General features: G+C 36.4%; 1 protein-coding gene across 5 annotated transcripts; it reads right to left on the minus strand.

Annotated features, from left to right (window-relative positions):
* Window positions 1–9049: 9049 nt before the first annotated feature.
* Window positions 9050–82308, minus strand: MSR1 (macrophage scavenger receptor 1). Of its 5 annotated transcripts, none has more exons than XM_073219086.1 (10): window positions 82104–82308; window positions 71926–72107; window positions 70187–70300; window positions 64551–64963; window positions 61551–61737; window positions 53931–54011; window positions 48846–48935; window positions 41456–41509; window positions 18784–18972; window positions 9050–9262 (listed from the first exon to the last, which is right to left on the minus strand). In XM_073219086.1, exons 2-10 carry the CDS (start codon window positions 72026–72028, stop codon window positions 9129–9131), a joined length of 1365 nt encoding a protein of 454 aa, XP_073075187.1. In that variant the 5' UTR covers window positions 72029–72107; window positions 82104–82308; the 3' UTR covers window positions 9050–9128. The 5 variants fall into 5 exon arrangements, with proteins under 5 accessions (XP_073075187.1, XP_073075186.1, XP_073075190.1 ...); XM_073219085.1 differs by having other exon boundaries at window positions 71926–72029; window positions 82104–82304; XM_073219089.1 differs by lacking the exon at window positions 9050–9262 and adding an exon at window positions 39216–39265 and having other exon boundaries at window positions 18845–18972; window positions 71926–72029; window positions 82104–82302.
* Between the last annotated feature and the right edge of the window lie 61871 nt (window positions 82309–144179).

Raw genomic sequence — 144179 nt, forward strand, 5'->3', positions numbered from 1 at the left:
CCACCATTATTTGAGAGAATATTCAGCTATAGAAAAAGTTTTACAACTAAGTTATGTTTCCTGTCTCCTATTTAATTTGTAAATTGTTTTCCATTACCTTTAATTTATTAAAATGTGCCATGAGAAGTCAGAAAATGCTCAGAGAGCCCAGTTAATATGCCCCGGCACCAACACTCAGGAAAGGTTATGCCTCCTCAGCTAAGCAGATGCTTAAGTCACTTAAGGCTCATTTTAAAGTTCAAAAATGAAATTATTACTGCATAGGGACATCAGCACAGTGCTTAAAGGGTACCACAGGAAAGCAATGAGTGATATTTTACATGAACAAATACCTTTTAATGGTCTATTAACAATTCTATGTTTGAACCACACATTATCTTCTAAATAGGGCATTGTTCAGAAGCACTGGACTATAATATTATCTATTACATTACCAGTAGAATAAAGTGATAATTTCCAACGATGGCTGGAGACAGGTTAAGGAGTTTGGGGCATGAGAGAGAGAGAGAGAGAGGGTGGGTAAAGAGATCTGTGATGTACAAGGATACTCGAAGAAGACTGACACTCCACTTGGGTCCAGGTAAGTCACAGCACCAGAGAGCAGGATAGAGGGGCTGCAGTTCTCATGGTCTCTCAATATGAGCAGGGATACATTAGGGTATACTGGGCAAGGGGACCCAGCTAGACTGAAAAGGGAGAGGCTGTTGGCACAGACTTAGTGGGACCATAGACCCCAGCTGGGCAGGGTCCCAGGAGCCCCAGGCAGGGAAGCCCTGCAGTAATCAGACGCTGAGGCAGACGCACAGGGATTTGGCCAGTGTATGCAGTAGGACTAATAGGACACTCAGAATTCTCAACAAATAGGATAGGTGCCAGGATTCTGGCTGCATGCATGATTTGAGATCGCACCTGCTTGGTGGGGATTGGGTTTCTAACATGGGTTCAGTCTTACTTCACGAACTGGCCAGACTGAGTCATGAAGTAACAGAGCCTATTTGTTAACTAAAGCTTTGGACAGATTATGAATCCACTCGGCACATCTACATCGTGGAAATTCTTCCTGTCCATCTCTTGTTTAACAGTCTTATCTCACTAGTCAATGCTTGCCTATTTTGAGGTCTTAGTAAATGTATGGTGGTGTTTTCTTGGAAACTAACTTGTAAGATTAGCAGCTGTAATGGAACATCTTAGAGAGAATGGGAACTGTATTAGGTGAATGTTTTTTTTGTAGATTTAGAAGAGGAGAGTAAGACTCCTCAGTGAGTGACAGTGAAAAAATAAAATAAAATGTGATCTGTGATGTACAAGCAATTAACAGGCCTTCAATGACAGGTCAGAGCCTGAGCGGGAAGAGACTGAGGCGAGAGGTATCTGAGGGGCAAAGGGTCAGTAAGATCTAGCGTGACCTTCCTGGGGGCTGCAGGATTCAACTGGGGGACACTTCATACTGGTTCTGAGCTGGCTATGTTAATGGAATCATCAGTGTCCTTGAATCCTCAGGCTTTATGTTTGTGGTATTTTGGTCACGATGGAATGTGAGTGGTGTCGCAATAGGCATTAAAGGAGAAGAGTCGTACTCTCGGAACACTAAGATGAAACCTGAACTTAACTGCCTCAGAGGAAGCGGGAATGGCAACCCCAGCTCACAAGGGAAGCATCAGGGCTGTTAACACCAGTAAAATTCCTGGGGACACCGTGGGGGGACCTAGGTCTCCTTCTGCTGGGGGGCGGGGAGGGAAATCAATCTGTTTAATGTAAGTTTAAAGGATCTCTTAGTTTTCAGACTTCCCAGTTCCAGACCATTAGAGCAAAAAGAAATGATCTACACATATTATCTTCCCAAATTATAATTCAATATGAACCTGATGTTAAAATTATATATACCCAGATCTTAAAGAATTTCTGATCACTATAAAGACACATTTATAATTCCTCAAAATGACGAATTCCTTAAATTAGTATCTAAAATGTACTTTCATGTCCTAAAAGTTATATTTCAAAACTTCTGTGGTAGGGAGCTAGAATTTCAACACCCAAGAATTAAAGTGGATATAAAGATCTCTGTCCACTGTCCTGGTTACTATAGCTTTTAATAAGTATCCCTTCCGTATGTGCCTTTCAGCGAGAAATCTAAGTGCCTTCTTACATAATACTAATCTTAAAAAGTTCCCTCAATTGCTCTCACATTATTTTATTGATTTTTACAAGTCTATAAGTACTTTTGTTATCCCCATATACATGTGAGAAAATTGATGCTCACGGATTGACATTTATGGAGTTTAAACTTTGATGTGGTGAACGAGCACCAAATTCAGATCTGACCATGAGAGCTAAGGAACAGAAGGTACTGGGAGGTGAGGGCTGAGCCCAGGCACCATGGTCTGGGCCAAAAAGTGTTTCCCTGAAACTTCCCACTCAAAACCTCAAAACGTGCCTTTTATATGCAAAGGTGGGCCTCCCTTAAGTCTTTTAAGGAAAGTATGGAAATTAAAGCAGAGTCTCTATCACTAATGACACTGGCACCTGGCTATGTCATAACATGAATTATACAATAAAGCAAGGTAATTATGCCAAAATGATGAATCAGAACTACTAAGAAACCTATAATATTATTACCACATATTAAAAATCCATCCTGCACACATGTATAATTCTATACTTGGGATTATACCAAACCAGACTCACTCCTGAGTATAAACTAAAAACAAATTCTCTCTACTTCACTCTCATTTTCCCTTCCTGAAGAGCAATAATAATAATGCTAATTCAAATGTTATTAGACTGCAAAGCTTACAGATTTTCGTATCAGAATCTAATTTTACCACAACTTTGACACCATCAAGCAGGAGTCAAGGTGTATTATCTTACCATAAAGATTAGAAAGTGCCATTGGCTTGCTTAATTTCACACCACTCAGCAGGGGCATCGTGAGGCCCCAAACCAGATCGTGGGACCTGCTCTAAATTGCTGCGGAGCAACAGGGAGGAATATCACTTTCGGCCTAAACCCCATAATCAAGCCAAGCAGATGCCTGGTATTATGTACATCAAGCCTGCGTATAACCAGTTTTTCTTTCGGCCACCATCACCGTTAGATATTACTTCCCTTTCCACGGCTTTACATTGGTTCCCAGATGCCTCTTAAATGCAATTAAAAACTCCGAGTTGGAGTTTTTATTCTAGCAATTGGTTAGTTTTCAGCTCTGAGTGTTCTACCCAGGCTGTTAAAGTCTCACCTGTGCCTGGCCCTGCCTGACACAAATCTCCACGCCAAACCACATTCTTCTCCTTGTAGATCATAACCACTCGCCAAGAAGGGCCCAGGGTTCTTCCTTTTTCCCTTCGTTTCCTACGGCTCCGTGGCTGTCCACGGCGGGCCCGGGGGGCTCCGTGCTGCGTCGGGTGCTGGCTGAATGACTTAATGAGTAGATGGTTTGGATGAAGACCTCGGCAAGTGTTCTCTAGGTCTGGACGGTTTTACTTTAACAGCTTTTAAACTGAACCCCAGGTCTTTTCCGGAGTGGGAGAGGTGGGGAAGCAAAACACTGGAGGGAGGAGAGAAAACTACTCAGGGGAGTGACCGGAACTTGGGAAGCAGATTCCCGGGGAGTGTTTCTGCCAGGGCTTCTGGATCTGGGATGTCTGCGTGGTGCCATCTAGGACCCGTCTCTGTGAAAATTCCTCTTCCTTTTCCTTTTCTTTTCTTTCTCTGAACTCCAGGGGCGCCCAAGAGCTGGCTCTTTACCTTGGGCGAGCCAAGCACCCCCAGGCGGCCGTGGAAATGGCCCCCTTCCTGTTTTTAATGTTTTCCAGGTTTCAAGGTAATTTCTTCACTAAATTAGACTAAGCTGATTCACACAGCATTTCTCTCTTCCTAAAGTTCTGAGTACATTAAAAGTTCTAGATACACAGTAGGACGCCATCAATGAGGCAGTGGCGTGTGGAGGTCTCAGAGCCACATCAAAATGCAACTTCCAAACAAAAGCAACCTCAAATCATTCAGTTTCTTCACTTAGATTAACACCATCCAATGTGGGAGGGCTCGTGAATATTAGGGGTCCTTGACAATAACTTGTTAGTAATTCTAGTTCACATGTGCTCCTCACAGTAATGCTCTGAGTCACTAAGTCACATAGGATCACTCCATTTTATGTGCCAGAATTTGAGGAATAGAACCTAAATCACTCCCCTTAAGAACGTGTGGCCAGCAAGAGGCACAGTCAGGACAGAACTGTGGTTCCTCCCCATTCCCATCTGGTACTCTGACCGAATCATACAGCTTCGTACGAAATATTAACCTTTTCCTGAAATGACACAGCCTTCCTCGCCCCTTGGGGCACGTGGCAAATAATAAATTGTTGGAGCTGTTCATCTTCACAAGGAGAGCATTAGCGCAGGGAATATTAGGTGTTTGTGCTTTATCTTAGTGTGGTATGTTTCTCACTGTTAATGAATAAAAGGTAAATGATATTGTAATTCTATTTTAAAATGAAAAATAAAACAGTGTTCTGACATAGCAAATGTTGGTTTTGTTGTGTCACATAAGCCAGTTTTATGGGTACAGATCACCCCCAAAGATAATTTGAGTACACAGGAACAGAGAGGAAAATGTTTATGCGATAAACTTGTTCCCTTAAATTTCTTTGTATTTTCCTTAACACCAGCAAGGTGGAATGAACATATTTTTAAGTAGGTAGTCAACTTTAGAATGTGAATATTAAGACAAAAACAATTGTCTTCTTAAAGTCCCACAAGCCATTTTTTCCCAACTAGTTTGTTATCTCATTTCTTTACCATAAGATGTTAAAAAATCACAAACTGACTTACCTTCTAATTCAAAATTTTCCACATATAATGAAGAGATCATTAGCAAATGTGCTGTTTCTTGGATTTCCTGTTTCTTTCTTCTGTCCTTCCCTTGGTCTTTTTCTTTGCTTTTTCTGAACACTCTCAGGTGATGGCTTTTACTCCTTAATCTCCTTGGCAGCTGACTTGGGTATGTGAGCAATTAGTTTTCTCAGTCAGCAGGCTTGACTTCCCTAATAGGCCCTTATTCAGAAGAGGACCTGTTTTTTCACTATATTCTGCCATTGAACCTTTAAAGGACAAAATTGTATGCAATTTAGCAAAAGAAAATAAATGCATAATTTATGTTATTAATTTTATTACTCATTTTAAGGAAATGTTGTAAGTATGAAGCATAAAAGGCTTTTTTTTTTAAGTTGAAATGTTTTACAGGTTTGATTGAACTTACTTGGCCCTAGAAAGGTTCTTAATGATGATTAACAAATGTATTTGAGTCTATTTTTCTCCCTAACCTTAAATCACTCCAGGCATGTAATTCTACAGTTTTTCATTCAGGAAACCCCAAAGCACTTTAAGGGTCACATTTAATTCTAGATACTAAAAGTAAGAGAGTAATTTCCCTTTTTAAAATCCTTGGTGTATTTGACATTTTCATAGAAAAACCTACAGCACAAAAATTGGATACTTAATGTAAAACTTCTAAAGCCTGGGTCTATGTGCTTCAGCCTCAGCACAGAGTTGCCTTTAGAAAGCACAGTTCAACAGCCAAAGTAATTGGAAATTATTCCATTTTTTACTTACCTGCTTTATATACTGGAAGGTGAAAGCTTAGGTTCTTCTTAGGTCTTGGCTGTCCATGTATCTTGCCCTAGGCAGGTGCATGATTTTCTGAATTCCCTGTATACAGGGCTTCTTAAAGACATCCAAAGAAACTCTACCCAGCTTTTCTTACCAGGCCTTGCACAGTCTATGGTATGTTTCATCTGTGACCTTTGACCCTGGGCGCGGGAGGGTTGTTGATCCCATTTGCAGCATTTCTGAGCAATGCTTGCTGCTCTTCCAGGTGAGTTCCAGGTCAGGCAAAACATTTGACCACAACTGAGTGCCTACATCAGTCCTTTGGGCAATCCTCAGACAAGTTAGAACTGCCCTAACAATCATTTGGAAGAAGGTCTGCTGTGTGTCCTCTGGAATCAGGGACCAGAGCCCCGAACTGGGACTGCTGGGGGCCACTGTCTCAAGTCCAAGACAGCTACAGGGACCGGGAAGTGAGGAGACAGGCATGAAGAGCAGTGCTACAAAACGTGCCCAGTTTTCAAGTTGCTTTTTTCTTAGCTCAACATTTGCTTAGTTGCTGTAAAATTGTTTTCCAGAGTCCTGACAAAGTTGGTTCTGACAGTTCTCACTGGTTTTTCCATGTTTCTGTGGGGACTGATGTCTTGCCGATGGGTTTCAGCCTCAGGGACGTTCACTACGGCTTCAGTGAGGCCGAGGAATGACAATGTAACGCTCTTCGGGGAAAAGGGTTTACTACCCGGCTTGTTGTCCTGGCAATAGATGGGGCACTAGAATTACGTCTGTAATCCACCTTCGCCTCTGCCTTCTGTTTATATAATGACTCCATCAATAGTAGCTTATTGCCTACAGGTGTGGAAGCAGTGGCCTAGCAGCAGGCCAGTTATATCATCAAGTAGTTTGGGTTCACCTGAGGATACTGGCCACGGGACCCTTCACTTTATCCACAAATGGGCACATGGAGCTGCCAACTCCACTATTTTGCTAATGTCACTCTCCCTATTTTTTTCCTTTTGTTTAAGAAACTATTCTAAATAATAACATACACCTAAAACAAGTCCTTTGTTAAAGATATAAAAGTTTAAACACAACTTTTGTAAATGACATGAATAAAATTCTAAATATACTCTGTCAAACAAAAGACCTGATAAATACCACTAAGGAATACCAGGTTCCATTTTGTGATGTGAGAAGACTGATTTGATTAAAGAAAAACACTTAAAAATCCATTACCTAACATTTGCTAAAGAAAATGTGGAAAGTAAATGTACAGTTAAAAAAAAATTGGACTGTATTATGGCTATATGCTTTGTAAAAGCTGTATCTAGTGCCAAACAGATAATTCCTAAAATTCCTGTATTCCATTTCAACAAATTCAAAACTGTATCAACATAACCGTGTCCTAATTATTCTTCCCCTGGAAACACTGTTAACTGTCTATCTGCCAGCCATTCCCTTCTTCCAGCTCTCTACCAGAAGCTTGATTTCCTTTAGTTAACATGGGCCTTTGAGTTTCATGAGCCTTGAGCTTTTCGAACTCTGGAGTGTAAACACATGTATCATTCTAACGCAGTAGTGGTAAATTTGTATCTCCTGCCAGTGATTGGTTGATTATAAGCATTGCTGCAATCCTGAGCACATGAGTTTATGAGGCTCCAAATGTTCTATTTTCTTCTTGATAACAAGTATTACATATGATTCATAATAGAATATGACTCAATTCAACACTTTCCCTGAGACTACCATAGTTTATAATTTTTGGAAAAATTGGAAATTTTTACTTGAAATTATGTCTGCAGACAATTAAGGTGAAATATGTTTTGTTCTTAAATACCAACTGATTTTTTTCGTATTTTCTACCTCCATTTTCCTTCACCTTCCTCTTTTTTAAAAATATTTTTTAATGCAAAAATTCTTTTTAATACCATCTTGTTTGCTATATGAAGGAAATGCCTAGATAGTGGAAATGAACACAGAGAAATAGTAACTAGATGAAGGTAAAGGCAGGGTTTGAGACACATCTGTCTACTTTCAGAGTTCATTCTCTAAATCACAAAATTACACTGCTGGAGGAAGTCACTTATGGTCATCAACTAGAAGAATGTCATATGATAAAAGTGCATTTTTAGCAGGTTGGTTCTAATAGTTCCAATTCTAAGATAACATTCTTGCTTTTGCAGGTGAGAGGGCAATGAGTCTACCATCTGGTTACTATTTTTCAAGTGAGACATCAGGATAAGAAAAATGGTTAAGCTCATGCTTTTACTTATCACATTATTAAGGGAAGACCAGTAAAGCCCTTCGACAGTAGTGCTATTTTCTATCCACATTCTTCTGGGTTGGGCTTGGGAAACGAAAATTACGTTCTTGTTAGGGCTGAGATTAGATTCAATTGGCCTTCAACAGGAATCACTGGTCTTGCTGCCTGTACACCTGGACAGAAGGATGTAGTCAATGGGCTCCAGGGTGGCCTCTCACTCTAGGATATGCCCTTGGGAAGGGCTGACTGTTACTAAGGTACTGGGAGTACTCAGGGTCATTGACCCTTTAGGGCTGAAGATGCCTCTCTCTCTGGTTGTAAATGTTGATTGACTTCATCAAAGACACCAAAAAAGGATAGCTGAAGCTTCCCTCTGCACTTAAGATACCTGGGTGCTGTTTCCTAAAATGGAGTAATTGGATGTATTCACATTTTAAACACATTGTCCCAGAATTGTAACAAGCTAACTAAATTCAGCTCAATTAAAAATGCATAACAAACTAAACTCCATGTTTAAACTGATATTGATGAGCCACCAATTATCTGGACATATGTAGGGATGGTGGGCATCTGCCTTTTCTCATATGTCCTGCTTTCAGTTAACTTTATAGTTCAGTAAGAAAGATTGTCAATACATGACCATGTAAAATAACAACCATGTTATTAGTATCAATAACCATGTTATTACTGGCCATTCCAGTTATGGGCATGTAAAACCTCCTGATGAGTTTTGCATCACAGCTAAAACTTATCATTAACATTGCTATTTAATGGCCAAGTTACTGCACATTCGGAGATCTTGAGAGCTGGAGAAGATTCTTCCTTTAAAAATGTGTATGGATTGGAGATTTTGCAAACTTGGCACAATCCCAATCCTCTCATTATTTATAAAGTAGTCAAACTAATCAAAGAAGACAAAAAGTACCAAAATTGTAACCTTGTGGTGAACATATAAATTGGAGCCAATGATTAGAATGTGTTTCCATTACCACTGGCATTTGTAGTCTAGAAGCCTTGAACTTCAATATACTCAATTCAACATATGTCATTATTAGAAAATCCCATTTAAAAACCTAAAGAAGTTAAAATGGTTCAAATAGAGACATGTAGTTAAGTATAAGGGTGTTCAGTATGCTTATCCAGTGATTTTTAAATATTCTTTTTTGGACAATATTATTAATCTCTTAAATATTAATTGAAATGATTTTAATGGAACAAAATGATCATTTTGCAACAAAGATTTATAAATGTGAATGAAAATATAATAATTATAAAGTGCACGTGACTCCTGCATCTTCAGCATGTGAACAGACTCTGACACCCCATTGTCTAATTTTACACTCTTCAATAGATGATTCTCTCCCAAAGCAAAATACTTCATTCAGCCATATTGGACCAGTACCTGCAAAAATCAGATACAAATGCATTAGTAAATATAGTTTAGGGTTTATGTTTGAGTGGGACAAAGCCATTAACTTATTTACTAATTTAACATAACATGTTGATTCTTATCTATATATAAATTCTGTCCTATTAGGATTCAAAAATTAATCTCCTGCCCCAGAAAACTTTATATTCTGCTAATGTGTAAACTACTAAAATACAAAGTACTAAGAGCTGTAACAAAAGTACATACACAGTTCTTTGAAATTTTAGATTACAGAATACTTAATTTTCTCTAAGGATTTAATGAATTATTTTTTAAAAATAAGAAAGTAAGCTTTAATATTTATGGATATATGCAGTGACCGGATTATATAAGTATAGTTGTATGAGATACTGTGGGATGTAAGATATCCTGGACTTTTTCTTTAGCTTCCAGTGTAGTTCAGTGTACGTGTGCCTGGCTTACCAAATATATTATCTGTTTTTTAATTAAACTAAGACCAATACAATCAGCAAAGGGCTTAGAAGCTATCCTGCAAGACCATGGATTTTTAATTGCAAACACAAGCAAACAATGTGAAAGTGGTAGAGCTAACACTGTGTTTGTCTGAATTCTTCCTCAGACACATTGGAAGGGAAAACAATGCCTGTCAGCAGTAGGCTACATAGCAAATATTTAGCCTACTAAATAGACAAACTTAACTGCCACTTTCAAGAAGAAGACAGTATTTTATCAATGAATAAGAAAATAACTTCCTTTAGAAAGGAATTTATGCATGTCAAAGAAAAGACAATTTTAAAAATAATATTTGGAAATGTTTTTCTGAGATTCTCTAAAGATTTTCTAAGTGCATCACATACAAAAGTTCTCTTTTCTTTTACACTTAAGACATTTGGAAACAGAATCTTTGAAAAACTTCTAGTGAATGATTTTATGGGTTTTGTTAAATAGATAATATTGCATACATCCTTTTGAGTTTTCAGGAACATTTCATGCCATCAAGAAACTGATTATTTTTTCAAAACTGGTTGAATGGTAAATGAGTATTTTGATACTGTAAGCATAATCAATAACACATTTCTTCCATTTGGATCAATAACATGTTAAAAGGTTCTCTTTCAGTCATCAGAACTATATAAAACATATTTGGAAATAATTTCAACTTAGAAACAGATCTTTGTGTAGCTCTAAAACATAAAGTTAAATAAGACTTGTTTCTCAGAGAGGCATGTATAATAAATGGCACATATGACATTACTCATACTGATTTTCAAATATTCTGTGAGCTTAGTATATAAAAGTTAACAATGTATATGTTAATAATGTGCATAATTGTATAGCAGTATGTGCATATATGAATAAATTAGAAGATATTGGGATTTTTGTGATCATAATGTGGACAACATTTGACCTAACCTTTAAAAATGGATATAAAAAAGAAGTCATTCCATATAGTGGGGGCAGCATGAGAACGCTTGATGTATTAGAATAGTTAACAGTCTTCTGGCATTCAAAACACAAAGTATATTAATGAGGAAAGGAAGACTCATAGGAAAGGTTGGATAGAAAGTTGAGACCATGATATAAAAATTTTAGAATTTTATATTGTGAGTCATCAAAAGAAATAATAGCATCAGAACCACATTTCAGAAATGTATGTCTGGCAGAAATGTGGAAATTGGACTGAAGAAGAAAATCTATTAGCTAGAAGGACAGTTAACAGGATGTCTGTATAGATATTTTCCATAAAGGCTCATGTTCTTATTTTTCTTAGAATTATTCAGGAAATTTTTATTTTCACGTGCAAATTCACTTAATTCTTGAATAATTTTTGCCCTCACTAGAAAAATCCAAATATGAGACAAAATTATATTTAGGTTTACACTATCAAGGTAGTTGGGAACATTGTATTTTTCATCTCATATAATAATAACTAAATTATTAGAACCCAGACAATGTTTTATTAGAAAAACAAAGGTTTTCCTGGCTGACAATTTAAGACTAGTACCTTGGAGAGCTCCAGTGTTTTTCTGAATATAATAGTTCTGAGGCTTCTCAAGTTGAAATTTTTAAGGCAGATAAAAAGGAAAAGATTATGACCTCAAACTCAGAAACCTTACTAGGGATACTTTTCAGTTCCCAAAATTGCTCTTACTATGTAAAGCAAGGTCTCTTTTGTGTCTGTGAGTGTTTTCATGTGTGAACAAGTTTGTGCATCTGTGTTTCTTTTTGAATATATAAAGTCTATGCAAACTTTCTGGTAACCCTAAAAGGCTACTCAAAACTGTAGGCAAATAATAACAATTGCACAAACAGTAAAACTACCCCCGTGTTAACACCGAAGTCAAAACAGTGGGATATTTATAAACTGTATTTATTACATTTATGGATGTTTATAAGTTGTATAAATAAATATAAGTAAAATTTTTGGTGAAAGCCTGGCTCTGTCGTAATCGGGAGCATGGGAATGGTGTGGCTGTATGGCCCTTGTAGCCAGGGCATTGTGATGCTTTCACTGTATGTTTCGTAGATCTAGTTTCTGGATTTTGATCTCAGGATGTAGAATTTTTACCATCTAGGTGAAGAGAAATAAGAGTGGGAATCCTCCTAAAGGCTGCAGCACAAAAGGGTCATCCCCAAAGGGGCAGCACTAGGTGGATACTATTTAGTCAATGTGCTGACATGTGAGCCCAAGTCTATAGAAACCACAGTGAAGGAATTCAAGAGCGTTAGAATGCCAAAGCTGTAGTAATAATAAGAAACATTTAAGCCCACTCTTTGAGGAATCTACTATGTAATGGGAAATATTCAAAGTCCTTTGATTTTTTATCTCATTAAATTCTCAAATAACCTTAAAAAGTTAAGTGCTTTCATAGGGCCATTTTACTGTTGAGGAAGTGAAAGTCCGAGAGACTAAGTAGTTGTGTCCAAGGTCACGGGGCTAACGCACCCTGGAGCCGGCTTCCCCACCCTGCGTCTGCCCAGAGCCAGGGCCTTTAATCAGTAATCTAGTGCATTAGTAGGTTCAGTCATTCAACAAATCTGTTTCAGTGGTTGCATTGAGGGAACAAAACCCAAATCCATTTACTCTTGAACTGAACTGTTTTGTGAGGGCTTCTGCTTTAGGAAGATGTATCAACTGGGGTCACATGCGTCATGGGCAGCAGTGTTGATATTTGCACCTAGAACCCCTACCTTCTATTCCAGTTTTCCAGCAAGAACACATGGATGTTATAAATACATTGTGCCATTCAGTAATTCTGGTCTTTTGCTATGTGGAAAAGATTAAGACACAGTGAACATCCTAGGTTTTGTCACACACTATTTTCAAAATGTATGCCTTCTAATAACTTTGTAAAACAATGGTAGTTATCTCCACCTCATAGGTAAATAAACTGAGACTCAGAAAGGATGTGCAACTTTCTCAAATTAACAAAGAGAATAGAGCCAAGCAGCAGAACATAAGGACATTTACAACTTGGTGCTATTCAATGCGTACACACAAGTCCAAATAAAGTTTTAAAGATAACTTTCAAAGATTTGTCTTATTTTTATATTAATGTATTCAGGGCTATTGAGCATAAGGGAAGATTTTATTTAATATCTATTTCCCATCTCATTCCAAATTGTTTTCTGCATTAAAAATTAATGCAAAGATAGCATGAAATTCAGAAAATTTTATGTAGACCTCAAAGATTAAAACAAATTTTGTTTTTACTTTTTTAGGTAATAACTGTTACTCAAGAATGTTTCCTGTTGCTTCTGTCATGGTTTTTATTTATTTTTTGTCTCTGCACTAACTTTTCTACTACTAGTGAAAACCTATGCCAAATTGTTACATATATTTTAGATATTTTTGTCTAATCCTATCTGTTTATCATTTATCTCTTTATCTACCTAACCATCTCTATATCTATTATTCCATTTACAATTTGAGAGCTGTAGGGAACAAGTGGATCAGTTTTGTGTTTACAAAAGCAACCCAACAATAAATGTATTGTCCACGGCTTCTGGAATTTTGTGAACATGGTTTGTGATGCTTGGGTATGCTTTACATAGGATACACTTCCTCTTAATCTCCTTTTAAAAGACAGGTATTGAAATTTCTTGGAGAGATTCGAGTTTCTTTAACTTGATCTTCGGTAATGCATCACTTTTATAAAAATAAAGTATTCATATATCATATATTAGCCAGATATATAATAAAGTGATGAGATTTGACATTAGCTGCTGAATAGTAAGTGGGAAAGCAAAAATCACTAATGGATAAAAGTCTCTGAATGAACTTTAACTGAATCCAGTCATGGCCAGGTCACCTGAATTTGTATCACTTTTAAGACTTCCAGTTGGGAAGTGCTTTGCCAGCAGCTTCTTTTTGGGAAAAAAACAGTGGTTTTATTTTTCATTTTTTTGGATCAAAGTTGAAAATGGAATGGGAATGGGTGGAATCTAGTAACCACAATGTTGCTCATGTGATTGTATATTAATGATACCATAATAAAAAAATTAATTAATAAAAAATAAAAAGCAAGCCACAGAAAAAAAAAGAAAATGGAATGGGACTCAGAATAGAGAATGGGTAAACTTATAGTTCTGGATTCTGGAGAAGTCATTCACCTTTCCTGCTTTATCATATGTGCAGAATAAATGGGTGGGGCTAAAATAGCTTTACGATTTCATTTACCTTTGAAATCCTATGATCGTAAGATTCTGAAAAAGCAAGCTCTTTATAAATGAAGTTCTCAAGGATAAAGAACTTAAAAGGACATTCTGTCTAGTGGACAGAGGCAGGTTAAGGCATGAATCTTGACCCCTTACCCACAGCAACAGCTTTGTAAATTTGGGTAAGTTTTGTGACAGTTCCGTCAGCTTTACTTCTCTCAGAAAATTGGGGCTAAAATATCTATTTCTCATAGGCACTGTGAGCACTAAATGAGATCATGTAGTAAGCACTTGGTAAACAACATTATTCCATACTTAATATGGTCTCTGTTACCATTAAGTAACAAATTAAGTAATTTAAGAGCTCTATAGGACCTGTATCAGGATCTATAATACCCAACATCAAACATCTACATTTTAAAACTGCTGGTGTGCAGGGTGCCGCCACATGTGAGAATTTGAGTTCTGACCCACTGATAAATTTTATTTATCTTTAAGATTATTTTTGTACTCATTCAGTAAAAGAGAGTTCAGAGGTGCAGTTATATTTTTGATCTTCAGTTTATCTTGCAGTTTTAAAGTTCCACTTAGAAAATTGACTATGGAATGGGAAAGGGATAATAAACGAAAGATAGCATTTATGTTTAGAATTTTCATTTGTTTCTGCCTTTAAGTTTGGAGTTTCAGTACAGGCTTCCTTAAACTTAGATGAGCTGGCTGCCCCAGGCCCAGCCTTCCCTGCTGCATCAGCATACAGGCTCAGGTGTGCCTGGAACACATTCCTGAGGTACCACTGTTGTCTGATAAAGGTTATCCAAGTTTGCTCCAGGGAGACCACTGGGACAAGAGATCAGAAAGTCTACATAGGGACAAGTGTCTCCCTCTTCCTTCCCTGCCCCATGCAATGACAAGCACTAGGAGCTATTCAGTGCTTCCTCCTTTTAACCTTTTTTTGTCTACTCAGGCAAAAAAAGAGAACACTCCATTTTATGCAAAAGGTGTATCCAAGTGAAAGAACCTATTTAAAGGAGCATGCTTTAAGCTTTATGCCTATAAATCATTTTGCTTGCAGCTGCAAAATGAATTATTCTTAAAGCTAAGAAGAATTATCTCTGGTAAGCCAGTTTTGCTATTTTAAAATCAGAAGGAAACAAGGAGAGGGGGAAATGGTATCCAGAAAACTGTATTCTGTCTTTAATGGGGGAATCATACAAAGGGGATAAATTAAACTTTTTTTTCTTGTTTCAGTTTTGGGAATAAGGTATAATGTAGTATTAATCTGGTTCTTCTTACTTTCCTAAGAGAATGACAAATCATTAAAACTCAGATGCAACTCTCTCTCTCTTACCCCTCTGCTCATATTTCTGAGTTTCCTTTCCTGTCTGTATTCCGCATTCAGAACTGCCTTTTCTTTTCCTCCTGAGGAAATTGTAAATTTAAGGTGGGGTAGGAAAATAAGGAGGAGCTGAAACAGCTTTACATAAAAAGGTTGTTTGCTATGTCTACGCCAAAATCAGCTTGCAATGTAAACCTGTTTCTTAAAATATGATGTGCAATGAAGCAGATCATGACATTCATTTCTGAGTCCTTTTCTTCAGAACAAATAACCTCAGTGCTATTATTTCTCCCAGCTCATCTGGCTTTATTATTTTAAAATTCTCATAATCATTCTTCATTTGCTTGGTGTGATTATTCAGTCACACTTGTGTATAGCAGGAAACCACATTCAGCTTTATGACCTGTGAACATCACTGATGTCAGGAAGCTACGTAACGCCAAGCGGATCCTCCTGCCTTTCCGAGAGGATGGCATATGCCCTTGCGATGGTACAGCGGGTGTTGGTGCTTGGTGGAGATCGCTGCCACTATTAAGCAGTGCTATGAGTGAGGCTTTGTATTATGCACTTTCTACATGCCAGCTTATTTAAGATTCAGAATAAATCTGCTGGGTTGTTATTATTATTCTCAGTTTATTAGAAAGGAAATTGAAACTCTGAGACATAAGCAGCAGAGCTAAGGTTTCAACTCTTACCTCCTTATTTATAAAATTCCCATTCTTTCCAATTCACTTCAGTAGGCACTTGTAAATGTGGAAGGAAAAACACAATTCTGATGCACCTTGTTGTCTTACTATACTAAAACTCAAGTAAAGGTACAGAATGACCAGTTACCATAAATACACAGCTTCACTAAAAATGGACACTCATCTCAGGGAGGTGGTATCTGAAGACAATGTAAAAGAATTGTCTCCATGTAGCCAAATGTCTAACTTCACATGAGACTAAACTCTATCGTTTCATTACTTATTTAAGTAGAAAACATTTTCTTGTGAGTATTTCAGAAGAATTATTTCCTTCCTTTCTTACCAATGCTTTAGATGAGAAACCCCCAGAGATACAAGCAGGAATGAATAAAAGCAATGGGGGAACGAATATTTTACTTGTGAGACGAGGCCTTAAAGTTAATACAGTCTTAAGACACTAGACTCCAGCTGTGTGCCTACCACCTCTGTTTGGAAACTTAATGGGAAAACAGCTTTGAAGTCTATGGAAGGCTTCATATAGAGAGAGGAAATAAAGCTGGGTAACGACATCTTGTTCGCTTTCCTACCACAGATGGTATTTTGCCAAACCTTACTAGTTTTCCCCAAATTAAGGTGCAAGCACTACTGCTGTTGCTCTGAGTTTGGTTTTCTCTTGAAGATATAAGAGATGAATAAACTATACTACTGGGCTTGTTTCTTAAAGATACAAAGCTAAATGCAGAGTTGCCAACTCTGGATAATGTAAGCTATAAAATAACTCAGCTTCATGAAAGATATTTTAGGATATTTGTCTCTTTTGGGGCTGAGCCATTCAGCTAGTCCGTGTTGATTAAATTACCTGAAGAACTGGCAAACTGTATTTCATTTTGTCAACAAAGACACATACTAAGAATTCAAATCATCCATATGTGGTTATTTCTAAAACTGAATAATTCCCAGCAATCTATCAGGTGAGTAGGCAGCATGAATGAGAACTCTTGGCCTTCTATTAGAATTGCAGTGGTCGACTTCACAGAAGCTAACAGCCACTTGAAATGTACATACACTTTTGTATTTAAAATAAATAGCCTTTCAAGCTATGGATTTCAGCTACCATAAACATGGATTCCCTCCCACTGTAGAAACTGACTGGCATCTTGGTTTTGCTAAATGATTGACTGATTCATTTGATTCTCTACTGACTAAGGGATGGAGGGTTTTTTTCTTTTCCTCTTCTCTGGAAAAAAAAATCCATTTATTGATGTTTAAAACATTTCACTTAAGGAGGTAAATTTTCAGGCGCAAGAGTAATTTTAATCCCAGAAACTCTCACCATCACTCTTTTGTCTTCTTTTGCCTGTTTATGAGATTAAATTATCCTTCCGGCCTCTGAAGACTTCAGAACCTGGACCCCTGCTTAAATTCATCTCTTAAATCTGATACAGTGAATCTGATATAGTGAATTCATTTAGGTAAAGGGCTAAAGGATGTAGTTATGGCCTATTATTAATACTACTCAGGTACTTAGCACAAGGCCCGCACATAGTTATCATTCAATAAACTGTAGCACAATATTAACATCTTTTACGAATTTAAGAAGTCTATCTTATATTGTTTTAGTTTTTCTATCTGATGATTTGACATTATCCTATTTTATCACTGTAGATAAAATAGCAGCACTACCAGATAACCTTATCTCTATAACTTTGCATGTAATTTCCTCTTGTCCTTATCTATTTAGAACAATACTTATGAAACTCAAAGACAAGTCTTTTTTTTTTCTTGGTCAACATCAACTTCAGAGAAACCGATTATTATTATTTTTAATCAGATTTGAACAGTAGGATAAGTAACTAGGAAATAATTATTTTTAAATTCTAGTTTATATACCTATATGGCTATTCTTTTCTAATCTCATAATTCAGAACTGAAGTGCTTGTGTATGTTTAATTATACATAAAGCTTATTATAAGGTGCCAATTTAGAAAAAAGAAATCAGACAGTAATAATGTGATGGGTATACATTCAAATCTTTTGTGCCCTTACAGCACCTGATGGAGTGTAGTTTTTCATGCCACTTGGCTGACAGACATCTTGCCGTGTGCTCACTTAACCTTTCCGAGCTATCTCTTTTCACACATTCATAGAAGGTTATTGAGTCATCCAGGTGAAAATACACAAATATACATGCTGCAAAAGAATTATCCAGTGTTTTATCAGCCTCAGAGAGGAAGGCAACCTTTCTCTTCCCTTATTTCCCGTCACATTTCTGAAAGGGGGAGAAATCATAGTAGTGGGTCCAGAGAGCCCGAGTACCCGTCTCCTTCTCATTCATAGTTCCTTATTGTCCTTTCAGAAGGTGGGCTCCGTAGTGACTGAGGACAATCTCATTCCTGTGGAGCACGACTGGGAGGTAAGTGCAGATGCTGGTACCCTCCCCTCCGGTTCCACAAGAGAGCAAATAAGAGTGAGCACGTGGAACTGCTCAGAGGCCTGCAAGATCCAGCTATGTGAACTGAGCTTCGCAGGATACCGCGCCTTGTCTATAATTAACTTGGCCCTATTTCTCTTGTTCTGCCTTACCAATCACTCTGTTTTTTCTACATTAGTATTCTCCAACTAATGAAGTCTAAATGAAGTTTAAACATTAAAGGTTGTCTGAGAGCATATGTCATTTGATTTTAATATCCCTTTCTTTTCATTTCTACTTTCTAAGAAAGGCCATTTAAAAAATCCTACATAGAATTTTCTTCTTATCCCATATGTTCCTTTCTCTACTTGATTCTACATATTAGAGAGTGCCTACATATCATTAAAAAAAAAAACACAACATTTTCTTTAATTTAAATTACCTTGTCCAAAATAAGCTCCCTTATGCACATTTTGAACACCTTGGTATCCCAAACTCCTACAGATGACCTGTCCACCACGCAATTCCCAGCGGTCATCACAAATTGTACCCCACTGGCCATGATGGAAAATCTCCACTCTTCCTTCATGAGGACCACTACCACCAACCAGTCGAACTGTTCTGGATGGAGCTGTAACAAAAACAAGCAGGGGTTAATTTTGTATTATATATAGAGATAGATAGATAGATACAGATATAGCCATAGAGTGTTTTGCTTTTAAGAAAAAAAAGCATTTTAGCACATTCTTCCAGGAAGTTCAGCTACTGGAATAAATATTACACTTTCTAGCACCACCTATTGATAAATATTTTAATTGCAAACATTGCATTAGTTGAAGCTGAAGAATAAACAATCTATTCTCTCTGTTTTAACATTTATGTCAGTTAGTATATGAGAACGCATCAAAGATTGTTCCAATGACTTTAAAATCAACAGCTGCAAGTTGATTAATATTATATAGACTTTTAAATACTTTTTAGAAAAATTATGACAGAAGTGATTTGCTATTTTAAAACACTAACACACAAAATTGAACACACAATTCAGTGACTTTCAATGATATTGAAGGTTGAGAAGGTACATGATAATATAAACACAAAAATAAATGACCAAATATCCTACCTTTTACTAAGAGAAACAAGATGACTAAAGTGACATTAACTTAGAAAGAGTAGTATTACTCCTTATTATAAGGCCCCTGGATTTTTGTTCCAAAGTGTTTTTTCTTTTTTGAAAAAGAATTAATGATATAAAAATCCAGCAATGTTTGTTCGAGAACTCACTAAAGCAGTAAATTTGTAAATATATATACTATAATTGTAAAAATAATTTTATTCTGCAATATCTAGTGAAATTACTATATGTACAATAAACTTATATAAAATCTTGATCACATGCAGGTTTACATAAATATGAAATGGCATTTTCCTATTTTTCAAGGACAACATACACATTTGAACTTAGGGACAGATAAATAGAAGTGTGTATTTAATATTACAAAAGCAATTAATTTGAAGAATCAAAACTACTTTAAGGAGCCTGTATGAGTCAACTAAGTTTTGTTTAAATATCATTTGGCTGAAAAACAGAATGAAAGGCAGAGACAGAAAGTATTTCTAAAAATTTAGTTAGGGCTAAATAAAATTCTCTAATAATCATAAGAGATAATAAAAAATGCAGTTCTACATATATATTTTCACACAGCAAGATGTAATTATCAACAGAAATATCTAATGTGAAGGGAATTTTAGGGGATGGGTTTTCAAAGTTCAATTAATTGAGGACATATTTTTTTTCCTAATTGAAATAAATTTTGTTCAAACAACAATCCAGTAACGTAAAGAATATCAACCATTTTCTATAACAAAACTAACTTAACTGAGCCATTCAGAAACATAATAGCTAACATGTAAATATGGAGTATTATAATTATTTTTATTCTTCCAAAATAGAATTCAGTGCTAAATAGTGAATTAATGTAATCATGCCAGGTGCATAAGCCATTCCTCACATAATAAACATGAATTTAAAACATTTTTAAAGGGAAAATAATTTTCTCTTACAGTATTCACACTTTCAATTACTGAGTAAGATATCTGTGTGACCCAACATTCGCTGTAATTGCCTAAGAAAACAGGAAATAATCCAGGAATAGATTGTGCAGTTTTAAAATTAAAGTCATGTAGCATTAACTAGTGCCTCCCCAAATGTGTTATTCTTACAGAAGGTGAGTATATCCAAGCATAATATATTTATCATGGTGCTCCGACAAAATATCCAAACATTTGATTATATCAGCTTGATTCTCTTATTGCTCAGCGCATGGAAGTGTCGTCACTATGCATTCTTTACCCCTTAACCTCTCCCAAAATGTCATTAAAGAGCTTTGCTTATTCTGGGGCAGTGGTTCTCAAACTTCAGCATGTGTCTTAGTCAGTTTAGGCTTTTATAGCAGAATACTATAGATTGCATGAGTTTAACAACAGATATTTATTTCTCACAGTTCTGGAGACTGGGAAGTTCAAGATCGAAGCTGAGAGATTTGGGGTCTGGTGCGGCTAACTTCTTGGCTTACAGACATCTTGTGTGTGCTAACTTAGCCTTTCCTCAGTGTTTGCGTGTAGGAAGAGAGAGAGAACAAACTCTCTGGTTTCCTCCTATAAAGGACCTACTTCCATTCCAAATATTATCACATTGGTGGTTAGAGTTTCAACAAATAAATGTGGTGGAAGCAGAAGTAGACATAATTCGGTCTGCAGCATTATGTATGAGAGTTAGCCTGCTGGGCCCACATCCAGAGGTTCTGACTCAGCACGTTTTGAGTGACACCCATGATTTTATACCTTTAACAAGTTCCTGGGTGATGTGAATGTTATTGGTCCAGGGACCACACTTTGAGAACCACTAACCTAGAAGATCACCTTATACATTTGAAAGAGGAAGCATACTATAACAGAAACAGCTGCTGATATTTCTGTATAATCTTTTGGTCTCATTTAATCCAAAACAATGGCCGCAGCTTTCTTCTGAATCCCTACAGTTGGGAGATTTTGAGGATCAAGGTCCTCTATTTGAATTTGTAAGGGCCAAATATGTTTGGACTTGTCTATGCCTGCCTGTCACCTAAAAATATTTTAATTATAAAGCAATTATTGGTAAGTAACTATACTTCCTGGCTCTTTGACCACCTCTGAACTAGTACTGAGGGCAGAGGCAAGCCAATGGCTGCATACGTGTGCACAGCACCCAGTCAGCTACTCTGTTTTGGTGATAAAGTTCATTTTGTCATTTTGAATGGCCTGAATCACAGCATTCTCTCTGTAAGACTGCAGATCATAATTCTCTCTGAATTTAGCCAACTCATTATTATATAGATGTAAATAATGCCTGTGGGTTTCTTTGGCATCAAGCCAATGTATTTTTGCACACAGATTTTTTTCAAATGGGGAATTTTTGTCTTACATAACATTTATGTAATTTTTTTTCCTGGGTAGCTGTCTTAATTCTCCTCTTAATTTTATTACTGTAGACTTTTTACAGATTCAGATAAACATAGTTAAACACTGACTATGTGCCCACTGAATAACTCTTTCTAATAGTTATTACTTTGTAATTGGCTAAAAACAAAAACACAAACCAAAATGGAAATGATAATGTATGTTAAGGACCACAGGATTCCCCATGGAACCAAGCCAGGGATAGGATGATACTTAGGCAGCTGAAACAGCTGAACCAAGTCTCAAGTTCACTCTGGACTCCCCTCCCAACTTTATCCAAGACTCTCCCTGTAAATCACTTCGTTATTCCCTTTTGTTGTAAGCTGGGTGTCTTTGTTCCCCAGTCCCCACGATATAGCATATGTGTTAATAACTCCAAAGTTTTTGTTTTACAAGCTCTTCTTCAGTGATAGTTCTAAAATATCCAGAGAAGTCTTTCTATATCCTAGTTTGGGCCGGATATCCATCTACAGACTAAACAGTCTGGGCCGAAAAGTATCCCTTGCATTAACATGGCATTCCTGGAATAGAGGTGCACAGACATTTATGGGTTATCAAGAAAGTTAAAATAAATAGTGCATTCTGTAAAATGGTGTACGAATGTAACATTTTTATTTTTTCAAGTTTTAAAAATTTTGAGGTTTACATTTTGTGATAAAAGCATTGGAATGAATATATTATCTGTGAGTAATCAAGGTCCATCCAATAAACCCACAGAAACATACGCTTCTGCAGAGAGACGCAACCTATGCTATGGTTTCAGATGTGGCTTATTTGACCCTTGTTGCTTCCAAACATGATTTTCTACTATTTTGAAGAACTTTTCTGGATCAGTGATGAATAAACTATGGCCCATGGTCCAATTCCAGCCTGCTGCCTGTTTTGTAAATCAAGTTTTGTTGGAATGCAGCCACACCCATTCATTTACATATGTCTAGGGCTTATTTCCAGCTCGGCTCTAACAGCAGAGTTGAATAGTTATGTCAGAAGCCTTTTGGCATGCAAACCAAAAATGTTTACTATCTGGCCTGCACAGAAAAAGCTTGCCAATCCCTGATACAGTTGAAAACACAATGAACTTAGAGTGACAGTAGAAATACTCAATAGGGATACTCTGGCCAAGTGCTCCCTGGAACAAGTAAGGTCATGATTCATCACTGCTTCTTTCTCTGGTCTAACACTTTGAGAACCTCTCTATCTCTGCACTCCCTGCTCTTTTGATCTCAGTTGTGTCATTATTCACATTTCCTAGTAAGCCTTGCCTTCTTTTATTTCTGGGGCTTTGGCCTCTGTCTGGAATGTTCCCTTAGTCCCTCATTCCTCCCCTCCTGTTTCTCCACCCTCAATCTCCAGGTTTGGATAGGTTTCCCTCTTAAAGCTCCCAAGGCACTATTAACCTACAAAATTACTGGAAACTCACTTATTTTCTCTACCAAACTGAGGTCCTTATAGCACCTGATGGAATGTAGTTTTTCATGTCACTTGATGAAGAGTTATGGTATGAATGAACGAATGAATGAGTGGTGCGCTCTTCTTGATATGCAAACTGCATCACCTAAGTGGATTAAATTGGTAAATGCTTAAAATATCAAGTAATAGAAGAAACGGAAATTAGTATTTCTCAAGTCTCTAGAGTAAATACAGTCTTATGTGTAGAAGCAGTAAAGGAAATCGTGAAAAAAAGAATGACTTTACTAAGATAAACATAAATTCTATTACAAGAAAAAATGACACGGCTATCTACTGAGAGCCCCCAGGGTGGGAGGGTTTAACCAGAAGACTTACATATTGCAAAACCTGATTTTATAGGTTCAGAGGATTTATCTTTTAGTGGCAGACTAATGTTAAACAGAATCTTGGAACTAACTGTCAATTCAATTTCAATGAGAAATGTAATTGCCCCAAAAACTGAAATATTTGTATCTGCCTAACAAAGCCATTTTCTCCCCAGGGGCAATCTGCATAGGAAGTCAAATCACAATCAGTGAATTATTCGTTTAACTAATTTATTAATTTATAATGAGACAGAGCAGTGAGACTTTGCCTCTGGGACTGGCCAACACTCTGGTTAGTACATTTTTCTTTCTATATATGTTAATACATTCAATCAAGTTAGGTGATTTGACATATCAGCTCTGATTCATAATAGTTTAACTTTCAAAAGGAAAGCTTATTTCCTACTTCTGGAGGGAAGAGTGTAGGACTAATAATTTCTGTATGCTCTTTAAAATCTGTGTGTAGAAAATAAAAACCATATAAAAAGTTTACATTAATAGCTCATTCATATTTCTGTGACCAGAAGATCTAAAAAGAAAAATAATAGAGCAAATAATTTACAAAGGGTTTTGTAATTTAATCTGAAGAAATAACCCAAAATATTAACAGTTCAGAGGTTATTTTTGTTTTTTTCAATTGTAGGCTTATTTTTAAAGGAGGACAGAAAACAAAAATATGGTTAAGTATCTCAGAATGGAGGGCCATTTAAACTAATACAGAGCTTACATTAGATGGATGGTATTAGAGTCATTAAGCCTAACTGTCAAAAGGATCATGCAAAAATAGAAAAAAAATGATGATAATATTGACTATATTAAGATTAAAATTTTAATTTCAACTACACAAAAAATCAATACATAAAAATTTAGAAGGAAGCTCACAAGCTTATTGACAGTGACTTTGTATATGGGACAGAAATTGAATATATAATCTTTTCCTTATTTTCTGTCATTATATTATTTTTAAAGCTAAGATAAAATAAGTGGTGGCTGGATCGTCACTCATGTCCTTACTGTTGTAAAGGGTCTATGACTCAATGTCAAAACTCACAAAGTTGAGAGGGAAGAACAAACTTAGAATGAAAGAGATGGTATAATGGCATTCATGTAAAATAACATGCAAAACAATACTATTATTTATGTGTAAATACACAGGTAGTAAAAGTATAAAATCAGGAGTGGAAAGAACATAAACTCCAAGATAAAGGTCTATCTTGGAAAAGCATGGGAGGCAAGCCTACAAGGGGCTCAACTGTATTCATTTACATTACATATCCTAAAAAACAAATACCTGTAGTCAGTATGGTAAGAGGTTAACATCTATAAAACCCAGGCAGTGTGTACTTATTAGCTATTTATTATAAATGTTCTCCCATCTTTTGTTTATATTTCAAATTGACTTTTTATAAAGACAACACATTCAGTGATGTTGATGGAGCCATGCGGGAGTCTAAATAAATTTTAAAGTGCTTCAGTGCGAGTATTTCTTTAAAGTTAGAAAAAAGATACTGTAAATCGACTAACCTCTGTTAGACAAAATGCTAACCTGAAAACACAAGTCAGGAAGAAGGGGAACTCTGGCGCTTCTTTGCATCTGTCCATCACTGCTACTTGAGTGGAAGTCAACTGAGGTTAATATTTTTTGAAGAGTGTAGTTATTTCATTTAAATTATTATACAGTTTACCTCATGGTCATTTAAAAAAAATCACTTATGGGAATTAGGACTTAAGAGTTAAACTTACTACAATGGTCCTTGTTATATTTGAATTTCAAATGTGACAAAGAACATCTTTAAAAAGTCTTGGTTGCAGTTTGGCCCAGAAATCCTCACAATATGGCAAAATTCCTCTGGAAAGAGAACTGGTATTTTATTTAAGGTGATTAGCTTAATGAGTATTCAGTTATGAAAAACACAGCTCAGTTATCAGATGTTTGGAGAAACTGAATTTTGCCAGAAAAATAATGTAACAGATTTTGAATCTTACTCCAGAGGTCAGAGGAGACAATATATTGGAAATTCTAAGACGGGAGTAACAAGGCCAACCTGCAGGGAGAGGATTCTGGTGAGGGGGTGGGAATGCATGCGGCTGGCAGGGGAGGCTGAGGAGGAAGCCGGCGGGGAGAACTGGTGTCTGGGCGCGCTGGGAGCTCTCTCGGGAGTATTAGGGGCTAAAATGCTTCTACCACCGGATTTTCAAACTGCCAATCAAGTAAAAATATCTGCATTTCGTGTATATAACATCTCAATAAGCGAGCTAAGTTAGGCAGTAAGATACTAAAGAAGCTAACCTTGAACCTTTGGTAACCACGAATCTAAAGCCTGCAATGGCAATAAGTACATATCTATCAATAGTCACCCTAAATGTAAATGGACTTAATGCACCAATCAAAAGACACAGAGTAATAGAATGGATTAAAAAGCAAGACCCATCTATATGCTGCATACAGGAAACTCACCTCAAGCCCAAAGACATGCACAGACTAAAAGTCAAGGGATGGAAAAACATGTTTCAGGCAAACAACAGTGAGAAGAAAGCAGGGGTTGCAGTACTAATATCAGACAAAATAGACTTCAAAACAAAGAAAGTAACAAGAGATAAAGAAGGACACTACATAATGATAAAGGGCTCAGTCCAACAAGAGGATATAACCATTCTAAATATATATGCACCCAACACAGGAGCACCAGCATATGTGAAACAAATACTAACAGAACTAAAGAGGGAAATAGGCTGCAATGCATTCATTTTAGGAGACTTCAACACACCACCCACCCCAAAGGATAGATCCACCAGGCAGAAAATAAGTAAGGACACACAGGCACTGAACAACACACTAGAACAGATGGACCTAATAGACATCTATAGAACTCTACATCCAAAAGCAACAAGATATACATTCTTCTCAAGTGCACATGGAACATTCTCCAGAATAGACCACATACTAGCCCACAAAAGCCTCAGTAAATTCCAAAATATTGAAATTCTACCAACCAACTTTTCAGACCACAAAGGTATAAAACTAGAAATAAATTCTACAAAGAAAACAAAAAGGCTCACAAACACATGGAGGCTTAACAACATGCTTCTAAATAATCAGTGGATCAATGAACAAATCAAAATAGAGATCAAGAAATATATAGAAACAAATGACAACAACAACACAAAGCACCAACTTCTGTGGGATGCAGTGAAAGGAGTCTTAAAAGGAAAGTATATAGCAATCCAGGCACACATGAAGAAGGAAGAACAATCCCAAATGAATAATCTAACATCACAATTATCAAAACTGGAAAAAGAAGAACAAATGAGGCCTAAAGTCAGCAGAATGAGAGACATAATAAAGATCAGAGAAGAAATAAACAAAATTGAGAAGAATAAAACAATAGCAAAAATCAATGTAACCAAGAGCTGGTTCTTTAAGAAAATAAACAAAATAGATAAGCCTCTAGCCAAACTTATTAAGAGAAAAAGAGAATCAACACAAATCAACAGAATCAGAAATGAGAATGGAAAAATCATGATATACTCCACAGAAATATAAAGAAATATTAAAGACTACTATGAAAACCTATATGCCAACAAGCTGGAAAACCTAGAAGAAATGGACAACTTCTTAGAAAAATACAACCTCCCAAGACTGACCAAGGAAGAAACACAAAAGTTAAACAAACCAATTACAAGCAAAGAAATTGAAATGGTAATCAAAAAACTACCCAAGAACAAAACCCCGAGGCCAGACGGATTTACCTCGGAATTTTATCAGACACACAGACAAGACATAATACCCATTCTCCTTAAAGTTTTCCAAAAAATAGAAGAGGAGGGAATACTCCCAAACTCATTCTATGAAGCCAACATCACCCTAATACCAAAACCAGGCAAAGACCCCACCAAAAAATAAAATTACAGACCAATATCTCTGATGAATGTAGATGCAAAATACTCAATAAAATATTAGCAAACAGAATTCAACAGCATATCAAAAGGATCATACACCATGACCAAGTGGGATTCATCCCAGGAATGCAAGGATGGTACAACATTCGAAAATCCATCAACATCATCCACCACATCAATAAAAAGAAAGACAAAAACCACATGATCATCTCCATAGATGCTGAAAAAGCATTTGACAAAGTTCAACATCCATTCATGATAAAAACTCTCAGCAAAATGGGAATAGAGAGCAAGTAACTCAACATAATAAAGGCCATTTATGATAAACCCACAGCCAACATTATACTGAACAGCGAGAAACTGAAAGCATTTCCTCTGAGATCGGGAACCAGACAGGGATGCCCACTCTCCCCACTGTTATTTAACATAGTACTGGAGGTCCTAGTCATGGCAATCAGACAAAACAAAGAAATACAAGGAATCCAGATTGGTAAAGAAGAAGTTGAACTGTCACTATTTGCAGATGATATGATACTGTGTATAAAAAACCCTAAAGACTCCACTCCAAAACTACTAGAACTGATATTGGAATACAGCAAAGTTGCAGGATACAAAATTAACACACAGAAATCTGTAGCTTTCCTATACACTAACAATGAACCAAAAGAAAGAGAAATCAGGAAAACAATTCCATTCACAATTGCATCAAAAAGAATAAAATACCTAGGAATAAACCTAACCAAAGAAGTGAAAGACCTATACCCTGAAAACTACAAGTCACTCTTAAGAGAAATTAAAGGGGACACTAACAAATGGAAACTCATCCCATGCTCATGGCTAGGAAGAATTAATATCGTCAAAATGGCCATCCTGCCCAAAGCAATATACACATTTGATGCAATCCCTATCAAATTACCAGCAACATTCTTCAATGAACTGGAACAAATAATTCAAAAATTCATATGGAAACACCAAAGACCCTGAATAGCCAAAGCAATCCTGAGAAAGAAGAATAAAGTAGGGGGGATCTCACTCCCCAACTTCAAGCTCTACTACAAAGCCATAGTAATCAAGACAATTTGGTACTGGCACAAGAACAGAGCCATAGACCAGTGGAACAGATTAGAGACTCCAGACATTAACCCAAACATAAATGGTCAATTAATATTTGATAAAGGAGCCATGGACATACAATGGCGAAATGACAGTCTCTTCAACAGATGGTGCTGGCAAAACTGGACAGCTACATGTAGGAGAATGAAACTGGACCATTGTCTAACCCCATATACAAAGGTAAACTCAAAATGGATCAAAGACCTGAATGTAAGTCACGAAACCATTAAACTCTTGGAAAAAAACATAGGCAAAAACCTCTTAGACATAAACATGAGTGACCTCTTCTTGAACACATCTCCCCGGGCAAGGAAAACAACAGCAAAAATGAGCAAGTGGGACTACATTGAGCTGAAAAGCTTCTGTACAGCAACAGACACCATCAATAGAACAAAAAGGAACCCTACAGTATGGGAGAATATATTTGAAAATGACAGATCCGATAAAGGCTTGACGTCCAGAATATATAAAGAGCTCACACGCCTCAACAAACAAAAAACAAATAATCCAATTAAAAAATGGGCAGAGGAACTGAACAGATAGTTCTCTAAAAAAGAAATATAGATGGCCAACAGACACATGAAAAGATGCTCCACATTGCAAATTATCAGAGAAATGCAAATTAAAACTACAATGAGGTACCACCTCACACCAGTAAGGATGGCTGCCATCCGAAAGACAAACAACAACAAATGTTGGCGAGGCTGTGGAGAAAGGGGAACCTTTCTACACTGCTGGTGGGAATGTAAATTAGTTCAACCATTGTGGAAAGCAGTATGGAGGTTCCTCAAAATGCTCAAAACAGACCTACCATTTGACCCAGGAATTCCACTCATAGGAATTTACCCTAAGAACGCAGCAATCAAGTTTGAGAAAGACAGATGCACCCCTATGTTTATCGCAGCACTATTTACAATAGCCAAGAATTGGAAGCAACCTAAATATCCGTCGGTAGATGAATGGATAAAGAAGATGTGGTACATATACACAATGGAATACTACTCAGCCATAAGAAGTGGAAAAATCCAACCATTTGCAGCAACATGGATGGAGCTGGAGAGTATTATGCTCAGTGAAATAAGCCAAGCGGAGAAAGAGAAATACCAAATGATTTCACTCATCTGAGGAGTATAAGAATAAAGGAAAAACTGAAGGAACAAAACAGCAGCGGAATTACAGAATCCAAAAATGGACTAACAGAAGATCAAGGCCTAGCTTGGATACCCAGAAAATGAACTAAGATACGATATGAGGAGGAGCTTCCAGCATCAGCACTCTCTGGAGGACTCGTGCCGGGGGATGATCATCAAAAAGCCTCCACAGGGATCTGGGCGATGCTGCGGTTGTGGCTGCGTCCATCCCACCATTTCCTGGACTTGCCATTGGAATGAGGAGGGAGATGTCTAGGCTGGCATGTGCATACAGTGAGACAACGAATTTGACCGAATCTGTACTGTTGGAACTCAACCAGGAGTTGGGAGGGGTGCAAGTTGTAGCACTCCAAAATCTTACGACTATAGACTATCTATGGTTAAAAGAACATATGGGATGTGAACAGATCCCAGAAATGGGTTGCTTTAATTTGTCTGATTTCTCTCAGACTGTTCAAGTCCAGTTGGACAATATCCATCATATCATAGAGAAATTTTCACAAATGCCCAGGGTGCCTAACTGGTTTTCTTGGCTTCACTGGAGATGGCTGGCAATTATAGTTTTGCTTTGTTTATGTCACCATATTCCTATTATGTTAATATGTGTGCGCAAGTTAGTAGTTTAAAACGTATACATGCTTTAGGTACTCTACAAGAAGATACGTCAAAGAAATAAATCCTCCCATGTTTTCTTCCATATGCTACCTCTATAGCTTTTCTTCTTCCTTCCTAATTACAACCCTTAAATAGAATTCGTGCCTCATATCGAATTTACCGAGCATCATAATTCCTCCAGGTGGTAAAGATACCTTGAGACAAGTGCTGGGCATAGAAGCCACAGGGCATAAATCTGCAAAGAAGTAAAAAGCTAACCTTTGCAAACAATATGGCTTCTCTCTCACTTACCAACTTTACATTTCCCTGTATGGCCCCGGAAGATGACTGGTTAGCCAGAGACGGGTAAGATTCCTCAAGGGAGGAACAACCTAAGACAGGCACAGTCACAGGGGGGCCATCAGGTGAGAAATCAGGAAACAACAGTGGTGAAGCTTAGAACCTCACCCACCCCGTTTTGAGAGAAAGCTTCTGCATCCGTGGGTGTTTTATTGCCCTTGTCTAGCTCAGATTAGCACACAGTCTACAGGCACACACCTGATCATCTACAATTGCTCTCTTACAACACTAAACTATGTTTTCTACCTTTATCTTGCATCTACCTACCACTTCGGCATTTTATTAAAAATAAAAATAATAATAATAATAATAATAAAGGGAGAAATGTGGGATCCACATATAAATCAAGTATAAAAATCAAACGAATATTCATATTTGACCTGATTGTTTATAGTTCATAATGCGTGATCAAAACTGAAAGTTTCTGTGATGAATGCCCTTGTACTGTTCACCATGTAAGAACTTATTCACTATGTAAGAATTCGTTCACCATGTAAGAACTTGTTCGTTATGCTTCAGAAGATTGGAGACTGACGAGAATTAGGCTTGAGATGGATTAATGATTGTGCATTGAGCATTGACCCCTGTATACAGAATTTTATTGTTGTTAACAACTATTTGATCAATAAATATGAGAGATGCCCTCTCCAAAAAAAAAAAAAATATCTGCATTTCAAATAGCATAGTTTTCTTCAGGGGACAGTGTTCATTTTGGGGATATTTACTCATTTTAGAGCAATCTTGTTATTATTTACTATTGTTTTTCTGAGTCTTAGTTTCTCAAGTTACTTAGGGAATTTTTAAAGAATTATAAAGCAGAACTTTATCTACTTTTAGGATTTAAAATATTTTGCTCTCCACTTAAAACCCTAGGGCATAAAAATAATCAAGTTATCCATTAAGATATTGAACAGCGCTAATTTAGAAAACTCCTATCAGAAAATAGTGTAAATAACAATTTTTTCAGATTTCTGATAAGGCAGGCCTCAGCCAGAGCCCTCAAAGGTCCTTATGTTCTTCTTTATAAGCTGAGGAGACACTGGGAAGTGATCTAGCCTCTTGGAGCTTTCACTTGCCCACTTAGAAAAGAAATATAGTAACACCTACTTTTTAGGATTGAGGTTTCCAAATGTGACAGTATATGAAAAAATGCATTTTAAACTGTGAAGCAGTACATAAATAGTGGTGATAGGATTATTAATTACATTTTGTTCTGAAAGTTATTCTAGGAACCTGTGAAATCACAGACTGTAGGGGATTTGAGCTACAGATCTTGTGGAAAGATGTCCCAAATGTGGCCCATTCAAGTTTTAATCTGTCCAGTAACTGGCAGGGCTGACAACTAGTACAGATTCCCTGACATTTTATGAAAAGAAAATAATTTTCCAAAATAACAGTGTTTGTACCATGAATTAGTTTGGGAGGTAAACTGAAAGATAATATATATTCTGCTTGGCATTATGTGCTGTATTTTGTTTATGCCAATAACTGTACAGAACCCTGCAGGCTGCTACCAGACTGATTTACTGGGATTGGTAGAAGACAATAGTATGTGTGGCCTTTGGTACCTCTGCACTCGACAGGAAAGGCCGTAACTTGTGCTCTGAGGCACTGAAGGACAGATGCCTCAAATATCCAACGAAGAAACTGTTTCCCTCCTCAAGGAAGCATTGCCTCCATTTGCTTAGTTTGGACCTTTACTATTTCAGTGTAATCAAAATGGATGCTCTTGGAAACTAGACAAAAAAACATGGGGTGGCACATTCTGTTCAGTTAATAACAAAGAAAAACAGAAAAAATACCCCCTAAAATATAGTATATCTCAACCCATAGGATGAGGTACTAAATGCTGTATTTCACAAAAGGTCCAAAAGCTTATTCATCAGAAAAAGACAACCTATATCATGAAACATGAGGTTTCTCCAGACTAGAAGTCAGGGGACCACGACTCTGCTCTGGACCTGCTATCTGGACTATTTTTAATTTCCTCATGTTTTGACATCTTTTGTAAGGACTTCACAGGACCTTCATCACGGTTATTTTAGTTCACCAAAGCACTTTGAAGAGCTCTGAGAGGGAACATCAGGTCAATGTGCATATTATGCTGCGCCTAAGCAACTGAATTTAGCATTGGATAAACCAATATTCAAATTGCAGACCCACCACCTTTCTAGAAGCTGTGAGATTCCACACGTTAGCTGACCGCTCTAAACCCTCATGGGAAAAACGAGAGGGATAGATTGTAAGAATTAAACGGAGGAGGTATACAAAGTGCTTTGTAGAGTGCCTGGCACCCATAGGTATTATGGTTACTAACATCATTTCTTAAGAATTCAGATTTCTGGCCTATGATTGAGGGTAGGTGATGGCAGAATTTCTCAACTACTAGTGTCTCGGAATCCCAAGGAGAGCTTCTGGGAATCACCTGTATCAGTCCTCAACCTGCGCTCCTGAAGTAAGAACCTCTGCATGTCAAGTCTAGCAGTAAGTATTCGATAAAACCCTGAGAGACGATCCTGATGCTCATCACAGTCTGAAAACAACTGCTAGAACAATATTAGGACGCAGTATGGTTACTCAGAGAGTTCTACACTTTTCACAGTATAGAATAATCACCTAATACATTGCTGCCTAATAATTAACAAGAATAATACTCAGTTTTATTGAACAGCACAGCCAGGTTGATCCACTCTTTCAGGGCCCTGTGCCCTTCATTGTGAGATTCTGAAGGGGAGATCCTGCCTACCCCATCTCTTGGTATTTACCTCATTTTAATGGGCAATTAGTGTGCCCCACTCTGAGCCTGCCGTAGTTAGTCAAGGGAAAACTCAGGATCCAAGCAGAGACAACAAGAGTTGATGAAGGTGGCATTTCCTTTTGAAGAAAAGAAGGTGACATTCCTTATCAGACATGGCTACATGGGAAGGATAATGCAGCATCGCAAGAGCCTATCTGACAATGAATGAAACATACAAAGAGAAAGAGAGAGGCAGAGACTGAGCCCGTATGACTCAGTTTGAACTCCCAGATCCTGCTATGCCTGAAGCAAAACCATCTCTTGGAATTCTTAATTATGTGAACCAAAAGATTCTGCTTCTTGATTAAGCAGGTTTCTGTTACTTTCTACTTAAAAATGATCTTACATTTTTACAAAATACACATACATAGATGGTGATTATTTGACAAAGAACATCAGAAGTAGCTTCCCAAGTCATTCTGTTCTGTTATTCATCTCATCACCATTAGTTACTGCCTATTTAAACTGCATAACCCTAGCAGTTTTTATTATTTCATGAAATACCATAATGTCAAAGAACATTACTGAAATGTGAAAACCAAATATTTGCAAGAAACAAAACTGAACTCGTACTCTTACCGCCAAAAACACCAGGATAGCTCAGATATATTCATGGTATAATATAGACCCTCTTTAAGAAGAGACTGGAAGAAAAGGAAATACAATGGAGAATGAGGATTCTGAAGATCCCAGCCATGTACCACAAGAAACTGAACACCAGCACCGAGATCATTTCTTGATCCCTTCATGTTAGGGGCTGAATCATATGCCCCAATATGCATATGCTGAAGTCCTAATCCCAATGGACTATATTTGGAGATAAGGCTTTTACAGAGATAATTACCATTGAAGCAGGTGGTATGGGTGGGACCCGGACAGCACCTTGATCGTGGGCTTCCAGCCTCCCAAACTGTGAGAAAACCAGTTTCTGTGGTTGAAGCCACCTTGTCTGCGGCATTCTGTCTTGGCAACCCTAGCAGACTAATATCCTTACCTTTTTCTTCTCTTAATTTGTTTTGTGTTTTTATTATTTGCAAATGAAATGAGAAATAGATTACCTCAATGGGTATAAACTTGAAAATATAATTTTTTTGTTTAATTTATAAAGAACGAGCAGTCAGCCCTATGTTGTCATATGAACACATTTGAAAACCTCTCTTGAACCAAAATAATCACTTTGTCACTGAAATATCTACTTTAATGGCTTAGATTCTTATTTAAAACACTACAAAAACATTTATTAAGGGCCTGCTAGATGTCTCAATACAGTAATAATTCATTTGGTAATCACTTTGATTATACGTCTTTTTATATATAAGCAGTGTTTCTAAGTGCCAGTGATATTGTAGGAAACAACTAAAAGAGAGTATTTCAGGTGGAAGATGTTTTGGAATAGAAGAGATAATCATTTTGTAGGTGACAAATGAATTACACTATACATCACGTAGAATTAAACAAAAAATTGTGCACAAACACTGAATATTTATATTCAGTTGAAAGAATTTACCTGTCTTTCAGTATTTCCAGGAAATGAACATTCAGAATTACACAGAAATTCATTTTGCTAAAGAGTTCACAATAGGATACCTTTAAATAGTTCCCTGTAATGAGCCTCTGAAAGGTCTTTGGGACTTGGGTGTTTCCCTTTGCAGTGGATCAAGCAGGATGTAAGAATTCAGGGGAAACAGTAAATGGGAAGAAGGGTAACACTGCAGAAAAGGATCAAAAGTCTGTAGGTTAAGACAATGGGAAATATTTCTTGGGCACTTGTGTGTGCAAGCGAGTAACTGCGTTCTAAGGAATTAGGTCTTGAGATTCACATTGTAGAGCAGTGCATTTCCAGAGAAGCCAGGTTGAGGGGCTCAAGTTAATAGGTTGAAAACCTATGCTTGGAAGGTGCTCTAACGGAATGAAATAAATGGTCTTGTGTCACTACAAGACTATATTTACTGCAGAGTAGGAAGCAGACCCAGTTTTCTCAAGAGGGGCAGGAAAGCCATCCAGGCCTCTTGAGGTTGTGAAGGAATAGAAAGTGGTGAATAGGGTCTCCATCTGCTGTCTGGTGCTTTATTGGATGAATTTTAAATTTTACTGGTGTGAAAGACCTGGATGGAGATGTTTTGATTTTTTTTTCTTTCCTTCTAATGGACTCTAGTGAGAGTCAGGCTGTGAGAGTTGGCTGGGAAGAGACTACACAGGACAAGTGCTTAAAGACTGCTTCCAATCTCTATTTCAATTTAGCAGACAACTTAGTCATACACACTATTGAGGTTGTGTCTCTTGCGTTAATGGAGCATTCTGTGTTTTTAGCAACAAGCTGTGGAATCATATAGAGCTTTAAACACCACATAAGTGTCAAGAATGAGCAGCCTGGATCTAAGGTACCTGAAGCCATTGAGTACTCTCTGGAGTTTGCTAAATCATGGCTGATGGTACTGAGAAAGGACAGCGAGGGGTTAAAGGAGGTGCAATAGAAGAGGGAGACATCCAAGCAGCCAAATTACATTGGAAAACATTAAAATCGAGACAGTTACTGAACTAAAAATAGAATATTAACAGGTACCTCCTTTCCCTGGTGCCAATCAGTAACTCTTATGGATAATGCAAGCTCATGAGCATTCCAGGGGGACAGTCTTTTTCAGAAATATACCTCAGGGAGAGACTGGAGGAGACAGCTGGAGCCACACACACGAAGGTGGAAATGTACACACAGATTAGCTGAGAATGCTTTTGGAATGTGACCTAATGGAAGTCATACCGTAAGAATTTTTATCTCCTTAGGGACTTCAAGATATTAGGCTATTCTAAAAAAAATAACTGCTCATTTCACATCTCTCTCTTTCTTCTTCCCCACGCCCCTCGTACTACAGATGTGTGACATCTGCATATACAAAACTAACAACGAGTGGGGGTGTTGCGTGGAGTCAGAGACACTAACAGGGACTCTGGAGACTGACACACCTGGCTGTGGGTTTCTGCTCTTCCACTTATTAGCAATACATCTCGTTTCCAAAGTATAAAATGGGAATAATGATGGTACCTACCACAAAGGCTCTTCTGAGGATCAGCTGAGACAATGCCATCAAAAGCCGCCAGTGCACAGCTGATGTTCTCTAAGTGCCACTGTCCTACATCCTCAGTGATGAGGGGCTTTACTCTGGTCAGTGGAATGCTCTGAGAAAGACTAGGATTCATTTAAGACTGTGTTGTGTCCTCAGCAGAAATCAAATGAAAGATAAATTGATGTTTCGTATTGCTGAATGAGTTTTGAAATGAAGCACTTAAAATTTTTGCCCTGATTATGTAGTCTCACAGGGCAAGAGTGAAGCACGGTAAAAAATATTAACAAATGATGAGTAACTAGTATGTTCAGGACACACCGAGTGTTTACCTATAGGGTAGGAATTCTTTTGCTTCACTGAAACACTCTCCCTTCCAAGTACCAGCAGACAAACCTCCATGACAAGGGTTAGGGCTTGGTGCTGATGTGTTTTCTCTTTGTTACACGTTATCGATGTTGGTATAATTTATATATTTGAACTGGGCATTCACCGTCTATTTTTGTCTGATGAGAGAAGGAAAGCCCGTATGCTCTGATATGGAAAGTTCAGATTAGTATGCCACACACAATAATTAGCATGCTGAATGAATGCATGAATGAATGAATGGGCTTTCTTTCGTGTCATGTGGTCCGGGTGTCAGATAACTTGTAAACTGAATCTCCTGGAATTGTCTCCCTGAATCTCTGATCAGGGCCAGTCTGTGGCCCGCTAGGAAGAGGGTCCCCAGGTTCTACCTACCCCTGCCTGTGCAGAGTGGGCTAGGAAGTCACATCCATGTGACTGCAGATACCTGAAACTGCAGATAAAGAGATCCAGCTAATCTCCAGATGTCTGCATTAACTGGCTAAACGTCCCATTTGCCAATGTCGAGGACATCTGGTGGCTGACTGGTTACGGAGACTTGGGTGTCATGCAGGTGCAGACCCACAGCAACACTGGTAACTCATTTGTTTCAGCCCTTCACGGAGCTTCTCATCAGCAGCATCCTGGGCTCCTGCTTTGTCCTTCAGAGCCTGGACTCTTGTTTTATCAGCCTGACATCTTGTTCTGCCCTCTCTTGATGGCTTCTGGCCCCTGGCATGCACTCTGTTTTGTCACTCCTTTCATTTATAACTGACAGTCTTCTGCTTAGCTCAGACAAACTCGTGGATTTGTGATCTGGTCACACTTGCATTGCTCTATCTAATGTAAAAAATCTCGGATGCTCTAGCATCTCTTTTTGTCCAGGACATTTATTTGGCTTCTTGCATTTTCATTTTGCTTTCACTCCTGGTCTGATTACAGACTTAGAATGTCTGCCTGAGAGTGAGAAGCAAGTGTTCCAGTTCAGAGAGACCACTGTGAACATTCCTTACATGTTTAAAGCACTTTATGATTTTACAGAGCATCTGCATATGCACAGCATCTTATGTGACCCTCACAACAACCCTGTGAGGTAGGTGTGAAGATGTCCACTTCACAGGGCAGGAGAAGGAGAAGAGGAGGGATAAGGCACACGGCTGAGGATTCTACCAGAAACGGAATGCGGTGAAGTCTGGAACTATTAAGCCTTGAATGAAAGGAGAACTGTGGAAATGTGATCTGGTAATTAATAGAGACATGCACAAGTAACATGTATCCCACATTTTTTCTATTCCTTTTTTTTTTCTCTGCCTTTTCTTACCTTTTTTCCTTTCTCATTTGCATCACTTTTTTCAGCTACACAAAATATCTACTATAAGATTTTTCTCCTGGATCTATACTGGATATTATAAGCATAAAATGCAAAAAGCTTTTTAGCATAAAAAACTTACCAGCATTTTTTTTTTATGATCAAAATATTCTTGCTTGAAATGGCTGGGTAATTTAAATAAACCAGTTTTCTTTTTGGGCTCAAGTGTATTATTGAACTGTCTAAGTGCCACTTAGCTCACCACAAAACTAGAAAAAAAAATGCTGTGATTTGGAGAATAAGAAGGCAAGGTAAACTAAGTGAATCAAAATCATTTTTTTAAAAATTCTAAGGAATTTTAAAATCTTGATCTCCTCCAAACACCTAAAGAGCCTTGTTCTTCCCCCGATACAGTTCTGCTGTCTTGTTTAATTGTCTTTTTACATGTCTGTGGCTTTCAAAGACAATTGGTCTTATTTCCTGTTACATCCAACTCCAGGAGGTATATGATGAACGTATGCTGAATGAATGCATGAATGAATGAATGGACTTCCTTTCATGTCATCCCTACTGCTGGTTGAGATAGTGTTTTTGCATGTAAAGAACCCACATCCAATCAGTATCCATGAGATTTCCCCTAGAACCCAATGGGTTCCATCAGGTTTAGCAAGAGAGCAGATGAGCGGGTGGCAGAGGGCTCCTGGCCCGGCTCACAGGACAATGTTTGGCCTCCCAGTTGAGGATCCCAGGGGATAGTGCAGTACGAGAATGGGGAGGGGTATGAGCATGGGAGCAGAGGCCCAAACATTGCCAACGGCCATCAGAGGAAGCCATGCGGAAGCCGGCACACACGAGAACCAAGGTCATTTGGAGGAGCCACACTGGGATCTTGGAATCAGTTGTGCTGATGCCTTGTCCAGAGGTGAAGGGCCTTTTAATGAGATGGTAGCAGAGGGTGTCCTGCCCAACCCACCTGATCTTAAAAGGGTCCTGCCCAAACACGATCAGGGAGTTGTACTGCTCCTGACACATATATAAAAGAGGAAATCAATGATTACTTTTATTATATAAATCATGCCTGAAAAATATTAAAAAATGTATACTAAAATAATGCAATATAAATTTTCATATATCAGAATTAATAGAAGATGCAAGGAATCAGGCACTTTCACAAAGAATGAATTGGCACAACATATTTTGGGGTCAATTGCAAGAATCCATCCAATTGCTAAATGCACCTTTGAACTATTGGTTCAGCTTCTAGCAAATAGTCTATTAAACAATGTTCCCACAAGATCATGTATGGGAATGCTGAATGTAACATTGTTTATTAAAGCCAAACCAAAGCAAACAAAAATCATCCCGTGTTCATGACTAGGGGATTGAATGATAGATCATGGTAATTACGGTATAGCTGTATAACGGAACAATGTGTAACCATTGAAAGGAAAGAGTTAAGCCATATGTACTGACACAGGGAGGTGACTGGCTTATTAGCTTAAGTAAGGCAAAAGCAGAACATACTGTAGATATGTTTGTGTAAATGATTCCCACTTTTTGAAACCGAGTTATATACTCTCCGCCAGCAGGGAGGTGTATGGAAGAGAATCTGGAGGCTATAGACACATAGACACAGAAAAATCTCTCTGACTGCTTCCTCAAAGTAAGTATGCACATAAACTTCAAAACAGCCATGAAATATCTGTAAATGAAAATATTTCTGAACTTATGTGAAAAAAAAAATCAAAGCACTTGATAACCTCAGGAAACAGAGGACAGTGTGGGTGTTTAATTTACAGACAACAAAATAAAGAAGTTCCTTATTTGCCAGACTTAACTAGAGTCAAGGTTAAGTAGCTCAGAGAAAGTCTCAGGAAAAGAAAGAAAGGAGATAAAGAGGAACAAAGATAAAGGTGGAGATAAAGATACACATAAATAAAGATAGGAAATAGAATCACACTAGGAGCTCAACTGAAAATAAATGGTGAGACAAGGGAAGTAACTGGAATAAAAAGTATACAGCAGACAAAAGTTAACACATTAATGAATAAATGGACACAAAGGAGAAAAGACATACTCATGTTTCTGTATCTTAATATACCAATAGCAATACTAAGAATCATTGAATAACGCTAAAGCAATGAGTCCAATACTTGTCGCTCAATTTAGGGGCAACTGCAGATCAATAAGCAATGGTGGGGAGCATCAGAGGTCAAAACATACTTTCATGACTGGCATTCACAATGGTGACCCAAAGTTACCTGAATGTGGTACCATACACAGTATTAGGTTATAATTATCTGTACTAAGGCAGAGAAAATGATACTGTATTTTTTAAAACAGTAATTATAATGGAAAACTGCTATATTTTTGATATGTAAAAGGATTTGCCATAATCTGTCTAAAACAGCCCTCTGATGGTTAGAGTTCATGATCCCTGTGTGCATGTGCATGAGCTATTCCCACAGACACACACACAAGCACCACATGTTGTTCCCATTGGGAGTCCTGGGGCGGAACCCTTTGATTCTGAGAAGTCAAGTGAGGATCCCTCATTCCTTTTCAAAATCCTTTCATTATATTTGTGCAGATTCAGCCTAGACCCACAACAATTGACTTGTGACATGGCATACTGAAGACATCTCATCTGACATTTAGCTTTTAAGGTCCAATTTACAGATTCTCTACACTGCAACATGAGGCCAGCATTCTTTCCCTGTTATGAAATCCATTCTGTTGTAGTTTTGAAGATCAGAGAATACCACTTCTCAAGTTTTTAGAGAAACAAAACAAAGTACAAATTACTGAGCTCTTAAAGAATTAGTCTGTCGGGGTTCCTAGAGTGCCCAAATTTCTATACCTAACATTGCAGTTAGCTTGGCTGGTAGGTAAGGAGGCTGTAGTTGTTTTCATTCATAGGCTCAATTTTCCTTCACCAAATAGAAACTGGCTTGAAAATTGAACGATTTTCTATGTGGAATTTTTAGAAAACTGTGCTCATCACAAATACAAAATTTAAATGGGAAATGAAATTCAGAGTGGTATAACTTAATATATTTGTTTTACTCCAGTTAGCACTCTATTTATTGAAAATAGTGGTTGATTTCCACATAACTTCTGTGGTGGATCAAGCCCAGACCACTATCACCACAAGTCTGTTCATTACAAAGTTACATTTAAAAAAACCAAAAAAACAAGAAACTATGAACTTACTTTGTGTGCTTCCACTCCCTTTTTCCCCCTTCTGGCCTTTTTGTCCAAAATTTCCTTGGGAAGAAAAAAAAGCAAACAATTATTTTTAAAATGAGCACAATCGGAATGCTTGCTTTAAATGGAGATAGAGCATCCCAGGGTATATAGTCTAGAGTATTAACTTGTAACAACCCTCAGACATTCAAAGAGAAATACGATGCTGATGAAGGCAGCCACTGTGCAGCTTAGCAGCTCTCATCAGAGAAGCCCTCTTACCAGGGGGCACTGCTCTGGGCAGGTGCTTGCTTCCGTTCTCTCAGGGTATTTACAAGGACATTAAGTGCTGCATTTGCCTCCGGCAGGCCACAGTGAGGAGCAAGCAGTTTTTGTGCGCACTCCTCCTCTCCTCATCCTTTGACTGTGCCTTCCTCCATCCCCCAGGAAGCCTGGTGTCTTCCACCTTGTGCACCCATTACAATTTGTCTGTCCTGTGTTCTGTTTCTTTAGAGAGGAGCGTCCCAAAGACTGGGCCAGGAATGACTTTCTGGGAGTTGTAAGATCTACCCTGGGGGGAGCTAGGAAGGTGTCGGGAAGATCTAACCCTGCAGGCTAGTTACGCTTGGTTTTGAGAAACTCCATCCATTTACACAGAGCTGTGTACAAATGTTCTTTAATATGAGGGTCAGAGATAGAAACACCGCTAGGACCTTGGCCTTTGTTAACGGGTTGCTATTTCACCCACAGTTCCACCGTCCTTTAGTACCAACAGGAGATTTTAATAGTGATAATTACATATCATGAGAGTGCTGCTGTTTAACTTCTTCATCTTCTTCCAAAAGGTCCTCAGGTATTATTTACCTGGCAAGTAATCACCTTCTTGGCATAAATGCAGTACTGATCAGAGTGCTATCGGTCTCTACGTAAAAACCTTTGTTTCTGTTCTTGATTTCCCCTAACAAAATCAAGAGCCTCTGTCTTTTCATCCAAGAACTCAGAACATTGTTTAAAAATCGTGGGCTTTGGACTCATAATAATTTTTAAATTCTTTTCCTGAATTATTTTGCTCTGCTACTTACTAGGGACCTGGCTCAGAACAAGTCTTTAAATCTTTCTGAGCTAAAGTTTATTCTTCTGTTAAATGAAGAAATACCTTTCATGCAGAGTTGCCTTGAAAATTAGCCACAATATTCATAAATTAGCCACAATATTCACCTTGCCCATAGAGATGCATATAAGAGATTTGTTTTATATCTCCCAAAGTCTGTGATTTTATTCTCAGTGAATGAGAGCATTTTTTCATTTCAGTCCACTTTTTATGGCACAATTACTTTTAATTTTATTTTAAAGTTTTAATCTTTATTTTTGGATTTTGTTTTTTTGTTTCTGTAGTTTATTTTTCTTCCTCAATGCTTTGAGAACATTTTCCTCATTCATCTCATAGAGAATATTTTTTTGATCCCTGATTTACCAGATTTAAAAAGTGCAAGACAGTATGTGATGAGAAACATGAGAATTGAGATTTAGCACTTAAAAAGCATGTTATTTACAATTAAATTTTTATTTTGAAGGTTTTATGAAATGCCAACCACTCCTTATCAGAGTATTATAAATAGCTTGCCTCTAATTGCTTTGCATATGTGATTATACTGTACATCATTAAATTCATTTTTTCATTGTGATTAGCCATTTCTGGTAATGTTAAATTTCAAAAGTCATTAATTTAGCAAAAAACTACTCCAAAACTTTCCCATTTTTCTTATAGCATCTTCTTATAACATACAGTACCAAATTTGCTAATTTTTCAAGAGAGAAAGTCTAAGAAATTAAAAAAAAATTTGGGTGGAATATAAAACTGAGCAGTTCGAATTCTTTTTACAGAAGATAATATAAACAATCTTAATTTTATTATTTCATCATTAATTTCACCAGTAGAAAATATGAAGTCATATATTATTCTTGGAAGTCTTTTCTTTCTACAATTTGTCTTGAATATTTTAAAAATAGAAACGAGCACTGAGGGAATGACCCACTGCAACCCTGATAAATTCTAGAATCCTCTGATAAATAATAAAAGTTTATATTTTGTTTTGCTTTAGATCTTACACTACTTTTTTTTCTTAATGATGTTAAGATGAAACTTATCTCCTTCTTATAAATAAATAAGCTCACATATTTTATGTTATTTTAGCATAATCCAGAGATTTCCTCCATAGATAACGCTTGGAAATCTGGTCTCCCGCTAGGATACATTAAAATCATCCTCTCCTGAGAAGAGCAGTATATCCCTCCTTTAGAATAATTCTTCTGGCTAAAAATGAACCCAAGAGCTTAGTCAAAACCTGGAGTTAACCATTCCCTGTCATATATGACACTCTTTAATAAAAAAAAGAACCTACATTTCTGAAAGCTATTGAAAAACACGAAGTAAATACTATGCAAAATGCCAACGTTCTAACATTAAAGTACATATAAAGGAGGTATTTTCAATAGCATTATGATGATTTCAGGTATTTTTATGCCCCTTCTAGGAGCTAGACCTTAGATTAGTAATTTTCCCATCTAGGCCCTAAGCAGCCCAAACTCTTCACGATTTTGTCCCAGATGCAGCCATCCTCCCTCCTATGACTGACCTGCTTCTTCCTGTCCCTGGATTCTTCACCTTCCACTTTCTCATCAACCTCACACTATCTTCACCCTTCATTCCTTTGTCTTTTCAACTACTCCTTTATTTTATTTTGCCATCCACATTTAAATAGCCATCAAATCTCTCTTAAAGAAAAAAATCAAATCAAATAAAGAAAACACCGCAAAAAAACCTGATCTTTTTCTCCACCTCTGCAGAGCCAGACTGCTCAGAAGCTGGCTCTCCGCCCATCTACACACCTCTGAGCAGCCCCCGCTCAGGTTTTCACCCCACCCCCACCCCCCCAAAGTGCCTGCGATAAAGGCACATCGTTGGAGCAATAGAGCAAAGAGCTTCCTGCAGATTTCATCTGACATGACCGCTTTTGGAAACTCCCTCTGCCTTCGATTCTTTTGCCCAGCACGCTCTCTAGGTAGTCTCCTCACTCTGGCTGCCACAGTTCCATCTACTGCTTTGCTTTTATGGCTCAGCCTGTCCCTCTGCTACTACCCCAGGCTTTATCCCAGTCCTCTTCTCTTCCCACTGTCTACTCATGAAATATTATGAAAGTCTCTGACTTCAGTGCACATTTATATGATCATAGCTATAACCTCCTCTTTTTATCTCTGGTCTCTCCTCTAACTCCAAACCCTTATACAACTATGAATATCTCCACAAGTGACACGGAGAAAGTGTTCCTAATTGTTTGTCAGATAAATCAACGAATTATTTATAGTCCATAGTTTTAGATGCTCCTAAGAAAGACCATAACTCACCCTTAAAGTCAGACTTTGAATGGACTCCAAGAGTCTAACTGTAGAGAAGCACATTATTTACATGCTGGAAAATCTAGTTCATTTAACAAGGTTATATCCAGAGTCCTCCCGGGATGTTGAAGATAATGGAGGGTAACACTAAAATGAAATCCTCAAAGCTTTCTGCCATCAATATGTCAGATTATAAATACTCTATAGGTCTGCTGTGTATCAAGACAGCATAAAAATATTCCCTTCCTCTTCTCATATTTGTGTATCGTATCAGGACTGGGCCTTATTTCCCTCTCATTTACTGTGCCCAGCACTATACCTTGTATACAGAGGGAGTACTTAGTACATGTGGAAGGAAGGGGCAGGGAAGAAAAGGACAGCAGGAGAGAAAATAGAAAATAAATAGGGGGGCTCTTTCTTAAACTTTCTGCTTTGAAATCTGTTAATGTTTTTGGTATCACAGGTATCACACAGATGGTCCACACTGTGTCATTAATTAGAATATGTATGACAAGTATGGGATTTTATTTCTAACTGTACCATCTTCTTTAGACCCTTACAGAGGAGGGTCTCCCTACTATCCTTTGCTTTAATCTGCAGTATAACCCCATGGGCTGCTGCTCACAGTTCTACCAAACTTGAGTCTTTTTAATATGGAAGGGATATCCTACGGATATCTTTTGCCAAGGGATTCATTACCTTTATCTTTGCTTTTATGTTTATAGAGTTTCTCCTTCTTCACTCCTTTTCTTTATCTGAAGATGTGGTTCTCAAAATGTCATCCCTGGATCAGCCTTATGACCATGACCTGGAAATCTGTGGGGTAACAAATCTCCAGGGTGCCAACCCCTGACTTGATGAACAAGATACTCGGGGGTGGAGCCCAGTAAGCTGTTTAATAGACCCCCATACACAGGCAATTCTAATGCCTGCTAAAGTTTGAGAACCACAGACCTAAAGAAATCATACGCATCATGCAGGCTACCACTGACACAGCTTGCTCTGTAACAAGCTGTCTTCCTGTATAGAATTAATCATTCTCTACTTTCTATTTCTATACCTTTTGTCCTATTTCACAAATGTTTCTTACTTACTACATTGCATTATAAATAACTACTTTTTCATTTTTCTCTCCCCTTCTCCTTGAGGGCAGTGGCTATGGTATATTTTTCTCCAGCACACAGTGAATATTTATACAATTGTGTTGATTAGGTGAATGAATCAATTGATGCTCTGCAAGTACTTTGACTAGTGGGCATTTGTTGAACTCTGGGAGTTTCAAAGTAGGGAAAACCATAAAGCTTGTATAAGCTGTGGCTAATAACTAACGTGTACACAGATAGCCCCTTACATCTGAATTTTTGACTTTACGATGGAGCCAAGGCAATACGCAATCAGTAGAAACCGTACTTTGCATTCTTATCTTTGCTTGGGCCTGTGGTGATGCAGCACAATGCCCTCGTGACCTTGGGCCGTGGCTGTGAAGCACAGCTCCCAGTCAGCCAGGCGGTTGTGAGGCTAAACCACCAGCACACTTGGAACCATTCTGTGCTTCACTTTCAGTACAGTGTTCAATAAACTACATGAGATATTCAACACCATATTATAAAGCTGGCTTTGTGTTAGGTGATTTTGCCCAACTCTAGGCTAATGTAAGAGTTCTGAGTACGTTTAAGGTAGGCTAGGCTAACCTATGATGTACAGATGGTTAGGTGTATTAAATGCTTATTTGACTTAGGATTTTTTCAACTTACCCCATCATAAGTCAAGAAAGAGCTGTGCAGCTTGCTTTTAGCAGGAACTGTTTGAGGTACTTTAAGGTATCTATTAATTCATTTGACTTTTTAAAGAAATTCTAAAATGTGGATGCTTATAGCCCTATTTTGTAGATTAAAAACCTGAGGCACAGAGACAGAGTGGGGAGATAGGACTCGAATCTAGGATTCAAATATGCACTCTGCTATTTCTGTAAAGTACTAATACACAGTATGCCATCCCTGTATCTCCCAAGAGGGCAAAGAAAATACACATGGAGTAACTATGTGCTACCATGAAGCTCAAGGTCAAACCACTCTGACAAATGTTTAAGCCCCCAAAATGAATAGCCTAAGATTGGACATGTCATATAGAGGTCACTGTGAGAAATTTCCTGGGAGAAAACTCCTCAAATGTGGGGAACTGGTTTGTCTTGTATCCCTGTATCCCCAGTTCCAAGCACACTGTATGAGAAAATGGAGGCAATAAATAAGGTAAGTTGTTTCTTATCAAATAAGTTAAGTTGTGCTTAGTTACATGTCTCTTCTGTGACTTATTCCTAACTTCTTCCCTGACCACACAGAGATAAAGGTTGTGCATAGTGGACAGGCGGTGGGAGAAATAGCAAGGCCTTCTTGACATTCCTAACATTTCTGACGTTTTCTTCCCTTTTTGTGTAGACTTTCTAGAAACACAAATTAGTAACTCTGACTTATTCATAGGTCATAATAATACTCCTTTATAAAGTTGACTCTTATGATTAGTGTAAATAGGAAGTTACAAGTAATATTGCACCAGTAGAATCCTAAACAAAATCCTCCCCAAAAAACATGATTTTGCTGGGGATAATAAATGACTACCCGTTTGAGAAAGATACCAGACTAATACACCATTTTAATTTAAAACAGAATATAGATAAAATGCTTCTTAACTTTGAAGAATTATTTTAAATTATCTTAGAATCTGTAAGTAGCTTTTGTCAAATTCAGGTTTTTAAATACAGTTATCCATTGAACACAAACTGCTTACATAGAAAGTTCAGCAGAATTTCTCATTAACAACAAAAACTTCTTCCCACATTGACAAAAAGGCTTCATTAAAGCTAGACAGTTTCAGAGATGGTTAGTACATAAATATCATTCAGTTCAGTTAATCAGGTCTCTGGTGGAGCCTGACTGTAGCCTGCTGATCTGTGGCTAGCTGATTTTTCTCCAATCCTAATTGCCGCAGACACAGTCCATGAACAATGATACTATTAAAAATACCCCAATATCCTTAATTAGAATTGCTGAAATCCAAAACACTGCTAACAAATGCCAGTGAGGATGTGGAACAGTAAAAGTGTTCATTCACTGCTGGTGGGAATGCAAAACGCCATGTCGACTTTGGAAGATTTGGTAATTTCTTATAAAACTAAACAAAGTTTACCAAGTGATCCTGCAATCACACTTCTCTCTAGGTAATCTCAGGTCTACACAAATGTGCACATAGTTGCTTACAGCAGCTTTAGTCATGATCGCCAAACTTGGAAGCAACCAAGATTTCCTTCAACAGGTGACGGATAAACAACCTGTGGTCCATCCACACATTAGAATATACTGGGCATTAAAAATAAACACATTACCACGCCACAGAAGGAGGGAGAACTTTAAATGCCTATGGCTAAATGGAATAAACCATTCTGAAAAGATTATATACAGTATGACTCCAATTATGTGACATTTTGGTAAAGACAAATTGTTAACAGCTGACAGTTTGCCTTACATGGGATGGGATTTCAGGTCTACCTGTATTCTGCTAACTGTAATTTAACAGGGTTTGGTCGGTTTTTGTTAAGGGATATTTATATTTTGCACATTTTTTTTGCCTGCTCCTGGATCTGGTTTTTTGTTTGTTTGTGTTTTATGAGTACATTTCCTTTATCAAAGGCAACAAAACAAACCAAACCAGAACAAAACAAAATAAAAAACCCCAAACATGTAAAAACCCAGGTGCTAGGTTTTTGTCAGGCTTTCCAAAGTCTTTGTTCTGAGATAGATTCCATTCTTCATGGTGATTTAGGGTGTGTGGAGTTTATAAATCCTCTGTTATTTTTTTTAAACTATTTTCCTTTGTGGCATAGAGACTTTTCTCAGGTGGACAAAAATTGGTTTAAAAATGTTTCTGATCACAAAATAAACTTCATGTGACTGTTACTATGCATACTATGATGACCACCATTTAATTTCATATATTCTAGAAGGAAAAATACACATTATTATAATACCTGGCCTCCCCATCTTCCCCGGTGATCCTGGCAATCCTCGGCTTCCAGGAAAACCAATTGCCCCCCGGTCACCTTTAGGACCTGGAGGACCTGCATGGGTTAACGAAGAAAAAAAGGAGTGGTGATACTTAATCATTTCATACAGATTTCAAAATATAACAAAACAATTTAGTTTCAAACAGGTGAGTCTCCACGTGGAGTAATAATATATTTCCTAAAACTTAGTGTATGCCACTGATAATACAAACAGTTAAGTAGAAACATTAGTGCATTTAGTACATTACAGATATTCCATAAATGACATATTGTTGTTACAAATCAAAACATGCAAGAAAAAAAATCTTGGCATTTCAACCAGAGGGCTTATGTGGCTTCATCAGGAAACTCAAAGGATGGGACTCTGTCAAAATGATAATTCTGAAATGCTAAGCTGAAAACGGAATTCTTGATTTGTCCCAGATAAAGTACAATTCCAACAATGAGAAGTATTAGTGTTTATTTAAAAAATTGGTGTCCCAGTTCTGGGATATATTACTCTCTTTCTCGTGGACTTGTTTTTATGTATTCCACTGTAATGCCAAACAATAAGTAACCATATATATATATATATATACACACATATATACGTAGTCTGTGCGTGTGTCTACATGCATAGTATACAAAGATTCATTTATGAGTTTATACTACAGATACAAACCCAGAGTTTTACATGCATAAATGAAATCAACCATTTTTTTTTTTTTTTTTACCCCAAATGGCTGTGGTGGCTATGGAAACTGAATATAATGGCAGATGTTACTTTCCTGTGGAATAAAATATTTCATCCTGGAGTCCATGAGTCTGGGGTGAGCTATTATTAAAAAAATCTCATTTTAGGTGCCACTACCAGTTCATAAAGATCCTAGTAATCCAATTTTCAGCCAACTTCTTGAGAAGCACATTATGAAAAATTGATTATATTATCTTCTCCCAATGTCAATCCTTTAATATATTGCCATTAGTTTACTAGTTTCCAAAGGAGGGCTTACATACCTAATTCATTAAAAAATTTTTTCTTGAGTTTCATTAATATAGATAACTAAACTATGACTGCTCTCTAAGAAATATTCAGCTTAGGTAGTTTAGGTATATTATTCTTTATCGTTAAGAAATATATTCAATCCAATGTAAAACTTCAATTCCAACAGAAACTAAGCAGATATCCATAACAATAAAATGACAAATTATGTTTAGAAATACTAGTACTACCAGGCCATTTCAATTTAATTTACTTACTATATGCCACTTTGCATATATATTGGTGCATTGAATGTATATATAGTGATACATTGTGTACATACACACACACATACTACTTTGGACTTCACAGCATACAACTTCAAAAACACCTGACATCACTTCTCAAGACAGGCTGATTATTATTTATACCTTTTTTCATAATCCAAGCAAGGCAAGCTTTTTACTTGCAGTTATTAAGATCTACCACTCAAATTTCCAAATAAAAACACTGACTCTAAGTTCTTGTATTTATTTTTTAAATCTTCCATACTCTTTATACTCTTTATACTCTTTATAGAGTGCCGCTCACTGGTGACTCCCATTTTTACCGTTTTCTCTATTAATTCAACAAAAAAATATTGTGTATGCATATTGTCCAGTTATAAGAGCAGATTCTCTGATCCTTTCAGGTGGCAATTAGTTAATTTACCCAGGGCAACATAAGCACATTGTATAAAGAATTGCAGCTAGGGAATGTTAGCATTTCAAGGAACCTTACGCATCATCTGGTCCAAATCTACCATTTGGTAGAGGCAGGGACGGAAGACCACTGAGGTCCAGCTATTCTGGTAACCTGGTCTGATGATTACTCACATATCCTGGGTTCCTAGTCAGGCTTCCTTCTGTTGCCTAGCAGATTGCTTGAGCACAGATTCTGCAAATATTCCCATCTGGCTTTGTTGCTTACTAGTTTGATATGAACATTATAAATTTGATGTGGGGATTGAAAGTGCTAAGAAATATAAACACTTGGAAAAGTGCCTGAGATGTGGTTAATGTTCGTATTAGCTCCTCCCGGCCAACCGCTGCCACCTCTCTTCCTCTTCCCACCCTTTCTCCTCCTCTTCCTCTTAGTAGTAAATTCATTTTCACCAGCCTTTGGTGAAGGCTGCTAAATTTGGTTTTGCTTGATGATAGGGACACATGGGTAGCAGTGACCTCTTTGGATTCCCTGGTACCTCCCAAAGAAACCAGCTTTCAATCCTTAGACACAGAGCAAGAGTCTGCAGCCGGCAACATTCCTTAATCACAGGCGCATTTCAAGGAGCACGACCCTTGTCGAAGGCTCAGGGAGTGGCCTTTCTGGGCCACAGACTAGGAGGAGGGGTGAGGCAGGGTAAAGACACGCATGGCTATAAAGACTGATGAAGTATGGTTCCTCCCCTCCAATATCTGTAGTTAGGATGGACTTTATTTTCTTCTCCAGAGGCAGGATTCCTGTGGTGGGAAACTCAGGCTATGTCAGAAAAGGAAACAGCACCAGTTGATGATGAGATTTTTGCAGTCAGAGGAGACTTTGGTTCCCTTCCAACAACTTCCGTAGGTAGGGCCTCCCCACCCCTACCCAATGTGCGCAGGTCCAGCTACCCTGTAACCGATGCCACTGGATAGCAACAGCCCAATAGGTGGCCTGTGCACAGGGTACTTGAATAACGAAGTTCTCCTTCCTTCAAAGTATTGCTGTCATAGGAGAATAACCCTTGAAATACCCCCAACAAATCTCAAAAGAGATCAAGAATTCTTATGACTTTCATCACTGCTGTATAACTTCTTATCATACTGTAAGTTGTGTGAAGGCAGAAATTCTCGATCTCTGTGCACAGGATCCACAGAGCCTTGGGGAAATGTCAGCACAGGAAATGCTCAGGAAACATTTTGTGGAGTAAAAGGCAAAAGGGCATCTCTGCGGTGCGCTTCCAAGGATGTGACTCTGAAGTGATTTTCTATGATGATATTTTGAGATAAAACATTTTTGACATGATATCCACTCCAGTAAACAAGTAACAATAGCCATATATTTAATATATTGATTATGTAAGACTGCTGAAATAACCATTTAAGTTTCTCAGGTTTTCATATCACAGTTGTGAGTCTAGACTCTGACTCTGTCAAGCCGAGTTTAGTGAGCTCAACAGGAGGTAGTGGGGGGTTTAGGTGAACTTGCTCTAATCAGGACGTAGAATCATGACTGTTCATCATATCCTCTTTCCCCCCTGATGCCAGTACCTAGTGTGGGACAGTTAGGTTCTCTGTCAGAGAACAAAACAGAATTCAGCAATGAAGCAGGACAGAACCCATGGGACAAACTCCTGGTACCCTGATTTTTGCTGCAGTGCACAAACCGAACAGCAGCCTAATGACCTAAGGGTCCGTTTAGCACGTCCACCATGAAATGCTCTCCATTTCTGAGGGACCGCGCCGTGCCTGTGCGTGCACACGAGCAGCACCTACCGCAGCAGACTAAAGGCAGCTTTGCACTGGATCTGTTTATGGCGTCAAAAACAGACTTCTAAATCCCTCTTTCTATTTCTGTAGCTCTGAAACAGCTGCAAAAGATGCTCCCAAGATGAAGCTTTGTATAGCAAGCTGTAGCCCAGACTGAACTTCTACGGTTGAGTTACAAAGCTTTGACAACTGCAGTTTGTAATGGAGGGGCTGACAGACCTTTGACAACAGCAGCTCTGGCAGCTGATACGATATCGGTTGCTTCCCCTGCTTTGACATTAATGTGCTGTTGTCATGATCTCCTGAGTACTAGTCAAGTAAACAGACTTTTCTGAGTAAAGAATCTTACTTGGCAGTACTTTCAAAGGCACACCAACAATCCACCAGATATAATATATATACAATTATTTATATATATATATATATAGGTATATATATATTGCATTCAATATATCAAAATATTGCGTTCAAGATTACAACACAGATGAACATAATTTGAAACAGTCTTGCTCTAAGTAAATATATATATATATATATATATATATATATATAGGTATATATGTATTTATGTATAAGAGACTTTTTAAAAATAATTTTTAAACCTTTTTAATGTAAGCTTTATGTATTGGCTCTTTAAGCATAAATGATGTAAAGGTCAGACAGGTGTTAAATTCATGCTTTTCATTTTTAAAAATGGTTTTTCTGATGTAAGCTGGGCAAGTCAATATATTGATCTAAATGAACATATATCCAAAAGAAAGTAAAACAGGATGAAATGCATGGTATTTAGGCTTTTTTTGGGCAGCTCAAGCCATTCTAGTTATAATTGGACCAGACCATGCAATATACTCCCCACTTTCCAAAAGCATGCAGGTATTTGATTTCTAGCCAACAATAACATGACAATCACATTATTGTTGTTGTCTTCTTTATTTTTTTGAAAGCAAGGAAAGTTCATGCTCTTTCTCCTTTTCTGCCTTCTATTATCTTCTTTCAAAATATTGCGTTCAAGATTACAACACAGATGAACATAATTTGAAACAGTCTTGCTCTAAGTAAAATAGAGAGTGGCTGATGGCAAAGGTAAAAGTCATCCATATTCTAGTCAATATTTACATTAATATTTCTTAAGTTTAAGCAGTTATATTCCAGTGAAGGACTATACAAAGAATATAATCCAATTTTCCTTTGACTCAGATGAACACATTTTATTTTTTTATTGTAAAAAAGCAGATAACTTGCAAAAACATTCATGTGAAGGTCATTTTCATATTCTCCTTCACATGTGACCCAAAGCTAGGTCTGCTATCTACTGTTTGTAGATAGATATAAATATAGATAGCACTCAATAGACTTATGAACAACCCATGTGGTGGCTCTGGTTCAAAAACCAAAGAGTCAATGCTTACCATTCAGTACATTATAGTGATCAGGATGCTGGAACATTTAATATCTTCCTCAATACACCCCCCAGCACCACACACCACAAAAAAACAAATCAAATGCCTATTTTCATTTACATACATACACAGATGTATATTACCCGGCCCTGCAGCATATGATTAGTTACTGTTACCATACCTATTGGACCTGGAATGCCTTTTGCACCACCTTCTCCAGTGGGACCTCTATCTCCTTTTTCACCTGGGGGTCCAGGAGGACCTTTAAAAAATAAATGACAATTACTGATCACAGTTTTAAAGCATAGGTAAAATGAATTTGCCACTTGTCAAGACAGTCATATGAGTAAATCCAAAGTCTTCTTATATATAATAGGGATGAGAGAGCCCTAAATGAGAAACCCTAAGTATGTATTAAATATTTCTGTGTGCCTCGTACTTTTCTAGGTTTCCAGAACCTAAGGGCAGAGAAGAGACATTGAGCCATTGATTGCACAACCCCACATTAGTATCGTGTACATACTAGGAAGACGTCACTATATGGAGTAAGATGCTGTAGGTGTAGGAAATAAGTTAGATGTAGAAAATATGTAGTAAGGAATTATAAGTCATGTGTGAGACCCTCAAGGGAATCAAAAATCCACACATAGTAGACAATCAAAAACCATATTGTTGAAACTGGTAAAGCCAAATATTTGTTAGAGATGTAGATCAGCATTAGCAGCAATGGCTGAGAAGACTTCATTGAGGGAGCAGGATTTGCTCTAAAGAATGGGGAGAATGAGAAGGAAGAGAATTCTGGGTAAGTGGGAGAGATATGGGGCAAGGCAGAAAGGTGAAAATGAGTAGAGGAAAAAATGACAAAAATAAGTAATGTTTTCCAAGTAAAATATTAAGTAGAATCTCTAGATAGATACAGATACTATAAAATAAGGTGGAGAGATTGCAGGGACAATTTTGACTGCTTAGCCTCACAATCACCCAGGTGTTCCTTGGGTTTGAGCAACAGTGATTCAGTCATCTGAATTTTCTGTGCTCAACAAGAGAGATACCCAGTGATCACATCTTTAGGATGGTGGCACTATGGCACTAAGCACATCTTCAGAACTTACAGGACAAGTATCATTCCCTTAACTTAGAACACTTAATTCATTTTTTCAACTCCAAAGGAAGAAACAGACCTGGATACCACATGGAATAATACACAACAATGTTTAAAAGAGGTGTTTTCTATCACTGTGGTTCAGTCACACACTGGCCCAAGGACACCACACAACTATATTTAGCATCACTGGTTAGCACTTGTTTATAAACTTTAATCAAGGGTGTGAGGAGATAAAATAACTGAAGAATTCTAAAAGAGGTCCACATAAATAAATAGATTATCTCATGAATTAGGTGTATTCTGTCCATTTTCTTTGCTCTTTTTAAGTCTTGTCCCTAATTCTCTCCATTTTTCTTATCTGTTCCATTTTTCAAGGTCCATTTTGGGTGTTAAAATCTTCCTTCAGTGGTTACTCAATTTCTAAGATATCACTGCTCTTCTCAATGGCAGTGTTCCTATCTCTTTATATACAACACTGGACAGTAATGTTTTATTATATTTTCATTACAAAGGCAACTCTATTATAGAAAATATAAAAACCTAGAAAAATTATGAGAGAATATATATATTCACAGTTCTATCACCTTAAGAGAATAACTATTAACATTTTTTCCTGTGTATGTGTGTGTGTGTGTGAGTGTGAGTCCCCCATCCTCTGGGGCAGAGGATGGGGCACATATTTTTTCACAAAATCATCATGCAAACAAATTCTCCTAAGCTATAGCTTAATATTGGAGACATATATTTAGTTGTTACACAAAGAATGTCACAGTTTTGCATCACTGGGAATCTGTATGCATCTCCTGTTCCATGCAGAATGTAGTTCTTGCCAACAAAAAGGGTTTAACTTCCACACCATGAACACAGCTGCAGTTCATTCATCTTCACATAGTGACAAAGGAGGCATGCAGGGGCAGGCAGGACAGAAGGACTCAATTTGTAGCCTGAATTTTGCTGAGCAAATTGAAGGGAAGCAAACCCAGGGTACTCAAGGATCTTGTTTTGAAAAGAAAAAAAAAAGGGCACAAGCAAGGACTTTGATTTAGTGATTAGTGCTCTATAGGAAGGCACAGACATTCCAGGAAACATTAGAATGTGTGAGAATGTGTGATACAAGAAACAAGTGATGAATAGAAGAGATCTAGGCTCTTAGCCTCTAAGATTGGGTTTTCATCATTTCTTTGGAACTCTCATAATCACTATCCTTTCAATTATATTGCATATTACTATGTATATCAAATGTATACAGCTCTAACACTAAAATATTAATTCAATCACAATAAACATGTGTTATTTTATAAGTTTCTGATTTAAAGATCCCACTTTGTATTTTTACACAAAAATACTGGTATCAGGTATCTGAATCCCAGAGTAAGTAAACCAGGTAAAGGCTTTCCTTGGGTTCTAACTATGTGGGCTGGATGTCCCATTTTTATTGTTTTATTCTTCATGTAAAGTTAATTTCACCTGTTAGGTTTAATTTTTATACACTGTTATATCTCTTGTACTGCCCAAAACAAAATGCGGTAGCATATCAATAAATGTTTTTAGCGTCTTTTAGATATTCAGGGGGATGGAAGTCCACAGGTCATATGCCACTTGTCTCTCAGCTTCTTGTGTAGAACTTCTGAGAACAATGTCTATATAATGCTGCTATGCTACCTTCCAAAACTGGTCTCCCATCCCTGCTGCAGCTCATATTCTCATCATCCTGCAGTTGGACTGTTCTAGAGTTATTTCCCCCTCATAATTCTTTCAGGGTCAGCTTTGTTTTTCCCTTAAATAATATCTCCACCAACTGTAAAGAACTGCTGCAATCTATTCTGCCACGCTGTGGAAAAAAGAATAAAGACCTTTTAGTCAGGAGACTGAGAATCTATTGTAGTTGCCTTCTTTATTCTGAGCTACTATTTAGCCTCTCAAAATTCTATTCCATAATCATATCAATAACCACCTCTGTGCATCAGTAAATAGACATAATGCCACCTGTCACATCCCTTGCTAACACATATCAAAGAAAACTAGAATTAATATTGGCCAAAAAGTATGATTTGCTCTAGCTCAAGAAGACATAAGAATTTACACTATTTATCTTCATGTTTAATACCTTCTCACTGCAAAGTTACAGGAATAATTCATAAACACTATAACAATGATTTGCCATGAACACACATATAAAATCTATAAAACATGCATACAAAATCTATTTATCTCCCTATGATTTTTTTTAAGGAGAACTAATATTTTTCCATAACCACAAGAAATGTACTGATTTGGAATACTCAATAATCATAAATTTCATAGATCAAAATTGCCCAGTTTACTGGAAAAGTAAACCTAGGCATATCATATCATTTAAAATCCTCAGATGATAACATAGCATTAAATATAGCTGCCTAAATTTCCAGAGCTATGCTTATTTATGTCCTATTCATTATGATAAAAATTTTCTACATTGTTCTTAATCTTGCCTCATATTCAGATCATCATAAAAATCTGCTAAGTCTTCTACACTATTGCTGCTTAAACCTGTCTCTTTTATTTATTTTTTTCCCTTACAGTTTTCATGTTAATTGGCGTAGGGATCTTTAATCTGGAAGAGACCTTAAAGATTTCTTAGTCAGAGAAACTGCATCGCCCAAAGTCTTAACGCCAGCTGAGTAAAACCAGAACTAGAACTCTCCTTTCCTGACATCCTAGGCTGTATTGCTCCAAACTTAATTGAGTTCATTTTTAGCATCTGTTCTTCCATTATTCCTGAGATGTTTTTTCCCTTACAGAGAGTGGCTAAAGAAACAATCTATTTTTAAAAATCCCAATAATTAATTGGACAAGTCTCTAAATTCTAATTCTATCAAATGCTTAATCTTTTCCAGGCCATGAAAATTTATATATATGTACATATGTATAAAACAGACTTTGTAATTTTCATATATATATGGTGTTTTCAGACCCTGCAAAGAAACTATGTTTAAAATTTTTCCAAATAAACATCATGTTATCCTTTCTCACCATTGAGCAATATCATATTTTATTTCTAATTTCCTTCCTCAAATGTTCACCAACTTGTTTCTTTAAATTATGTTATCCCCTACTCCCCACAAAACTACTGTTTCAACAATAGTCCTTTGACTGTCATTACTATTATTACTTGAGAAATGTTTTAAAATAAAAATAATAAATAATAAAACCAATTAAAATTTCTGTCTTAGAAACTTGGAAGAATGATTGCCTTTTCAAAGTATAATTGCGTAAGAAGGCAGTATGAGTTTCACTTACTCATTCAAAATAGAATTGAATATATTCATTCAAGAGGGAAACGCTAGTTTCTCACTTACATAATTCACATATAATTGCCCACCCACTGTAGACCAGGCACTCTACCAGGGACTGGGTATGGAGAGAAACATGGAAACAAGACTCACCCTCATGGATTTCACATTCCATTAGTAAAGATAATGAAACAAATAAGCAAATGTACGTATGACATGATTTTAAGTAATGGTAAGTACTATGATGAAGTTAAAGCAAATAATGATGTAGAGAGATGGGAGAAGAATGAGAACAGGAAGGGATAAATTTTCCCTAAAAAGGTGATTTTGAGTGGTACCAAAGAGTGGAGACCTAAGAGAGTGGGAATCTAGAGCCCCTAAGGTACAGCAAGAAGTGAAACTAGCACTTCCTCCTTCTTAACTTGTACTTTTAATCACACTTCCATTCTTCTAGATTTCCAAGTTAGCAGAATGACTGATGGAAAAATCAGAAAATGAAGGCAGATAAGTAGATGGGCATCAGACCAAGTAGGAGTTTAGATTTTATTTCAAGTCCAATGGGAAGACACTGGAGGGTCTTAAGAATGAGAGAGAAAAGATCAAGCACGTGCTGTTTTGGATAGCATTCCTTTTGCTGTATATTGTGTAGTTCAGATTAAGAATAGGATCAGGGAAAACAACTGGGAAGTTAATGTAGTGCATCAGACCGGAGTATAGTTGCTTCTATTAGCATAGTAGCAGAGGAGATAGGGAAAAGGGGTTTTATTTGGAATATGTATGGTGGAAGAGATAACAGGACTCAGGTGAATGCAGGAATTGAGAGAAAGAGAGACATCAAAGATAGCAGTTGAATAATTATGCAACTGACAGGACTGGGAAAGTAACAGATTTGAGGGATAAATGATGATGGGATGCTCAAGAATTAAGGGTTTGGTTTTGTAAAAATATAGATACTGATTTGAAATCCAAAGTGGAGAGGTTAGGCAGGAAGACAGATATGAGAGGGGTGGAAAGAGAGTAAAGCCCTCTAAAAGCGACTCGAAGAGTTAATCAGATAAAACCAGAAAGCCAGAAAGGATTCACAGAGTTAATCAGATGATGTTTCAAGGGCCAGGAGTGACTTGAAATGTCCAGATGCTCCCCAAATGAAAAACAACTCCCCAGATAAAGAAAAACATTAGAGCACAGGCACACCAAACATCAGAGTGCAGCCATGTCTTCATTTCACCAATTAGATCAGGCCTCCAAGGCCAAGGATTGTCAGTCAAGGACTTCTCTGTCCTGCCAAAAACCCTGTAACAGAAGCCTCACAAGTAAGCAGTCAGGGCTGGCCCGACCTCAGGCAGCCTGCTCTGTTACAAGGCGTAACAAAACTTGCTTTGCTTTCTTGACTTTGGTTTTACGTCTCACTCTGACTTCCCTGCAACTGTGAACCGGGTTCCTCCCAGCAGAGGTGTCTAACTGTTAGAAATAGAGCTGGTTAACTCATTTCCTTTATCATCTGTTTTAATGCAAAAATTAAAGAATACATGCAATGCATTCTACATAAGCTATAAAACACAATAACAAAGAGACTACCCTGCAACACTACAACCCAAGAAATGGGTATCTATATAGGCACGTTCACTTACTTTCTTGTTGGAGTTCAATATTAATCTGAATTTTGTGTTTCTCATGTCCCCAAATTTTAAAAACAACTATTCTTATAACATATGGATCTATAAATATACATTATATACTTTTATTAAGTTATGAGCATTAGAAACGAAAACTGTACTACAAATAGTACTCTGGGAACTTCAAAAATTTTCTTTTCTTGTAAACACTTGGATATTAGACTTCGCAATTTTCCTAAACTAGTCTTAAGTAAAATGAAATCACGTGGATTTGTTTCTTACTATCAAAAAATCAAAATATTGAAATTATGAAACAGAGCTTAACATACATAGAAGCCAGAGTAAGGTCTACCATGAATTTATTTAGAGTTACAGGGGAAAAGCTGGAACTGTGAAGAAGCACTACTCAAAGAAATTGAAGCTTATAAAATTTCCAAATTTATGGGAGACTTAAATCCACAAATACAGGGAGTAAAGCAAATGCCAAATGAATAAACTGTCAATATAAAAACACAAATTAATGAAATTGCAGGTATTTAAAACAAAGGTAATAAAAAGCAGACTGAGAGCAATCGCTTCTGAAACAAGGAAAGCCAGAAGCAGGGGATATCTTCAAAATACTGATAGAAATCACCAAAAAGCTGGCAACCTAACCAATGTGTATGCAGTAACACAAAAGCAAAGACCAAGGACAAAATAGAGAAAATGAAATAAAAAAGGTCTCACCACCAATGGACTTTCACTAAACAAACCACTAAAGGATATATACCTCAGGAAAATGATCCTAGACGAGATGTCTGAGATTAATTTAGAAGGGGGAAAAGTTGGTAAAATCAATGGACAAATCTAAATAAGTATCGTGTGTATATGCAAGAAAAATAATGACAAAACTCTTGTTTTAAAAAAACACATCAAATAGAAATGTACTCAAAAACAGCAGGAAACCATGGAAGAGGAAAAAGCATTTTAGTTCCATGTATATTTCAAGTTAAAGGTGAAGATACCAGTCAACTTTAAATTTTGTTAAGATAAATTTCAAGGGCAATCAGCAACAAAATTGGACTAGAATAGTTTCGAAAATCTTTTTGGAAAGCAAAGCAAAGGAATATAGAACTGGAGAAATACAGCACAAAATAAGATGGTAGAGATAAATACAGTGAAAAGAAATGTTCAGATTGCATGTTTTTAAAAAATGTATTCTTTAGAAGAGACAAACCTAAAGCAAAGGATACCAAAAGGTTGAAAGTAAAATATAGAAAAATGTTTAAAATGCAAGTAACTAAAAGCTAGCATAAAGATATATATGATGTATGTATTATTTTAAAAATCAGTAGATTTCAATTCACCTTGTTTTACTAACAGGAACCAAAGAAGAAATTGACAAATTCATTGCTATTTTGGGCAGTTCAAAGACCTTTCTCATTAATAATACAATCAGGTAAAAAGAAAGAAAGAATCTGGAAGTTATGAAAAACAGAATGAATAAGCTTGATTTGAGGACTAGCAGAAAACTTTATGCCTTCAGAAAATGTGTACTTGTCTTCAGTAATACGGGATTATTTTGAACAATGACTGATCAGACTTTCAGAGAGATTTTTCTTTTTTTACATCACTTTCTATTTAAAGGATACAAGATCTTGTTATCTTACCATGCCTTGATATGATCTCAAGATTCCTTCCTCTGGAAATGTGTAGTAAATGTGTGCTCAAAAACTACTTCAAACCATACGATTTTTAATATCAAATCTCTGCATGTATCAGAACATTTTAATATATCATTTTCTGGAGGAGTGAGAAGACTATTTTACCTTGAATCAAAGTGATATTTTTTAGTGTTTGAGAATGCTCCCAATCTTTCAGTCTGAGGTCATTAGTGATGTTATTCAATAGTTTCACTTCTCCTTTTATTTCCTTTTCCAAATGTACTTGTTTTTCTTTCATAGACATAATTTCTGCTGATGCATTGTACACACACTCCTCTAATTTATTCATCTCCTGTGAAATATAAGCAAACATCCACAATTTTTGTTACACACATAATTATCAAATGTGTAAGTTTAAGAGACTCTGAAAGCCAGGCTTCAAAAAAATATGTATTATAGGAATATTATGGTATAAGAATATGGAAACTAGAAATCTGTTTCAAAATACAATTCTTTGGTTTTGAAGCATTTCCTCTTTTGACTGAATGGCTGAATTTTCACACCCTTTATCCCCTGAAAATTAGTTGAATACATACAAGGTATGATTCTATTTCCAAATACATAGATGTCAAATGCTAAAAATTAAAAAACTTGTTGTATAGTTTTTCATTTATTTGAAGTGGAATTTCTTTTTACTGTATTTACAGTAGCAACAGCTTCCAGTTCTGTGAATTGGAAAGATTTGCATATTAAACTGTTTTAAAGAAATAAAAGTTTAATATAATAATTCCTAGTGGTAATGAACATTCAGATAAGCTTTTCATATTCAGTAATATCTCAAATAGCATATTAACAATATTTTGCTTTCAATTTTTGTTCCCTCTATATTTGAGGTTTATTATTTTGTTTTCAAATACATACATAATCTGTTTGTATTTATACTCATACAGAGATTGTGAATGTGAGACCATACTACTTTCTGGAATAAGCTTTCATTTTTCATTCAATAAGACATTAAGGATATTTGCCCATTAAAATACTTAAAACTGTCTTATTTTCAATGATTTAGTGGAAACTAATGTACATATTTTTATAATTTAAGATTTATATTCATAATGGACTTTTGAGCTATACTTTTTTACATTTTTAAACAATGCTGCAATGATTATTGTGTTCTATGAGCACATACATGCATACGAGCGCACACGAACACACACACACACACGTACTTACCTAGTTGCTAAATCTCTATAAATGATTATTGCCTTTAAAAAAAACTAGCTTTGAACATTCCTCCATTCCCTTGTGCCTGCGTTTCAAATGCTGGGAGCCCTTCTAAAAAATAAGAGCGATCTATCCAAACTCAAATAGTTCCCCAGTCACTGGATTTTGATTATTTCCATTAATGATCGCTTCAAACATGTCCAGTATTTCTACTGTCTTCCAGATGGTTTTCAATTTGGTTTCAGCTCTTCATCTGTGTGGATTCATAGATATTCTATAGTGTCCGCTGGACCTGAAGCATCACCAATACCAAATATATCTTTGCTCTTCCACCTCGACCATCTTCTCCTTCTACTCACCTCCTCTGCTTTCAAGTAAGTATTTCTTCTCCCTTCCTTTTTCTCTCCAATTTAATCAGTTATTACCCCTATGATTGACATTTTTTGCCACTGTCTCCCATATTCTTCAACCCTGTTGACAGTTTCTTATTTGTAGATTTTCTCTAACCCCTCCATAGCCCAAGTCCTTGATATTTCCATAGTATTTGATATGCTTAGATACTTACTAACAGTGAAGGAAATACTAAGTCAGATTTTGGAAGTTGTAGCATATCAAGGCTGATGTTGGATAAGTTCAACAACAAAGTCCTCATATTTTTACTGCAAAGATACCTTAATATGAGGACTGTGTAAACATTTCAAAGTCTGAGTCACTGCACCTTACAAATAAGAAATATGTAGACTATTCTTTACTTGTTTATTCTGTGTTCGATAATGTAGTTGGTTTTCATTTGATGTTGTAACTTTAGAGGATTATCTTTGCTCTGCAATTTGCATTGTTTAAAATGACTACTGTGTAATATTGTATGTATACAGAAAACAACTTCATTAATTAAGAATGGGTCTACTCAAGTAAAATCAACTACAGGAGGCCAGCATCACTTAGCTAATGGTGGGACTTTAACAGGTCACATTAATTATTACCTGAGGTTTTAGATATTTTGTAATATGAAGATTGTTTTTGCACATGAATAGTTGTTTTAGTTACATGCTTATTTTTCATAGAAAGGAACAATTACAATTATTCAACAACAACCAAAAATACAATTTTGAAATAAGTGGCTTTCTTCTTAATTTCTTTCTTATCACTACAAAATAATTCAGAGGTTTGGCCACAGAATAGTCTAGAACAGAGATGAGAAAACTATGATCTCTGGGCCAAAGTCTGTTTTTGTAAATAAACATTAATTGGATCACTTGAATCATTTGGTTACATATATGTAGCTGCTTTTGTGCTCCGATGTCAAGGTTGAACAACTATGACACAGACTGTGTAGTCACTAAAGCCTGAAATGTTTATTCACATCTGGCTCTCTAAAAACAAACTTTTTCTGACAGCTGGTCTAGAACATGTCTTGCTCTCTTGTGTATCTGATTCTATGATGATAATAGGACATTATGTACATTATTCAAATTTAATTCTTAATAGTTATCTTTACATATAAAAACTTAGACTTCTTGGGAGTGGCAAAATAAACTATTTTAGGTTATCCATGTAAACCAGACTTCCATTTCTTTGATGACATTTTATGTCTGCTGTAGAATTTACAAATACATAGTGCCTACTTCTCCAAGTCTGCTAGGATTATCTAAAAATTGTAAATGATTTGGACAGTTTTATGAGGTACTCCAACAGGATTTACAAAACTATAATACCTTATGAGTATGTGCAATGGGAAAAAGTCCACCTTTTCCTGGGAATCTGGAGAAGGCATTAGGTAAATCCATTTGAAACCTTCTGGTAAGACAGCCAGAGGAACAAGGATAAGCAGCGTGATGCTGACACAGGGCTTGAAACTTTTGTCTTCCTGGACTGTCAGAGGAACCAGGATCTATATGGATTCAGTTCCAGCATGTGCCCTTCCAATACAAAAAGTCTTACCTCTTGTTGCTTAAATGCATTCTCTTGAACTTTGCCATTCAGTGTTTCAATATTGAGATGTAAATCAAGCAATGTGGTATTTAGACTTATTAATGCCTTGGAGATTTCATCTATGGCATTTCCATGCCCCTGGATTGAGGAAACCAAGGAACTTAGCTGGAGAAGAACATCATTCAATCTTTGATCAGTCATCACACTGAAATTCTGGAAATGCTCTGAATCTATAAGATTGGCTTCTTTATCTGAAATATATTGGATCCTCTTCTCCAAGTTGTTTATGTGTTCCGTAACAACTTCTTGAAATCTCATTTCATCTTCACTGTCATTTCCTTTCCCTGTGAGACTTTGAGATGCACCGTTTACATCAACTGAACCAACTGTGCAATTCTTCATTTCCCACTTGAGGAGATGAGCTGCATGTTTAAGTAAAAACAAACAGTCATGGGCCTGTCTCCTTAAATGCATATACTATTACATGCCACTTCACTTCATTCCATTCTAGTCCAACATTTTGAATGCTATCCTAAATCAGGTACTTATTTTAAATATACAATGTATGAACCATAATATTGCTGAGAGGGAGAGTCTCCTTTTCCCACTTTATATTAGAATATATTATATGATTAATTCACTCTGTCTGGATTGCTACTTATATGAATCTTTTGGGCCATTGTATTTGGCTTGGAAAGTAAGAGTAAATTCTACAAATTCTGAAATGCATTGTATCCTACTCCTCAGGTCTGTTGTTAGGATACAATAATAATGCTTAACACAGCATCTGAAGCTATTCTGAAGATAAATGATGATGATGACAAAAACAATATGTAGTAAAAGTAAAGTATTAGTGCGGTCCACACTATGAATACATTCTTGGCTCATTTTCCTCATCACTTAAGCTGGCAGGAAATGATCATCTTAAATTTCTACAGTCCTGATTAAGAGTTGGTGGAGCAGAAAATCAGGCAAATAATTTTTTTCACTTTAAAAGCTATTGTTTTTACAAGACTCCTCTTTGCCTATTATAAAACATATACTGATAGCAGATAATTTGGAAAAGGGCAATAAGGAACAATAATACGCCATTAGTCTCACTGTCTTGAGTTAAATGTTAACATTTTGGCTTATGTCTATTAAATCTGACTGTTTCTACTATCATATTACTATTACAAAAGCAAGATTATATTTTATATAAACTACTTTTTAATTAATATAGCATAAAGACTTTTGCATATTAATATATTTTACAAAAAAACTTTATTAGCTACATTGCATTCTATGTATGGATCAACCAAATTTACTTAGCCAAACCCCTACATTTATTTGCTTCTGTTTTCACTAATATAGTCAATATTTTAATGAACAATCTTGTGAGTAATTATTTTCTGAAGAAAAAATTCTATTAAATAGTAGTTGGGGAACATACAGAGATGCTGATATTTATTTCCAAATCGGCATATGTTCTCTAAACAAGCCAATTATCCTTCTGAAAGGGTCTATAGCAGTATGTTTACAGTTTCAGAAAATGAAAAGCAACAACATTAACTTTGTAGATAAAAATAATACATAACTATACACAATGAAGGAAATGTTAAACATCATTTTATCATTAATCAGCAATGGTTAGGTTTATGTTGTTTTTTTCATCCCTCTCTCTATGTATTTGTATTACTTGTACTTTCATACATACATCTACCAGTCTCATCCCTATTAGTTTGAATGCCTAACAATTTCCATATTTGACCATTGTTGAGCAATAAAAATAATAACTTCATATGGTTTAAAAATATGTCTACTGAACACCTAGCTGTACTTCATATGTCAGTTTTCTTAATAAAAATGATATAGCAATAGTATCAGCTTTATAGGTTTTTGAGAATTAAATAAGGTAACATGAGTTCAGGGGTACCTGTTACATAAACAAGACCTTGGTGTTTACAAAGGAACAAGCCGCCTGCTTCTGGAATCTAGCTCCTGATTTACTAGCTGGGGTGCTCTGGGAAAGTTACTATTCTTCTTGTTTAGGTTCCCTCAGAGACCTAAAAGTAATGACTACCTCAGCAGTGGTGCTGAGGATGGATGAGATGAGGCATGTAAACACCGCAGCACACAGACGGCACATATGAAAACTGTGTCCGTGAAAGATATTGTCTTGGTTATAGAAAACACTGTTTCACCACCTGTACTTAAAGAAGCTGTTCAATGATAGTTGCTATTATAGCTATTGTTATATTAGAAGTACTAAACTGTATATGGAATTATACCCCAATTTTTAAAAAGCACATTATATCATATGTTCCTAGTTACAATCCCTTTATACTTAGTTATTTGAATAAATAAAATGTGTGACTACATTTTGATATGATCCACAACACAGGCCATAGAGTGAACATTATTTTACACTTTTTAATTTAACAAGAAAGTGGACAAATAGTATATTTCTAAGTTGTATCTCATCATATTTATTAAATAAGTGTGGGGAGCAAGTTTTGGATTGACAACTTCATTTCTGCATTCATCAATTCTATCATTTATGTATGAAGCACTACTGTGTATGAGGCACTGTTTGAACAATTCTGGAATATGAACTTGACTAGGAGTGGATTTTAACTTTGACAGTCAGAAATACAAACTAACAATTTTCACAAAATTATTACTAAGATGTCTCTTAAAATCTGTCCTTTAATTATGATTGTGTTATTATTTATTTATTATTTATATATATGTATATATATTAGTTACTGGTGATGACTGTCTGTGACTTAGAGCATCTACATTCCCAATATTGATAGCATTGGATATTATAACAAGCTAATATTGGGTAATATAACAAATTGGGGAAGTTTGAGTTTCCAATGAACACAGTAGTCTTCATGCTTTATTTTATGAGGCATAATGCTTAATCATGTAATTTAATTTCCCTGGGAATAATTTTGCATTTTATATGGCTAAAGCAAATCTTTTTCATAGTATGAAAAGGGAAAACCTGATTTGACAAAATGGCCTGTGATGAAGGGTTTTTATTTGACATCAAGTTCAACATGAACTGACAATAAAGGCTGTATTTTGCTTATAGATTTAAAAATAAACATTGCTTGTGTTTCCAAATCCTGGATAAAAACTAATTTAATCCTTACTTTCTTTAAAAATGTAAAGAACACTACAGTTCATATTTTCGAGGTTCATTTCTTTCATTATCACTGTAAAGATGGCATTTTGTAACTTTTCTATTTCACATTTGAAAAGAGACCAACTTCTATGGCTTGTGTAAAGACCTAGGGACAGAGTTACATTTGATTTTACAGATCACATTTCCTCTTTCATGTTGGTAATATCTTGTTCTGCTAAAATTTTATATTATTTTGAGGTAATCTTCAGAATTTCAGTAACAACTTACATCTACTAATCCTAGAATATATTTTACTGCTCAGGTATTATTATGTTGTTATACTACGACAGCGAGCCAAGAGGTTCTTAAAGAAAAGGTAGCATATAGAATAGATTTAATAATTAAGAGATATCTTTCAATGTATAAGATACTTTAAATTTAAGTAGTTTTACTTAGAGTATTTTTCTACTGTCACTTCATATTTGCCAAAATGAGTAATTTCCATCATTTTTAGAGATATATTTTTGTCTACATTTGAAATTTATTTTTTTTGTATCAATTAGAGCTATATATTGCATTTTAGTTCCTTTTTGGAAAATATTCTGATCTACAACTTACTTAAAGTTGTAAATGGGTTATCAACTGTTTATTATTCAATTGTGATAGACACAGTGAGATCTATTCCAAATTCTGGTGAGTCTGGTTGCTAATGTGAACTTAAAAGATTTGAACATTTTCACTTCTTGTCAATCTTAATAGGCATACCTATTGTAGTTTTGGCAAAAAAACTACTTTCAATCAGTCATTGTTGACCCTAGAATAAACGTGTTGACTTAGTGGCATCTCCTGATTTCTTGGTTAGAATCCTGAATTCTTCTCAGACGTCACTCTATGTTCTGCATGGGTCTGTTAGAAAACAGTCAGACTCCCTAGCGGTGGCCCTGCAGGCCATGGTTTGTATAAATTGATGACATTTAGCCACTTCTTAACTGGCTTACAGCTGATGATCCCAAACAGTGAAGCACCTTTCAGCTATTCATTTCAAACTACAGATAAGTTTATACATAAACAACATACAGATAACCTGCTCATCAGGAGGTCAGCTGTCTGATGATGGGCCTGTCAAGTCCTTTTACTTAAATGGCTGTGCTTGGTTTGATTGGCTCATTGGTTTAGTTCGGTGTGGTTGATTTCTGTTTTTGTTTTAAATGCCAAAATAGAAGTTAATTTTTTGCTTGTGGAAAATACTTTCCTGACTAAAACTCTGTTTTATTTTGTTTCTTTATAGGCCAACTATATTTTGTCCTACAAACCCAATTATCCTGGGAGACAGTAGACCACAGAGGTGAGAAGTCAAGAGTCATGTGTGGAACTGCAGCTGTGCTACTAAACAGTTTCTTTTTGTGGATAATAAGTATATGTCTGTCAAGGGTAACTGCAAAGGTATATTAAGATAATCTGTGGAAAATTTATAGCCCAGTGCCTGAATGTAGTAAATGCTCAAAAATAATAGCTATTATTATAATTGTTGTTTTACTATCATCTTTTTCTTATCAGAACTTTTGGATCTGTCTTGAAATATGTCTTTAGAGGATGCCTCTAAGCAGAGGTAGTTTGGCCTTGTATTTAGGAGCATTTTCTTCTAAGCTGATTAGTATATACGTAAAACTATCTTACTCCCAGCCTATCTCTTGTTAGAGTGGATGTCCAGACATTTTGCTCCTTAGAGAGGAGAGGAGAGCTTAAAGGCATGTGAATTCAAATGTCAATCAAACCCAACAAAAATGCTACTGAGGGGGATCATATTTACAGATTTGTCTGAGGGATTTGTAAGCTGTGGAAAACTTACAATCTACCCACGATTCAAGTCAGACTCTCCAAAAGAAATATGTAGTTGGAAAACATGTTGAAACCAAGTAAAACATTTTTTTCTAATTTTTTTCTTTGATTGAGAGGATGCTATAAGGTTATTTTTACCAATGTTTTAAGTAATAGCCTTATGAAACATTTGGCCACATAAGCTATAAAGATATTGCTGAAGTATAGGGCATTATTTTACAAGTTCTCCTTTTTTTAAAGACTTAGAGGAATATTTCTTCCTGCTTTTAATATTAGGAGTACAAGAACTTTTCCTGAACAACTTGTTTGTTTTTATATTTTAGGCATTGTTAATATCAATGGTCATGTTTATAAATTTACATTGGCAAACTAGAATACTTACAATGAAATTTGTGATGCACCAGAAATATACAAGACTTCAGGAGATAACATATTTCTGAAATGGTCTAAGCCATTCCATTTTACCTTCACGTATCTATATTTTTATCTTACTCTTCCATTTTCTACTCTATTTCTTTTTTTTTTTCACTCTAACTGCAGAATGTATGTTTTCATTTAATAAATTTGAGGAACACTTTGTGATATAACGTAGCCTTTATGAATCACTCATGTACGGAAGACTGAATGCATCCTCTGGCTTCTGCGATAACTACTTCACAGGACAAGGTGCCGAGTTTCCACAGTGCCGTACCTGCCACTATTCCGACGACAGGCACGAGAACCACAAACACAAGAAGATAAAGGGCAATCAGTGCAGCTTTGAAGGACTTCATTTTCTCTTGAAGTGTAGGGCCATTTTTAGGATCTAAAAAAAACAAAAGTGCAACCTAAAATTAGAAAACTTACTCTTCTTAATTAAAATTTTTGTCTTCTTCAACTATTATTACTACTAAGTGTATTGAAAGAGAGAAAAAAAACCCCTAACAGGCCCTTGGATATGCAGTAGGAAGCCAAGGGGAGAGTCGCAGGAAAAGCCAATACAGGCATCAGGATGAATGACCAATTCACTAACTAAACATCTGTGACAAAATGACCATCCTCAGCAAGTTGACCTGTCTCATTTAGGGGCATTAACTGATAAATTTTAATATTGAAAGCAACATGTGAAAACATAAATTTTATTCTTCTCTTGCATCTGGGGATCTGTTCTGGGATCTGTTCTGGGTGAAAATAAAATTCTTCATGAGTTTCTTCAGAGTATAAAGCAGGTTAAAGAAATATACATTTTCAATGATAGTTACAGAGATTTTCTTTTCCAATTCCATCTCAATAATTTTGTATTTGGATACTGCATATGATTGGAATATAACGTAAAAATGAAGAAGAAAAAAATGAAATAAACAAAATCATCTATATTCTGGCTAAACTTTGGAATGGATCAATGAAGCTCACCCTCTGGATAATTCAGAACATACTCATATTTGAGTATTATCTATCCATTTATGTGGAACAGCAATTCACAGAATGGGATGTTAACTGTGGAAAAGGTGACTCCATATTGAAGGAAATCTTAGTAGAAGAGGAAGGTATTTCTCTCATTAAGTAAATAAAATGTCCATTAAAATTTTCTTCCCTATGGCCACTGCTTTTATAGCTTGGTAAAAATGAAGTCAATATTATTTTTGGGCTCTGTCCTAAATTAAAAACAAAAGTTTAGAAAATGTTCTATAATGTTGTTAAAATAGTCTATTTTAAGAAATGAGAAAAGGAAAAATTGTGTCCTCCCGAAAGATACTGGTGATGTCTTAACCCCACTATCTGAGACTGTGACCTTATCTGGAAACAGGTCTTTGTAGTTGCCATTAAGCTAAAATGAGGTCTTACTGGATAGGGTGGGCCCTAAATCCAAGGACTGGGGTCCTTATAAGAAGAGAAGACACATAAAGATGAAGGAACAACCATGTGAAGCACAGATTAAAGTGATGTAGTTCCAAACCAAGGAAGGCTGACAACTGCGGGAAGCCAGTAGCAGCCAGGAAGTGGCAGGGAGGGATTTGCCCCTTGGGCCTTCAGAGGGAGCACGGCCTTGCTGACACCTTGACTTCTGGCCTCCCAAACAGTGAGACAATAATACCTCTTGTTTTAAGCCACCCAATCTGTGATATCTGTTACAGAAGCCCTAGAAGACTAATACATGCACCTCACACACCCAATTTTCAAATATTAATTCACAGTACTAGGGTCATAGTCATTTCCCAGCCACTGGGAAATCAGAGGACTCAGTCAATACTGTGAACTAATTTAATTTATTAAAAAACTTCCTTATTTCAAATTAAGCTTTTTTTCTACTGTATCTCAAGAGAGGAGAAGACATATTGATCCAGTATTTTAACATTAATACACATTCAGGGTAAGTCTCAAGACTATTCTTTTACATAGTATCAATACCTCTAAGGATGAACTCCACAGGCACCCCACCCTTCTACTCACTCAGAGGAAGGAGAGCTGTCATGGAGCGAGCATCAAACTTCACAGATTCTGTACAGCTGCCAGTGTCCTCCTGTGGTTCGGGTAAGCGATCCCACTGTTCCATACTTCCATCAAGCACATGCAAAATGTATTAATTACACATGAAATGCTGAAGGCCCTTGGCATAATGTTTCAAGCTGAAACTTATAATTAAAACTCAATTTTAGCAAGATAAAAAGTACGCTTAGTTAAATTTACATTCCTGCCATATATGCCAATATATTCTATCTATTCATACATTTTAATTTTACCATTAAAAGGCAGATGTACATGAAACCTACTCATGTATATTTCTATGTACAAATGTGTATCTGTGTTTGAAGGTGTGTGTTTTTTGAGAGTGAGAGGTAGCATTTCTTAGATAAAAAAAAATTCTTCCTTTTGACAGAAACAACTGTTTAGCTGAAAAGAAAAAATAATTTCCCTTAGAACAAATAGTTGTGCAAAGATTCGAGCAATTAGTTCCTGTGATCTTTTATCAGAGGTTCTGGATAGAACAATAGTTACGGAAAATTTGAAACAAATATTTCCTGTGATCTTTTATCAGAGTTTTTTGTGCCAGCTTTTCTTTTGCCAAGGCATCTGCTTATTACTGTAAAAAGATAACAAGAGTCTTCAGATTAGAAACCACAAAAGAACTTAGTTTCTCTTTTCTTATTTGCATTTTTTACTTTCAGGGTTTCCCTCATTATACATTGGCAGTACCACAAATACAATCCTCGGAGCTTTTTAAGCACAACCTATACTCTATGACACAATCTTTAAGATGCATCAGAATCATTTGGAAGGCTTGATTTAAAACAGATTGGTTGGGCTTCCCCTTGAGGTTTCTGCTATTTAGAATGGGGCTAAGAATTTGCAGTTCCAACCAGTTCTCTATGAGGACCACATCTGAAGAATATTTTCCATGAAAAGAAATTATATGACTTCTTCTTGGAAACAGTTCAATTCATTTGACTGATAATGTAGCATAAAGCCAACATCTGATCTTTTCTTATTTTCTCTAATGCTGAGTTAGGGATTTAGCACTGCTGAAGTTTCAGCTGAATGCACTGGTGGCTCTGGGTCACCAAGCTCACGTCTTGTCCAGGAAATGAAGAACAATCATTCATATGCAAATATTCATTCTTTGGAGAAAGGTATTGACAAGTGAGGATGTGACTCAACTCCTGTCAGTATGTTTTTTAAAATATTGCTAAGGAAATTATTTTGCAGTTTGCAATGACAGTCTTGTAAATGCATCATTCTATGGGTTAGTTGCAGATGCCATAAATCCTGTTGATCTGGCAAAGGACTGTGTTCTTTAACTGATCTGGTCACTGCAGAGAAGGAGAACTGAGGGGGAAGGTTTAGGACCTACATCCTCTTTTCTTAGGCAGAGGCAAAGTAAAAGAAATAAACAATTATTTAGGGAAAATGACCATTATGGGAAACCAAACCGGATCATTCAGATCCAAATTCTCCTACCATTTCCCCCTTTTTATTTTACTCTATTACTTGATTTGGATGACAGTTTTATTTGCAAGCAAAAGAAATGAACAAATAATTTTTAAAAAACTAAAATGATAATAAAGCTTAGCTAAATTCATTTTAAAACTATAATTCAAAGCAACTGGTACTTTGTGGCTTTTCAACTTTGAACTCAGCCTAAAAAGGATGGGCTCACAAAATATACATTTATATACACTTGCTATGTAACTAGAATTTTTTTTTTCCTTTTTGGGTGCTTAGTGGCCACTTCTTATGTGTGTTTGAATATGGCTCTGATGTTTGAGATGTTATGACATCATTTTTACTTAAACTGCAATGGAAACATCTCTTTTATTAATCTTCCAGATGGGAATATTTTTGTGAAAATATTTTTGAATATGCTTAATTTCTCTAGACTATGAGCTAATAAAAGGGGACCATGTTTATTTTCCTTCAATGTTATACTGCCAGAGCCTAAAGCAATCTGGAATATAGAGTATACTTAATAAATATTTGTTGAATGTAATATTTTTGTTATGTAAGATTTTAATCATATAATTAGTTTTTTTTTTTTAAACAAGATGGATGTTTGAAGAGAGGGGACCAAAAAGGTACACTTCTTTTGATAGAGGAATTCCTGGTAAATAGGTTTTGTTCATGATTCAGATTTTTTTTTTCCTGTATTTACATTCTTACTCTTTTGATAGCTTCCTTGAACATGAACCAAATCTCAGGGCTGGGTGACTATGTTCTGTTGATGAGATACTACCACTCACTCTAGTCTATTCCTTATCAGCATGCATTTTCCTTCTGTCAGCTGGCTGCTAGCTAAGCCACATCCCACTGTATTTCTCAAGGGAACAGCACAGCATCTTGGCTGGGACAATTCTTTTTTGTAAAGGACTGTCTTAGTTGTGCAGGATGCTTATCACCCATAGTTGCCACCCACTAAGTGTGATAATGTCTCCTAATCACTGTTATCACTGCCTCCCCTGCAAAAAATTCCAACTCCATCCCCATACATTTCCCTCTTTGAGAACGAATCTTCAACATGCCCTCCCTGCCCCCACAATGTCGATAGAAAGTCAGGAACTTTATTTCTCTCTTTATCTGCAATATTTGCCTTGAGCAATCTGATTGTTAACATGTCTTTAATGAAGATTTGTCTGCATGAAAAAAGTATCTTCATGAACTTCAGGCACAATACAGATTCCTCAAATTGTTTTGGGGGATATCTCACAAATCACTCCTTGTGTACTTAGCCTTTTAAGTTTATATACATATATTACAGACCTTTGTTAAAGCCTATATGAATGCTTGTTACAGAAAACTTAAACATTTTATTATTTTAAAGAGAAAAGAAAATGGTAAATCCAGACTGATAATACACTGATCTTCTCTAATGTCTCAGTAAAGCAGAACAAATGTTATTTTTAATCCATATATTTGCTCAGAAGCTCCACATGTACTTCAAATAAATTTGCAATTTAGAACCCAAAGGGCCTCCTTGTCATAAGGACTTTTCTTGGGACAAAGAAAGAATTCCACCTTTTTTTTTTTTTAAAGATGGCTCTAGAATGCTAGATGGTACGCGAGGAAAAAATTAATCAATAGAACTTTAAGTACTGGGATATTTTCAATCAAAGACTTTAAGATGGAAATACCTATCCCTTTATGGAGGCCAGCCCAACAATCTCCTTTTTTGTGTCATTGTATCAAGTACTGTGCAAGTCACCAGAATGCCAAGATCAATGTGTACAAAACACTCACAGCCAACAAAGATCTTATGAATGAACACAGAAGACTAAAATCTTTGTAAATAATCACCGAACAGTGTGATACGTATGTATACATACAAAGCACAGTCCAGCAAAAGGGAGTCATTAACTCTTTTGGGAAGTGAGTAGTCAGAGTGGGAACATAGAAAAGATGGTGCCTTTATCAGAATTTTGAAAAATGAGCAGGAATGTGGGGTGAGAAGAATATTCCAGCGATAGAAAATATGTTAACGGGCATAAAGGCATGAACAACATGGTAACTAGAGCGGATAATGTCACAGCCGCAGGGGCTCTGGGTGAGGCCCACGGAGAGGCCAGAGAGGCAGGCAGCTGGGCACACCTACTCATTCTTCCGTCATTTTCTGACTGCATAATTTTAACTGGCTTTCACAACCTAACCACAATATAATATGAAGATGTACTCATATATAAGCAAGAAAATTACTTGCTTTGGCAGTAGTGACCTGATTTATATTTCTAGTGGTAAAATATATATTGTCCATGAAATAATCTTGCTTATTTCCCTTTCACCCTGAAATAGAAAGTAAACTCAGTTTTGTTTTTCTTTAGGCCTCTAAGCATTAATCTATCTTTTATGGGCTTATGTGATGATGATAAACGTTCTGTAGATTACTGTATCAAACTATGGTTTCTTTGGGTAGATTTATTTAAACTTTGGAAAAGAAAACCCTCTAAAAAGTGTCTACAAGTGGATTAGCTTAACTGACCATAGCAGGGTTATATAAAACCCCTGACAGGCACAGAGATGGAAGAGAGATGAAAACTAAAATTCAACCGATTGGAATAATGAAAAAACTATTCCTCTCTACATAGTCATCAATATTATAATCTTTGTATGCTGGCAGATAGTAACTACACTTACTGTGGTGAACACTTTATAATATACATAGTTGTTGAATCACGACGTTGTATACTTGAAGCCATTATAATATATGAGCAACATTTCTAACTAAAAAAAAATTGCCCTCTGGCTACTCTGGTGTATCACAGGAAGTTTTGTTTGTTTTCTGAGACAGTATATAACAAGGTTTAGTTAATCATGAACTCTATGAAATATTAGTATATGTTTTTTCCAGAAAAAACAAAACAGCTTTGGCTAATCATGAATTAGGATTCCCAGGATTGCTGGCATCTCCTATGGCTCCTCTCTTTTGTTCTTAGTCTCTATGTGCTTTCTGAGAATCTTACCTACTTCCATGGCGTGAGCTACCACCTGGGCACTGACCAAGCCAATATATCCAGCTCTCATCTCATGTCTCAGAATCAGACTTTTTAAAATAATACAATCAGCTACAATGGTGCATTTTCCACATAAACAAAACTTTTCCTTTTTCCAGGATTTATGATGTCACCATATCATCCATTTACATTATGTGTGTTAATAACTTATTATTATATTCTATTCATTGTGTAGTGCGACATACATGATACAGTCAGGCAGATGCAATAACAGAGGTAATATCTAGAGATGATAACAAAACATGACCACTCATACCAGAAGCCAGAGCTTCATTCTAGATCCATCTCACCCACAAGAACCACATCGATTGCAAAGCATCTCCTGGTTTCCTTGGAGCCATTCTTCCCTCCAGTCTTTCAATTTTTGGCTTTCAGCTCACTTTTCTCTACCTCACCTAGGCATCCCAGATGGCAGCAATGGGGTAGGTGAGTACGGAGGATCCAAGAGGCATTAAGGAAGGAGGAAATGAGAAGAATTGATGAACAAACACCTAAATGGAGCACTTTAACAGAGAAGAGACCAAAATCAAAGAGCAGAAAATATTTTTCAGGAAAAAAAGTATGCAGAACATATATCTGAGAGCCTATTTAGTGGGCAAGTAAAGAAAGAAAAACTAGTGCTAAAAATCAGAAATGAAGCTTTGACACTATGGTGGTACAAGAACAAGTCAGGGTCACAGCAAAGAAAAAAGAATTTCAAGACATGTAAGACAGATACAAGTGCATCCCTAACCTGCCCCTTGGCGTTTGAGCTGTGTTGCCTGAACGGCAGAGGCAGAGCACACTCTTGAGAGACCAAGAAGCAGTAAACATGTAAAAGTGCAAGGCAGGTGTAGACCAGAAGTCTGGTCATGGTCATGCTTTTCTGCAGAGAGATGCTGAAGATTGCACCAGGACAGTACATTAAGGGGGGTTTCCTCTTCCCTGCTTATTCCTCACCACTTCCCAACCTACTCACAGTGGAGGCCTACACCCCGTTCCCATCCTGTCACCCTTCTTCACTCCCTTGTGCTCTCACTGCTTTGAATGCAGTCTGCAAGGCTGATGGCTCTTCCATTTTGTCTGCTGCCCAGACCTCTCTGAACTCCACAACTGTACATGCTATTGCCAAACATCACCACTCTTTGGATTTCTAATACGGCCCAAACCTAGGGCTCTTCCTTGTCCTCACCTCCTCTCATCCGCCACATCCAATCTCTCAGATCCTGTTGGTTTGTTTTCAGACCCAGTGCAGAAGCTGCCTGCTTCTCCTCACCTCCCTCCTGCCAGCCTGGTTCAAGCCCCATCTCTCCCACCTGACTACTTTAATAGCTCCCTGAATGGTCTCTCAGCTTCACTCTTACTCCTTCCATTTTATTCTCCGTACAGCCTCTAGAGTGTTCCTTTTGAAAAGTAAGTCAGAACATGTAACATCTCTGCTCACAACCTATGAACACCTTCCCTCCTCACCCAGGTCCTGACCAAAATCTCACTCTCTCAGACCTTTCTCAAACACCAGATTTAAAATGAACCTTCCTCTTTCACTTCCTCTTCTCCTTTCTGGCTTGATTTTTTTTTTTTCCCAAAAAAACTTGTCGCCATCTAACATGAAATACTTTTTCCTTACGTATCTTGTCTATTGTTTGTCTCCTTTCACCCAAGTTAGATCCAAAGATGAACACTCTTTGGATCAATGACCCGAAAGTTCCTGGCACTTAGTAGATGCTCACCACATACATAAATATATGAAATTATCTAAGTAAATGAAAGACATTATTTTTCTGCAAGATGACTAAGTTTCATATCCTGGGTCAGGCCTCAAGAAAAGTTTGCATTTCACTAATGTGCAAATTTTAAAAGTTCTTCCATTACAAATTGGGAAATAAAAGTTTTTTTTTCTCTGAATCATGTGTGAACAGGAGACTGAAACAAAAATTTTCACCTGCAATATCCCCACTTTGTCTCAAAGTTGTTTATTATACTTCCCACATTACTTCAGTTCTTTATTATCATTGTAACTTTTTAAGTAATGCTAGAGAACATACACTGTGAAGCTTTGTCAGCAGCCAGTGAACAGTTCTCACAACTCAAATGTGCCTTTAAATGTCATTTCCAAAGTTAAGAGATAAAGTAAGTTCACATAAAGTTGCAATTCCTACCAAATGTCAACATACTGACAAAGGATTGTGAAATCTTATGAGTTTGTATAACTTATTGAAAGCATGTCCTCATGAGAAGTGAAACACATCTCTGCAATATCAGCTTTTCACAAAGTGGGTGAAGAGTTTACAGAAGCTACAATGGGAAAACTATATTGAAGGAATTTCACTTTTAACTTATTTGGAAACATACTGATTATACTTTTCCTGTTTTTGTTATACAGACATTATAACAATATTAAAGATAAGTTGGGACAAATGGGAGAAAATATTTGCAAATCATGTATCTGATAAGAGGTTAAAATCCAAAATTAAGGGGTTAATATTCCAAAATATATAAAGACTTCATAGAACTAAAAAAAACCAAACAGTTCAATTAAAAAATGGGCAGAGTAGATGAACAGACATTTTGCCAAAGAAGATATATAGATGGCCAACAGGTGAAAAGATGCTCAACATTACCAGTCTTTAGAAAATGCAAATCAAAACCACAATGAGAGACCACATCACACCTGTCAGAATGGCTAGCATCAAAAAGACAACAAACATTGGCAAGGATGTGGAGAAAAAGGAACCCTTGTGCACAGTTGGTGGGAATGCAAACTGGTGCAGCCACAATGGAGAACAGTATGGAGGTTCCTCAAAAAATCAAAAATAGAAATACCATATGACCTAGCAATTCCACTTCTGGGTATTTACCTGAAGAGAATGAAAATACTAAATTGAGAAGATATATGCACCCTTGTGTTCACTGCAGTATTATTAGTCAAGATATGGAAGCAATCTCTGGGTCCTCTGATAAATTAATGGGTAGAGGAGTTGTGGTATATATACACAAATACATGTTAATAAAAAAAGAATGAAAGCTTGCCATTCGCAACATGGATTGACCTGGAGGGTATTACGCTAAGTGAAATAAGTTAGACAGTGAAAGACAAATACTGTATGATTTCACTTGTAGGTGGAATTTAAGAAACAAACAAAACAAAAGAGAAACAGACACATAAATAGAAAACAAACTGGTGGTTGCAGCAGTGAAGGGCAATAGGTGGAATGGATGAAATACATCAGGGGGATTAAGAGGTATAAACTTCCAGTTATAAAACAAATAAGTCACAGGGATATAAAAATACAGTGTAGGGAATATAATCTATAACATTGTAATAACTACCTATGGTGACAGTAACTAGACTTCTTTTGGAGATCATTTCTAAAGTATATGTGTCAAACCATTAGGCTGTACACCTGAAACTAATATGCTATTTGTATATGAACTATACTTCAACTAAAAAACTCTATCATTGCATCACTCTATGAAGCAATACCTTCATTTTTCATATGATATTTCAGTCTGTGTGTGTGTGTATGTGTATATATGTAAATGTTACATAGTTGATACGACAGTATACATATTTTGGTCTTATAATTTCCCTGAAATCCTATCAATATTTTTAACTTCAACTAATTTTTTTCAAATTTAAAATGTATATCATAATTCATCAAATACATGTATTTTACTTATATAACCATTTTCTTAGGATATCATATATATATTTTTTAATTTCCCCTCTTCTTTGGAGGGTAATACTTTTCTAATAGAGATGATGATGATGTAAATATTTTCATAGTCAACTTTCTTCTTTTGAGATATTTCTTTAGGATAATTTGTCATATGTTGAACTACCAGGTAACAGGGAAAATATTATAAACTTCTTGGTATCTACTGTCTGACTATTTAAAAAGATCATACAAATTCATGAAGACCCCAGTCATATATGACTATTGTGGTTTTATGCAAAATTCCCCATTATTCAGTAATAGTATTTACTTTAGAATCATTTATCTTTTGATGAGTTAAACAGTATCTCAAGGTGGCTTTCATTTGCATTTTGTTATTAGTGTGGAACAGGTAGTTTCATATAATTGTTTATTATTTACTTTTCTTCTTGGGTTTTTGGTTTATTCATAATAATTGTTTATTCATCTCCTGAGGCTTTTTCTTTTTATAGATATAAGTGAACTCTTTATATGTAACATATTTAATGCATATTCTTTCTTCAAAGACTGTTTCCTGTTCAGATTTATCATCAAACTTCTAAGGTTAATTTCATCTTTAAATTTGGGGTAAATCATAACTTTGTAACCTTATTATTTTAAAAGAAAAATTTTGATTCTACATGAACAGCTAAAAGTGCATATGAATGAAAATTAAATGAATGTGTTTGTGAAATCAGTAGCTCTACACTTAAGGAATGTGTCTGTAGGAGGGATTAAGGTGAGAAATGGATATCCCTGTTGTGCTTGATTTTACTGTATGGATTCACCCTTGAATATGAAGTCTTGGTTTAGATATTGGCTGTGCAGTTTCCTAGCTATGTGACCTTTGGCAACTATTTTAATTTATTTTATTGTGGTTTCTATATATATGTAAAATATTATTACAGTGTCAGTGTAAAGAAGTATTATGAGGATTGAAATTAATTTTTGTTAAGCTGCCTGGTATGCAGACAACCATCAATAAATTAATTCTCCATTTGACAAGGTTGGGAAACCAAAACCTAAAATGGTTAAGTAACAGTTAATGCTGTGCAGACAAGGGGTAGGGAAGCTGGGACTTGAATGTAGGCAGTGTGTGCTTCCAGAATATCAACTCCTAACTACTACATAAAACATATATAATCTTAGTTTTATGACCTTTTTATCACTATTCTCCTCTGGCCAATGAGAATGCTAACCCCACTTTATGCTGTTTCAATCTTATACACTCATCAATATGAACCGAAATTCTAACATCTCCATGGAGATTTTTTCAAACCCTTTAAATAATTTTTTTAACCTTTGAAATACCGTTGGCCTCTCTTACTTCTCACTAATAGTTTTCTGTAACATTTTCACACTATTTAAGGTGTTCAAATCACACTATACCTATTTGCCTTTAATCATGAACTTCCTGAAGATGGACACCATATTTTAATTTTTGTATCCCTCCCTACTTCTACTTTAGCGAGGTGCATAGAGTAAATGCCCAACCAATATTTGTCATGTCAGTACATAAAGGTAATAAAAGGTATTAGATTAAAGTCAAAAGTACTATGTGAACAGTAGGGAAATGAGACTCATTAAATAAGTTTAATCCTATTTTGAATAAAGTCAATAATTTTTTTGACAAAATATGCACAATTACATGCCAAAAACTTCTTACTAGTTCACCCTACAAAATATTTAGTATATTTCATATATATTTATGCCCATACATACACTTTCCATTCACAGAAAACCTAGCAGAAATCTCTATTATCATTAAAACTACCAAACCAAATTATTGGTGATAGGATAAAAATTCTACCAGAAATTATTGATTTCATATATATATATGTTTATATCTCATATGTCACACATTCAGACACACACAAACACAATAGACAGACACTGAGTAGAGACATGGAATTAACAGAAGCAATTTTGGAGAAACATTACAATAAACTTCACTTACCTTTTGTCCCAAAGACAGCAGCACTGATTTAGCCACTTCCGTCTCTTTACAATTGAAACCTAAAATCTTTATCACATAGTATTTCAGCATCTGGACATGAAGAAAGGAAATGACACATTTCTGTGTTGAAAAGCTTTCTTAACAATGTGTTTCAATAGCACTCTCACCAGTGCACAAGTTTGCAAAATCTAAATTTGTAAGATAACTCATTCCTCTTCCCATCTAGGACATTACAAAAGAAAAAGAGAAGTAAAATTATAAACAGGGATTATTGTAATAACAGTGTACATAATGTATGGCAGATTAATCTTTCCCTTTTTATAAAAGATGTATGCCTTCTATGACATTCTCATTATCTCTTTCATTAATCTCATTATCTTCTATTCTACATCCTCTTTCACCCTATAATTTTGAGAGAAGACCAAGTTTAAGTGATTTGTTTTCTTTCATCCTTTTTCCTAAGTCCCTACTCTTCAGCTTCAAGCACAAAACATGAGGAAAGGATACAGATATCAGTTAAGTGAAAGCACAACCCAACAGTGCTCACACTTCAGTTCTGTCTATACTGATGTCAGCATTAGCTAGAGAACTCTTCTGAGCACCTAACAAGTTGCTTATTTCCCCAGGAGTATATATAGTGGGAGACAGGGGTCTTAGGTGTGCAGTTGGAAAGGAATGTTCTCCACCTTCTCCCACCCTGTCAGAGTTTAATACTTTTCACCTCATGAACTCACAATTCAAATTCCAGGACACACATACAAAAAAAAATAACTGCCTTAATGAGCTGGTTTTAGATCTAATTTTTTGGGAGGAAGGTATGTAGTTTATATTCTTCATGCATTTGGTGCTCCAAACAGGGAGGAATCATACCTCCTGTTAAAAGGTGGCCAACATGGTCTTGCCCCACCCCAGGCAGCACTGAACACTCCCTTCCCAGAAGACGGTATCCCTGGTAGAAAGGATGCATACATGAACAGTGTTGTGTTTGAGAGACAGAAAGTAACAGTATCACAAGGCCAGAAGAAAATAACAGTAACAAAGGCAGTGAAGCATGCAGCCCAAGCTCTGGCCAGGCCACTTTAGACAAGAAGGTCATCACTGAGCTAGATTCCAGGCTGGACCAGCATAAAGGCTGTTAGGCTAGCCCTTAACCACACCAGTTTATCACCAAATTCTTAGTGAAGAGGAACTGGAGACTAACATCAGAACTCACTCTATTTCCTTTATAATTGTTCGTAAATACATCTCATAGAACATGGTCCTTGTGGGTTTTTACAAAATCTGGATTTAGAAATCCCTTCTTATATTGTTAATTCATATACCCTTTGTCAGCACTTACATGGTTTCAAAAGTCAGACTATGGGAATAACAAGCTAAGACTTAACTAAAACCGACTAACTAAAATTCTATCCTAATGAGGTTTCTCTCTGTCAAGAGCAGGCTAAATTTCTAGGATGTCTCAGTCATATTGCTATGTATGTATTTTTACTTCCACAATGCTAACCACTTCTTTACTTGATTACTTTCACACTCTTCAACCAATTTAGGCATTCATTAAAAAAGCTCTCTTTCTCTATGTGTGTGTATATTATATACATTTATATTATATATAATATACATATTATACATATGTTATACACATAATATACATATATTATATTACATGATGTTTTCTATTAGGTCTTACTATATGTAAGATGCCTTACAGGGAACCAGGTAGGAGACATTCGGGTCAAGCCAATGATTAACTGAAAGAACAGAGGGAATGTCTAAGCTTGAAGTTGGGATTTTACATTCATTGCTCTATTTGATTTCATAGTAACTCTGTCAGGTCATTTTCCTGATTAAGAATTCAGAGCTTAGGGTTGTAAGTAAACCTGTCAAGATCATAGAGCTATGAGTCATCAGAGCTGTATTTAAATCCAGTTAAGTCTAATTTCAAAACTTGGCAAAATACACATTTTTCTAAATCTCAGATCAGTGTATGTTATTATCAGGGGTCTTTCTCACAAATGTTACATTGAAAACAAACCACAAACATGGGCTCATGCCAGATCATTTGAATGGTGGCTTTACTATAAGTTACTGACATGGGATTTCAGGGACTTTGTTTTTCCTGCTTATGGACATTTGTGTGCAGAGTTAAGGCTTATATAACATTATGTGCAATATTCACATAAAGCTTCACAATCAAAGACAGAAATGAGCTGGAAGAACTGACTTGAGTCTCAGAGAACTCACCGTGGTAGAGGCATATATGCTGAACTCAAAAGATGTATTTTACACTCATTCCTTTGACTTGATATATCATCTCTGACTTTTCAACACAAAATTAAAGGCATGCAAAAAGCCAGAAACGGTAAGCCAGGCTCTGAAAGTCGCATTCTTCTTAGGTAGTTAGGGAAGTGGCGGGGGAGAATGCACAAATGCCAGTGACTAATTTCCTTGCAAGCTCAGCTGTCCTCTCAAAGCAACATGAGCAGTCACCCTTTCCTCGTGATTCCTGTCCTACTAAAAGGACCCAAAAATAACAGTTAAGACTAAAAGTGAATGTGAGCTCATTTTTAAGTGATATTTTAAAAACAGGAATGCACACTGCACTGAGTTTAGGGAAGTAAGGCTTCAGAATTTAAAGGACAGACCCATATAGCTCAAATAAGCATAAAAGTGATACAAGTGTCAATTAACTTAAGCCTAAGCAAAATCCATTAAGCGAATTCCTACTGGAAGTCTCCTGGAATTATTATGCGATGCCAGCCTACAGGCTGAAAAAGAGAACAGGATTTTAACTATAGCCAAGGGAATTGTAGCAAGGTGAATATTATTTCCTTTATAGCAATTTCACATGCCCCATTTCCTTTTTTTCTCATAGCAAAATCTCTTCATTTTAAAATGAACTTAAAGACTTCCAGAAAAATGGTTAGGGTCATCTTGCCAGTGACAGAGCATGAACTAGAATATAGATGTTCTTTCCACTATGCCACATGGATCTTTAGCTTTCATAAGCATACATAATTGCTTATCTGTACATCTCTATTTTCTCCCATAAAATCTTAGAAGCTACTGCTGGATTTCCAGGAGTGCTTCCAAAGCTCAAACCTGTCTTCCTGTTCAATCTGTCTGCCACAGCTTTCAGAGAATATCTGGACTGAAACAAATGGCTCCTTTGGTCTCTGGCTTCTGATAAGATTTGGCAAATGGGTAGCCCAGGAGATTTGTGAGAGGAAAAAGAATTAACTCTATATTAATTGTCTAGAAATGAAATAAATATTTATTGTCCAGGAATGTTGGGTGGCCTCTTACAAAGCTACTTGACCTATAAAAGTAGAAAATCTCTCTCTGGTAGGCAAAAACCAAACTCTCATTATTGGGGATATCTGTATCATACCCAGTTCCAGAACTGTGATAGTTAAAACAAAAAAACCCACTGTTTTTTGAGTGATGGGCCCCTTGAGGAACAACCCAGCAACTTGGCAATAGGACTTGTAGTAGACAGAATAAGGCCCTTCCTAATTCTGAGAACAGTGTTATGTCATAGGACAAGGGGGAATCAAGGTTGCAAATGGAATTAAGGTTGCTAATCAGCTGACACTCAAATTGGGGGATTATTTTGGGTTATCTAAGTGGGTCCATTGTAATAACCAGGATCCTTAAAAGTAGATAGAGGGTCAGAAAGAGAGAGTCAGAGAAAGTAATATCATAAGGGAAGGGAAGAATGGTCAGAGAGATACAAGTTGCTGGCTTTGACAATAGAGAAAGAAGGCCACAGGCTCAAGACAGTGGGTGCCCTCTAGAAGCAGAAAATGTGAGGACACAGATTTTCTCCAAGAGCAATGTAGCCCTGCTGACAACCTGATTTTAGCTCAGCAAAATCCATTTTGGACATCTCACATATAAAACTGTAAGAAAATAAACTGGGTTCTTCTAAGCCACTAATTTTGTGTTGTTATTGCAATAGTAGGAAACAAATATGGGGCATCACTAGTACGAGTGTGAGAGCAGAGAGGCGTGAAGTGTTTCCATCCAGCAGGTTGTTGGTGTGGCATCCTGGAGACCGTTGGAGGGGAAGCCAGAACACAGGCACCACGGTCGCCTCTGATCTTGTGAGGAATAAAATTAATACACCTGGGAAGAGGGGCTTTAGTTAACATCAGGGAAGTTTAGAAAAACTAGACTATTATAAAGTCATATCCAAAGCCAAATGTTGTTGTTTGAATAAAATTCAGAGTACTCAGAATGAAACATAAGAGGTATGTGTGCACTTTGGTCTCCCATCCCCTTCTTACGCCATACTTCAACAAATATTTGATACAGAAAGCATGACACCCATTCAATGATAAATTCTATCTGGAAGGGGTTCAAGATGAGATGCATGTAAAGATCTTAAAAGGAAAAGTGAGAAAGTCATGGAGACTAATGCAGATGAATATGAAAAATTATTGGTAAGAATATGGATATTATGAATAAGTATATCTCCAACCAAAGAAATGAAAGAAAATCTGGCATCTGAAGTAAAAATTCAAACAAAGGATAGTTTGTAAATGTACACTTTTCAGAGGAAATATTGATTAAAAAGATGAACAACATCAAGATAGACAATCGCAAAGGTAGTGAACTACAGGAATAGCAATCCTATAGGACACAAAGGTAAAAACAGGGTTTTCTCCCACCGCCCCCTTCAATACTGAAAAAAACAGTAAAACAATGTCTTCAAAGTCCTCAGTGAAATTACTGTGACTCAATGATTTCACACTGTTCCAAGTTGTTACTAGTTGTAAAACAGATGGACATTTTTAAAATTTTTAAATTCAGGAATCCTGAGATATATAAAACATGTGAGGACTAAAAAAATAATCCTTAATGAAGAGGACTGAAAACAACATAGAGAATTGTTGTAAGCCCTGAAAGCATGCAGACATTGTTTGAAAATTGTAAATTTTCTCATCATAAAACAAAACAAAAAACCTCTGTATAAACCTCCCTGGACAACTATTTCTCTGTTTGCCTTTATAGATAATTCCTCAAAAACATTCTTTATAGTTATTTCCCACTTTTTTCCATCATATATGTAATTAATAGTATCTTTAATATAACACCTCTAAAATATTTTATTTCTACCTCTTCTTCCAAAAAATTCCTTATTCTTGCTCATTTGCCTTTCTCAGTACATGTCATTTTTCATACAGGTACTCTAGCCAAACACTGGAGTCATCTTTGCATTTCAAGGCAAAGGAAAAAATGTTAATTTTTAAGTAACCTGGTGACAGATAACTAGCCATTTGTGGAAAAATAGCTAAGCTAAACCCATACCTCACCACTTAAAAGAATTTTAGATGAATCCAAAATGTAAACATAAATCAAATCAATAAAATGCTTTGGACGGAACTGGGAATACGTGTTTAGTTCTGAACAAAGAGGATTTTCCTAAACAAGACATAAAACCCAGAAATCACGAAAGAAAACAATGTGCTGAATTACATTAAGGAAATTTTTTTCAGAGCCCCCCCCAAAAACCCATTAAGTCAGAGATGCCTGACACATGTATTCAAAATACTGTTTGAGATGGAGTAAATTATTTATATGTTCATTCCTCTACCAATATTGTAAACTCCTTGCAATACATTCTATGTGTTTAATTTTTTAAAAAAATTTGGACCATATCTGACAGTCACAAGATATTAAATACATTAAACTAAGGATGAACAACCCAAGTGGTAGTAAAAGATTAGTAAAGGAAGAAAACTTGGAGAAATTCTTATTAAAATGTTCAACTTACAGGGCTTTTTGGGTTACCTATTTTTTTTCCAATCTGAGCCTTGTTAGTTTGTGTCTTTCATGAAATTTACTCATTTTTTCTAAGTTGGATCTTGAGGGTTATCCTCTCTCTGTCATGCTAGATGTTGCTAATTTGTATTTTCCCTTTTTATATCGATTAGTCAGGCTAGAATATTAAACCTTTTATTCATATTCTCAAAGCATAAGATTTTGGTTTGCTTGACTTCTATGGTTTTGCTGTTTTCAATTTCACTGATATCTAGTCTAATCTTTATTACTTCTTTTCCTTTACTTTTTTCCCAGATTGTTTGCCCTTCTTTTTTCAATATAATGTTTAATGCTACAAATTTATCTCTAATGATGATTTGCCTGCAAACTACAAATGTTTTCATATTTATGTTTCCATTTTTATCCAATTCTAATCGTCTTCTAACTTTCCATATGGCATTCTCTTTGGACCAGGGTTTTGTGTACTACATGAAATAGCGTATGCGCACATCCTGCAGGGTCTTTGTGCATTGGTGACTGGGTTTCTGGTATCAGTTTCACGCACAGACAGCAAAGCATCTGTAATGTTGTCTCCTTGCTCCCTAGGGATAAACCCACATGACATTTTACAAAAGTGGACATCAGAAGAGGAAACTGGCCAAGAAAGATGAAAGTCTAGTAAGAAAACTGAAAGCGATGATGCTAGAAGCGAAATTCAAATCAAATGTGCATGGGCTTACAGAAGAAACAGATGACGGTGGGGATGTTAAAACCACAGGTATGCAAGAGACCCTACATCTGCAGCTAAAGGAGCACAGTGAAGGCAAACACACTAATAAAGTAAGGGAAGTGGTTTGACAAAAATGATTAAGATATTCCAGAGGAATTGATAACGGCAAAAACCTCACATTAAACAAACTCTCAGAGATGTTTCATGGCTGCAAGCAAAAGGATAAAATGTTGAAAGCTACTAATTCTTGGAAAAGAGTATAAAACAATTGCCAAGGCAAAAAAAAAAAAAGATGGATTTTCTGTGTGATGTTCTGTAAAGAAAAAGGCAAGAACTCTAAATATATTTTCTTTTTCAAAAGAGTAAAACAAATTTATCTTCAATGTTTCTAATGCTTTAAAGTACAGTGTATGGAGGAAATAACAATTTTACTATTTTTTATTTCCCTATGCACTTATAACTTACGGCGAAAGAGTTTTTAATGTTTGGACAAAAGTTAATTTGAAAGTTAATGGAATATTCTAAATTTTCTCACTGGCTAAATTTGCTTATCTCATTTTCAACTGGCAGGGTCGTTTCCACGGCGTCCCACTGTCATTCAAAGTGAGGACTGCCTATATTTAAAGTGGGTGTTTTATAATACAGTGAAATGATGTGTTATCCAACTGACAGTCTGCACATATTGTGAAAACATACACATAGCAACTTAAGATCTAATATGGCAATTTACATGAACAAAAATATTACTTGCAGACAATAGCCTTCTAAAATATCCAACACAACAACAGAAAGAAAACTCTCAACACATTGCTCTGTGTGATCGAAGTCTACTGGCAACATGATGTCATCTTATAAGCTGTGATCTGAAATAGGGTGAACAAGAAACTAAATACAAATATATTTTTTAAATTAATTTATAATTAAAATAAAATGCTACACATTTAATGATTTACTCAATGAAAGGCATGACATACAGATGCTCACATGGGAGAGTTCTCAAAAATGATTGTAATTGCAATTCTCTGACACAGTTAAGTTGGTTTGCTTAGTCCGTTTTAACTTTGGAGTTCCCTTTATCTAAAAGCAGTATCAATATTGACGGTTCCCATGGTACCACTGTAACATTTGCTCAACATTTTGCAGATGTGTGCACATAGATTAAAAGACAAAAGTCGGGTTTTAATTCCCTAGCTTCTGAGATTGCTTTGCCCCCATCCTCTTTTTATGTCAAGATTGTCAATCTCTGATTTTTGCTCAGGTATTAATGTTTTTCCAGGCTTTTCTTTTCTTCTGAGGATTTCCTACACACATTGTGCCTGCCCCTCTATAAAATTAATTCTCTTGTTATGCCAACATTCAAAGTAGACTCTGAAAGTGCACATACATCAACTATATAAAGTTAATTTTATTCATTGCTGGTTTTAAAAATATAAATACTATTCAAAATGCAATTCGAAGAATATGTACTGCTCCTCCCCCTTTCCTAAGACTGGTGATTTGAAAGTAATAGGAAAAATGAGTTTGGCTTAATCCCTATGATGGGATGAGTGCCCTTAAAAGAGGAAGAGGCACGGGAGCCCTCTGTGTGCCATGAGAGGATTCAGTGGGAAGGCAGCTGTCTGCAAGCCAGAAAAAGGCCATTACGGAGAACTCACCAGGCCAACACCCTGATTTCTGGTGTCAAGCCTCTGGAACTGCGATAATAAAGGTTAAGTTGCCAAGAGTTTTGTAATTATAGCCGCCAAGATGACTAATACTGGCTGTGTGCGTGTGTGTGTAGTTGTCTCCTTTGTCCTTGTCAGCTTGTACATTCTCTCCTTTTTCTTGGTGTGTTGTTCTTAAAAACTCACATCTATCTTTCTGAAAATCTCTAACCTCACTTCTTTAAAGTGTTTTTCTGTTCCTAAAACTACTCTTAGACTTATCTGGGAGCTTCTAAGTCTATCCTCCATACAATTTTAATTTTAATGCTTTCTTTTTTTTCATTTTTTAAATATCTCCTCACATATGTATGTAATAAATAAAAAAGCAAATATATATGGGGTATATTTCAGATAATTAAAAAATATTTTCTCGTTTATTTTTAATGCTATTTTCCCCTTTATCTCTCCAAAGATTTTAAACATATTTAAAGTGATATGGCATTGTGTTTTCAAAATTTTTTATTTTGAAAAAATTTGCTTACTTATTGCTGATTTTGTGTCTTTCTTGATGTTAGTGTTTCTCTCTTGATTTTTAATTTCAGCTTGAAAGCTTAACTTGATTGGAGCATTATTCCTCTCCTTTCTTCTACTTATTCCTTTTATCTATAAGCTCTGTTGCAAGAAAGTGAAGTGTAAAATCAGATTCTTGGCTGGGAGTCATGGACTCTCATCTAAACAACAATGAATACATCCACTTAGCTGGTCTGTGATTTCACTTGGGTCCTGTCTGAGGCGTACACTCTGCTTTCTCCATCCTCTGCAAGTCCTCAGCTCTATGGAGCCCCAGGCCAGGGCAGTGGTTTCAGTCTTTCTTCAGGTTGATGTCACATAAGGGGAGGTTTCCCTCAGCCTGCAGTTTCACATAGCGGAGAAGCCTGACTTCTCCAGACCACTACTTGGACGGACTTTTGGTCCTCACTACTTATGGCCAAATTCTACAGCCTAAGTCTGAAGAAAGTGCTCAAGAGTCCAACAGACCCTTGGCTCTCATCCTGGATTCCTCTCACTTTTCTCGTGTGTGTGTGTGTGTGTGTGTGTGTGTGTGTGTGTGTGTGTGTGTGTGTGTACATACATATATATATCTCAGACTCGCAGTGATGTTCTAAAGACAATCCCACAAGGCCACGCTGAAACCATCGAGGCGAAGTTGAGCGTCAGAGGAGCCCTGTACCTGCCACGAACGGCCTGCCTTGGCACCACTGCCATGCTCATTCTGTGTTGGGAAGCAGCCTAAGGCAGCACAGCCCGAGTGTGAATATATGGATCTCACAGGCTGAGCTCGGGCCTCAGTGCGCTCTGACGCTCACAGTCAGAGATCTGAGAGGGGCATTCTCATGACTACCATGTCTTGTCATCTTGTTTCAGGTGTGTCTCTTCAGGGAAATACAGATAATACTTCCAACTCGCAATGGCAGACTGATCATCAGTTCTCTTCCTATGCCAAAGCTATGAAAATGACCCAACATGAGGAGAAAAAATGCACGCCCGCTCTCAAGCAGCAATTAAAAACTCGAAAGTGATCAAAATCTGAGTGGACACCTAGAACAATAGAAAACAGATGGAATTCAAAGCCCAGAAGACATTCAGCAGAGCATTGGAACAAACAGTAGATGTAACATAAATGATTCTCATCAAAAATTTGGGGCACAGGAAGGTACCCGGGCAAGTTACAGGAAGACTGGATAAAGTAGCGGCAATTGGTGTCTAGGCAGTAATAGCAAAGTCAGGCCCTGGGGGCAAGGAGACAAGTACCTCCCCCTGGGGCCTGCTGTGGAGATGGGATAAATGGGTTACACAGCAAGAGATGACACTGAGTACCTGATGCACAAAAAAGCGATTTAAAAGGCCATAATAGGTAGCAAAAACAAATTTCACCTAGGTCCTGAACTATTTGTAAAGTCTTATGAAGACTTGTCCATATCAGTAGGAAGTGCGATCTATCCTGAACTTTATATTTCTCTTCTTTAAGCAATACTTTAAAATAGACACTTGAAGCAGCTTTTAAACCTGTAAACTCCAGCTTATCTCCTTTTCTTCTTTCCTTTCTTCATTGTTCTTTCTTCCTAGTTTTAATTCACTTAAATTATATGGAAATTTTAAGATCTTTTTCTTTCCCCATTCAAGTCTAAAATGTAGATATTTTTAATTGATTGGAAATAAATTAATGTGAGGTAATATATAAGAATTGTATGTTCTCTTAAGACAGACATATCTTTACGGCACTTCATGGGTAATCAATTTCTTCTAAATTTTCTTTATCAATTACTAAGGATGTTAAAAACACATTTGTTTTTCCACACTTTTTTAAGATTTCACCTCCAATAAAATTTTGAAAATTATATTTTATTCTAATTTTCATTCATATCTAACATGTTTTGAAATATCAAAGGGTCACTGATTTTCCTTGTAAATTCTTTTATAATTTATGTGCTGTCTTTTTATACATACCATTTCTGTGAAAAATTATATTTATCCAACACACATTTGCTTTCCTTGTCACCATCGCTTACAGTTTATTCCTTACAGTGTCTTTCATAAAGACAAAAATGAAGCAAAGAAATGTATCCCTCTATAATCTTTTCTAGTCATAATTTTACTGCAGGGCATATATTTTATTTATGAGAAATAGTGTGAAGATACTGGTTATAAAGGCATGAAAAACTCAAAGTTGAACTGTAAACATTGGTTTTCCAGGTTCACTGAGCAATGAAAGAACAAAATAACAAGGCCCCTTTTTTGGTCTTTTCTCATGTCTGGAACCTTAGTGGGGGGAGCAGGGAGGGATGAGCATCGCCTGGTAGTTAGTCACACGGAAGAGCTTTAACAAGGTTGAGACGTTCAGCCTCTTCCTTCACAAAATGACCCGGTTAACTACCCAAGCTCCCTCTGCCTGGCTTTCTTCCTGGAGTAGCATGGACATAACCGTGTCTAACAGGACTGGTGCCGCAGATTCCTGAGGCCGCTTGACAATGTCACACAAAAGCTATCCAGGCAGAAGTTCACTACCATTCCAAGAAGTGAGGAGGAGGATTATTTTGTGTGGAAAATATTCATGATGCTTCTCAAATACCAATTTGAAAATTTTTCCCTCAAAATAAGCTGAAAAGTCAAGGCCCCCAAAATCTCAGTGTTCATACAAGTCCTCAAAAACTAAGCAAGACTTTTAGTCTTGACAATGGTAGTAAAAATAGAGTATTTTAGAGCAAAAAGTTGAACATAAGTTACAGAATGATAAATTTTATTATCACTCTATCTGTATCAGACTACATATATTTTATGTAATAAGTCTGACATATTTTATGAAAATTAGGAACACTTTAACTTAAGTAGAAAAACTTCTATAATTATATAAGAGCAAATGAAATGTACATGTAAAATTCAACATATTTTTCAAAAATTTGAAAATTATTTTGTATTTTTATTATCCAAAAGTAACAGATATTACAGATATTTTGAAAATTTATAAATTCACTTGCATTCTTTTTAAAATAAATTCTATAAATAGTATTTTCACATATTTTCTGGCATTTATTATTTTTAATTCACAACAGTATTATTTAATTATTTAAGTATTATTTAATTAAGATCATGGTATGTGTATATATATATATATATGTATTACTGCTTTTTACATTTCATCTTGTATTGTGTACCTTTTTTCCATGTTTGTAGTCTTAAGAATTTTTTATTGGCTGCCTATTATGCTACTGTTTTCACTGATTCAACACTTCTCTATTTTTGATATGTAGATTGTTTTAAGGTTTAAATATTTCTCTTTGATAAAAATTCTTGCATATAAATTCTAATACATATCCTTAATTATTTTAATAGGACAGAATTCTAAAGGTTGGATTCTTGGTTAAAGTATATGATTCATGCTTTTTTTTTGCCTCAAAATGAAAAGTCAAGGTCCCCAAATCTGTGTTCAGACAGGCCTCAAAAAAATAAAAGACTTTTAGTCTTGAAAATGTTCATTCAGAACATGCATGTTAATTTACATTTCAACCAGCAAGATATGATTTGCTTGCATTACCTCAGCAGATGTTAATATAACCAATTACTTAAAAATAGTATTTGCCAATTTTGTTTAAATTTATATTTATTTGGTTACTAGTTGCCTCACATTTCACATATTTAAAGTTAATTTGAAACTTTAATTATGTTAACTTTTCTGCTTGCTCATTATTTTTTAATATTAATGGTTTTCAAAATTATTTATATATTGGTTATAGGAACTCTTAAATGCAAAATGCTTTTTACACATTACTTTCCTTGTTACCACTTGCCACTTCTTAGCATTCAAAAAATGTAAACAATTTATATCTATAAATCTGTTAATATTTGCATTGTGATTTTAATTAGGACTTGGTAAATAGGAAGTTCTCACCGTTTCTAAGATTAGGTGTGTATATTTCTAGGTTTTAAGAACTAATTTCCTCTACATATAAAGATGAGATTGGTGTGCTGGCAAATGTAAAAACTGACTTTGTAGTGGTAGCTGATTTCCATGAGACAAGTACTCAGGGCTGATTCCAAGCTACTAACAAAACCAGCTCCCAACACTTATGAAAATTTAAATATTGGCTTTTGCAAACCTGTGGGAGCTGACTTCTGTATACCATTGCATTGAAATCTTTAATCCATCCAGAAATTTGTTTCAGAATATAGCGGAAAGCAAACATCTAACTTGAATTTTCCTCCCTTGCAATTGATATTTTTTTCCAGAAGAAGAAGAACCAAATACTACTTTATTTGGGCATTGGTTTGATGCTTTCTTAAAGATATTCAAAACTAAAAAGTTAATTTTGAGAGTCTCATACTGTGGTTATTATACATAAAGTTTTTTTTCTTTCATATACAATTTATTTAAAGTAAATTCAGTTGCTTTGAATTATTATACTCTTTTATTGGTTCTATGAGGTTATGTTTTATGTTGTGTATTGAATAAACAATAAATAATATTAAATATTAATAGTAATATAAATTTGCCACCTTAATTCATATACTCATTCATGTGCTAACACTGTGATTTTAATTGTGATTTTATACATTTTTTAAAATTATTAAGACTGTGTAATCACTCTATATTATAGATATTCTTATTCATGATGAACTTTAGAATCATTTTGTTGATTTTTCAGATAGTATTTCATTGGAATGTTGTTTGGAATCATGTTAGAGCTATGCATTAACTTTGATATCTTGTAAGCCATGTTTTCACTCAGTAATTATTTACCAAATATCAACTCCAGTACATATCGAGCATAATGGTATACCTGTTTAAATGGCAAATGAGTGAGGTAGATGTGGTCCCTGACTCCATAGGGCTTACCTTTATAATGCATTATATTTCTATTATAAAATATTGAATGCCTCTCCATTGTTTTCCAAGATATTTCATGTCTTTGTAAAAGCTGTAGTTCTGTTTGAAGAGGTTCTATGCATTCTTCTCCTTTTTTTTTTTTTGGTTTTACCTACATGTTTTAAATTTTGATTTTTTTTTTGTATTGTATCCTCTAGCTGGCTTTTGCTGCATTATACAAACATTGAGTAAAACACACATTCACACATATGTGTGTTTACATGTTTATGTGTGTTTGTGTATCTTATATTTAAATTATTCAGGCTTTACTACTCTCCTGGGATTTTTTTACAATTACACAATATGTAAAAAAAAAAAAATTCCCATTTCGAACTATTACACTTTATTCTAACCCTCTGTGATTTATTGAGTCAGCCAGAATTTTCAGAAAAACATTAATATTGAAATAACCTAGCAATAAACTATCTGACCTTGTATACCAGTTACTTATCTATTTAGGTGTTTCTCTCTGAACCCTTTTGATTTACTTATGTGTCCCAGACATCCATGCATTCAATTTATCCAAATATTTTTGCATGAATTGAACTTCATATTTACTTATGGCTTATAAAAAATTTCTTATTTACAGCTCAACATTCTTTCTCATTTCTGATATTATTTATTCTTTCTTCCTCTATTGTATAAATAAAAATCTATTTGTCCATTTTTCAGTAAATTGACTTTTAGGCTGTCTTTATATTGGCTTACTATAAATAATGTTGCTATTATCACTATTGTATATGTGTTTGGTAGCCCCACTGAACAAAGTACATATTAACATTAGCATTTTTTAGGTGACTATGAAAGAGTGGAGCTTACAGGTAATAGAACATGCAGACATTCAGCTTTAGGAGATGATGGTAAGCAATGTCCTCAAGTATTTGTACCAGTTAGGACTCACACTCTTCAGGGAATTTATTTTCAGGTGCTCCTCCATCGTACTAATTGGTATATTCTGCCTTTTTTATACTAGGCATTCTGTTATATGTGTGGCTTTAATTTGCCTTTCTCTGAAGACTAATGAATTTGAGCACCATTTTATAAGTTTATTGGGTTTTGGTATCTTCATCGGTTAAAAGTTGAGTTCTTTGTCCATTTTTCTGCTAGGTTAACATTTGCCTTTTTGATTTATTTGAGATTTTAAAATATTTTGTGTTAGTCCTCTCAAGTACAGAGGGCATATGACTGCTTTCAGGATGATAGTTGGCTTTTCTCTCTCTTAACTCTCTTCAACTTTATCCCTTTTTGAAAAAACTTTGCCTACATCAAATCTTGAGGACATTTTCTTATGTTTGCTCCTAAAAGCTTTATTATTTTGCTTCAACATTAGACCTACAATCCAGCTGAAACTGTTTTTTTGTGTTTTGTGTAATAGAGATTCGATTTGGTCTTTTCCATGTAGGTACCTAATTAACCTACCACCACTAATGAAAAAGACACTCCCTTCCCAACAGCACTGTAATGTAACCTGTGTCAAAAATCAAATGACCCTCTATGTATGGGACTGCTTCTGAGCTCTTGTTCTGTTTCATTGGTCTTTTTGTGATAATCTTTAAATATGTTGCTAATCATGAAGTTTCACTGTAACATTAGCTAATATCTCAAACATAGAGTCCGTTTACAATGCAATTTATTTTTCAGAATAATAAATGCAATTTTGTATTTCAGAATGCTCAGTTTATAAATTTGTGCAACTCCTCAGATTCGATCAGGTCATCAAAGTTTTTGCCACATACTGTAGCTGATGAAGAGCTCATACTGAGAGTAGACATAACAGCTGAACAATTTCCTTCTTATTCTCTTGTTCTGAATTATCTTCAACATATGGTCTGTCTTGATGAATTTTTTATAACACTTGACCATGTAGTTAAAACTAGATAAAAGACACTTGAAATATGCTTACTTAGAAATGTTGTTAATTTCAGTATTCTCAAAAGGAAATAATGCCACTACCAAACACCCTGCATTAAGAAACTTAGACTTTTATCTCAAGATAATGCCTGATACAGCATGTGACACAAGGGCCAAATGAAACTGCCAGTTTCAATATGAATATAAAATATAAACGTAAATTTTAATTTCCTCTTATTTTTTTCCTAGATAGAAAATAAACAGAACCTTTGCCTCTAGTCATGATGGAGCAACAGGGACTAGATTCCTTTTTGCATCCAAAATAACTATAAAACTTAATAAAGTACATGAAAACAATTTTTAGGTATTAGATACAATGCCACATAAAACATTAATTCCTGAGTGAGGAGACGCTGCAAGATGAGCCCGACAGCTGCCTGAGCTTATTGTCTAACAAATACAGGGAGAAGCATGGATGTTTTAACCCAAAGCAGAGCCTACTGTGGAAGCTGTAAATAACTCAGGAGACAGTGGAGGTGCCTGGATGGTGTGAGTAGGGCAGGCAGGTGTAAGAGCGCACTCTTTGCTCTGTATTCAATGTACCTAAGGTCTGTTCTTTAATGCCATGTCCTTGACCCACTAATAATTCCCTCTAGAATTGCACAATCCTGCCTCCAACTTCTGTTGAATGGTGCCCCTTCTTCCTCTTCTTTTGTGTCTGCTTTTTGTGTGAAATATTCTGTAAAGGAAAATTTAAAAAACATCTTTCAAAACCTTCATGGAAATGTTATTTAGACTTAAGTATGTCTTCACATAGTTACTAAAGTGCCTATTAGCTATTTGATTGATTCTGCGTGAAAACCATTTGTGTAATGGTCTATATATAAAAAAATCAAATAAAAGTGAATCATAAAGTAGTTTTATTTCATGTTCATAGAAAATGGCAGTCTTGTAGGGAATTGTATACTTTATACACTCCCATCCCATTATTATCAAGAACAAGCAATCAGTGATTGAGAGAAATGATTTGGAAAAAATAACCGATCCAAGGAAGCACAAGAACCTGGATTTGCTATTTCACACTTTTATCAAAATGGAAATTTGCAGCATAATTTTACATTCTATTATCTCATCAACTGACTCAAAACTGGGTATTCACCCTAACTTATACTTTTCGGAAAATAGAGTTCACGTTACAAATAAACGAGTAGCAGTGCAGCAGAAAGCTAGTTCAAGACGGTGGCGTAAGAAAATACAGATCGCCTCCTGCATGGATGCAATGAATTTACAAATACATACGGAATTATTTCCTCTGAAAAAGACCTCAAAACTGCATGAACAGAGCCTCCACAACAAAGCATAAAAGGGCAGCACTGAAATGGGTAGAATAATCTTGCCCCAAAAACAAAAACTGAGAAACACCACCCCAGGCACAGGGTCCATAATTATAAGGGATGTGAAAAATAAAGAACTTTTCCTTGAGAAGCGAGGGGTCTGTGCTCCACATCAGGCACCCCAACCCCTAGATCCTGCACAGCAGAGACAAGTCCCCCAAAAATCTGACTTTGAAAACCAACAGGGATTGTGTCCAAAAAAGCCAGAGAACTCAGAGAAAGGAGAAGCTGCTTTTAAAGGGGCTCATGCACTGACTCATTTGCCTGGGAACCCAGCACGAAAACACCAGTTTTCAGGATTAATATTGATCAAATCAGAGTCATGAGTAGGCAACATATCTGGACCTCTTACCTCTCTGCTTAAATTTTTTATTACTATTGAAACAAAGAATTGTTCCCATTCCCTTCCCTGGAAAGTTTTCTAATCAAGTAAAATTTTATACATTCTCCTTCAAAGCTTTTCACTGGAACTCAAATATATTTGCTAGGACAGGAGCTAAAAAGGGGCAAACACAGAGTTAAATTTATCTCTTGATCCTCAATTTTTTTATAATAATTTTCAAATTAAAAAAAAATTTTTTTTAGGTGTAATGTAGTACTTTGAAGTACCCTGATGGGGGGAAAATTTTATTATAAAGTCTGCTTTTAATCTCTTGATGATGATCATTTTAAAATCTAAATAGGAATTTGAAAAACACAGAGACACTATCTATGTAAGCATCAGTTTCTTCATCTTTAAAGTATCAGTTGCACAGGGTTTTGGGAAGTGCCCTTCAGCACTTTGCCTGTAGAGGGCTAGCACAATTCCTGAACACAGCTGTCTTTGCAAATGCCTCCTGCTGGGGGAAAAGGGTCAGAAGAGAAATCAATCATTAATAAACTTTTATGCGTTTCTATCACAGGGAAACTGAGTTGATTTCATCCCAATCTCTAGATTAGAGATTAAATTTTCCAGAACTCTGTCCTTGGAATTGTGACAAGAATTTCAATAAGTACAAGTTCATCAGCATGAATCTTCCTTGCTCCTACAGTGACCCCCTGAGGTCCCAGGCGTACTTCGCAGAGAAGCCCATAGAGAGCAGCATGGCTTGAGGAACAGGGAATCGGTGGCTCCAAAACCTTCTCACATATCACTAACTTCCGAATTGCTCTGGGGATTTTAGCGAAGCTTCCTTTGTACTCACGTCCTGCATCGGAAATGCGATGAAAGACTAAAGCTCTCCTACTTCAGTGTATTAGGCCAGAGTTTAGCAAAGTCACACTGAAATACATTTAAGCAATTAAATTCAAATCTCAGCTGGTATGAAACTCTACCCTTTCCTTGGAAACAGTAATTGTCCTAGACCCCCAATTCTTAGATATCCTTTCAGGGGCAATTAAGAGTGATGGCCAGAGGAAAGAAAGACCCTTCTCAACAGCAGTGTTTCCCGTAATTCCTCCATCTGGAAGTGAATGAGTCCAAATAGTATCCCAAATCACTCCAGAAAAATTTGTTACTGCTGTAGGAGGCCAGAAGAGCACTGGAAGAGGAGGAATAATGCGAACTTAGCTTACAAGGAGGATTTTATTATGTTGCCTCTGGAAATCCAGTATGGGCACAATGTTTTGCTAATAGTGGCCAGGGGACAATCTGGGTGAATGAGTTGCAGAGAGAGACCAAGAGTCCAAGACCTGAACCTCTGGCAAGGAGAGATGTGCTCTTCAAAGAGATATACACTGACAGATGGGTAGAAGTGAGCTTAAAGCTGAAGCCTACAATAGTTAAACACTTAATAAGGAACAAACAAGACTCAAAAATAAACAAGTAAATAAATAAATAAAAATAGAGGGCAAAACGGGTCTCCTGTGAGTACAAAGAATAAGAGACGGCACTACTCTCCCACCTCAGGTAAGGCAGGACACTCTTACCAATGAGCACGGTGGAAGTGTGATGCTACTGGCCCCTCCTGGACATGACGTGGCTGCTCTCCCAGTGAATTTGCGGCTTCCGTTAAAGTCACAGTTAGCAGAGTAGGACTGGGTCATGACCAAACAGAATGAATGTAGTAAGCTAAGAACTGCTGTCCTACCCCAAACTGGGACTCCTCCATGTTAAGTGGCCCGTCTACTGCAAGGATGTTACATAAGATGGCAGGGTCTAAAAGCTCACTGGCTAATTGACTCTTACACCAGATCAGAATTGCTTTAGGTTCTTGATGGATTAAAGCCAGTCTAAAGTTATCTGTAACTCATTAATGCAAGCCCTAACATTCTAAATCAAGCATACTTAATAAATGAACCTCATTATATTCACCAAGATTCTCATTTTACCCTTCTAAAAGAAGAGATAATTGACAATATTGCTTAGGAAATTCAAAGTTCATATTCTTGGAATAAGCTAAAAATAAATGTATCTGAGAGTTCAAAACAGAACAGGAAACTCAGAATTCCCTCCAAAGTAGGACCTATGGAACCTGTTTATTCCCTCTTAAAAAAATTATAATTTTAACATATACTAAATACTAATTTATATCTTGCTATATTTTACTTAACCTTTTAGGATAATTATTTTTATATATCATTGCATATCACATTTGTATCAATGAAAAGTAAAGTGAATGTTTATGGTTCAGTGCTTGGTATCTTCATAAGGAAAAGTAAATGATCAAATAATAAAGGCAAACAACAAAACCCTGTCAAGGACAGAATTGTTTCAACAAAACTATAACCTTGGCATACTCTTTTAGTTGATACACATTTACTGAAGGACTACTGTGTGCCTGAAATTTTGTTGGGCCCTGCAGATCAAAAAGTACCACATAATACTGATCTCAGCCTACATTCTGTAGCTAAAATACAATCAGGAAAATATATGAACACTAGGAAAAACTAAGATTAAAAGCTAGCATTACGAGTCCTATAGCACAGGACTGCAGAGTTGTCACTGGGACATTTAACAGGGACACCAAATTCAGACTGTTGAGGGAAGGGCAGAGTCCTAATTAACAAGGAGAATTAAATAAAAGGAGATTACAGAAGAGAAAGAGGTGAACTGAGTAGAGGGAAAGACCAAAAAAAAGGTGAAGGAGGAAATATGAAATGTTTAGGAAACTACAGATAATTGAGTATAGACGAAATGAGAACAGGAGAAAAAATGTATACAAATACTTTTATAATTTAGAGTTGACAAAAACTTCCTACTTTTGGTATCAGGATACCGTATCAGGCAGCAGAGAAAGGAAGGGGAGTATATAGACCTTTGAGCCCCACTGCTTGGGCTTATATCCTAACTAATAAGAGTGACCAGGGAGAACTATCCTCCCAGGACTTCAGCACTTTAGTTTCCTCATGTGCAAACTGGGAATAATGAAACAATTTTTTTAACCTGCACTCAAATGTTGTCTGGCCCCCTGGGGCCTTTTGAGACTCAACGGATTAATACCTTTAAGAGTATCTAGAAGAGTGTCTGACACATAATAATAAGCATTCCATCAATATCAGTTATTAACAAAATCAGAAACCATAAAAATGTTGATAGATGTACTTGTATATAGTAAAAAAACAAATCTCATCGTGATAAAATTACACTGAAGTGTGTTGATTACACTGGTTGGGGATAACCGAAAGGACTGACAATCTTCTCAGTGTGTACTGAGTTGCAAAAGGCTCTTGCTAAAGGCAAAAGTTTGGAGTAGAAGAGGAAAAACAGAGTGCCAGCAGCCCTGGAATCAGAGAGATTTTCAGGCGCAGCCCCCTGGAGCCTTTCTTAGCCACAGAGAATGCACTTCATCTCCAGCTTATGAAACATCAAGATAAATAAGCCTTACGAACCTTAGCTTCAGGAGAGCCTCAGCAGAAGTTTCCAGTGAGATCTTTTATGCCCTACGGCTACACAGTCAAGCCAGGTTGTCAAACTGGTAAAACCAGGGGTAAGACATAATCCTGTACATTCTAAAATAATGCAAAAAGACTAGTCCATAATATCCCAAAGATAGTTTTGAACCTTAAAGAGCATATAATAAATCATTAATTAGTGCATTGTAACCTAATCTTGACCAACGGGCAGTACCAGAATACCAGGCTTCTCCAAAGAAAGCATAGAGAGCTGCCCACCAGCTGTAAGACAACACTATCTTATCCATTCCCCACTTCTGACACATGTTCAAACTTCTTAAACTATACTGTTCATTATCATATTTTCTGTATCTTTTGTACCATTTATAAAACAGAAAGAAGCAAAAGAAACAGCTAAAAATATTATTTCTATCATCCAATGAAACGTATATTGCTTCAAAGAACCATTTCCATTTCCAAATACTCTATCCCACACTTGCTTGTAATCATGTAATCATGCCTTGACAACTCTTTTCCCTCCTTTCATCACCAAAATTTGAACTTCAGAAATGGTATCAATAGATCAAGTAATAATTATTTAATAAGTGATTTATCTAGTTGCTCCTCTGTCCAAGCAACTTCCAACAGATGAACATTTTGTGAAGGTTTTCCAATCTCCTATTACATGTGACACATCAATATCAGTATCATCAATCCAATTTAATTATACCAAACACACCAATATCATGATAAAAAGCAGTTGCATAATGAGTTAGAATAAGATTATTAGAAAGTAAGTCAGTTTTAAATATACTCAGCCTTTCAACAAAAGAAGCCCTTGCCCATATAAGGAATGTCATGGGTTAGGATATAAATAAAATGGGGAATTTCAGTGAATTTTGGATGCCAAGTGCTTATGAGCACAGCCATATGCCTCGTTTCATGCTATAAGGTTGTACTGACATGTGTTCTCAATGGGTTTTATCTTTAAGCAATGCCCATTTCTCCTACCTGGTAAAATCCTAGTCAAGTTTAATAGATTTTTAACTGCACTATTATGTACACATGGCTGTTGTTTATGAGTGGTCCTTTGCAGTTAGAAAGGGTTTATGCAAATTACATTGTCCAATTATGAATTCTCACAGACTAAGAGGACCACAAGTCTCTCATGAAATAACTTCTTGTGCGCCTGCTGCCATCATCCCAGGCCACTGCCTTTGAGCAGACAGAGCAACATTAGCATTATTTTGAGCATTCTTCACAAGGTGTTGTTAGTCACTGACACAGAACATACAGATGACTGCAGAATGAATGCCTCTTAAATCAGCTAGGGCCCTTGCTAGACCTTCTGCTCAAAACAAATGAAGTGGTTTCTGTAAGCAATTAGCTTCACCCTTATGGGTATCAGTACAAACATCTAAGGATATTATCCTTCTCTTGTTCTCAGCTTCTCACAAGGCTCCCAATTAATACAGGCATTTCTTTCTTGAATGATTATTGGTTTTCTTTCCAAGAGCCATCATTTCCCCTTCTTTCCATTTATCATTAATTTTTACTCAGAGCCTCTGGTGAGGGCCATCAGGTTCCATCAAAGGATTGACGCACAGAGGCAGCAATATGAATCTTGGCTAATCAACTACAAATTTGTAGGACTATCAGATCTGCACAGGAGAGAGATAGAAACCACTGAGCCTAGCTTAACTGGGCAAGGGAAACAAACCACCCACCCCATCATCTCCTTGAGAACTGGGATAGTGAAATTTTGAGGAACCACCACAGGTGATATTTAGCAACCAATCCTTCACCTGGAACTCTTAAATACAATCCAGATCTTGCTACTACAGGACGAGGCAGAGGAAAAAAATAGAAGCAGGAAAGAAGTTTATGTAAGTTGCCGTGTCATTTTCTATCGCCTCTTCACTATCTTCCCCACAACATTTCAACAACCTAACCAATGATGATCCCCCTTTATTTCCATGCATAGTAAGTTTTAACACTCAGTCATTCAATTGTGTCAACAGTTCTGTCAGTCTTTTCTTACCTTTTTTTCATCAATCCACTTCTCTGTGAGAAGGTATATGTATGGTAAGGAGAGGTATATGATAAGCCCATTTTAATACTGTACCTACAGTACAATTATTTCTCTGATCACATGATAAATAAACAGAGGGACCAAACTAAATATTTTCTGTGATAAGTCTTGGGAACTCAGAACTTTGCTTCAGTTACTAGGCATGCAAATCCAAAATAACGAGAATTGGTTTCAGCAAAGACCCACTGACATTCACATAGAAGCGCAGTAACAGTGCATGCATCCCACCAGCTAGCTGAGCCCCAGCCCGCCCCTGCTCAGCAGGGAGGAATATGTAGCTGCTTTTGGTTTCCGATGGTCTTGCTGACAACCAGAATTACTGTTAGTCACATGTCCAGTTTCTGAGGATGATAGTGGGATGTATCTTTAAAGGGTCTTTTTGAATGTTTTTGCATTGCCTACAAACCTCCATGGCCACTGATCTCGTAGAGAAAAAGTTCAAAGAACAAATGAGGACATCTACTTTTTTGAAACATATTAATGAGGGATAATTGATGTATAATAATTACAAATATAGAATTCAAAATGTGATGTGCTTGACCTGTATAGCCATGAAACCACCCTCACAATTAGGATGAAGAACATGTCTGCCACCTTTCAGGATGTCCTCATGCCCCGTAGTAATCCCTCCTGCCCTTTCCCACACTCCCTCTGGTTACCAGGCTATTGTGATCTGCTTTCTGTCACTAAATTTGGCTTACATTTTCTAGAATTTCATATAAATGGAATTACATAGTAGGTCCTTTTTCTTTTTCTTTTTTAGGTTTCTTTTACTCAGCATAATTAGAACTTCAGCCATGTTTAATAAAATTGCAGTTCTTTTGGCTCTTATGACATACATTTAAGAGATAAATTCTAAAAAAATGTCCTTGTATTTTAACTGGTATCTCATTAAACCCATAGGTCCACTCATGAAAAATTAACACCTGGAAAATGCTATGCCTTCCTACCAATAAATGTTGTGTTTCTCCATTTATTTACTTAGGATTTATGTAAGTCTAGTTTTCATTTTCTCCAGGGGTGATTGCATATCTCTCCTTAGAGCTATTCCTAAGTAACATATCAGAGTTTTTGTTACTGTAAATGAAATCTTTAGTATAGCATTTATGTTTCCTGTGTATAAAAATGAAATTAATTTTTATATATTGAATTGGTATCTAACAGTTTACTAAATTCTCTTGTTCATTCTAGCTCTTCTGATTTTCTATGTAATAAGTTTTTATTTGTTATGATGACAACTTCTTCATGTTTCAAGTATTTTAGAATATACACATTTTTCTTATTTTTAAAAAAATTGAACTCAGCATCTAATTTGCTAATGGTCTTTATCACAAATGTGCTAAACTGTATCAAATGCTATTATTCTGGGTCTACTGATATAATAATATGGCTTATAAATTTAATTTTTAATTTGATTAATTAGTTTAATAAATTTTCTCATGAAAACCTTGCAATCCTAGAATAAACTAAATGTTTTTCCTAATAATTTTTTAAATTTATCATTAGGTTGTGGAATTAGTTTTCTAATATTTTGGGAATGGTAAAGGTTTTTCAGATGTCAACAAAAGCATTATTCATAAAGTGACAAATTGTTAAACTGGACTTAACTAAAGTTTGAAATATTTGCTCTTTGAAAGACACTGTTAGGAAAATATAAAGATAAGTTACAAACTAGGAAGAAGTATGCATAAGCTTACTAATAGTAGTATTATTCATTATAGCAAAAAAAATCCAAATATTCAGCTACAGTAGAATGCATAACTACATTGGGTCTATAGATTTAATGGCTTACTATAAGAAGAGAAAATGAATAAGCATGAGCTAATCAACATAAATGAATTTTAGGAACATGTTGATCAAAAAAATGTTAATTCTAGATGAGTACATTTAAATAGATTCCATTTATGAAAAATTTCAAGAATGGTAAAGCTAAATATTTAATTTTGGAGGATACTGGCAAAATCATGAAGTAAAAAAAGTGTGTTATTAACTGAGAATTCAGGGTCCTGAATGGATAAATTTCAGCCTGCAATCTGGGGGAATACAAGAGAAATGCTTTTTTAAAAAAGAAGTACAACTGACATATTCTTTCCATAGTTTTACACTTTCCAGAATATCATATAGTTAGAATCATACCATATGCAGCCTTTTCAGACAGGCTTCCTTTATTTAGCAAAAGTTCTCCATGTCTTTTCAACTCATTTATTTTTATCATTTATAATACTTATTATATGAATGATAGTTGTTTATCTATCCATCCATTGAAGAACATCTTACTTGCTTCCAAGTTTTGGCTATTATAAATAATCAATTTTTTAAAAGTATGGGGCATATAAATAACATTACTTAAACTTTATTATATACATTATTATATATTTTTTAATAATTTCATAGTTAACATAATAAAAAATAGATTATCTAACTATTAACATTATAATATATGCCTCTGTATCTTATATACATGTGTGTGTATATACATTAGGCATTGTTAAAACTACACATCTATATGAGTCTATATTTGTATGTGTCTATATGCCTGTATGTGTGTGTACTGGCATTTATGAACATGCAAACTTTTTCCACTCCACGTTGTTGAGTGGCAAAAATGTTCCTTAACAAAGGTTCTTCCCATATAGGACTATTGAGAAAGGCAATGTGTTAGCAGGAATTTTGTTTCTAATTTCATATCAAGGCTATGCAGGAAATAAACTATGAATGTGAAATATATTTAAAATAGCTTAATCATATTAACAATTTAAGCAAAGTCAGTTGATGTTAAAAGTAGAACTTTGTAATAGGCTAATGCTATGAGTTGAACTGTGTACCCCCCAAATTCACGTTAAAGTCCGAAACCATTATTAACTCAGAATGTGGCACGATTTGGAGATAGGGTCCTTACAGAGGTAATCAAGTTAAAATGAAGTCACTAAGGTAGGCCCTAATACATCATTACTGGTGTTCCCAGCAAAAGGAAAAATTTCGACAGAAATTCATAGAGGGAACACGATATGACAAGACACAGAAAGAAGACAGCCACCTGCAAGCCAAGGAGAATATAAAGTCCTGGAGCAGATCCTTCCTTTGCAGCCTCAGGAGGAATCAATCCTGCTGGCATCCTGATTCTGGGCTTTTAGCCCCTAAGGCTATGAGACAATAAGTTACACTATTTAAACCGCCGAATCTCTGGTACATTGTTGTTGTAGCACAAGTAGACTAATACATTCAATGTAGAAATTTACCTGGAGCTTTTAAATGACACATTGCCTTTTTAAAAAAACTTTAATGAGTTCTCAGACATAAAGATTTTTCAAAAATGAACTTCCAAATATTTTGATATTTTTAAATATACTATTTTACTTTTTATGTATTTCTCTAAAATGTGAACGCCAGTAGTCAAAAAGAAATCCAGAAATATGACTATGTAGCAATATATGGATCATCCACGACTAATTCCTTACAAACACATAATCAAAGCATTTCGAGAAAAAAACCCCCAGCATTTTATAAGTTAAAGATTACATACATATAGGAAAAGAGTGCACAACCAAAGACAACTAAATTCAAAATATAACATCCTCCTGAGGATACCAGTAAAATTATTTTTGCTTTTATAATCTTAGCACGTTATATGCCTTGAATATTTCTTGTTCCTGCTGTCTTCCCTCAGGATAGATCTTCTTAATAAACCATAACAGATAATACTAAATGTATACTAGACATCTTCAGCAGGCTGCTTTGCATTTTGAAAGTTAGGTAATGGTATTTCAAATACACATTGAGTTGCACCCTAAATAATTTTAAAAATATTTATATATGATTACATACACATATAATATGTATGTACTATTAATAATAATAACTAAACAAATATTTAACTCCTCAAGATAAAGATAGTAAACATAAGGAATTACAAGGAAAAATAAGAACCCCATATTCAAAGTAAGTTATATGGTAACAGCAGAGCTGAAATAATTTAACTGTATAACATGTCATTTCCTGCGATTACAGCAGTGGAGTCATAGCACGTTTTTGTAAGATGCATCCTTAATCTTGTCTCTGTGTGAAAAGTTCAACTCTACATTTACTTATTAAGCAACAGCAATGGCAGATTCCATACTTCCACTGCCGCAAAGTCCCTTGTCTGCATTTAGAAATAAGGTAGGTACTGAAGAAGCTACAAGGCATTCACATAAATTACTTGTAAATAAGATATTGTCATACAGTAGTCCCCCCTTATCCGCTTCACTACCTGAGGTTTTAGTTACCTGCAGCCAACCAGTCTAGAAGCAGATAATCTTCCTTCTGATGTGTTACCAGGAGGTCAGTAGTTGCCTAACATTATGTCACGAGTGCATCATTCACCTCGCTGCATCTCATCTTTCAGGCATTTTATCATCTCACGTCATCACATGAAGAAGGGTGAGTATAGTACAGTAAGATATTTTTAGAAAGAGAGACCACACTCACTTTTATTAAAGTATATTGTTGCAATTGTTCTATTTCTTACTAGTTACTGTTGTTAATCTCTTACTGTGCCTAATTCATAAACTAAGCTTTACCATAGGTATGTATGTATAGGAAAAAACATAGTATATATCAGGTTCAGTAATATTTGCAGCTTCAGGCATCCACTGGGGGGGTCTTGAAAAATATCCCCCAAGTGTAAGGGGGTACTGCTATTGTGATATGAGTCATAAGAAATATGTATTTGGTCATTCATATGACCAAATATATATTTCCCAGGCATAGGTCTTCATCCACAGTTCCTGAAAACACTGCGGTCTTAAAGGTGAAATGGATGTCTTGTCATGTCAATAAGAGACTTTTGGACCCCCACCCAAGGGCAGTAGCTGGAGGCTGAATCAGCCAATGGTCAGTAATTTAGTCAATCATGACTACACAATGAAGCCCTTACAAAAACCGGTGAGAAGAGCTTCTCTCTCTGCTCTCTTGCATCCTGCTTCTCTGTCAGGGAGAGAGCTTCTATACCTGGGGAACCAGAGCGCCTCTACATGCCACGGAGCCAGGCCCCGAGCTCCAGAGAATAGAAGCTCCTTTATTTGGGACCTTGCCCTATGTATCTCTTCATCCGTCTGTTAACTTGTATCCTTTACAGTATCTTTTATTAAACTGGTAAACCTAGGTGTTTTCCTGGGTTCAGTGAGCTGTTCTAGGAAATTAATTGAACCTCCGGGAAGATTGTGAGAACCTCCAACCTATGGCCCCTTGTCAGAAGCACAGGCAACAGCCTGGGGCTTGTGACTGGCATCTGGAGTGGGGGGTGGGGGGCAGTCTTGTAGTACTGAGGCCTTACCCTGCGGAATCTGGTGCTGTCTCCAGGAAGATAGGGTCAGAACTGAGTTAAATTCTCATACACCCTGCTGGAGCTCAAGAATTGCTTGGTGTTGTGAGTAGGAAGACCCCTCACACACACACATTGGAATTGTGCCCAAAAGGAGTTTAGCACACCATATACAGCTGTATATGCAGAATTGTTATGTAGGACATAGGACTTATTACTGAGTGATCAAGGATACTTACTCATGTGTGAGTGAAGAGCAAATTTCGAAAGGTGATTCAGGTATTAAGTCTCTGAGGAGGTGACTTTATGATGAAGACCTGGGGTTCTGTGACAACTGGGGAGAAAGGCCCACAGGCTGAGTAACCTCACATACAAAGTCCCTGAGGTAGAGACAGTCTCAGCGTGTTAGAGGGTAGAAAGACCAAGGTGTCCGAGAGTGGTGAACAAATGGTTACACACATGGCAGACACGGAAAAGGACCATGATCAGGAAAGTTCTAGTAAATCTTGGCCAAGTCCCTGGATTCTTGCATTAGAAACCTACTGGAGAGCTTCAATGCAGGAATGGTATTTCCTGATTTATGTTTCTGAAGTCCTATCTTGACTGATCTAAGAATGGATTGTAAGGGAAAAAATATATAATGATAGAGATCAGTTATGAAACTATCTTATTCGCTGCTGTACCCTGATTGGCTGATACATAATAGGGGCTCAGTATTTGTTAAATGAAGAAATGAATGAATTCCTAGGTTATAAGGGAGAGGTTTGAGGAGTCTGTGGAATTGTATGTTTAAAAACTGAGTTTATAAAGTACATCAGTTTTACATATCTCTGGATTGTGTAAGAAAATAACATTTCTGGAGACGTAGAAATAATGCTTTGAGTAATGTCAGTTAACACCCACATTGGTAAAATTTACAAAAGAAATAGAAAAAAAGAGGAAGAAAGTGACCCAAATACACCATTAATTTACAGGACCTATGAATCAGAGATAGCAGTATGTGAATTTTTAATTGACTATTACACTTCTCTGAAATTATACATCTGCTATATTTGTGTCCCTGAGGATAATACAACTTCCCCGTTAATGATGATTAAAATAGAAAACATATTTTACCTCATTAAAATTCACTTACCAAACAACCATTCAGCCCCTAATTTTCCCAGCAAATGTAAAAGAGGGATAAAGTCCAGTCCTTGGAATGAGGGTCTAGCTGAGGGCAGTGCCAGAGTCACGCTCAATCGCGAGGGGCTTCTGCTCTGGGCCCTTCATTTTAGAGGGTCACGTCCTGCACAAACACTGAAACGCAATGACTTCCCTCCCCTCCATATGGTCTTATGAGAAATTTATGGCAGAGTTCAGCAACCTATTAACCAAGAGAAAATGCAGAGAGGAGAGAGAAGTACCCTCCCAAGCAAGAGGACAGGGCTCTGAGCGCAGGCAAATGAAGACAGCCCTGGATGGGCATGGAACATGGCCCAGAAAGGGGGACTGCCCCCGGGCCCCTACACTGCCTCCAAGCGCACCAGTTCCACACACCATCAGACTCCTTCCCCCCTCTCTGCCCAGGTGGGAACATTTACAATTGTCTGGAAAACTTATTTAAACAGGTAAGTTTTAAGGAGGGAAAACTGCCCATCCCCCAGACCCCCGTTCCATTCAGGCCCAGGTCACCCATGACCAGCCCCGCCCCAGCCCACAGTGGGAAGCGCCGAGGCCCACTGGCCACAGGGTTTCAGGCAGGAGAGAAGTGGTGGAACCAGCACTTTCCCTTCAGCCTGGGGGTGACCAAGGTGCTTGTGGCTGAGCAGGCTGCGGGCCCTGGGGTGAAACCTAGGCTGGACATTGGTGGTAATTTAGAACTTAAAATTATTTCAGATATAAATGCATGGGCCTCATTCTTTACTCTCACAAACAGTACGTGAGCCGACTGCAGTGACTAGAAAAAGAACCATATTAAAACACGACAGCACAGAGCGGATCATGGAAATTGCTCAGGTGTGGGCCCCGTAGCTCCCTTCTAATAGTGGTTTAACTTGATGGGTGCTCACGGCCTCTCTGAGCCTCGGTGGCTTTAACCATAGGGTAGTGGGAGCAGCATCTTCTCCCCACACTGCAGTCCTGAGGCCTGATGCTACCACCAAGCTGATGCCTCCATCCAGGCACAGGGCTCAACGCAGATGAGAGCCACAGCCCTGAATGTGGGAGCTATGGAAAATGGCAGGGAGAGATGTGTGTTCTTCCCAGGGCTTCACAGGCAGCGAAAGCTTCAAAGAAAGGAGGGCAGCTAATGGGTTCCTAAAAATAAAGCATCTAAAGAGAAATAAAATGAGCAAAAGTGTGAAGTATGTAAAAATGCATGTGACTGAACTTAACGGTGGATTATGGGTCTAGAGGTGGAAGTTGAAGACAGAATGGTTGGTCTGTGAAATGAGAGTTTGTAATACACAACATATGAAGAGGTTTCACCTTGTGGGTAACTGGATATCACTGAGTTTTTACTGAGAGAGCAATGACCTGATAGGAAGAATATTCTAGCAAGACAATTCTCACTACAGGTTGACTTCTCAGAAAATAATCATTTACAGTGAGTCATGTTCCTAATGGTAAAGCCAACTCAGAATGTCAGTGAGAATCCTGAAAAAGTGCCTTCCCAGGAGGAAGATGGTGGTGCCAACACATGGGAAGTGGGAATAAAACAATTATTTCCAAGTAAAACCTAAGGGTTATTTGCAGAATGTGCAAGCTGAGCGTAATATCTACAATATTCCCTTTTGTTTGCAGTTATGTTCACAGATTATTTCCATATAACTTATGTTTTAGACCTTACATCAATAAGTTTTATATTTTAGACTCTATAAGAACAAAAATAAAGTATTAAAAATGCAGAAGAAAAGTTATATTATTCTGACTACAGTAGATATGTGAAGAGCCAAACATCTAAAATTGCCAAGAGCAAGCGTGTGGCTTGGTTCCTAGAAAATTTCAATTGCATTGAATTTCTGAGATATTTAAATACTTTGGATTTTGATTCCTACAGTTTCGTTGCCTTTCATTGCTCTGGTGGAAGTAAACTGCTTCATGCTTTATTTGTTCTTCCTTCTCAATTCCATTTTAAATAGTTAAAGCCCTCGCTGCACAGTAGTGAGGGAAAGCAGGAAAGAGGAGCAGAGACGAGACTTAGTACTTCAGTGCCTAACATTTATAACCCAACAGTTTTGAATAATTTATTGTCTATAAAATAAGGCCCCTTTGTCTGTTTCCAAGCACTGGATGCCAAACAGCAAATATGAATAACAAAATCCTAGTCATTTTTATTGCAACTTTATTGCCCCTGTGTGACACTTTTCTGGGCATCTTATTGCTTTTGCACTTTTTTTTTTTTTTTTTTCCAGTTTAAAGAGTACAGTTTAATGCATTTTGTCAATACATACAGTTGTATATTCACCACTAGAATCTAGATATAGAACATTCCCATCACCTCAGGAAGTTTCCTAATGCTCCTTATATTAATCCCCTCTCGCATTCCAAGCCCCTGGTAACCACTGATCAGCTTTCTGTCACTAGTTTTGGTTTTTCTAGAATTTCATATGAACAAAATCATACAATGAGTTGTTTTTGTTTCTGGCTTCTTTCACATAGCATAGTGCTTTTCAGATTCATCCATGCTGCTGCATGTCTCAGTTGTTTATCCTTTTGTATTGCTTAGTAGTAGGAGTACTCAATGGTACAGATATACCACAATTTATTCACCTTTTAATGAACATTTTCTCATTTTTTAATTGATTTTCTATTTTGGTAAAATATGTATTACAAAATTTATTATTTTTAACTTTCAATGAGTATAATACAGAGGCATTAATTAAATTTACAATGTGTGTAACCATTGTCACAATCTATTTCTAAAACTTTTTCATCACCCCAAATAGAAACTCTGTAACCATTAATAGTAATTCCCCATTTCCCCATCCCCTTTCTCTATGAATTTTCCCAGCCTGGATATTTCATATAAGTGGAATCACAATATTTGTCCTTTTAGTGTCTGGTTTATTTCATATAGTATGTTTTCAAGTTTCATCCATGTTTTAGCATATATTAGAACTACATTCCTTTTTATGGCTGAATAATATTCCATTACATGTATTTATGACAACATTTATCTATTCATCTCTTAGTGGACACTTAGGTTGGTTCCATATTTCTAATTTTCAGTTATTATGAACAAAGCTGTTGTGGACATTCAAGTACTAGTCTTTGTGTGACCATGTGTTTTCATTTCTCTTCAATAAATATCTAGAAGTGGAATTACTTGATTATTTAATAAATGAATGTGTAATTTTACAAGAACCTGCAAAGTTGATTTCAAAGTTGTGCTGTTTGCATTCCCACCAGCTATCTATGAGAGTTCCAGTTGCTCCACATCCTCACCGACACTTGGTATAGTCCAATTTTTTCATTGTAACAATTCCAGTGGGTGTATAGTAGGCTCTTATTTTTGTTTTAATTTGCACTTCCTTATATCTGGTGTTTTCATGTTCTTAGATATCATCCACAAACCTTTGGCTAGATGAAATGAGGTGTCTGTTCTAATCTTTTTTCCATTTTTTCATCAAGTTGTCTTCTTATTACAGAGTTAATTTAAGAGTTCTTTATATATTCTAGATCCAAATCTGTCAGATGTTTGTGTATTCACATTCACAAAATATATACTGTGAATATTTTCTCCCACTCTGTTGTTTGCCTCTTTCCTTAATAGTGTCTTTTGAAGAGCACATTTTCAATTCTGAAATAACTTAATTTACCATTTTTATGGGTTGTACTTTTTGTATTTCAGTTAATAAATATTTTTCTAACCCAAGATCCCAGTGATTTTCTTTGCTTTCTTTTAGACATTTTTATTAAGTTTAGACCTATGGTCCCTTTCAAATTAATTGAATATGGTTTTCAGTAATAGTCAAAGTATGTATTTTTCATTTTGCATATGTATTGTTTCAGCACCATTTGTTAAAGAGATTATCCTTTTCTCACTGAACACCTTTTTCAAAAATCATCTGGTCATATATATGTGTCTATTTCAGAACTCTCTAGTCTGTTCCAGTGGTCTATATGACTTTATATGTCATTACTTCACTTCTGTATTACTGTAACTTTATAATGTCTTGAAATCACATGGTGTAAATCCTCCAACTTTGTTGTTCTTTTTCAAAATTGTTTTGGTTAATCTAGGTTCTTTGCATTTCCATATAAATTTAGACTCAGCTGGTCAATTTATACCACAAAACCATGCTAAGGTTTTGACTGAGATTGCATTGAATCCATGCACCAATTTTTTTTTTTTTTTTTTTTTTTTTGAGAGGGCATCTCTCATATTTATTGATCAAATGGTTGTTAACAACAATAAAATTCAGTATAGGGGGGTCAATGCTCAATGTACAATCATTAATCCATCTCAAGCCTAATTCTCGTCAGTCTCCAATCTTCTGAAGCATAACGAACAAGTTCTTACATGGTGAACGAATTCTTACAGAGTGAATAAATTCTTACATGGTGAACAGTACAAGGGCATTCATCACAGAAACTTTCGGTTTTGATCATGCAATATGACCTATAAACCATCAGGTCAAATATGAATATTCATTTGATTTTTGTACTTGATTTATATGTTGATCCCACATTTCTCCTATTATTATTATTATTTTTATTTTTAATAAAATGCTGAAGTGGTAGGTAGATGCAAGATAAAGGTAGAAAACATAGTTTAGTGCTGTAAGAAGGCAAATGTAGATGATCAGATGATCAGGTGTGTGCCTATGGACTAAGTATTAATCCAGGCTAGACAAGGGCAGCAAGACATCCACGGATGCAGAAGATTTCTCTCAAAGCAGGGGGGGTGAGGTTCTGAGCCTCACCTCTGTTGATCCCCAAATTCTCACCTGATGGCCCCCCTGCGACTGTGCCTGTCTTAGGTTGTTCCTCCCTTGAGGAATCTTACCCGTCTCTGGCTAACCAGTCATCTTCCGGGGCCATACAGGGAAATGTAAAGTTGGTAAGTGAGAGAGAAGCCATATTGTTTGCAAAGGTTAGCTTTTAACTTCTTTGCAGATTTATGCCCTGTGGCTTCTATGCCCAGCACTTGTCTCGAGGTATCTTTACCACCTGGAGGAATTATGATACTCGGTAAATTCGATATGAGGCACGAATTCTATTTAAGGTTTGTAATTAGGAAGGAAGAAGAAAAGCTATAGATGTAGCATATGAAGGAAACTTGGGAGGATTGATTATTTCTTTGACATATCTTCTTGTATAGTACCTTAAGTATGTACAGGTTTTAAACTACTAACTAATTTGCACACACATATTAACATAATAGGAATACGGTGACATAAACAAAGCAAATCTATAATTACCAGCCATCTCCAGTGAAGCCAAGAAAACCATTTAGGCACCCTAGGCATTTGTGAAAATTTATCTATGATATGATGGATATTTTCGAACTGTACTTGAACCATCAGACAAATTAAAGCAGCCCATTTCTGGGATCTGTTCACATCCCATATGTTCTTTTAACCATAGATAGTCTATAGTCATGAGATTTTGGGGTGCTACAACTTGCACCCCTCCCAACTCCTGGTTGAGTTCCAACAGTACAGATCCAGTCAAATTCGTTGTCTCACTGTATGCACATGCCAGCCTAGACATCTCCCTCCTCCTTCTTATGGCAAGTCCAGGAGACGGTGGGCTGGATGCAGCCACAACCGCAGCATCGTCCGGATCCCTGTGGAGGCTTTTTGATGATCATCCCCCGGCACGAGTCCTCCAGAGAGTGCTGATGCCGGAAGCTCCTCCTCATATCGTATCTTAGTTCATTTTCTGGGTATCCAAGCTAGGCCTTGATCTTCTGCCTAGAAACAAACAGACCCTTTGCCCACACTTTGACATGCCCTCTATACCACTGTGCAGAACTCATTGGAGGTCAGCACACAGTAACTGCTTTTTTTTTTTTTTTTTAATTAAGAGAAAGGAATATTATCAGAAAAGAGTACCTCCATAGCTGATCATCTGACACCCTTTAAGTGATCAACATTAAGGATATTTAAAGCATGCGTTGATCTTTGATTTACCAATAGTTTTATCCTGTTAAGGAGTAATCCCCCTTTTCTTTCTTTCTTTCTTTTTTTTTTTAAATTTTTAATCTACACTTACCTGAAGAATACTATGTTTACTATGCTCTCCCCTATATCAGGTCCCCCCTAACAACCACATTACGGTTACTGTCCATCAGCTTAGCAAAATGTGGTAGAGTCACTACTTGTCCTCTCTGTGTTGTGCAGCCCACCCTCCTCTTTCTCCCTCCCCCCCATGCATGCTAATCTTAATACCCCCCTTCTTCTTCCCCCCCCTTATCCCTCCCTGCCCACCCATCCTCCCCAGTTCCTTTCCCTTTGGTACCTGTTAGTCCATTTTTGGGTTCTGTAATTCTGCTGCTGTTTTGTTCCTTCAGTTTTTCCTTTGTTCCTATACTCCTCAGATGAGTGAAATCATTTGGTATTTCTCTTTCTCCGCTTGGCTTATTTCACTGAGCATAATACTCTCCAGCTCCATCCATGTTGCTGCAAATGGTTGGATTTTTCCACTTCTTATGGCTGAGTAGTATTCCATTGTGTATATGTACCACATCTTCTTTATCCATTCATCTACAGATGGACATTTAGGTTGCTTCCAATTCTTGGCTATTGTAAATAGTGCTGCGATAAACATAGGAGTGCATCTGTCTTTCTCAAACTTGATTGCTGCGTTCTTAGGGTAAATTCCTAGGAGTGGAATTCCTGGGTCAAATGGTAGGTCTGTTTTGAGCATTTTGATGCACCTCCATACTGCTTTCCACAATGGTTGAACTAATTTACATTCCCACCAGCAGTGTAGGAGGGTTCCCCTTTCTCCACAGCCTCGCCAACATTTGTTGTTGTTTGTCTTTTGGATGGCAGCTATCCTTACTGGTGTGAGGTGATACCTCATTGTAGTTTTAATTTGCATTTCTCTGATAATTAGCGATGTGGAGCATCTTTTCATGTGTCTCTTGGCCATCTGTATTTCTTTTTTGGAGAACTGTCTGTTCAGTTCCTCTGCCCATTTTTTAATTGGGTTATTTGTTTTTTGTTTGTTGAGGCGTGTGAGCTCTTTATATATTCTGGACGTCAAGCCTTTATCAGATCTGTCATTTTCAAATATATTCTCCCATACTGTAGGGTTCCTTTTTGTTCTATTGATGGTGTCTTTCGCTGTACAGAAGCTTTTCAGCTTAATGTAGTCCCACTTGCTCATTTTTGCTGTTGTTTTCCTTGCCCGGGGAGATATGTTCAAGAAGAGATCACTCATGTTTATGTCTAAGAGGTTTTTGCCTATGTTTTTTTCCAAGAGTTTAATGGTTTCGTGACTTACATTCAGGTCTTTGATCCATTTTGAGTTTACCTTTGTATATGGGGTTAGACAATGGTCCAGTTTCATTCTCCTACATGTAGCTGTCCAGTTTTGCCAGCACCATCTGTTGAAGAGACTGTCATTTTGCCATTGTATGTCCATGGCTCCTTTATCAAATATTAATTGACCATATATGTTTGGGTTAATTTCTGGGGTCTCTAATCTGTTCCACTGGTCTGTGGCTCTGTTCTTGTGCCAGTACCAAATTGTCTTGATTACTATGGCTTTGTAGTAGAGCTTGAAGTTGGGGAGTGAGATCCCCCCTACTTTATTCTTCTTTTTCAGGATTGCTTTGGCTATTCGGGGTCTTTGGTGTTTCCATATGAATTTTTGAATTATTTGTTCCAATTCATTGAAGAATGTTGCTGGTAATTTGAGAGGGATTGCATCAAATTTGTATATTGCTTTCGGCAGGATGGCCATTTTGACGATATTAATTCTTCCTAGCCATGAGCATGGGATGAGTTTCCATTTATTAGTGTCCCCTTTAATTTCTCTTAAGAGTGACTTGTAGTTTTCAGAGTATAAGTCTTTCACTTCCTTGGTTAGGTTTATTCCTAGGTATTTTATTCTTTTTGATGCAATGGTGAATGGAATTGTTTTCCTGATTTCTCTTTCTATTGATTCGTTGTTAGTGTATAGGAAAGCTACAGATTTCTGTGTGTTGATTTTGTATCCTGCAACTTTGCTGTATTCCGATATCAGTTCTAGTAGTTTTGGAGTGGAGTCTTTAGGGTTTTTTATGTACAGTATCATATCATCTGCAAATAGTGACAGTTTAACTTCTTCTTTACCAATCTGGATTCCTTGTATTTCTTTGTTTTGTCTGATTGCCGTGGCTAGGACCTCCAGTACTATGTTAAATAACAGTGGGGAGAGTGGGCATCCCTGTCTGGTTCCCGATCTCAGTGGAAATGCTTTCAGCTTCTCGCTGTTCAGTATAATGCTGGCTGTGGGTTTATCATATATGGCCTTTATTATGTTGAGGTACTTGCCCTCTATTCCCATTTTGCTGAGAGTTTTTATCATGAATGGATGTTGAATTTTGTCAAATGCTTTTTCAGCATCTATGGAGATGATCATGTGGTTTTTGTCTTTCTTTTTGTTGATGTGGTGGATGATGTTGATGGATTTTCGAATGTTGTGCCATCCTTGCATCCCTGGGATGAACCCCACTTGGTCATGGTGTATGATCCTTTTGATATACTGTTGAATTCTGTTTGCTAATATTTTATTGAGTATTTTTGCATCTACATTCATCAGGGATATTGGTCTGTAATTTTCTTTTTTGGTGGGGTCTTTTCCTGGTTTTGGTATTAGGGTGATGTTGGCTTCATAGAATGAGTTTGGGAGTATTCCCTCTTCTTCTATTTTGTGGAACACTTTAAGGAGAATGGGTATTATGTCTTCTCTGTGTGTCTGATAAAATTCCGAGGTAAATCCGTCCGGCCCCGGGGTTTTGTTCTTGGGTAGTTTTTTGATTACTGTTTCAATTTCTTTGCTTGTAATTGGTTTGTTTAACTTTTGTGTTTCTTCCTTGGTCAGTCTTGGAAGGTTGTATTTTTCTAGGAAGTTGTCCATTTCTTCTAGGTTTTCCAGCTTGTTGGCATATAGGTTTTCATAGTAGTCTTTAATAATTCTTTGTATTTCTGTGGAGTCTGTCGTGATTTTTCCATTCTCATTTCTGATTATGTTGATTTGTGTTGACTCTCTTTTTCTCTTAATAAGTTGGGCTAGAGGCTTATCTATTTTGTTTATTTTCTCAAAGAACCAGCTCTTGGTTTCGTTGATTTTTGCTATTGTTTTATTCTTCTCAATTTTGTTTATTTCTTCTCTGATCTTTATTATGTCCCTCCTTCTGCTGACTTTAGGCCTCATTTGTTCTTCTTTTTCCAGTTTTAATAATTGTGATGTTAGACTATTCATTTGGGATTGTTCTTCCTTCTTCAAGTGTGCCTGGATTGCTATATACTTTCCTCTTAAGACTGCTTTCGCTGCATCCCACAGAAGTTGGGGCTTAGTGTTGTTGTTGTCATTTGTTTCTATATATTCCTTGATCTCTATTTTGATTTGTTCATTGATCCATTGATTATTTAGTAGCATGTTGTTAAGCCTCCATGTGTTTGTGAGCCTTTTTGTTTTCTTTGTAGAATTTATTTCTACTTTCATACCTTTGTGGTCTGAAAAATTGGTTGGTAGAATTTCAATATTGTGGAATTTACTGAGGCTCTTTTTGTGAGCTAGTATGTGGTCTATTCTGGAGAATGTTCCATGTGCACTTGAGAAGAATGTATATCCTGTTGCTTTTGGATGTAAAGTTCTATAGATGTCTATTAGGTCCATCTGTTCTAGTGTGTTGTTCAGTGCCTGTGTGTCTTTACTTATTTTCTGCCCGGTGGATCTATCCTTTGGGGTGAGTGGTGTGTTGAAGTCTCCTACAATGAATGCATTGCAGTCTATTTCCCTCTTTAGTTCTGTTAGTATTTGCTTCACATATGCTGGTGCTCCTGTATTGGGTGCATATATATTTAGAATGGTTATATCCTCTTGTTGGACTAAGCCCTTTATCATTATGTAGTGGCCTTCTTTATCTCTTGTTACTTTCTTTGTTTTGAAGTCTATTTTGTCTGATATTAGTACTGCAACCCCTGCTTTCTTCTCACTGTTGTTTGCCTGAAATATGTTTTTCCATCCCTTGACTTTTAGTCTATGCTTATCTTTGGGTTTAAGGTGAGTTTCTTGTAAGCAGCATATAGATGGGTCTTGCTTTTTTATCCATTCTATTACTCTATGTCTTTTGATTGGTGCATTAAGTCCATTTACATTTAGGGTGACTATTGAAAGATATGTACTTATTGCCATTGCAGGCTTTAGATTCGTGGTTACCAAAGGTTCAAGGTTAGCTTCTTTAGTATCTTACTGCCTAACTTAGCTCGCTTATTGAGCTGTTATATACACTGTCTGGAGAGTCTTTTCTTCTCTCCCTTCTTATTCCTCCTCCTCCATTCTTCATATGTTGTGTGTTTTGTTCTGTGCTCTTTTTAGGGGTGCTCCCATCTAGAGCAGTCCCTGTAGGATGCCCTGTAGAGGTGGTTTGTGGGAAGCAAATTCCCTCAGCTTTTGCTTGTCTGGGAATTGTTTGATCCCACCATCATATTTAAATGATAGTCGTGCTGGATACAGTATCCTTGGTTCAAGGCCCTTCTGTTTCATTGCATTAAGTATATCATGCCATTCTCTTCTGGCCTGTAGGGTTTCTGTTGAGAAGTCTGATGTTAGCCTGATTGGTTTTCCTTTATAGGTGACCTTTTTCTCTCTAGCTGCCTTTAAAACTCTTTCCTTGTCCTTGATCTTTGCCATTTTAATTATTATGTGTCTTGGTGTTGTCCTCCTTGGATCCTTTCTGTTGGGGGTTCTGTATAATTCCATGGTCTGTTCGATTATTTCCTCCCCCAGTTTGGGGAAGTTTTCAGCAATTATTTCTTCAAAGACACTTTCTATCCCTTTTCCTCTTTCTTCCTCTTCTGGTATCCCTATAATACGAATGTTTTTCCTTTTGTATTGGTCACATATTTCTCTTAGTGTTGTTTCATTCCTGGAGATCCTTTTATCTCTCTCTATGTCAGCTTCTATACGTTCCTGTTCTCTGGCTTCTATTCCTTCAATGGCCTCTTGCATCTTATCCATTCTGCTTATAAATCCTTCCAGGGATTGTTTCACTTCTGTGATCTCTTTCCTGACATCTGTGATCTCCTTCCGGACTTCATCCCACTGCTCTTGCATTTTTCTCTGCATCTCATCCCACTGCTCTTGCATTTTTCTCTGCATCTCATCCCATTGCTCTTGCATTTTTCTCTGCATCTCTGTCAGCATGTTCATGATTTTTATTTTGAATTCTTTTTCAGGAAGACTAGTTAGGTCTGTCTCCTTCTCAGGTGTTGTCTCTGTGATCTTTGTCTGCCTGTAGTTTTGCCTTTTCATGGTGATAGAGATAGTTTGCAGAGCTGGTACAAGTGACCGCTGGAAGAGCTTCCCTTCTTGTTGGTTTGTAGCCTTTTCCTGGGAGAATAGCGACCTCTAGTGGCTTGTGCTGGGCAGCTGCGCGCAGACAGGGCTTCTGCTTCCTGCCCAGTTGCTTTGGGGTTTATCTCCGCTGTTGCTGTGGGCTTGGCCTGGCTGGGGCTGTTCCTCCAAAATGGTGGAGCCCCGTTGGAGGGGGAGCAGCCAGGAGACTATTTATCTCCGTAAGGGGCCTCTGTGCTCCCTGCTGCCCAGGGGGTTAGAGTGCCCAGAGATCCCCAGATTCCCTGCTTCTGGTCTAAGTGACCTGTCCTGCCCCTTTAAGATTTCCAAAAAGCACTCTCCAAACCAAAACAACAGCAGCAACAATGAGAGAGGGAACAGAAAGAAAGAGAAAAAAAAAGGAAAAAAAAAGGGGAAAAACAAGCGATTTTTTTTTTTTTTTTTTTTTTGTCCTCAGGTGCCGGTCCCAGGCACCCGCTCACTGGTCCTGCTGCCCTGTCTCCCTAGCACCAGGGTCCCTGTCCTTTCAAGGCTTCCAAAAAGCACCCACCCACCGGTCCCTCAGGGAAGGAACGCTCAATATTCTTTGTCCTCAGGCACTGGTCCCACGCACCCGCTCACCAGTCCCGCTGCCCTGCCTCCCTAGCACCGGGGTCCCTGTCCCTTCAAGGCTTCCAAAAAGCACTCGGCAAAAAGAGAGAAAAAAAAGGGGAAAAACGCGCGATTTCTTCCGTCCTCAGGTGCTGGTCTCAGGCACCCACCCACCGGTCCCACAGGGAAAAATGCGGGATATTCTTTGTCCTCAGGTGCCGGTCCCAGGCACCCGCTCACCAGTCCCGCCGCCCTGCCTCCCTAGCACCGGGGTCCCTGTCCCTTTTAGGCTTCCAAAAAGCACTCACAGAAAAGAGAAAAAAAAAAAAGGGGAAAAACGTGCGATTTCCTCTGTCCTCAAGTGCCGGTCTCAGGCACCCGCCCACCGGTCCCGCAGGGAAAAACGGGGGATATTCTTTGTCCTCAGGCGCCGGTCCCAGCCACCCGCTCACCAGTCCCGCCACCGTGCCTCCCTAGCACTGGGGTCCCCGTCCCTTCAAGGCTTCCAAAAAGCGCTCGCCAAAAAGAGAAAAAAAAAAAAAGGGGAAAAACGCGCGACCTCCTCCGTCCTCAGGCACCGGTCTCAGGCACCCGCCCCCAGGTCTCGCAGGGAGAAACGCAGGATATTCTTTGTCCTCCGGCGCCGTTCCCAGGCACCTCCTCACCGGTCCCGCCACCCTGCCTCCCCAGCAACGGGGGCCCGTCCCTCTAAGGCTTCCAAAAAGCGCTCGCCAAAAAAAAAAAAAAAAAAACCGCTCCGGTTTCTCTCCACCCGCCGGGAGCCGGGGGGAGGGGCGCTCGGGTCCCGCCGGGCTGGGGCTTGTATCTTACCCCCTTCACAAGGCGCTGGGTTCTTGCAGGTGTGGATGTAGTCTGGATGTTGTCCTGTGTCCTGTGGTCTCTATTTTAGGAAGATTTTTCTTTGTTATATTTTCATAGCTCTATGTGTTTTTGGGAGGAGATTTCCACTGCTCTACTCACGCCGCCATCTTGGCTCCGCCCATCTGCTTTTGCACTTTTGTCCAAGCTAATAAAAGAGCCTGATACTTCTTTCCTATGTAAACAATTCAGCAGCAACTGTGACGATAATAAAAAGATTTATAGTCCATTTGGATAATTTCTTGAAGCAGGTTAAGAACTGTTTCATATGTCTCAACCTAATATGATATAATACAATTCATAAAATCCTACCACTGGAGTGGAATAGAGAAAGAGGCTTAGTACAAACTATCATGATATATGCAGGCAGAGCGATGCCCAAATCATTTCAATTAGAATTATCCCCGATCTCTTATAAAGTAGAGTGAAAGGAAAATATTTTGCATTGCAGTGTATTAACAAATATTTTAGATAGTTTTGCCAATACATGAACTGATAACAGAAAAGCCAGAAAAGGCCTTTTCTATTATCAACATGGGACATATTGATACTTTTTCTGGGGCAACATGGATAAACCAGGACAATCCCTAACAAACAAGGACTTTTGTTACTCTGATATTCTGTTCTAAAATGTGACGAGTCTACTCTTGTCTTCCCTTGCACCTTAGAGTCCCTCTGCATTTATCATTTCTCTACTTAAAATTCTTCACTGTCATCTCACTGCAACTGGGACATTGTAGTGATTTTTAACCAGGTCTGTAAAGTTTACACCGTCCGTTCTATTTGTATCTTTCCTTGACTGCTGACACTAAGACTGTTTCAGCCATGTGGCTTTTTACTGTTCCTTGAATTTGCCAAGCTAATTCTTGACACTTTTCTTTGTATTCCTTCTGTCTGAGCTGCAGTCCTGCTATATGTCTGCATGGCTGCTTCCTTTTCTTCATTCAGATGTAACCTCAAGTGTTAAGTGCTCTCTGAGCACTCAGTTAGAAGATTTCCCACCCCTGATTTCTCAGGCTGTCTTTATCTCATTGCCTTGTTCATTTTTTCCCACCTCACTTAATGCTAAGTGAATGTTTCACATCGATTTACTTGTTTGTGGTTTATCTTTTCTCCTCCAAAATTAGCTTCATGAAGACAGGGCCATTGTCTACATGGCGCACTGCTGAATCACAAGCATCCTGACCTGGTGCTCCATACCATGGTTACTTGAAAAAAATTGATGAATATATGAGTAGACAGATGGATATCATATATTGCTTTGCTCAGCAGGATCTATAAAAAGTTCTACACATACATTCTCTGTCCATGTGATTCATCATCCATTTCAGTAGCACTAAATTCCATCCAAATGATAAAATGTACATTTAACATCTGTAGGCCATACATGCCTCAGAAATGAAGGATAAATGTACTTCGGGTTTCCTGGTTTTCATGCACCATATTTGTTTTAGTCTCCCTATGGTAGTTACCATTATTCTGTAGTAGCACAAGTGACTGGAAGGAATGTGAACTTGCTGGGAAGTGCCAATTTTCGAGGGGAAGAAATTAAACTTTATTATAATTTGTTCAGTTGCACCTTTCAGTTTTATAGAGAATAATAAAATGCTGAGCACTGAGTCACATTGTGAAAAATGTCCAATGGAAATATGAGTATGTCTAAAAAGATATCTCTGTATAGTTGAGGTACTGGAAGACTATTTAAGACAAGAAGTTGGATGTATGTTTTCTGTATCATGGCTGTTGTTTTAAAACAGCTTATACTTATTCAAAGATAGTCCCTACTTTTTCAGTAACTCAACACTATGTAATGAATTACTATAAAAATGCAGATTTTTCATTTCCTTCATATTCTGAAAGGCATTCCATTATTTATTTTATTCTCAGATAGATTTAACTAACACCCTATTTCTATTTGTTACCATTCCTCAGAGTAATATATCATGTATTGTTTTATTAAACTGTTTATTTACCAAAATGTGGTACACATTGCAAAACTAATGTCTTCAGAATTTTGTAAAATTAAAGAGAAGAAGGAGGGTTCTGAAAATCTCTACAGAGGCTTATAAATAATTGATTTTCTCTTAGGTAATCTCCAGTGAGGTTTTTTCATTTTATGTTTTTTTTTCTTACCTTGGGGCCACAAATAATTAGAAAAAATAAAATCAGTATGTATATGATTGAACATAAAATCAATATGACATTCTTACTAAATTTAAGTTCAATTTCCCGAAATAGATACATGAGAAATCTAGAAACATCCTTTCATTCTTGCTTTATATATGCTGTTCCTTCCATCCTGAGTGAAACAGAATATAATCTAAACAAAAGTTCAGGTATCTTTCTAGTTCAAAAATGACATGTACTTTTGAGTAGGTAATGTGGTTTGATACAAAATGTTTCTGGAAGAGAATTACATAAGGTGATATTGTGATATTATGCCTAGGTCAGCACATCTAGCTTATATCACAGTCCTTTTGGAAACTTAATTCCAAGGAAAGGTGGGCCAGTGGAATGGGGCCCAACAGAAATATTGCTTTACCATACTAACTGCAAGAACTAGTCTCCACTAGTTCACAGTGTGTTGTCATGAATCACCCAATCTCAGCCACATGGAGCATGCGTGAAAGAGAAAGAGCGTTTGGCAAGAAAAGACATGGGAAGAGAAAGAAACTGGTCCTGCAGAAGGGGTGCCACGTCAGTGGTTCACAGGGGACCTATGGACATGAACAAATGGGTGTGGTATCATGGAAGGATTCTACTGCTTCACAAATGGAGACCAGAAAATCCTGCATTTGTCTTCACTCTTACAGAGAGATAATTAATAGGAAAATCTCCAAGGATCTCCTCCATCGAGAAATAAAACAGAACAGACTATGAGCTCAAACTGGATTTGGTAGTGGTCAGAGAGGAACCTAGAGAACTAAGATTGCCTGTTAGCAAATGCTGCTAACAATGCTGCAATTCAAACCCCGCCACGGGCCAGCAAACAGGTGTGGGAACCAACCCAGAGAGCCCACATCATGCTAAGGCACTTAGAGAAGCATCAGTGCTACCATTACTCTCTTTCATATATGCTGACCTGAACTACCCCAACTTCTACCAAAAGCAGATACAAAATGTTTCTGGAAGAGAACATTTCCAAGGTAGCCACTCATTACTCACAAAGATTGAGCACAAGCAAATGTGAGTTCACAAGTATAACCAAGAATACAGGGTGGCAAACCACCAAGAGTGAGTGTGAGGGCAAACACTGAACCACTGATTAGACCTACAGAGGAATTTTGAGGATGAAATGTCAGAGAATCCACAATTGCTCTGTAGAATAACTATGTATAAAATAATTAAAGAAATGTGAGGTACCGTTTGAGGAAGTGATTAGAGATTACAAAGAGAGAACAGACATAAAAGAAAAAACTCAAATAGAAATTTCAGAAATGAAAACTGTGATTGTTGGAACTACAAACTAAGGCTCAATAATAAATAGAAGATGAGACACAGCTGAATAGAGAATTATTGAACAGAAAGATTTGTCTGAAGGAATTAAGCTGAATTCAGTATGGGGGAAATGAAAACTATGTCAATAGACACTGGGAATAAAATGGCTAATATCCACTTTATTTGAGTTTCAGAAGAAAGAGATAGTATTGGAGAGAAAATGAGAATTTTCCAAAACTACTGAACTTTCTCCTAATCATATTGTTTGACCGAATTTCATTCCAAAATCTGAAGTATAAATCTATTAGGTGAAACACACAAAAAAAGGAAACTTAAAAGATTATTTATCAATCTAAGCATGACAGTATTGCTATCTCAAATAGTGTTGACCCTTAAAGAACATGGGGGTTGGGAACCAACCCATCACACTGTAAAAATCTGCATATACCTTCTGACTCCCCCAAAACTACTAAGGGCCTATTGTTGACATTAAGTCTTATCAATAACATAAACAGTCAACATATATTTTGTACACGTATCACATACTGTATTCTTACAATAATATAAGCTAAAGAAAAGAAAATGCTTTTTCAAATTGTTGCAAATATTCAAAATATTTTTCTAATATATTTATTTTTTAAAATCTGCATTAAAGTGGACCTGTGTAGTTGAAACCCATGTTGTTTGAAGGTGAACAGTAATGATTCATCTGAAGTATGAAGATTAATATACAAGTACCTTAAGGAAATAAATGATGGCTAGCAAGAAAGATTTGTGTGAATGTTCTCAGTAATATTTTCATATTAATCTTAATAGATCTTAGTAATTAAAAATGTTCTCTATGTTTTATAATCCTTCTTCCACATTAATACCCACATCTGATTCAATATGAGTTCCCAAAATGTTTGATGCTGTCGAGCTGGGATTTGTAAGCAAAACGGGAAGCTCTGCTACATTTTAATGTATCTTAAAACTACTCTCCATTCAAATTCATTCAAAACTGGTTCATCCTTTGTTTCTAACAAAGAATCAGAATAATGTAAACTCAGAATATTTCACCAGGAGCTTTGTCAAGACAAAGATACTTTACATGCTTAGTAATTTGATTTAAATCCTGCTGAACATTTTGGTGATCACAGAAAGGTTTCAACAATCCTGTAACTTCTCTAATAAGGTGACAGTTGTTGCTGATGTGGCCTGTATTACATTTATTTCACAAGGTATTATCAAGATTATAAGCCCCTCTACAGGCATGGTTGAGCTAATGACAGTGAACATATACCTGACCATAAAGATATACAGGGAGGAGATATATTCTTAAGAAAAATCTGTACCAAAAAATGTCCACTGAATGAAGAGTAAATATGTTTAATGAAGAGTAATATATTGTGATATATTACCTAGAGAAAGTTTTGGTGATTAGTGTTTTCTTTTGGATATCTGCAAGATATCTATGTTATTATAGCTTTAAAGTCCAAACTAAGCCAGCAAAATAGCTAATGTTCATTAAATATGCCAGGTAATGTTATAAACATGTTAAACAGATTAACTCTTAAACAAGGCTACGAAGAAAGTTTTACTATGATATTCATTTAAGAGAAGAGAAAACCCAGGTACAGAAAATGAAACATTTGCTTCCATTAGTAATTTCATTTGTACTTCTAGTAACTCAAATAGGTGACTTACTATGCTGCACACAGTTTTTGCGCACATGTTTACCAATTCTTGAGACTCCAGGGAAGATATTTATTTGCTCAAATCACAAGTTTTCTCATCATTCCTCTCTTTCCTTTTATGTATTTTTACAAGGGAGAAAACTGCATGAGATGATTCTGGTAAAGTCCTTAGCTTAGTGTCTTCAAAAAAATAAAAATTAACTGCTCCATTATGTCTACGATGATGATGTGGGGATGATGTTGCTGAAAATTAGGATAACATAGAAGTGTTTGGCAAGCTCTAAGCAAGTTTCTAATAATTTTTAAGTTTCAGGTAGATTCCCTGAAAATGAATTCCTGGAATATAGCTTTTCTATTAACAGTAAAGTCACTTTTTTATTCCTTTGAAATACAGAACTTGTGCTAATGTGTGCAGGATGGATGACAAAAGGATACATAAACAGCGGCTGCAGTGCAGGTAAGATGAAATTACGTTAGACAAGGTGGGCAAAAGAAGCCCCAGAAGGCTATGAGGCCAGACACAGTGTCAGCTTCCATAAGAACCCAGGTCGAATGAATGCAAAGAGGCAGGGGCAGAACAGTAGCAGACAGAACAACATAGTCCATAACCATCAAAGAATTTGGCACTTCACTGTAGGCATGCATTGAAGAGGAAGAAAAAGAAAGAAGACTCTAAGCACCAGTGTGACAACAGAGCAAAATCAGTCTTCATTTGTATGCCAGTGGAAACAACCTCCTGCCATCGTTCGCTGGCCTTTTAAACCAGACACTCATACTGATAGCAATGTTATCTGCAGTTTAGTACCTGAAAATAAAGGACAGTGGTACATACATTAATCCTTCTGCCTTTATCCTATTGCTTTGGACTTTTTCCAAAAAAAAAGTCTTAAATTAAACAATAGTCTTTAAGTGCCCAAGAGATAAGTGAAGCCAGCCTGTGTGACAGTGGAAAGATATACTCTTCTTGATTATATAAGAAAAGAGTTTAATGGGAGACAAGACACAAAGTGTTTAAGGCAGAATATGAATAATATTTGGAATTATAATAAGAGTTTGGCTACATTCATCCCACAGCACAGGATGACATCTCACTTTACCCAAAGTTTTTGTTGTATTTGTGAACAATGTTGAAGCCAACTTATGTCTATGCAAATGCAAAACCTTTCTGACAGAGACTGCTTCTCCTTGAACTTGGAAATAACATCTCTGCTAAACGTAAGCCCATATAAATCAGGAGAGAAGACTAAAATGCAAATGCCTATGACTGAGGAGAAGTACTAGAATCTGCTTGAATTTTCAAAGCATCAAAGGGAAAGATACACCTTGCTACCCAAGAATCCCTATATCAGGCTGATAGTTAAGCTTCCAGCAGTAGTGCCCATACATCGAATGGCATCTCCTTGTTCTGTGACAAATTTTATAAGAGATGAGAAAACAAAATTAAATGATCTGGGTAATGTGACGATAACGTCTATTCATTTTCTGACATGTTTTTCTTCAATGGGAAATGTCTTCATTTATATGATAAAGAAGGTCCCCTCTTTCCCCTGACTGGAGGGTTAGGCCAATTCTCTGCTCAAGTGCTTTTAACTCCTGATTAATTGACAACTGAACAAAATTTTATCTTCAATTGCATTCTAGGCTTAGTATATTCAATTTAGGATGAATTGCCTTCAAACAAATAAAACATTGGTTGCAAGTAACAAAAAAAGTGCGTTATGTTGTATAAAAGGTCTTTCTCTCTGTAAATGTAAGAACCATATTAACAATAAAAAGGAGACACAACAGCTCAATTTGTCTTGCAATGGTCTATTCAAAATGTCTTGAAGATCCAGTTTAAAAAGATGTCTGCAGCTTAAGGCCCTGGGAGGCACCCGTGCGTTTCATTATGACACTTCCTGGCAGCTCACGATAGTGCTGAGGGAGGGATGGTCTCCCTGCGGGCCAAACAGACTTGTTGCCTTTTCTAACTTCCTGGTTCTCCACCTCTTGTCATGCAACTTTCTTCTCCTAAAATTGATAGAGTAATAATTCTTCACATATATTTTATAACCACCTTAGACTAACAAAATTAAAAATAAATATCTTAAGATATTTTTAATGACTAAGGATTGCTTAAAAAATTATTGAATACACTTGAATGGAAATGTGCATGATAAAAGCATGTTTTTTTTAAAAAAATTAGGGACTAGATAACATATTAATGGTTGTTTTTGTCTTACAAAAAGTTCTAGGGCCACCCGTTTATGATCTACTGATTAGGCAGTCAGCTATATTTGATTGTAAGCAAATAACTTTCTAGGATGTAACTCTTTATTTTTAAAGCGAGTATATATATATATACTTTTCAGAATAAAGCTAAATACATTACCTATAATGATGAGCTAGAAATGTGAAGGTAAATGTTTCCACTCACAGTAACAATGAGAATTAAATAATTTTAAAATATTAATGATAAAATTGCAAGAAATATTCTAGAAAAAATATGAAAAGTCACAAAATCATTCAAAGAGGGGTTGAATTATTAGAGAGGTATTCCATGTGCTTAGATTAACAGATTAAATATTGCAAACAGAACAATACTTAAAATACTTTTCTTAGTAGATTAGAAATGGAATGCTTTTTTTGTATATTTTACTTTCCTTAAAACTTCATGAAGTAATCATAAAGTTATCTGGGAGAATAAGAAACACAAACCATTCAAAAATATTTTAGAAATTGAAAAATAGTGAAGGAAGACTTTCCTTACCTGGTATTATTTACTCAGAAATAGACAAGAAATACAGGAAATTAGAACAGAAAATCTAAAAACTATTTAAGGGTAACACTTATAAACTTGTTTATTTATTTGATACTATCTTTTGCTTTGTCATACAAAATCTTAATATTCAATAGCTGACTTCATTTAGAATACATTTTTTTTTAAAAAATCACAGAATTAATTCTTTAATATTTTAATGTTTCAGAAAAAAAAAACTTTTATAGTGAGATGAAGTACATGTCTGAAGGGATCACAACTGAGTAGAAAGCCCAACAGCAGAAACATGCCTGTGGCCAACACACACGTGCTTTGTCAGAGAGCTAGAGGGGCAGTAATACTTGATCACAGCTGGAGCTGCCCATTGACCAGCAGAACTGGCACGAGTTTTATCTGTACTTCTTGGGAAGAGCACATAGGCAGCCAGAAGGAACCACATCTTTGTAACCAATATGTGCGTGCTTAATTATTAGAGACCCGTGCTTAATTATTAGAGACCCAAAGGCGGCGTATTTGTTACTTGGTCTTTTATGTAGCATGAAAACTTAAGTTTGCTCTCTTATATATTCTATTTAGTATATCTTTAATGTATCTTATTAACTACGAGATTACTCTATATAAAATCTCTCATGATAATCTGTGTTCACATGCTCATTATTTACTTAAAAATGTAGTATTTATTTACCATATTTAGCTTTTTGTATCCAACCTGGTTTGATTTCCCACTTTCTCTAATAGAAATTTTCTCAAGTAGTACAGAAAACTCACATTAGCCATATGAGGCAAAAAGGAAAAGGATTGACACTAATTGCAGTTCAATATTTATCATGTCCAATGTTCTTTATTAGACACGTATCACCTGCTAGCTCAGTTTTTCCTACCAGGAACCTGGGATGGAGGCAGGATATTCCCAAAGTAGAGATGAAGCATAATGCTCAGAGAAGGTAAGTAACTTGTTCAAGATCATGTAGCTGTCATGTTCTGGATAATGGATGTGATCCAAATCCCTCTGACATCAAAGTCCATATAAGCCACTGCCTAAAACACTAGTCATTGAATGGAAATTTGAATAAAACACAATGCTGCTCCAAGTCTAGTGTAGAACACTTAATGTATTTATAATTGTCTTATTATATTCTACAGGTAAAATAATTGCCTCTCTCTCTGTTCATAAAGACATTACTTAACTGCATAGATCTGGTAAATTTATTGTAAGGTATTTATTTTATTGTGATTAACTTTAAAAATTATCTATATTTTTAGCTCTTGGTTTCTGATTAATCCATAATGTTCGTCTTTTCAAATGGAAAATTTGAAATGTGGGTCTCTAATATCGTTTGTTATCTTTTAAGAAATTATCATGTGAAATATATTTGGAATTTAAATTCTCCTAACTAGTTCATTCAAGGATAAAGTCTTCATCTACTTCTGAATACCTATTCTATTAAATACTGTAAGCTAATTACTATACATTTAAACTATATGATCATTTAAGTGTGAAGACAAAATTTGTTTGGTAAAATCTGCTCCCATCATTATAACTGCCACCATCAAAATGTAACGGTAAATAGCAACTATATCCTTGGAATTACAACTTCATAAGTTATAACTTTAGTTACAGTTTACTGTGGTACTCCTTTAAAATGAAATGTGCAACAAGTATGTAATATTTTATACACTGTTTTGCTATTGTACCAGGCATCACATAAATTCTCAGCAAAACAGATACTTCTATATACCTCAATACAAGAATCCCTAAAATTTAAGTATGGTAATTTTTAATTTTACTACATTGGAGATGGAAAATGGGTTAATAAACATTTTTACTTATTTATAAAAAAACAATTTCTGATTTATTGATAGTTTTTCTCATAATTTACTTTCAATATAGCCTGTTGGGAAAAGACAGGGAATTCAACTATCCATCATTAGCTTTGGCAACAGATAAGACTTAGTCATTAGGATACATCATGATCCAGACTTTTCCCAAGGCATAAGCTATAACTTGGAAGTAAATCTGATAGTTTTGGAAGCTGTTTCATACTCTTCCAGGAGGCCCAAGTACCATGAAAACATTAGTGCAGAGTTTATGAAGTGAAAATTACATGCTTGAACAATCAAGTTCAATTATTAATTTGGAAAACACTATGAAACAAGTTGAGCCTAATTTTCTAAGCATGTATCTACCACTTAGCAAAAAGTATTTTGGCATCTTTCAAATACTTCATATTTTTTCTATAAGACTGATGCTAGCCTATATATTTCTAAACTAAATTGTGAAATCCTATATAACATAAAAATGGATTCTAACACTTCATTCTCATGTAGCTATTTCTGAGATAGTACAGATTAGAACATCCTAAGTGCACTTTATAAGTTTGATTACTCTTATACTGTCAGAAAACTGTTGGTAGAGTTAAAAGTGTTTTCTAGCATAAAGGTTCTAAGGAAAATGAGAACAGCACTTGATTAATTCAAAGTTCAACCTAATGATGAAGGGCATTTATAATTTCATAACATTGGGAAGACTTAAAATAGTTTCTGGGGACCAGAGCTCTTATCCCAAGAAAGAATTTAAGTATCTAGTCAACAGTAGGTTGCCTCCTGCTACAATTATTCAAAGGAGAAAGTAAGGAATCTGATGGGATATGTGATCTCCTGTGTTCAGAGACCTACTTTCGCGTGAAATTCCTAATTTCTAGGGAATCACAAAGCAGAAACAATTGAAAATTATTTTGTACAATTTCCTAAGTTCAGATGTTCTCCCAATTCTTATTTATAATATACTTAAATCATGTAGAGTTACATCATTTTAAAATAGCTTCAAGAGAAATTTAAAAAAATAAAATCAAACACTTGCGCTTTTTAACAAAGGATGGAAAGAGATGCCAGTTACATAGAATGACTGTGTTGGTTAGTTTAACCAAAAACTATGATTTGTCAATTTAGGTTTCAATGTAATTCAGTTACACAGCATGTAAACAGAACATTATGAATATAACCATTTGATATTCACATTGTAACAGATGAAACTGGTTTCATAAAGAATACAAGAATTTTTTGTTACAGGAAAAAAAGAAACTCAATACATACTTTCAGCTCTCTTTCTCTACCCTTCACAGATTTCAAACATCTTTTGCTATCTCATTATTTACTGTGGCAATTTCTAAGTAAATGTACATCCAGTTGGTGGTTAGCATCTAATTACTACGGTTCTTTCCATATCAATTACCCTATTGTCAACCTCATGCTTACTGGACACAGATTATTTCTTGCCTTCTTCAAGACTTAGGCTATTGTGATTTAAAGTACTCTTCTAATTTCAAGATTACTTCCTCTGCAGTGAATTTCAAGAATCTATTTTGGTACTTAAAGACAAGAATATTATTCATCATCACAATATTTGTAAAGGTCTATTTTGGTAGAAGGGCCAAGAGCACAAACATGAAAAATCAGGAATTATAATGAATTGTTAATATATCAATGTTACTATATTAAACATTTATTGAGGAGAAAGTGAAATACTTATGCATGGGATGAGAAAAAAAACTAAAAGTAAAAACATTATTAGTAGGGAAATATGTCTGTCATCTTTCTCTGTGTGTTTTAACTATTACATTGATCCCAAGAGTCTATTGAAGCACAATTCTCATAAAAATTGTCATTGCTGTCTTCTTGTTAGGCAGAAAGACAGAATGAGCAGGATGGAAAGGGGAAAGGGCCCCCCAAAGATGACTCAGGGAGTTGATCAAATAAAACCAGAAAGCCAGAAATTACTCAAAGATTTAATTAGATGAAGCCACAGGGTCCAAGAGTGAATCAGGAAATGTCCAGAGTTCCCCCAGATAGGAAATATCAGAGGCACAGGCACAGCACAGCCCTGTCCTCATTTCACCAGTCAGAACAAGTGTAGAGAGCTGACAGCTGTCAATCAAGGACCTCTCCGCCCTGCCAAAAACCACATAAATGAAGCCTCAGAATGAGCATCCACGCCTGCCTGTCTCACCTTAGGCAGGCCCGCTCTGCTACTCTATGCAGAGTGTATTAAAATTTACTTTGCTTTCTTGACTTTGGTCTCTCGTCTCACTACATCTGACTTCCCTGCAACACCGAGCCCAGTCCTTTCCTTCCTAACATCCTCAAGATTAAAAGATACAGACTCCCTTGTACTGTGTCTTATGAACTATCATTGTTTTGGGGGAATTAGGAGGATTATTAAAGGAAGAAATACATAGATTCTTCAGTCTATGAAAGAAGTTTATCCAAATTTCATCATTTCTTTTACAGCCGTTACAACAAATAATATGCTCTGTAAGTTTTACAAACTGGTATTAAGCTTAAAGAAAAAAATTTTAATGAACTAGAGAAGAAATACTTTGAACCTGTCTAAGTTACACAATTTTTTTCCCACCAATTTAGACTGAAGTTTTTAATCCATCTGAGTTACCAATTGGACTTCACCTTTCTCAGATACATCTTAGATCAACTATGTTACTCTTATGCCTAGAAGAAAGTGACTTCTAAGAGAAATCTTTTCATCAAACTTTTCCTTTTTTAAATAAATAACATAGATTTTTAAAAACTTTGTTTCCATTTTTTCCTCTTCAGTAATACCAAGGAAATTAACATCATGTTTTAATAAAAGGTAAAAACTGACTTGTAAATAAGGAAGAAAGGGGGAAGTAAATACGATCTTGCTGCCAAGGAATTCATGATGAATGGCTTTCAAGTTGTTTAAATAGCCCACTCTCTGAATCTGAAGGAAGGAAACAATAAGTGGGTATGAATAGTGACCCTATGTCCACTCATACCATGTATTATAGTCTGGGAAGGAGTATGAGAAAGAATATTTTTTGTAATCTTACCTTTTTGGATAAAGGAGTAAATGAATACATTTTGAAAATGTACAGCATGATGGTGAAGCGTGAGGAGACTGCACGAAGTTGATGTTTCAATGAGTATTAGTAAGAAAATTCATTTAAAATAAAAAATGGTATAAACTGCCATATCTATTTCCTATGTATTAAAACATTCATTAACTTCTACATACTTCATTGTGGAAAGTCACACAAATGTAATAGACCACATCAATATATATATATATATATTTCTCTAAAGCATGCTCCTCCCCCACTCCCCCACAGAAATGATTGAAAAATAGATTCCACCACACAAAAATTAAAAACTTCATATTCTTTTTAAAAGGTTAAGCACTATAAAAGCACTTAATATACTACACACAGAATTCTAAAATATATTGTGCACAGTGAAGTATCTGGAAACTTATGAATCAAAATATTAAAGTGATTATTCAAGGTGGGAGCATTATAAATGATTATCTCTGTTTCTGTAATAATTCTGCAATGGAAGTTTTTTGATATAAATCTAATCATATGCTGAATGTAGTTAATTAAACACATACTAGTACCCATAAGCCTAGACATAAGAGTGAATACAAAAGTAATGTGTTACATAGTCCTTGTCTTTAAGTATGTGGTGAGAAGAGGAACTAACAGTTGATCTTGGGGAATTTCCCTATGTGGGTAGGTCTAGAAACAATCTGAAAATTCTTTTCCATAAGTTTTTTTCATAATGATGAAAACATGACTAAAATAAAAATTAAGAGCATTACAGTTTCTCTTTCTCAGGTTTTGAGCCCAAATACAGACTTAAAGTTATTAATATGCACAGAATAATTCATCCATGACACTGCTTATGTCCTTGCAAGGAAAAAAAAGTCATTGAGAGTTCTCTGCATAGTGGTCAGCCATGGTTAAAAATAAAAGCTCTTGTCACAAGGGGAAAGAAGCCAACTTAGAGTGCATTAGTTTTTAAATAACAATATTATTTTCATAGAAATATATTTATTGCTAATAATTTAGAAAACTTACAAAACCAAAGGAAAAAAATTCTCATTTCATCACACTAAACAAAGATGAGTATGATGAAATACTTTGTAGTTGTCTCTGTGTACATATATATATTTGAATATTTATGTTTTAAACAAAAATAGCATAATGCTGAACAGATTTTCATTTAGTTTTATTAATTTGAAATATATTTCAATTCAATAAATATTTTTAAATTATTTTCATTACTTCATTTTATAAATTAATGAGTTAAGCCCAAAATAATTTAGCTCAACCCTATTTGTTGGATATTTGATTCCTCGTGATTCCTATTTAAAAACACTGTGTTATGAACCTCATTTTAAGAAAATCTTTGCACACATTTTCACTGGGAAAACTGCAAAAAGTTGAATTGCTCGATCAAGCAGAACATAAATACTGAGGCTTTTAATATTAGCACTTTTTAGCTCTTTTTAAGCATAGATGTGAGAGTGTGGATCTGAACAGACTACTTTTAAATCAGAAACAAGATCATGTTGCCCTGTTTCTACTTGGAATATTACAAGATTGAGAGTCTGAATAATGATCTGTGTTTTAAAGAACAAGAAGGTTGCCACTTGATGAATACAGACAAAGAAGCAATTCTGGTCATGGAAATAAATAAATAGAGCAGGATCAAAAAGGAGAAATTGTAACAGAAAAATATAAAAGTGACTCTTACATAGGATGGAGGAGGAAATAGCTGTGGTCAGTTATTTGCACCTGACAGAAATGGTAGAAAATATCCCTAGGGATTAAAATGTTCCAGGTGTATGGAGTTTAATTGAAAGAAAAATAATCTGGAACTAAAGAAAATTATTTTAATTCTTGATTTATAATTATTTGTTATTATATAAAGCCTTTATTTTTATTAATTTTTTGTTACATAGAGCTGTTTTAGAAATGAATACATGTTCACAATTATAATGCATTCATGAGAATATGAGTCAGACACAAAACAGATCTCTGATAATCACAATTTTTCATTTGCCAAATATATTTTTCTTGAAAATTTAATGCCATTGTAAATCCTAACTATTAAAGAAACTCTTTCCTTGAGAACTTTAAATTAGTTCTGAAAGCAAAATGTTTGCTCCTTGGTTTAAAAAAAAAAAAGGCTTCCATTATTATCTTCCTTTTAATCACAAATCCTTTATGTAATATTTTGCTGTTATCCAGGGCTCAATAATTCTATTTTCCTTCTTATTCTCATTACTTGGCTCATTTGAATCAGAACAGGTTAGAAAGGTTGAAAACGCTTTTTTTCAATGTGTCCTGAAAATAAACAGCCAATAAGATAAAGTTGAACACCTGAGCAATTGATGTATTACATCTCAGTAGTATCTGACAACCCTTATTCTCTGGTGATGCAATTTTTTTCTACTAATTTAGTCTCAGTCTATTAAAAGACCATTATGGATAATACACACAGGCAAGTGGTGAAGGATACCCAGAACAGCTTCTGTAGAGAGGTTATCTAAACACAACTCACCAAAAAAGGATTTTTGTATTGATTTTCTAAAAAACATTTCAAAAACAAACTAGAGATGGAATTATCTGTCCAACTGTAATAGCAAGCTCTGAAAATATCCAATGGCAGGAAATAAACAGATTTGGAAATAACCAAATCTCAAGATTTTGGAAAGAAACCTATAATGTTGGACATCTATAATGGTATGAATTGTATCCTGTCTGAAGGAAAATCACTCAAAAGAGATGATGCAATAACTCAGTATGGGATTTCCAGAGACCACTCTTCTGAGAGATGTTAGTAGCTGTATTTTAGGAAAGAATATATATACTTCCTCTATTAGATTAAGAAATGCAGGATTAGATAATCTTAAAATTGTTTCCTTACTTTTTTTTTTAGATATCCTTTAACATACTAATAATCAAAATAAAATTTCAAGAGTGGTCATATAATTTGTAGCATTTTCAAACTTATTTGGGGGCAAATAAGAGTTAAAGAAGGTAGGCTTCTGGGAAAAATATGGTAGCATCAGAATTGAGGCAGAAACTTCCTCCCAAAACCACATATAACATGAAAATGCAGTAAATACAACTGATCCTGAAAGACCGACCTGAAGACTGATACAGACTGCCTACATCTGGGGAAAACCTCACAGAAAAGGGTAAAGTAGCAAAGCCGAGATCAGACAGGACCCAAGCCCTTCCCCTACCCCAGCTCACAGGCAAAAGAAAGAGAAATCGAGTGGGGAGGGAGTAGAAGTCACAACTGCTGAAAAATCATCAATGGAGATCTTCTCCAGGAGCACAACCCCACATTACATGGTGTTCTGGAGATTAGTGGGATTGGAAAGCAAAGACAGGCAGAATACTTGGAGAAACTGAGATTCCAGCTACTTATGGAAGAAAGGTACCAACAACCCAGCCGTTTGGGAACAAAAGAAAGGTGAGCACTTTGGAGGACTTCCCAACAGTGGAAGGGCTCCTAAATGAGCAAGGATTACACAAGGCTTGCTGATCAGGAGAAAAGACAGGTGGCCAAAATCATCGTGGCACACTCAGCACAGCAGCTTGGAACTTTCAGGAGATTTAGGTGCTCCATCCCCATGGATTGCAAGAACCCCAAAAGCCCCCAACTGTGATGCACAGCCTGCCACTCCTTCCTCTTGGGAGACACAGGTCTGCACACCAGCTGCCACCGCCATTACACAAGGCCAGCCAGAGGGTGGCCCTGCCTACAGCAGCTACAGGGACATAACACAGAGGCTTGTCCCTGCATGCTCAGTCAACTGGCCCTGACACTAGAGGCAGGCACTGCAGCCTAAATACAGCAGAACTTTTTCCTTCCAGCAGGAGCAAGTACCATGTACCTGTGACCCCTGCCATTGCTACAGGTGCTGGGTAGCTCCAGAGAGTAGAGCTCCTGGGAACTAGGGGGTGCCCCCTAAACAAAGTTATTAATCATAGTAGTCATTACAAACATGAAACAGCAAAAGAATCTTGTACAAATGAAAATACCTCAAATACCATAAAGAGTGCAAAATAAAGCTGAAATCACCAATCTTCTCAAAAAAGATTTTAAAATAAAAATCAAGTATGCTCATGAAGTCACAGAAAAATATTCAAGATACCAGGGAGGAATTCAGCAAAGAGACAGAAACTTTGAAAAATACAGTATCTGAAATGAAATATACACTGGAGAAATTTAAAAGTAGATTAGATGATGTAGAGGAGACAATAAATGAAATAGAAATTAGAGAAAAGGAATACAAAGAAGCTGAGGCACAGGAAAAAAGGATCTCTAGGAATGAAAGAATAATAAGAGAACTGTGCAACCAATCCAAATAGAACAATATTTGCATTACAGAGGTACAAGAAACTGACAATACAGACAAAGGGATAGAAACTGTCTTTGAGGAAAATATTGCTGAAAATGTCCCCAATCTGGGGAAGGAAATAGTCTCTCAGGCCATGAATGTGCACAGATCTCCTGACACAGAAGAACCCAGGAAGATAACACCAAGATGTAATAATTACAATGGCAAAGTTCAAGGACAAGGACAGATTAATAAAAACAGCCAGAAAAAGAAAAAAGATCACATACAAAGGAAAACCCATCAAGCCATAATCAAACTCCTCAGCACAAACCTTCAGACCATAAGGATTGGCATGACCTATTCAATGCAATGAAAAAGAAGGGCCAACAACCATGAATACTCTGCCAGGCAAGATTATCATTTATATTATAAGCAGGGATTAAATAATTTCCAGATGAGCAAAAGTTGATGGAATTTACCTACCATAAACCATCTCTAAGTATATTTTAAAGAGACTGCTACAGAAAGAAGTGCTCCTAAGGCTAAATAGCTGTTACCATAAAAAATAAAACCACAGTAAAGGGAGTAGACCAATTAATTACTAAGCAAATGCAGTATTAAATCAACTACCCCCAAAGTCAGTCAAAGGATACACAAAGAACACAGAACATAATACCTAATACATAAAGAGTGGAGGAGGAAGAAAAAGAAGAGAGAAAAAAAAGAACCTTAGATTGTGTTTGAAATAGCATTAATAAGTGACTCAAGTTAGACTGTTAGATAGTAAAGAAGCTACCCTTAAACCTTTGGTAACCACAAATCTAAAGCCTGCAATTGCAATAAGTACATATCTATCGATAATCACCCTAAATGTATATAGACAAAATGCACCAAACAGAAGACACAGAGTAGCAAAATGGATTAAAAAAAGACCCATCTATATGCTGCCTACAGGACACTCATTTCAAATCCAAAGACATACACAGACTAAAAGTGATGGAATGGAAAAAGATATTTCATGCAAATAATAAGGAGAAAAGAGCAGGAGTTGTAGTACTTATATCAGATGAAATAGATTTCAAAACAAAGAATGTAACAAGAGACAAAGAAGGACATTACATAATGATAAAGGGGCAGTCCAACAAGATGATATAACCGTTATAAATATCAATGCACCCAATATGGGAGCACCTAAATCTGTGAAACAAATACTAACAGAATTAAAGGGGGAAATAGAATGCCATGCATTCATTTTAGGAGACTTCAACACACCACTCACTCCAAAGGACAGATCAACAAGACAGAAAATAAGCAAGGAGACAGAGGCACTGAAAACCACATTAAAAAAGATGGACCTAACAGATATCTACAGAACACTCCAACCAAAAGCAGCAGATACACATTCTTCTCAAGTGCACAAAAAACATTTCCGGAACAGATCAAATACTAGACCACAAAAATAGCCTCAGTAAATTCAGAAGAAATCATACCAACCAGCTTCTCAGACCACAAAGGTATGAAACTAGAAAGAAATTATGAAAAGAAAACAAAAAAGCCCATAAACACACAGAGGCTTAACAACATGCTCCTAAATACTCAATAGATCAATGAACAAACAAAAACAGAGATCAAGCAATATATGCAGACAAATGAAAACAACTCAACAGCCCAAAATCTGTGGGATACAGTGAGGGCAGTTATAAGAGGAAAGTATATTGCAATACAGGCTTACCTCAAGAATGAACAATCCCAAATGAACACTCTAAATTCACAATTAATGAACTGGAAAAAGAAGAACAAATGAGGCCCAAAGTCAGTAGAAGAAGGGACATAATAAAGATCAGAGCAGAAATAAATAAGATTGAGAAGAATAAAACAATAGAAAGAATCAATGAAACCAGAAGCTAGTTCTTCAAAACAATAAAGAAAATAGATAAATCCCTAGAGAGACTTATCAAGAAAAAAAGAAACTGTACACACATAAACAGAATCAGAAATGAGAAAGGAAACATCACTATAGACACCACAGAAATACAAAGAATTATTAGAGAACACTATGAAAAATTATATGCTAAGAAAATGGATAACCTAGAAAAAATGGAAAAGTTTCTAGAAAAATACCACCTTCCAATGCTGATCCAGGAAGAAACAGAAAATAAGAACAGACCAATTACCAGCAATGAAATTGAACTGGTAATCAAAAACCTACCAGAGAACAAAATTCCAGGAACAGATGGCTTCACTGCCAATAAATCGAACATTTATAGAAGACCTAATGAGACAGGGACTATGAGTGTTGTCAGAATAGGGTGAGGGCCTCCAGAAAAAGCAAGGCAAGATATTTACTCAGATCAATGTAACTACATGCAAGGAAACCCCCTACCAAAACTCTGTGTTAAACATTAAGCTCAAGAGTCATTCTTCAGTGAGATCTGCTGATATTCCCCAAATAAAGGAAAGTAGCCCATGTTTTTACTATGTTAATCATTTGTAATCATGTGTAAGATTCACTTTAGCATGCTAAAAGGGACTTAATGTCTCATCAAGGACAAACATCCTAAGACCACTTTTAACAAGTCCACAACCTAAGTCCTTTATCAGTTCCCCAAAATCCTCAACTGCCTAGAAATCCCCAAAACAACACACCACCCCGGGCTCTCTTTCCCCTCTTGGCATGATCCAGGGGCTCTGTCCTCTCACTGTCTCTCTCAATAAAAGCCTCTCCCTGGCTCTCCTACCCTGGGTGTTTGCTAAGTTCATTCTACGACTCAGCAAACAAGAACCCTGCATCACTAATACCTACCCTCAAAGTTTTCCAAAAAGAAGAAGAGGATGGAATATTTCCAAACTCATTCTATGAAGCCAGTATCACTCTAATCTCCAAAAAAGGCAGCCAACAACAACAACAAAAAATTATAGACCAATATCCCTGATAAACATAGATACAAAAATACTGAACAAAATATTAGCAAACCAAATTTCAAAAACACATCAAAAAGATCATCCATCATGATCAAGTGGTATTTATTCCAGGGATGCAAGGATGGTACA

This window comes from Manis javanica, chromosome 12 (assembly GCF_040802235.1).
Source record: "Manis javanica isolate MJ-LG chromosome 12, MJ_LKY, whole genome shotgun sequence".
Classification (NCBI taxonomy): domain Eukaryota; kingdom Metazoa; phylum Chordata; class Mammalia; order Pholidota; family Manidae; genus Manis; species Manis javanica.

What these genes read in the sequence shown, in the direction of transcription:
- MSR1 (XM_073219086.1), bottom strand. Translation starts at nt 72,028, where the DNA reads ATGGAACAGTGGGATCGCTTACCCGAACCACAGGAGGACACTGGCAGC. An exon ending in AAATATCACTTTGATTCAAG is followed by an intron (nt 54,012 to 61,550) that starts GTAAAATAGTCT and finishes TATTTTTTAAAG; the next exon opens with GTCCTCCTGGACCCCCAGGT. An exon ending in GGGGAAGATGGGGAGGCCAG is followed by an intron (nt 41,510 to 48,845) that starts GTATTATAATAA and finishes TTTCTTCCCAAG; the next exon opens with GAAATTTTGGACAAAAAGGC.